Below are 144179 nucleotides of genomic sequence, written 5' to 3' on the forward strand. Positions count from 1 at the left end.
CTGTATAAAAAACAGGTAAACATAAGTAAATGTTTGCCTGAGCTCTGTGAGGATCCTAAGAAATTATTCAATTCAAGGAAGGGGTCATGGAATCCCCGGGTTTTAGCCAGTGGGTCCGAAGTCTGATCATCTAGACTTGAAATTGGTGTCTGAACTAGGGGCAGTGTTATGAGGCTGAGGCCTTAACCCACAGGATCTGATGCTGTGTTCAGGTAGATTGTGTCAGAATTGAGTTAAAATTGTGGAATATCCAGTTGGTGTTCACTGAAAATTGGAGAATTGCTTGGTTGTGTGGGAAGCAAACCACCCACCAGTGATTACTTTTTATCCCTCAAGTGTTTTTCCTTTTCTCCATATCTCTGATAGGAAACAAAATGCCCTTTTAACTCGAAGGCTTTCTAAAAGCTTGGTGAGCACCTGAAGTGGATGATGGCTGCTGGTAACTCACAAGAGAAAGAAAAATGAGCTAATTTTATAAGCCTGAAATGTGATTCTCAGATGCAGAATATTAAAAAGCCAACACTTTCTGCAAGAGCCATTCAGCACTCCAGGGGAAACTTGATCTGTAGGAATAATAATAAGCTATAATGATAATAACCAAGTGCACCTCACAGGGGTACTAAGCTTTAATGACTCAATATTTGTGGAACTCTTTGAGCACCTCTGAAGTTATATAAGCATAAATGAATAAGTAGGGATATCATATACCATAATTATTTCTACATTAAATCTCTCCTGATTTCTTATCTTATAATATCTTATAAGGTAGGCACTGTATGAGTCTAATATATGAACAAAGTTATGGAAGAAATAAAGTATAAAATAATACATAGTAGTGATTTCCAATGAAATAATTATATTCATATTAGTGAAAGAGAATGGAGTCATTAATTGTGCCTCTAAAAATTCATTCCTAGGTTATAAAGTAGGAAAATAAAAATCTGGAATAGACAGTGTATAAATGACTATAAAGAATTTGAAAAAAAGAAACACTACTAGTTTTTAATGGAGAAGACAGCTAAGATTTTGAATTTTTTTTACACTGAAGAGATTGAAATGATGTTTTGTCTGTTTAATTGATTACTTAATAGAAACTGTATACATTATGTTTATACATCTTCTATTCTGCCTTTCCACGCTCCCCTCCATCACTATTTATACAATACAATAGTATTTTTGATGTTACTAAGTTTGAAAAAAATCCTCACAACCCTATATATCTTTATCATATTTTCCAAAATACCACTGATTGTGGTATTTCCCTCATTTCAACTTAGGTAGCTAAAGATAGAAAACATCGGCCCAAACAATCTCTTCAACAAGTTTTGCTGTACTATCGCGATCTTCACCAATGAAAGATTCCTGCCAGTGAGTATCATCTTTTAAAATGAAAAATCCTCTGAGACTTTTCTGTTGAGGAGACTGCTCTTCTCATCCTTGGTTTCTGCCATTCTCTTAAGGTGACATCACTTTCCTTAAGGTAAAGGGAATTTCTAGAAGAAAAGAGAAAATAATAGGGTCATATCCTAATGTGGAGGTAATTCTGGGTGGGATAAGTCTGTACCAAGTTTTGAGCAGGTTCCTTATTCCTTCTTTAATTTTTTAACATTTTTATTCACTTTGAGAGACAGAGAGAGACAAAGCACTAGCGGGGGAAGGACAAAGAAAGGCAGACACAGAATCTGAATCAGGCTCTAGGCGCTGAGCTGTCCGCACACCTGAGCCGAAGTTGGATGCTTAACTGACTGAACCACCCAGGAGCCCCAAGCAGGTTCCTTATCTAGAGAGGGCAGAGAGGACATAGGTGGGAGGACAGCAATACAAAACCTACATGCTTTATGTTTTGCCTGGCAGCAGATATGATTGCCAATGAGTATCAGAGTCCTATGCCTCTGGTCATATTTTCTATTCACTGGATATTCTTGACAGCATTCTATTTATTTACAGCATTGATATTTGAACACAGCTGTTGTACATGGTGAACATCGCTGTGGTCACCATTGTGATCACTACATCCCTTAGACTTGGACAACAGGGGCCTCTACCCCAGCAGGTGCTGGAGTTGTCCTTCACCATGTCACTCTCTTTAGGGCTAAGGGCATGTGACCGTCCAAAAGATCACGTTCCCCCATCTAGACCATGGGTGCCTAGGACTCTGGATGTCTGTTCCACAAACTCTGAGCTCACTTTTCAGCCCAGTGTATTCATGCCTATATCCCAGCAGTGGTCAAGAGACAGCTGTTAGCAGGGATGTCCATGGATCTTGGATGTGAGGGTGTCCTTTGGGCATAGGAGGCTGGTGAGTGATGCTGGGGATGGAAGGGTTGGGGAGGAAGAGAGGGTGGTAGAGTGGAGAGAGTTGGAGATGGGACTGGACCAATTCCTGCCATCACTACATTTAGTTGTAGAACAAAGACGACTCTGAAAAGTCTCAAATAGAGCATGGCCTTTTAGCCTCAGGCTTCTTACAGGATTTTTAAGGAAGAGCCCAGGAAGTGGGGCCTGAGATCACCAAGTGGTCAGAGGATCCTAGGCCTGGACTGGGTCAGATAAAAAGAAACTTTAAATCCGTCCAGAAAATTCCCCTTTTGCTGCCTAGGCTGCCTTGTCCCACAATGTTTTTGGCAAAAAATGAAATTAATTTTGAAATTATGCTATCCATTTTACTGTCTCTTTACCCACATAAAAAAAAAAAAATTGTAAGGCTGTATTTGTTTTTACCAAAGTAGAATATATTTTACTTAACAGTTTGTTGGCTTGCTTATTGTATGTTTTGTTTGGACACCTGGACCTGATTGTGTAACAGGGCATAGTGGCTTTACTGGGTACAACTTTTGGTATAGGACTGAGAGGAAATGACTGATTTTGATGAGTGTTTTTATGATACTTTCATGCTGCAGTGCAAGAGGGAAAAGAGAATGGAGGAGTCCTGTACATACTATGAAGTTTTCTTAAAATTGTATTGCCACACATAACAAAATGACTCTCTTTTTCGAGGAGGTCGAAAGTTAGCAAAGCACTGATTTAAATATAAAAGTTAGCAAAGCACTGATTTAAATATAAAATGGAAAAATGATTAAATTCCTAATAAGCCTTCATATATAAATGACTATTGATGTAGAAAATCATGATACAGTATATTAAAAATTATTATAGAACTTTCTCTTAGCCAATAGGAGAACTTTAGAAATAACCCTTCATTTTATATGTATGTATAAGGAAGTTGAGACCCAGAGCCTTAGCCAAGGCTCCGTAATTAAATAGGGTTGGTGCCAGATTCCTAATCTCAGGATCTTTGTGTTAAAAACCTCCCAAATGGCTTATCTACCATTAATACAAAATGCCCCCAAAGCTATTTAATACTACACATGGACTGTATTTCTGTTTACACTAATTTAACTTATACCTGGACCCTGTTTCTGTAAACATTCCCTTGTCTGACATGTAGATTCTTGGTTTGTTACATTTTTGCTTACTGGTTTAAGTGGAACTGACTGACTGTTACTAAGCAAATATTGTGCAAACCTAAGGAAAACTATATATAAAAAGTTAACTGGATAGTTATGGTTCTTAGTTCTTAATTTAAGGACTCCTCAGTAGACAATGAAGGGACCACTGAAGGAGGCATTTCTTTTTTTTTTTTTTAATTTTATTTTTGGGACAGAGAGAGACAGAGCATGAATGGGGGAGGGTCAGAGAGAGAGGGAGACACAGAATCTGAAGCAGGCTCCAGACCCTGAGCTGTCAGCACAGAGCCTGACGCGGGGCTCGAACTCACGGACCACGAGATCGTGACCTGGCTGAAGTCGGACGCTTAACCGACTGCGCCACCCAGGCGCCCCTGAAGGAGGCATTTCTTATAGGGGCAATATCCAACAGAAACTTTTGTTGAACCCTAAAAATATGTTTGCTTTAGATCTGATTAGTATCACACTCCCACTTCTCAGTATTTGAACAAAACATTAGGATAGATGGTTCTGTAAATACTTGTCAATGGGCTGCTTCAGTATTTTATAGCATGAACAATTAAAAGGAAGCTTAACATTATTATAAAAATACATTACCAGTTAAATTGTAAAGGAAAATTTGTACTATAATTTTGGAAGATAATGTCTCCATTTTTTCTGTGCAGCAGAACTAAAAAATTGATTGTGTGGGGAGGAAAGATTTCTACCTTATATTGATTTCATTTGCCTGGGAAAGGAGAATGTGTTACATAAGATAAAGCGCTCAAGTTTTAAATACACAGGTTAAGTTTTGCCATGCTGATTCAGTCCCAGAACTACTATCCTATTCAAGATATAGAATGTTCTAGACCTCCCTGAAGATTCCCTCCTGCCTGACCCACCAGTACTCCTCCCTGCTCCCCATCACCACACACAGCAGTACTCTGACTTTAATCACTACATTACTTTTTGTTACTGCATTTTGTTACTTTTTCAACCTCCTATAAACAGGGGCAAGTTCTCTTTTGCACCTGCCATCCTTCACTCAACATTAAGGCTGTCAGATGTATACGTGCCATGCGTATCAGCAGTAAATTCCTTTTCATTACTGTCCAGTAGTTGGTAGATCAGGGAGTATGGTTAGCATTTGCAGGAAAAGAAAGATAGTTTTCCAAATTGGTGAAAACAGTAAAAGTTCCAGTTGCTCCAGATCGTCAGCCATCGTCTTTTGGTTTTTTTTTTTTTTTTTTTTTTTTTTTTTTTTTCATTTAAGCTACTCTGGTGGATGTGGAGTAGTTCTAACTTGCATTTCTCTGATAACTAGTATTTTGGGATCTTTTTATACATTTATTGGTTATTTTGATACTCTCTCTTAAGATACTACTCTCATTAATAATTGAATGTTCTTTTTCTCATTTAATAGTAGGAGTCTTTAGGAGGTCTGGATGTGAGCCTGTTCATATAAATATGTTGAGAATATTTTCCTTCAGTTTTGGCTCACTTTTCATTCTCTTAATAATTTATTTTAATAAACAGAAGTTCTTAATTTTAACAAATGACAATAGTTTTATGGTTTGATGCATGCAAATATTTTACTTTGTATCTTGTAAAGGTTTGATCACTTTAGCTTTTACATTTAAATCTGTGAGCAATCTTGAAATCATTTGTATGTGGTATAAAATAAGGGTCTAGGTTCTTTTTTAAAAAAATATGCATAAACCAATCGGCCCAACACTATTAATGAAGATGGTCATCTCTCTCCCAAATTGCATTTGAGATACTTGCAAACATGCAAGAAACAAGTATAGATACAGTGTTTCATTTGGAGGAAACAGACTAATTCTGTAAAAACAAAAACAAAAACAAAGGAAGAAAGAAAGAAAGAAAGAAAGAAAGAAAGAAAGAAAGAAAGAAAGAAAGGGAAAAGAGGGAGGGGGGAGAAGAGAAAACCAAAAAGAGACCTTCAGAAAAATGTCTCTTTGGTATTGGAGCATGGTTTAGTTTTGAATTAACAGATAAACTTTGAAAACTCTATGTAAGGATTGTAAAATAAAAAGTGTATTTTATTAAAAAAATTTTTTTTAATGTTTATTTATTTTTGAGACAGAGAGAGACAGAGCATGAATGGGGGAGGGGCAGAGAGAGAGGGAGACACAGAATCCGATGCAGCTCCAGGCTCTGAGCCGTCAGCACAGAGCCTGACACGGGGCTCAGACCCACAGACCGCAAGATCGTGACCTGAGCCGAAGTCAGAAGCTCAACCGACTGAGCTACCTAGGCACCCCTAAAAAGTGTATTTTAAAATGTATGCAAACTTCCAGTTTCAACTCTGATATGTAAAGAACTTAGAAGTCATCACCCAGATTCTTGCAACAAGAAAAATGCTGAAAAACATTGCAAATCAGCGATTTATCTTGGGCTTATTGGAGAATTGAGGTTGCAAGGCAAACCACCATGCAAATCTGAAGAGATCAGCAAACACAAAGAATCACAGATGAAATCAGCTTCCCTGGAGCAGAAGCTGCTGGAGCTGCAAACTGGTAGGAACACTTTTTTTTTCTTTTTTTTTGGAAATTTATTACCAACCCATGAAAAAGGACATAATGACATAATTATTTCATTTTTATAGTTGATTATTAAATTTTTAAACTCATTAAAGACAAGTGAGCAACTAAGAACCACTTTTGAATGTTTTGAAGATGTAAGTAGAATTAAACCAAATTACTTGAGGAAAAAAATCATGTTGCCTCTGTGAATTTGAATAGTTTCATATAAATTATTAGACCTAGTGCACTTATTTGGGGTTTTTTACTTATTTATATTAAATGCATTTACAGAAAAACATGCCAGTAATTATATTCCAAAATAACTTATGTTCAATACAACCATGGTGAAGAACATTTATTCTTCATATAAAACAATCCAAAATAGGCAAAATTCAGGATAATACAAGTTAAATTGTTAGTTTGGATAGTATTTTTTTCCCTTTACTTTTTATTTTTTTATTTTTTAAAATGTTTTTTAAAATTTAAATCCAAGTTAGTTAACGTATAGTGTAATGATGAGTTCAGATATAGAATTTAGTGATTTATCACTTACATGTAACACCTAGTGCTCATCCCAACAAGTGCCCTCCTAATGCCCCTTTCCCATTTAGCCCATGACCCAACACCCTGCCAGCAACCCTCAGTTTGTTCTCTGTATTTAAGAGTCTCTTATGGTTTGTCTCCCTCTCTGTTTTTATATTATTTTTGCTTCCCTTCCCTAATGTTCATCTGTTTTGTTTCTTTAATTCCACGTATGAGTGAAGTCATGTGATATTTGTCTTTCTCTGACTGACTTATTTCGCTTAGCATAATACACTCTAGTTCCATCCACATTCTTGCAAATGGCAAGATTTCATTCTTTTGATCGCCGAGTAATATGCCGTTAAACATACCACATCTTCTTTATCCATTCATCAGTCGATGGACATTTGGGCTCTTTTCATATTTTGACTATTGTCAGTAGTGCTGCTGTAAACATTAGGGTGCATGTGTCCCTTTGAATCAGTACTCCGGTATCCTTTCGGTAAATACCTAGTAGTGCAATTGCTGGGTCACAGACTAGTTCTATTTTGAATTTTTTGAGGAATCTCCATACTATTTTCCAGAGTGGCTGCACAAGTTGGCATTCCCACCAGCAGTGCAAAAGCGTTCCTCTTTCTCTGCATTCTTGCCAACATCTGTTGTTCCCTGAGTTGTAAATTTTAGTCATTCTGACTTCTGTGAGGTGGTATCTCATTGCTATTTTGATTTGTACTTCCCTGATGATAAGTGATGTTGAGCATTTTCTCATGTATCTGTTGGCCATCTGGATGTCTTCTTTGGAGAAGTGTCTATTCATGTCTTCTTCCCATTTCTTCACTGGATTATTTGTTTGTTGGGTGTTGAGTTGGATAGTTCTTGATAGAGTTTGGATACTAACCCTTTATCTGATATGTCATTTGTAAATATCTTCTCCCATTCCGTTGGTTACCTTTAAGCTTGTTGATTGTTTTCTTCACTGTGCAGAAGCTTTTTATCTTGATGAGCTCCCAATAGTTCATTCTTCCTTTTGTTTCCCTTGCCTGCGGAGACACCTCAAGTAAGAATTTGCTGCGGCTGCGATTAAAGAGGTTGTTGCCTGTTTTCTCCTCGAGGATTTTGATGGCTTCCTGTCTTACATTTAGGTTTTTCATCCATTTTATTTTTTGTGTATGGTGTAAGAAAGTGGTCCAGGTTCATTTTTCTGCATGTTGCTGTCCAATTTTCCCAACACCATTTGCTGAAGAGACTGTCTTGTTTCCATTGGATATTCTTTCCTGCTTTGTCAAAGATTAGTTGGCCATATGTTTGTGGGTCCATTTCTGGGTTCTCTATTCTGTTCCATTGATCTGAGTGTCTGTTTCTGTGCCAGTACCATACTGTCTTGATGATTACAGCTTTGTATCACATCTTCAAGCCTGGAATTGTGATGCCTCCAGCTTTGGTTTTCTTTTTCAGGATTGCTTTGGTTATTTGGGGTCTTTTCTGGTTCCATACAAATTTTAGGACTGTTTCTTCTAACTCTGTGAAGAATTCTGGTATTATTTTGATACGGATTGCAAATTGGTAGGAACACTTAAATGTCACTTTGAAGAATTGTGGGATGCAGGCACGAACTAGTGTGAAAATCAGAAACCTTGGGGTGCCACAGTCTTGGAGAAGGTGCCCATACTTTTCTTGGATTTTATGTCAAGTTTTATCCCCATGTTTGCTAATTTTGTCTTCTCTGCTTAGTATACTGCTAAGACCATTGAATGTTATTAATTTCAAATACTATATTTTGCTGTTCTGTTGTCCTAAAATGTCCATTAAATTGTTTATAGATTCTAAAGTTCTATAGAAATCATTTTCCATTCATTTCCTCATTTTCCTCTGTTATCTTTAGTATATTAATCACAGTAATTTTAAGTATTTTTCTTCAAATTGATTTCCTTAGTTATCTCTAGGTCTGAATCTATTGACTATTACATTTTAAATATCATTGGCTACCTGCTGTTGTTGTTTTGCTTGTTTGGTAATTTTTAATTTTATGTCAAACATTGTGAATTCTTTTATGTGGTAGTTCTTAATTATAATCTTCTAGCTTCTGTCATGTTTTCCTCTAGCAAGCAATAAATTAACAGCGCCCACTTCAAAAGGGCTAATATATGGAATTGTAGACCTGGTCTATGTTTCTATATTCTTCTTCCTTGTTTTTTGTCCTTGTAAGGCACAGTTGTGTACAGCTTCCAACATCTCTGCTCAGCCCTTCAGTATCCCAACAGCTAGTCCCTGCTAGACCTCCCAGTGGTTCTTACTAAACCTACAAAGCTTAGGAGTTGGCCAAAGACCAGGGAAATTTTTATGCAGATTTTGGGGGTTTATGTTATTGGCCTTCTTCTCTTCAGTGCTTTCATACTCAAATCCCAACTGACTATGTAACTCTGAGCTCTGATCTTTATTTTCTTTTCAACCAGTGAGAATACACTCTCTGATTAGGCTCTGTTTTCCTGGATTGTTGTTTGGACAATGCCTCAGTGAGAAACCAGTGAATGTGGGCTCACCTTATCTTCTTCCCTTTGCTCAAGGATCATAGGTAACCATGGGTGATAGCTTTTCATTGCCTACAAATTATTGTTTTTAAAATTTAGAAGTTTTTTGGGAACCTTCTTGCACTGTTGGTGGGAATGCAAACTGGTACAGCCACTCTGGAAAACAGTGTGGAGGTTCCTCAAAAAATTAAAAATAGAACTATCCTATGACCCAACAATAGCACTACTAGGAATTTACCCAAGGGATACAGGGTGCTGATGCATAGGGGCACACGTACTCCAATGTTTATAGCAGCACTTTCAACAATAGCCAAATTATGGAAAGAGCCTAAATGTCCATCAACTGACGAGTGGATAAAGAAGATATGGTTTATGTATATATAGTGGAATACTATTTGGCAATGAAAAAGAATGGAATATGGCCATTTGTAGTAACATGGATGGAACTGGAAGGTATTAAGCTAAGTGAAATAAGTGAGGTAAGAAAGACAAATACCCTATGTTTTCACTCAGTTGTGGATCTTGAGAAATTTAACAGAAGACCATGGGGGAGGGGAAGGGGAAAAAAGAAACAAGTTACAGAGAGGGAGGGAGGCAAACCATAAGAGACTCTTGAATATTGAGAACAAACTGAGGGTTGATGGGGGGTGGGGGAGAGGGGAAAGTGGGTGATGGGCATTGAGAAGGGCACTTGTTGGGATGAACACTGGGCATTGTATGGAAACCAATTTGTCAGTAAATTATATTTAAAAAATAATAAATAAATGAAATAAAATTTAGAAGTTTTTTCCAGTTTTTATTATATTCACAAGGGAGTTTAAGCTTTTTCCTAGCTACTCTATGGTAGCCAGAACCAGTCATTAAATTTTGAAAACTAATTTATAACAAGAAAAACAATTATTTTGATATGTGTTTACAATAGGAGATTTTAGCTATTTTTGAAATTTTGTGTTTTATTTCTGAAACTTTTTGCCCTCTTTAAATAAAGATATAACAGAATAGAGAACAAGGACCCAGATTTTTAATGATAGTGTGGAGTGTTTTCTCTGAAATATAAAACAATTATGGTAAAATGCCATTTAAAATTAGGTCTCCTTATGAAAGATTAATTGTATGTGCTGAATACTTGGTCCCAAACCACTGAAGTTTTTCAGAAGATAAATGACTGAGCTAGTCAGGGGCCTAGCAGGGGAAAAAAAAGTTATACATTCAAATTGGATAATTTGAGGAATGTTTAATAAAATGATTGTTGTTCTTTTTTTTAAGTGTGTGGACAAAGTATAGGGAAACAACAAGAAATAGTGCTGTACTGTGGGACGAGTGAATCATGGCACTAATATCACCCTTAGGAGAGAAGAGGAAGGGATAAAAAGGATGGTTTTGACAGGAATTCTTGACAGGTGCTGAGATCTAGTTGAGGGACTCCATCAACCCATGTCACTCTACAGGAAGGAAGCCAGGGGAAAAAACATACTCAGACTTCATTTTCCTCCCTTCGTCTACCCAATTGAATAGGATGTCATATGACAAGGGTGCTTGGTGATGTAATCCATACAAGTCCAGTCCTCCAGAATACAGAGTAGGGGGAAAACAAATAGTGTTCTAGTTGAGCAAATAAAAACTATCCAGCACACCAATGACAGGATTTGTTTTTCCCTTAATAATAACTTCAGCTTAAAGTTATTTTTTTCGCAAATGAGATTAATAAATTCACAACACACACAGAAAACATACACGTGGCAAGCATTATCCAAGTGACAATGAATAAAGTTTCCAAAAAATGGACATAGTTTGTTTTTGTTATCTGTTGAATTCTCAAGTCTTTGAACAAAATGTGATACATAGTAGATAATCAATAAATATTTGTTGTGTGACTGAACCTTTAATTGGAATTTATGACAGAACAGCAAGCTGGAGTGTCTTTGGAGACATACCCTCAAATTCTATCAGATAGGCCAACCCTTGTTTTGTCTGCTCAAGAGGCTGAGCCTACTGTTACAGATTGTGTTACTTAACTCTCAAATTCTGCCTCATTGTATAACAAAATTTTGTTGAAATATAGCAATTTTGAAATCTGACCTAAGTTCTGACTGCTAAGAACTTTTTGAATACTTTCTAAAGTTTAAGAAGTAACGTCTTAACTATTTGTTTTTTCAAAGTAACAAAAATGAATTACTTTATCCTAAAAAACTATGTCTTAATTATTTTAATGGACTTGATTTTGATTAATTTACAGCTAAATCACTACATATTTTCATTACATCTAAGCTTTTATTACTAAACCACAAAAATTAGCAGGCTGTTGACTACAAAATTCAATTTTATTTCTTATAGTCATAAAATGATATGAAAATTCACCACATGAGAGATGCTTATTTTATTTTTAATTAGGCATAAAACATGTTTAAACTAGGAAGACAAATGCCTTTATAGGTCATTAAAGGGTAATAATTTTCAGGGCTTCATTCAAATTTAATAAGTTAGGTAAGGGATTTTTTTTAAGGAAAAAAATGGCAAAATAGAGCCTACATTGTAAAAATCTATTTTACTAAGGATGCTATCAATTGAAGGGTGGTCAAAGCAAATCTGTTTTTCCCTTTATTCTCTGTATGATACAGTTAACATTTCACCGGTGGCTTGTCAAGTTGATTTTTTTCTAGTAAATGATAGTAAATATGAGATATTTCTCACGACACTCATAAGAAATTAACTTTTGACTGTGTTAGGCTGCTGAGATTTTACTATGGCTTATTCCAATGGCATTACCAAGTCTATCTTGACTAACATAGTATATGTAATATAACCTACTATAACAGTTGTAGTAAAAGGCTTGGACTAAAAAAATCCCATTCGCATTAGCAGTCACTTCCCATTTTCTCCTTCCTGTGACCCGTAGCAAACACTAATCTATTTTCTGATTCTATGGATTTGCTGATGCCAGACACTTTAGATAAACAGAATCATGCAATATGTGTCCTCTTGTGAATGGCTTATTTTATTTACAATGATGTTTTTAAGGTTCATCCATATTGTACCTCATTCCTTCTATGGCTGAAATATTCCTTTGCATGAATATATCACATTGTGTTTACCCATTCATTAATTGATGGCCATTTGGGTTGTTTCTATTTTTGACTATCATGAATAATGCTGCTATGAACATTATGTACAGTTTTTGTGCAAACATATTTTCAGTTCTCTTGGGTGTATACTGAGAAGTATAATTGCTGGGTATTATGTAACTCTAGGGTTAATTTTTTGAGAATATGACAGACTATCTCCAGAGCAACTGTACCATTTTATATTCCCACCAGTAATGTATGAAGAGTCCAGTATTTCCACATTATTGCTAACACTTGTTTTTGTCCATCCTTTAGAATATAGTCATCTTAGTGGTTGTGAAGTGATATCTCATTGTGGTTTTGATTTGCGTATCCCCAATAAATTAGTGATATTGATTTGTTTTTAAGTGCTTATTGGACATTTTTATGTCATGTTCAGAGAAAAGTCTCTTCAGATTTTATTTCCAGGATGTAATTGGATCATTTGTCTTTTAATTAGTTGCAAGGGTTCTTTCATATTTTGGATAGTAGCCCCTTATTAGATGTATGTTTTACAAATATTCCTTCCCTGTAATTGGATTTTGACTACAGAAAAACCCTTCAGAAAATAGTGTAAGTGGTGAGTTGGGAGAAATGAAGAAGAAAAAAGGAAGAACAATTACTAACTTATTGGGTAACTCAAGAAAAGGAATGGTGAGACAGCAGTCATAGAAATAGAGAGGAAATAGGAACAATTTAAAGAGTTATTTCCTATATTTAATAACAGAATAGATGAAGGAGCTGGGCTATGCTGTGAGACTGTGGTAGTCATAATCGTTGTTCCTCTTTTTGCTAGCTGGATAACAAAGTATTGGTATTTTTAGAACATAAATTGTATGCACAATTTTTATTTAAAAATAGTCCATAAATATTTTTTTATACTGATTTTCTCAAATACTGAGGTTTGGGGGATATTTTAGAAGAAATATTTTCTGAGGACACCTGGGTGGCTCAGTCATTTAAGTGCCTGGCTTCAGCTTAGGTCATGATCTCACGGTTCGTGGGTTCAAGCCCTGCATTGGGCTCTGTGCAGACAGCTCAGAACCTGCAGCCTGCTTCAGATTCTTTGTCTCCCTCTCTCTCTCTGCCCCTGCCCTGCTCATGCTCTGTCTCTCTCTGTCTCTCAAAAATAAATAAATGTTAAAAAAGAAAAAAGAAATATTTTCTGGAGAACTTATGAGCAAATTCTAATGAGAATTATGTTTCTGGAAATTTTGAAAGAAAAATCCTGTGTTGTACCTATGTTCACATCTGACTGGCTATATAATCTTGGACAAGTTTATTAAGCACTTTGAAAATCAGCTCTCTCATCTGTGAAATTGGGATAATAATTCTCCCATATCTACAGATTGGGGTGGGGGGAAGTAGTGGGTAATAGCATGCTTTTTTAACTCAAGCTACCTGCATTCGATCATGCTAGTTATGATCTGTGTAACACTGAGAAATTATATAACTAACTCTGCTTTAGTATGATCTGGGAAAATGAAGATAATATTTAACTTCAAAGTAATGTTATGAAGATTGAGCGAATACAAATTAAACTCAGCATGATATCTGAAAAATGTAATTTCCTAATAAATATTAGCTTTTATTGTAAATGTTACATAAAATTATTTATGTGAAGTACTCATTTTAGAGCTTGGACACATAGGGTAATTAATTCATGCTTGGTGCTATCATTACAATAACCATTATTACTTGATGTCAGAGAAAGAAAGAAAAAATGAAAAGTTGAGGATGAACAACACAGTTTATAGCTTGGTAAGGATGATGCTACCATTTATTATACAAGAAAAATAGCAAACCAGGTGGAAAATCAAGACAATATTTGAGCATATTAAGTCAGAGATACGAGATAACTTGGTAGAAATGTCCAGTAGATAACTGATTGTATTCATTTGGACATTGGTTAAAGGTAGAACTTGAAAACTGCTTAAGATGTTTCCAAAGTGAGAGAGTTATTCTAGGCTTTGGTTGGAGAGGAGGCTGATGTAATGGAAAAACATAGTATAGATCTTTGGTTCACTAGGAGGAAGCTGAGAATAGGAGGAGAGAAGCACAAGAAAGGAGCTGAAGGTAAACTGATCATAAAACTGATTTGAGAAAATAGGAAGAAAGGTGTTCTGTCTGTAAAGGAAGAACTTAAGGCATCCAGATTGGGTTTACAAGCTCAGGAGTGTGTGTCTAAGGAAATGAAGTATTGCAGGTACAAGTCATGAATTCTAAAGAAATTATTGCCTGTTATAACTTTTCTGGCTTTTTATTGTAGTGAAGAAAAATATAGAGTAATTATATCAGTCACAAGTAAGAAACACATGTGCACTCAGGTTTGGTCATGAAGAAGGTTTCCAGTAAAAGGACTTTACAATGGTGAAAGCATAGTTTAGAAAAAGCATTGAGGAGATGCATTGAGCCTATGTAACTAACAACACGGGACCTTTACCAACCTTAGGCCGAAAGAGGCCAGGGGAGGTAGCATTGATCAGATCCCAGAGATGAAAGCTCTGTAGAGAAGGTGGCCTGTCAGCAGACCACAGACAGCCAGGTTCAGAATATGAAAGAATGCATATCTTGACATTACTTTCCTCACTCTTTCCAATCTCCCGACTTTGTCCCATTGGCTGAAGCCAAAGCCTGTGAGCAAGGGAATCACTGATGCCTGCTGAATTCAGCATCCCGAGGCACAAAACAGGGTGGGAAAAGATGGAGAAGGTATCGGGGATGCTGGCAGGTAGTCAGCACAGCAGTGGAAACAAAACAAAAAATGAGAAGCTCAAAAAAATTACTCCCTCACAAGAAGCAAATTGGTTAAACGTGTTAAAATATCAGATAGTGATTTAAACAAGGTTTCAACTTGGGCTCCATTTACTGTATCATACATCTCTGATGTGTCCCACAACTTTTTAAATAAATCCATGTAAAGGTTTAATCAGAAATATGAAAATTACTTTAGAAAAAAAAATTAATGTTCTTAATAACTACATGATAAGCTTTAAAATGTTGCTGCACAATAGTTGGTTTGCTGTGACTGTGCCAGCCCCGTGGGGTCAATATGAGTGCTATGAAGTGGAATAAGAAGATGGAGGCAAAACAGAGTTTTTCCATTGATTTTAATAATCTTTGAAATTAGAAATAGATGTTCTCTGTCAAACGGCTTAACCTCCTCAGTTCTCAGTTGAAGTCTTATTACACTGTAGCGTTTCAAACAAGCTCTGGTATTAAATTAGATTTTGTATATACCACATCATCTCTTTTTATTGTACATTATCCATAACTCATTTTCTAATTAAAAAAAATTATTCTATAAGGATAAGGGATACTGAAAAATAATGATAACAATTAAGTTTTTTTCAATTTCAATTGAATTTAGAGATTTTTTTTTCTCAGTATCTTGACATTCTTTATATCAATCTGGCATCAAAATGTTGTTTTCTCCTCACCAGTGTGATAACTGGTTGTGTACGGATAATTGTCTGTTCATGGTTATCGCTGGGGATGACAAAGCAGCAAGAGACATTCAAGAGAACCATTTCAACTTCAGACTTACTCTTTCCTGCCTTGATTACTAGCCACAACTTTATCCCTTCATTATAATCAGTTCCCATGACCCCTCCCACTATAGTAACTATTTGCTCACTTGTCTTTTGGTATCAGGAATCCAAAATATCCAGGTGGCACCCACAGCTATAGGTTTAGTAGGAAAACCTTGCCTTGTCCCCTGATAGAAGCATTCCATTCTATACTCCTCCCTAAACCACTATCTCTAATGCCACAGGGCCTACTAAAGTTGTGGCAGAGTTAAGCACACATTCCTTAAATGGGCCAGTAGGAGTAATGATAAGAGAGCCTACCTGTGCTCCCATGCCTGAGACTCAGCCTCTTGTATTCTGAATTTTTTTTTTTACATTTTTTTTAATGTTTATTTACGTTTGAAAGAGAGAGAGAGAGAGAGAGAGAGAGAGAGAGAGAGAGGGAGAGAGACAGAAGGAGACACAGAATCTGAAGCAGGCTCCAGGCTTGGAGCTGTTAGCACAGAGTGTGACATGGGGCTCGAACTCATGGACCATGAGATCATGACCTGAGCCAAAGTCGGATGCCCAACTGACTAAGCCACCCAGGTGCCCCTCATGTGTTCTGATTTTTGAGAAACTATCACCAAATAATGGCTTTTGGTTTAAAATATATATTGCATCTTGGGTGCCTGGGTGGCTCAGTCAGTTAAGTGACTGACTCTTGATTTCAGCTTAGGCCATGATCTCACCTTAGTGAGATTCAGCCCCGCCTTGGACTCCATCCTGGGTGTGGAGCCTGCTTACGATTTCCCAGCCCCCCCACCCCTGCCTCTCTGCCCCTCCCCTCCTCTCTCTCTCAAATAAACTTAAAATACGCACGCACGTGCACACACACACTGCATCTTAAAGAACAGTATCCCAACCCCCCAACCACTCAAGGTGTCATCCTCAGAATGAAGCCTCAGCTGGGCATTTAAGAGGCCATTCCAAAATTTTATCAGCCTGGCATCTTTTGGGTGGTAAGTTATATAGTAGAATCAGTGGGGTCCATGGTCATATGCTGTCTATCGTACCTCCTATGCCATAAAATGAGCCATCAGTATCAGTCACAACTCAACTCTGTATCCAACAGTCTTGAAGACTTTCAGTATTCTTCTTCCTTGCATATATGGATATGGATATGGACACATATCACGGATCCCTCTGGGGACAGATTAGGAATACCTACTAAGCCTGCTGTGGTGTTATAGGGTCCTTCCTTAACAGCACCCAACCTCCCTTTGAACTGGGAATGAGAAATGGCTTACATCTAGAAACGGGGTAACAGATCAATGATTTTTCCATTGTAGTAGCCTCCTCCTCATCTGCTCTTGATATTTTGGGGTTATATAAAGTGAGAAGTGATTTTGTTGGTTGCTCCTCAGTCTTGCTCCTAGAATAACCAGGATATGTAACACTTACTTCTAATAGTCAACATGTGTATTTCTTAGCCAGAGGAATTTTTCTAGCTGCTCCACTTTGCCCATGCCAACTGCAATAGCGCATAATTTATATCTGCCTTCTAGTCTCCCTTAACATCTTTCAAACAATGGCTGGCGTTAGGATGTCCCTGGAAGGGGACGGCCCTCTCGCCAGCGCTCCGGAAGAAACTGAAGGGCAACCAATCACCGAGCGCCAGCACAACCCAGCGGAAAGCCCCGAGGGGCTCTCCAGAACGAACTGAAGGTCAACCAATTACTGAGCAACAGCACAACGTGGCACGAGAGAAAGACCCACCCGAGCCTAAACCCAGAACTACTACAGCTTAAAAACCCAACCCCACCATACCCGGGCGCGACTTCCCGGACTCCCTCCTTGAGTCACGGAACCTCGCCCAGAACCTTAGTTCCCAATAAAGCCTTAAACTGCAAAAATTCTTTTTGACTCTAACTCCTATCTTTGCCCCGCACAACGCCTGACACTAACAGCTGGTATCTACAAATTTATAGGTAAATACTACTGCCCCCTCAGAGTTTCGTTGAACGAGTGTGAAACGTGAGGCTATCACTCTGTGTGAAACCAGGTTCAGCTGACCACAATAATCTTAGTCAACTTTCCTTCTTAGTCTCATTTTTCCACGACCCTACAAATGCTACCTAGAATCCACCTTCCAATAAACTACTTGAACTCAAATCCTTGTTTTAGACTATACTTGGGGGTGGGGAGAAGTGAAATTAATACAGTACCAAAAGTAAATCCTTGGGACACAATAGTGGGATTGGATCACTCACCATGTAAATGCCAACAGGGTTCCATTGCTGGTGGCAAATAGGATGTGACTGTCCCTGGGATGTTGTAGTATCAGTGAGATCTTCACCTATATGAACTGGGGTGACATAAGGTGGAAAGTGATGTGTGGGCTTATATAATATCACTGGCACTTGAGAGATATGGGATATGATACAAGGATTGTGTCATTGGTTGGCTGGTGATAATTGCCATTAAGGTATGGAAAGAAGAAAATCATGGCCTTACAACATCCAATTCTTAAATCAGTCCATACTGAAGAAGCCCAAAAGTATTTAAAGAAGCCTTCAACCCCTATAAATCCAGAATGTTGCCATCTCTTTCCCTCTTGGCACTGGAAAAGCTTTAAAAACTGCCAATGGAAAACCACAATAAAACGTAAAAGTTATGGTGGTTACATGCACAAACCAGAGTAATTTGAAGGAAAAAAATCATGTGTCAATAAATACGGCTGGAATAACACTCTTAATTCTTTATCCTCTATTATGAAGATAGAAAATAATCAGTTTCTCTTCAAATACAGACTAAACTTTGCACACACAAAAATCTTTGTAGTTTCTCATTGCACTTGTCCACTCCTGGGTCACTCAGAGCCTAAAAACAACATTCAGTTTCCTTTAATTGAAAAGTAACACTTTGTAGCTAAAAAATTGTTCAAATTTAAGCTACGTTTCTTCTAAGAAATATTTTCTTTTTTTTTTCTTAAAAAAAATTTTTTTTTTTTTAATGTTTATTTATTTTTGAGACGGAGACAGAGTGTGAACAGGGGAGGGGCAGAGAGAGAGGGAGACACAGAATCTGAAACAGGCTCCAGGCTCTGAGCTGTCAGCACAGAGCCCGATGCGGGGCTTGAACCCACAATCCATGAAATCATGACCTGAGCCGAAGTCGGACGCTTAACCGACTGAGCCACCCAAGTGCCCCTCTAACAAATATTTTCAATCACAGTGAGAATACAGTTCTTGTAAAATGACTTGTAATTTGACTTTAGAGCCTCTTCAGAACAACAATTCTACACTGTTATTAAATTTCAGTATGGTGAAAACTGATGGCCTGACCATTTGCACTGGGTAACTGAGGATTAGGCCTCTTTTTAAATTGTATAACAGCATTTCAATCAAATAAAAGCTAATATTGGAATCACTTATAAAAATCACAGCTCATTTTTATAAGTTTTAAAATGTTTTCTAATAAAGAACATGATCTCCTTAAGAGAGTATCAATTTATCATAGTAACCAAGTGTTTATTAACCACATGCTAATTGAATTTTTAAAATCTTGTGTCAATGTATGTTTAACTAGAACTAACATGCTCTGTTGACTCCTTCATGAATCCACCAGGCATTTCTGATCATCTCCTATACGCAAGGAATGATGATTGGTGTTCAGAGTTTATAATAAAGTATGAAAGCAGAGACAGCTAAAATGTGCACAAGGTTCTAGGAATGGAGATACACAAGCCAGGAAATAACTATAAAGGGAATAAAACGCGAGCTGGGACTAAAAGGGTTAACAAAAATTGGTCTGTGATTTTAAAGCAGTTCAACTGCCAAGTAGTTCCGCCTCTTGTCATGGGGGAAGGAGGAAAGAGCCTGGAGGGTAAAGAGGGCACTGACTACTAGGACAAGATCCTGGAGGATGGCACACTGTGGCAGGGTGGTTGTGCAATGGGAGAGTCTTCATTATTCTCTTGTACTTGCTGATGTACCTTGGACAGTCCTTCCTGCCAGTGCAAGAGTCCAGACATTAGCCTCCCATCAACTTCTAGGGAATACCTGAAGACGTTTTCCTTTCCTCCATATTTGGATATTAAGACATGGGAGGTATGGCTTCTGTAAAGTCCTGACTTTGATCCCAGTGATCCTATAACTGGTCTGAGAAATTCTTTTCTACCATCCTATTTTGTAGGCTACTTGTGGACAAGACCTGGTTTCTTTTCTACCATAGTTTGCCAATATTTTTGTTTTCCTCAAATGAAACAATGGATTTGTGAGTAACTCTGGGTCATGTAATTACAAATGTATGCACATTAGGGAGAACATTGGATCCCAACAGTTGCCAATTGAATCCTTAGTAGGAAGGAACTGCCACCATCAAGGAAAAGAGCTTGTTGAGCTATTTAGGGTAGAAAGGGATACTCAGCAGGGGCCAAGTCAACACAAAGAGAAGGCTCACTACTCTGCGTAAGAGAAAGAGAGGACATTTTTTTCCCTATGCTTGCAAGTAAAACAAAAACAAAAACAAAAACAGAAGGAAAGGCCAAAGACTAGAACAAAAGGTGGCAATGAGAGGGTGGAAGACTGAATTCTGTGTAGTGTATACATTGATGAATAAGCAAACCTTAGTGGTATGGGTGGCTCTAGAAATGTCCAAGAACAAGTATGTCCAATTAAAGGTTCTTATTTACTATATGCACTGTCATTGTTGAGCAAAATTTCTGTTCCTTGCAAATCTTGCATTATTGGTTTAGTTGGAGAGGGAGAGAGAAATAGTGCAATTATTGGGTAAATGCCATGTGTACAGGAAGGAATGACCTGTACAAGAGCAACAACAATTCCACTCTTCCTCTAGGATTTTGCCCAGATTATATGACATTGGTTTGAATTGATATGTGCATCTCAAGGAACTGAGACACACTAACTGACCTAGAGCTTATACAGAGTTATGATGACATTTGCTTTGAAACTGAATTTTCTGTGTTCCCTAAGTTAAAGAATATTTCATGCTAATTCTTACAGACAACTAACATTTAATATCTTTTTTAATATAATGTATTAAATTCATGTTTAATAAATGTTTAAAAATAAAAGGTAAATAAGTGTTAATTTTGTATTGTGCCCCTTAGATTGTTGTGAGTAATAAATTTTGGTTGTTACCTTAATTTAGTGCACATTTAGGTGTTTGAACAATGATTAGTTCTAGTGTTAGATTTAACAAAATTTATTATTCAGCTTTGGGCACTAATTAACTTTTTTTCTTACATAATTTCATGTAACTCTGAAGATCTTTCTATGGTTTGTAGAGAAAAATCATATTGTAATAAAAATAATACTATAATTAAAGAGTAGTAAATATTTCATAATCTTTGCTGTGCCAGTATTTATTTCACCCCATAAATTTGATATGTAAAATACCTCATTCTTTGTTTGGGATACCTCATTCTTTATCTGTGACTAGAAGTGCTCCTGGGTCTACTATTAAATATCCAAATTGAGACAAGTTTTAAATAATTTTGAATCTGGGTGCATTCATAGAAAATGAGATCCTGTCATATTAGATATGTATCATGTATAAAAAATTATTCTGAATTTGTTATCTTTATTCGCCTTTTTCCTATTTATCTTTTACATTTATTTTATATGTAGTGTACATATATATGATAACATTAAATATTTACTATGCACTACATAAGGTACATATAATATTGACTATATTTACCTTTATTAATCTGTGTTTAGTTCAATCAAGAAATCCCTTATTTCTGTTCCTCAGTATAACTGTAATTCCAATGATCAAAGTAGTATATCTCTTTATTTAATTTCTTATTGAGATATAATTGACATATTAGTTTCAGAGGTACAACATAATGACTCCATATTTATATATGTTGCAAAATAATCACCACAATAAAGCAGTTTATTGATACATCAATTTAAGACTTGTGTTTATTTAAATTCTAAAAGCCCATTTTGAGATAACATGAAAGGATCTTGGAAAAGTTTTTTCTAAATTTAGTTCATTAATGTTTCTTAATCTGTGAACTTAGCTTTATACCAAATTTTTGAGATTTTTGGTATAAGCCTAAGAGTATTTTTTGACAAATTGCTTTGGCTGTTTGAGAAGTTCTTACATATTGCCTTTCAAGGAACAAGGAACATCCAGAAATTAGGAGACTAAATGATATTGGAAAAGTTGCTTTTTTCTTACGATCAACATAAAAATAGGTCAAAAATATATCATGCGTGGGAGATAGAATGTTCCTTTTAGTTTTATTTTATTTTGAGGTCCTTATTAAATATATACTTTAACTACACTGATTTTGATTTAGCTTGGAATTATTTAGTGAAATTTTGATGAAAATTGCCTTTTTAAAAAATGTTAATTTATTTATTTTTGAGAGAGAGAGAGCACACACGAGCAAGCAAGGGAGGGGCAGAGAGAAAGGGAGACAGAGAATACCAAGCAGGCTATGCACTGTCAGCACAGAGCCCGAACATCAGGTTTGAACTCAGAACAGTGAAATCATGACCTGAGCCTAAATCAAGAGACAGCCGCTTGCCAACTGAGCCACCCAGGTGCTCCTGATTAAAATTGCTTTTAATAATGATGCTGAAAGATTAGGTTTTATTTTTTCCTCCTGACTTACACGCATAATTATACATGTATATTCATCATTTACTCAGCTCACTGTGATATTTAATTCATATTTATATATGGTTTTTTGCATTTATTAATTGAATATAATCAGAAAGAAACTACTAAAACTTCCAACCATAGTAATAATCAATGGAAACAAAAAGTAAAAATAAAACTATTAACACATTTAAATTTTTTTCTTTTAATTGAGAGAGAGAGAGAGTAAGTGTGAGCAGGGGAGATGGGCAGAGAGAGAGAGAATTTAAAAAAAAATTTTTTTAATGTTTTTATTTATCTTTGAGACAGAGAGAAAGAGCATGAGCAGGGGAGGGGCAGAGAGAAGGGGAGACACAATCTGAAGCAGGCTCCAGGCTCCGAGCTGTCAGCACATAGCCCAACGTGGGGCTCTAACTCACAGAGTGTGAGATCATGACCTGAAGCCGGACGCTTAACTGACTGACCCACCCAGGCGCCTCGGAGAGAGAATCTTAAGTAGGCTCCGTACTCAGCACAGAGCCCAATGTGGGGCTTGATCCTGATCCCATGACCCTAGGATCATGACCTGAACTGAAACCAAGAGTTGGACACTCAACCCTGAACCACCCAGGCGCCCTCCTATTAACACATCTTAAAGCTGAATATTCAGGTTACAGTTTTTAACATAAAGATGCTGTTTTGAAATGTAAAACTATACTGATTGATAAAATGTGATAAAACTTTCAAAGCTCAATACAACAACAAAAAAACCGACAAAATTTCTTTTTAAATTAGAAAACAAAATGTAGAGTCAAAGAAAAAAAAGTTTCTGAAACTTATTAGGACTTTGAAACCTAACTCATCAGATAGGGCTTATAAATACAGAATTTTGATTGTGAAGTAGAAATTTTTCCTGTAAATGGAAGGAACATCTGGGCAGACTCAGATGAAAACAGAATGCCACAATCAGCTTATAATACAAGCCAATTCAAATGGAAAGAGATGATTCTCAAAAAAGAAAAACCATTTTGAGAATAAAGGAAACATATTCAAAACCTACAATTTATTCTTAATGATGCTTCATTTTTCATTTGCTTTATGGCAGCCTTCTAACCAAAGGGCAAAGATTGGCAGACTATTCCTTAGTCCCTTAATTTTAGCTGTCCCCTTAACTATGACTTTGGGGCTGGAATGCACAAAGAGGACAATAAATCAGAAGGAACAAAGAACCTTTAAAACTATATGGCAGAGGGGAGAAGAAACGTATGCTGAATAATTCCTTTTATATGTATCCTTAATAATTGATAAACAGTACTGAGTTTGCAGAGTTCAGTTATATATTTTTCAAGACAGGTACATTTTTTCATATTTTTCCCCATCTAACTTGAAGCAACACAGAGTGCTGTTTCACATTTCTTCCTTGATGTCATTCTCTAGTCAATTTGTTTAAAATTAGAATAAATTCTAGGTTTGGCTTTAGAAATATCCATACTTGCCCTGTCCTCAGCTCTTTCAAAACACCCATTGTATGCCTTCCTTGATTTGAAGCAAATCTCCATTTAAGTGTCATATTATCAAAGGTAGTACACTGTTGCATTAGTCAATAATACTCTGCATTTAAGGTTTCTGTTTAGATAAATCTAGCGTTTCTGAAACAAGCTTAATTTGCCAACTCTAAAACAAGAATACTAGTACTTTCTAAACTTCTTTGTCATGGAGCAGATCTCAATAGATTTTTTTCTTTCCTGATTTAAATGTTTTATAATTTAATAATTGAACTGTTATTATATGTTGAACATCGTACATGTGCTGAAATATTACAGGTAATTTTCTTTATGTAAGTAATAAGACATCTTTGACCTAACAACTAAAAACATGCGTATCAAGGTCAACAGCTGTCACACTAGATTTCATTACTATGTTACTTCTGTCATTGTATGGTGGTTAAAAGCACAGGTAGGTCAAAAGGAAAGTTCAAGGATGGAGGGCTGGTTAGAGGGGCTTTGGACAAACTGAATTGGTTATTTCTGGTCTCAAGGACTTTGGCGACATTATTACAGGTAAGGATTTGTAAGATGATCATTGGGCAGGACAGGGGAGTTGGTTAAGCTTTCCAGCTACTAACTCAAACGAGGAGTGTGGAGAGAGTAAAGAAGTTCTGGAGATGATGTACACATGCTTCAGTTTTACTGAGTTTGGTAGGGAAACTAAAAATGAGCCTGGACTATGGCCATGCCTGTTCTCACACTTATTAAATTTAGATGGTCAGGGAAAGTTTGTAAAATAGATATGGGGGGATGAAGTTTTGTGCTGATGCAGCAGTTTCCTTTACAGTATATAGTTTCTTCAATTTTTAAAATTCTGTTGTTTCATGGGGCACCTGGGTGGCTCAGTCGGTTGGGCATCCGACTTCGGCTCAGGTCATGATCTCATGGTCTGTGAGTTCAAGCCCCGCGTCGGGCTCTGTGCTGACAGCTCAGAGCCTGGAGCCTGTTTCAGAATCTGTGTCTCCCTCTCTCTCTGCCCCTCCCCTGTTCATGCTCTGTCTCTCTCTGTCTCAAAAATAAATAAATGTTAAAATAAATAAATAAATAAAATAAAATTCTGTTGTTTCTTAAATCTAAAAGTTAACTTACAGTCTTTCTACCTTACATGTGTCCTTAATATTGCAGTAACTGCCTGCAAATAAGTCATAGAACTATATAGAAAAGTAGCAAAGTATTTTTATCATTAGCATCTGCTTTTTATGTCAGCAAGGAAAAAAAAAACATTTCAGCTTAGAAATTCACTTTTCAGCAGTCTTTATTTGTTCCTTTCCTAAACCTTTTGGATGCATTATGCCAAATCTCTAAGCATTTAAAAATTTTTTTTTTTTTTAATCATATTCCCTGTCTTCATTCAACAATGCCTATTCTGTTACCAGATGTGCTACATCTAAAGAGAATTGCTCTGCTTCTCTAATTTGGAGTGGAAAAGGATCTGCTTATTTATCTTTAACATTGTTGAAGTAATCTCACATAAAACACCCAGTGATGACGGGCATGGCAATATTCAGGTGAAGCAAAAATGTTTTGTTTTTCCTGGTTTATTTGGGAGTCGGTCATGATTCTGAAGAATTCAATTCACTCTTGTTTGAGGAAAAACAGCCTTTGCGTTTTTGTGTCTTTCGTATATCAAAGAATAAATCCCAGCTTCAGAAAGAAGTAAAATATAAACCCCATTAAAATGTGAGTGTTATGATAACACGGGGGGCGGGGGGGGGGGGCAGGTTGCGGAGACTGAGTACCCTGAGGTCTCTTTCCTCCTAATGTTAGACGTACTGCTTCCAACTTCCACTGTCCTGGCCCCATCAGAAGCTACAGGGCAGGGAGCCAAGGTGAGGCAATCTAAAGATCAATAACAGGGCACACAGTCAGGCAGATAATGACTAAGCACCAGAACAGATGGGTTAAAAGTCAGATTAGATAAAATTTAAAAGATAAGTAGTGATTTAGTGATAGGTTGGTAGAATTATCTGCTAGCACAGAGAGATAAGGATTTGGAAAATAAGAAATATTAGGTAATTGACATGAGGAATGTAATAGACAAATGTCTTATATTTCTAATGGGTATTCTAGAGGAAAGAATACAAATAATGGGGGGAGACAATATTAAAGGAGATGATAATAAAAGTAGTCATTTTCCAGTACTAATAGAAAACACACATATAGCATTTTCTCTGTGCTGGGCATTTGGCATTCATTTGTTAACTAATTTAATCATTGTAACAATCTTCTGAGTAGGTACAGCATGAATCCATAGACAGGGGAAACAATATTATCAATCAGTATAAATAAAAAATAAGCTGACATTCTGACACCTTGTAGTCAGACTACTGAATACCAACTAAAAAGAGAAAAAAAGGGAAAAGAGCCACAATAAAATAAAGTAACAACAATTAGATCAATAACAAATTTTAAGAACACTGGAATCCTAGTTCAATGTATAGAAAGAAAATAACTATGAACGTAGAATAAAGTATCCAGAAAAATTATTTTCAAGTATGAGGGAATCACAATAGTACTTTGAGATAAAAACAATGTTTACCATCAAGACTGTCACTAAAAGAGCTTCAAAATGAATGTACTTCAGGAGGAAGAAAATTGATTGCAAAAAGAAGGTCACGAGGCAAGACAGAATAGCGAGTAAATTGATAAACATTTAACTAAATTTAAGCAAATAACTGTCTTTATAAAGTAACAGTAATAACTTCTAATTTAGGATATAAAAGAGGATAACATTAAAATACAACAATAACATGTAACTTGGAATAAGAAAAGGTCTCTTATGTTTTTTGAAATGAGAGTGAAGAGTGATTTTTATTTTGTTCATCAATTGAGAATTTCAAAGGCAATAATCAAAAGGATCAAAATATAACATATATTACTCCCAAGCCAGTTGAAGGGAAAAGATGAACCAAGAATCAAATAAATATAATATCTCAGTCAATTTAAAATAAAAAAAGAAAGGGGGGGAATAGTAAAAATGGGACAACTAGCAAAAAACAAAATGATAGAAATGTCAGAGTACTTCTTTCCAGTTGAAAGACTAACTGTATTTTAAAAAAGAAATCCAGCTACACATTGAATTCAATTAGGCATAAAACCTAAGGAGAAAGAAAGGTTGAAAATATAGTAGAAAAAGATTAATCAGGAGGATTCCCCCCCCCCCCCCAGGAACATCCTTCTTTTAAAAAAAGATAGAGTAGCTATCAAAATAACATATAAGTAACCTTTAATAACCATTAAGCAAAAAGCATTATTAGGAATAAAGAAGTCAGAACATTTACTGTGTGTCAACTTCTGTTATGGGCTTGTAAGTATTCACTTATTTAAACCTCATTTCAATCCTGCCATGTAGGCATTATTTCTATTTCCATTTTTCAAGTGAGGAAATTAAGAGATACAGGTTAAGTCATTTGTTCAAGGTCACTCAGCTAATAAGAAGTAAGGTTAGCATTCAAATCCAGAGGGCAGTATGTCTCCAGAGTCCATGCACTTACCACCATAACATGCTGCCTGATCAAAGGCTTACTATACTAGAAACTTAAGCATCTAATTTAATGGCTTCGAGAATATAAAGTCGAATTGATAAAGTTACAGGGAGAAAGAGACAACTACAAAAATGATAAAAAGAAATTTCAGTACTTTTCTAAATTAGAAAATTAAGCAGCTAAAAAACTTGTAAGGTGAAGACCTGAACAACACAAATTAAGAGTTTGCTTGAGCAGAAATTAATATACTTTGTGCTCTTTATTAAAACTTTATACAAGGCAAGAATAATATACGGGTTCTTTACTGCTGACTAACAAATCACTCTAAAGCATAGTATCTCAAAATAGCACACATTTATTATATTTTATTTCCTGTGGGTCACGAATTTGAGTTTGGTTTACCTGAGTGCCTGTGTCTCCGGGTCTCTCTGAGGTTGCAATCAGGGTGATGCCTGGGGCTGTGGTCTCATCTCAAGGCTTGACTTGGGGATGATCCACTTCAAAATCACAGGTGATTGTCTGGGTTGTTGGACTGAAGGACTCCGTGCTGCCTGGCCTTTCTCATTCTTTACTACCTTTTCACAGGTAAACTGACCGCATGGCAATTGGCTTTCCTCAGAGCAAGCCACAGAACAAGGGGGGTGGGGTGGGTGAGAGGAGAGGGGGAAAGGGGAGAGAAAAGGAGGTAGGGAGAGAAGAGAAGCTATAGTTATTCTATAACCTAAGAAGTGACAGCCATTACTTCTCTCATATTGTGTTTGTAAAAAAGTGAATCATTAAGTGTAGCCCACCCTCAAAAGAAGGGGATTACATGAGGGTATGAATACGAGAAAGTGGTGGCTACTGGCAGGCATCTTACAGGCTGCCTGGTACAGATAACAAATGAAATTCAGGGCAGTAGTTTGGGGCGGGGAGGAAGCAGGGTCACAAGAGGAGCATAGAAGTAGTTGCAATCATATTGACGTTGCATATTTCTGGACTGGATGATTGAGTTGTAGGTGTCCATTTTGGAACGTTTTATAACTTTAGACATATAATACTGTTTTCTTTTGCATGCATGAAATATAACATTTTTTTCAAAAAGAAAGGTACTGGTCATCTTTTGAAACAAAACAAATCTCTGCCTAGCTTATAGACTGACCTCTGACAACTTTAGTTTCTACTGAAAAGTAACTATTGTGTTTCATTTGATTTATCAGTCTTTGGGAAGGTTGCTCCATCTCTGCCTGCCTCATACTATATATATAAAATAAAAGAGCATTTTAATTCTACCTGTAAAGCAAAATGTTCATGAATTCATTTTAAAGTATCATTAAGTCATTCCTTTGAAGGTTCTAAAATTTTTACATGATAGGCACTCTACAACTTATAGGTATAAAACATTATTTTGTGGTGTATTTGCTCCCGTAAACTTAGGCAAATGGGAGCTCTTTGGTTGCATTATTCAGGTAATAAGCTCAACTCTTAGCTGTAAATGTGACCTCTAAATATTAGAACTAATGCAAACAAAAGAACTTGGTTTCATCATTTTGATATGTAGCATATTTCTCTCCTGCCTACCCCTTGCCTGATAGTATTAGAAATACAGTTTGATACATGAATCAAGCTAATAACATTAGCCTGTGACTGATTACCTGTCCAGTTTGGCCTCATATGAAAATTCTGAGCAATTAATTTTAATCTTATGATAAGACTCCTGGGACTGTAAACCATTCTCCCTAATTTAAATACAATGGTTTCCAAGTTAAATACATACGCAATAATGAATTACCAAAATCTTTTCTCTGAAAAGAGTATAAGTACTATGGCTAAAATTTTATACAAAAAAACATTACATTTTTAATTAATTTTCATTTACCCTTTTCAGTTGAAGAAAACTATATATTGGTTCTTTGATTTTCAATTCCTATTTCAAGAAAGCTGCATTGTTTGGGGCTAACTGGAGATTCTACAAAAATATAAATTACAAAAATAAGATCACTTATTTAATACGATCACAAATAAGATAAAAATTTGGAGCAGTATAAATATATATGAAATAGTAAGTAAAATCTCACCCTCAAGCTTCTAATCCTATCTAAGAGGCAGCCAATTTTAAACATTTAATATTTGTCTTTTTAGAAGTTTTCTGTTATTAAAAATATACATGTGTGTTTACACAGATGCAAACATATATGCATCTTAAATAAGAATGTACTATAATCACTGCCTGGAAATTTGCCTCCTCACCTTTTTCACTTGATATAACATAGCCACAAAATACAAGACACAGTTCTTCATGAATCAGTTTCATTGGGTGTATAGAAATTGTATAGATGAGTGTGTAATAATTTAACTTTTCATATTGATAGTCACTTAAAATAATATTTATTAATTTTTATTTTTTCATATTGGGAACTGTCCCACAATAAACATTTGGCAGTAGAATTATATTAATAATTAAAATAAATTATCAGAAGAGTAAAGTATGAGAGGGTATTATTTTAAACCTCCATGCAGTTTCTTAAATGGCCGTATTTCTCAAAATTTTCACTGACTGTTCCCCATTTCATAGGACTACTCTTAAAATAGATGTGATAATCCTTAAATTTGATCCTCAACGAAAAGTTCACATCTTGATTTTAATTGTCATTTGTTAATTGTTATGATACATTAGCTAAGGTATCCATGATAGCATGCCAATTTCAACTACATGCACAGCTTAACAATAATAAAGCTAGTCTTAAATATTTTATCTGCTTTCGCATAAGAACTATAATATGGTAGTATAAGACTGTTTGCTCTTTTCTGACAGTTTTATGCCTATAATAAAGAACTTACTTTGCTTTTTAAAAAAATAATGAGTAGCAATCATCTTAATTAATTGCAATGCGGCTTTTACAAAAAGCTTGGAGCCTCATTAGTTAAAATCTCTCATGTATTATTTCCGGCATGAGTATTCTATCAGAAGTTACAAGCTGATTATTCATTTTGGTTTCAACCACTCTTGTCTTCTTAATATTCCCCAAGGGGTGGGGAGCCTACCAATTTGCTCTTTCTAGCAAGTTGTATCACTGGCGCTTAGTAATGGGGACTGACCAAGCCTGTAATCTGCCTGCCTGCATGTGTTGGTAAAGGATTTGTCAGTTTTAGTGGAAACTCAATATTTATTCACTTGGAAGAATATAATGGTGTTCAAAACAATTAGAAATAGGAATTTTCTCCTAATTGCTTGGCTTAACAGTGATAGGAAGGTTAGGTCATCTAAACAAAGCTCACAGGTAATGTTCTGTTTGGGATCTTTGTTTTCTCAATTCAGGTGGAAAAAAACACCAACGTATTCCTTGGCAGGCTCCCCCTTTTTAATGTGAATCTGACGTTGGAAGCTTTTTAGAATACATTATGCATCAGGACTTTATCATTAACTGTAAACTGCCTTCTGTCCGCTCTAGCCCGCTGCCCTTCTTGATTCAACCATATGGCTCTAGAAAAATCCCACTCTTGCTCGGCAGAGCCAGGCACACAGCCATATGCCAACACTCAAAATGAGCAATTCAGGCTTTATGTTCTGGTAATGCAAATTTCCATTTCCTATAGCTATTTCTTCTTTTATGGGGAGACAGATGAAACTAAAATATTCTTTCAAAATACTTGTCTGTGACTCATGTGACACATGATGGAGTTTCTCTATAAAGGTGCCCACATTTTCCACCAAGCTCTGCTGCTGTCTTGTGACTTTTTTTTTCCCTGGATTGAACCATTCTATTCTTCTATGTAGGCCACTGTGTAGGAAATGAAGTGGTCAGACTAAATATATCATCATTAATGCTTTATTCATTTCACTTGTAACGCTGCAGCAGGATACGTTTGTGACATGGCTTCACTCTGATATGGAGAGATAAGTCAACTCCAAAGAAAGAGTTGACAATTACCACAAGAAGGGATTTGAAATAAAATCCTGTCCCCTTTTACAGTGCTCAGAGATTGTCAATCAACAGTAAGAATGTATCAGCACTGAACACTGACATGACAAAAAGCAGTCAGCGTAGAGGGATGAGGCATCCTTCAGCTGCCAACTCTATTAACCAACATCAAGGCAGCCTCAAGGCCTTCTCTAGAAATGAGTGACAGGTCTTGATAGCTAAAAATACAACTTGGGGCCATAGAATATGCAAACCCTACGAATCTCCTTTGGTTTGTAATCAGAGCCCTCAACCAAAAAAGGAACATCTCATTTTAGGTAGCACTGAGCCAAAGCAGTCAAGGAACACAGATGACGATCGCGGGAACCTAGAATGAGAATTGAAATTAGATAATAACAGTATTTCTTGGCCACATTAACAAGGATTACCACCAATTCCATGCTGAGGAAGATTGAAGTCTGATATCCGAAGCCACTCTATATATTTTGAGTATATATCTGAAGGAACTGAAAAATAAATTGGGATTATTCTCACTACAATATTTGCATCCAGTAAGGCTTATTACTTTTCTCAGATTCATAGTATGTCAGCTCAAAGATTCTTCAGGTGTTGTCATGTACAAGACACATAGCTGTGGGGACCCTACTGAATTCAGGCAAAATGATGATGCCAAGTAGGAGCCTTTTCAGCAAAGCACGCTTTAGAAAGATTATTTTTTTTCTCTCAGGGTGTGCTATATATTGACTTATGATTCTTTGTTAATGACAAGGGGAAAAGGGGATAATTTTTAAATACTTGAAATCTGAATTGCTAGAATTTTCCAACTTCAATGTATATATGAAAATAAAAGGTTCTCTTCTTACACTAATACTACTCACAACCATTTTAATTCTAGTATAGATTGGGTAAACCACCAAGTCTTTGGATGAATTGTTAACTGCACTCAGGCAAGGGGCTATTATTATTGATTACCCACCAGGTGTAATGAAGACTTCAAGGCTCACATGAAAGGCTGATGTTGTGTTACTAAAAAATTTCCATTTTGGAGAATGCCATGTTTACATTAAATATTTAATATGCTCTCTTACTGAAGTGGTCCTTCTGCATGTCTGGTGTGTTTCCTGGGAACTGAGGATCTGGCACCACCTGCAGGCAAAAATCTACGAAAATTTTACAAAAGCCTTCTAACTGAGGCTCAAAGTGTTTCTCCAATGAAGAAGGTGGTCCTTACAGTAAAAATGTAAAGTGAAAATTCCATCTAGTTTGTCTTCCTTTTCTTTTATTCGCCCAGAGCATCCGCAGTGGTTATTTTAGAAGTACTCTGGTCTCAGACTTGGTATGCCACAGGCGACCACACTGTGGCAGGCAGGGCCACATTTCTGATCAGGCACAAGAGGCACAGTGATAGCGTTCACAGTACTTTTAAAGGCTCAAGAAAATGTTTTAATTTCTTTTAAAATCAGAAGAAAAAATAAACTTCTAGGTCAAAGAAAATGTTTTAAAAAATAACATTAATATATTGGCCTTTTTAGCAACCCACCTGTAGAATATCATTTTAAATATATTTAAGTGGAGGAAGGGGCCGGGAAGACACAAGGGCTTAGGGCCCACAGAGGTTTCCCTGGAAGACTGTTGCTCAGGGCTGGAGAACTGTTGAGTGAGGAGTAACTGCTCACAGACGAGCCAGCAGGAGCAATCAACTGAACCCTTGTCCACCACTTAGAACAGAGCCTGGCTCACACATGGCTCACAAATTTTAGTCATTATGTGCCTGATTTTAAAAACTTGTTAGTCTGGTTCTTACTAATTGTATGCCAGACTTGATTTAAAAATTCACAGGCTCTTATTGTATCTTGTGTGCAACACACATACTGTTCCATCAATGCTTTTTTTTTTAAAAGTAAATTCTTTAATGAGGGAACAAGAAACACTAATATACAGTAATCCCTAGAAAACCGAAAACCTAAATAACGGAGTCTACCTATCGTCCTTTTCTCAGCTGGTTCCGCTGATTTATTTTTAGCAACAAAAATAATAAATAAGAAATATGAATAGAAGAAATATAAATAAAAATAATAAAACCCATATATTTGCCATTTAGTAGATGAGAGTCATTGTGAAAAATCATTTCTAAAAATTTTACTTTTGATTTAAAATCCCATGAAATAAATATTATTTACCTCTTATAAATGAAAGAATTAAATATAGAAGGAGGTGAGGCTCTCTGTGCAAGTCCATATCACTGGGGAGAGGTGGAGTGAGGATTTGGGGCTGAATTTAAAGTCAGTCTCCCCCGATTCGAAAGTCTCAGCTCAATGTCCTGTGGCTTCTCTGCCTTTAGTCTTATCTCTGCAAAGAGCTCTTTCTTTTCAGACACCTTTCTAGATAAGGATGCATATTCCACAGCTAAAATAAAACAGGCTGCTAATTTAGAAAGTCTTCTTGAAATATGTTCCTTTCAAAAATATTTTTGCTAGATGGGGCACCTGGGTGGCTCAGTTGGTTGAGTGTACAACTTTGGCTCAGGTCATGATCTCACAGTTTGTGGGTTTGAGCCCCACATCAGGCTCCCTACTGTCAGTACAAAGCCACAGAGCCCATTTCAGATCCTCTGTCCCCTTCTCTCTCTGCCCCTCCCCCTCTCGTGCACTCTCTCTCTCAAAAATAAATAACCATTAAAAAAATATATACCTATTTTTGGTGGATAAGTGAATAAATTAAAACGTCTTATTTTAACATGCACAGTTTTCTGTTATCAGACCATACTGCGAATTGAAAAGATACAGGGAAAGAGACACCCAAATAGACTCCTTTATTGAAATTATCAGGTGGTCTTGGGCCATTAGAAGCCATTGAAAAATCTCGTTGTTGTTGTTGTTGTTGTTGTTTTTTAAATAAGTGGTACTATGAAGTTAAATAATAGGCCTCGGTTTCGGATAGATATGCATTCAAATAAAATCACTGCAATATGTGAGCAGCAAGATCATGGACTATTCTGGTCTTTAGGATCTTCATCTGTAAAATGGGAAGAATCTTCCTATCTCAAAAGCTTTGTGAGTTCTAAATAATTAATATGGGTTAAAATCCCGTTAAAAACACGTTAAAATTGATGTGTTCAATACATTTTAGGTTTTTTTCTCTCCATTTGCCTGATAATTTGATAATCACATAATTGATCTACTTCAAATCAAGAAAACACTTCTAATTCTCATAGTGTGCTACTGAATAATTTACGAAAATAAAGTGGATGTTGACTGGAGATAATATCATACATAGCACTGTCCTTTAGCAGATATATTTGTTCACACGGGCTTTAGTTTACCTGCCTTAAATACATGAATTAAAAAAAAACAGAAACAAATATAAGAAATCTTCCTTGACAACAATTTTTGCCTAGAATTACCATAACTTCTCAAGAATAGGGGCCTAGTCTGTCCTATTTACCTCAATTAATTTCAGCATCACAAAGATCAAATTCTGAAAACTCTGGCATACTGGGATCTTCCTGTACTCAGAAGTTATATGTCCACCTCAGAACATGAACTTCCTCATAGCCTAAACACAGGCAGCTCCACCCACAATATGACTTTTCTGGCTGTAATCATGCCTGTTTGCCCAGGGATGGACACTGGCTCAAGCCCACCCAGTCCTCTGACTGTTCATTACTTTCTGAGGTCTTTCTCACTCAAGATTTTTGAACTAAACAACGTGGTTTCTAACCAATGGGTGGCTGCTATGGGAACTGAAAGATTGTCATGTAGATTTGGTGGCCATGTTGGATCCTGAGGTGGATCAATAAAGGACAGACAGCAATGGGTAGAGAGAAGTAGAGGTTGACAAAAAAGCCAAGAGGAGATAATCTATACAGCTTCAGTAAAAGAGTGGATCTCTTTTCTTAATTGCTTTCTGGTTCCCATTAAATCCAACTTCATGTCTTGCCTCACAGAAAGCTCTGTGAGATTTCTCTATATCCTTTTACTAAGTCACCATTTTCATTGAGTTCAATCAAACTTAAACCTCAACTTGATGATTCATACCTTAGAGAGGAGAGGCAGTTTTCACCAAAAGTGAGACAAGATAGAAAATGAAGGAAACTGAAAGCCGTTGTCCAATTTTCAACACCAGGGGTGGGTGGCAGTCCAGCATACTTGTCCACAGCAAACTCCAGAGCATTCCAGGCCATTGTGAACAGATGATTAGAAGACGCAGTGTCAATGATGCAGTCCATTGTTTTCAACATCAAGAAAGAGTTATATGAGGAGGTCCTCGGGAGGCAAATTGAAAGCTAGGAGAAAAAACTGACAAAGTAATCAACAGGGTCAGTTCTTGCAGCCCATTTTCAGGATTAAAGGGCTGAGTTTTATGAAAAATGGAAGGTATTTAGGAAAAGGCTTTATGTTTCTTTTCTTTTTACATTTTTTGGTAATGTTTATTTATTTTTGAGAGAGAGAGAGTGAGAGCGGGGCAGGACAGGGAGAGAGGAAGATACAGAATCTGAATCAAGCTCCAGGCTCTGAGCTGTCAGGACAGCGCCAATGAGGGGCTTGAACCCATGAACCATGAGATCATGACCTGAGCTGAAGTCAGATGCTTAACCGATTGAGCCACCCAGGCGTCCCATGTTTCTTATTCAATATTAAATATTAGTGGCTTTGGCACAACTCTATTTTGCTGCTGTTTACAAATATACCATTTCATCCACTTCATCAGATGAATAAAAGTGTTGAGGATTTATGCAATGTTAAGACTGCCAGGCTTTTCTTTTTCTAAAAACAAGAATTGACTTGATGTTTTCTGTATCATTGGCAAACAGCGACTGAGAAAATATCAGCTACGGGGCTATTCAAAGTCAATTACAGAAGAATTAATTAACACATTCCACGGAGATCATCTACTAAGCTTTATATGAACAAATGGCTATTCCTCTTTTTTTAAAAAATACAATCTTATAACTGCCTAGTGTTTACTTCTTATAGTTTATAACATTGTAGATACAATACAGTGTTTCTTTTTTAAGTTTTTTGTATTTATTTTTTTTTTCCCTATTTAACATGTTTATTAATTTAGGTCACTCGATCTCATTTTAGAAATAACTGGCATACATACCCTAAGGAATGAATTATTAAAGTTGCACAAAGAAAAGCAAAATATTACATTCATTTAACTAATATAAATATACCTGGTTTAAACTCTAACACATAAATATTTTAAAAACAATTACATAGTTTCAATGATATTTGTAAAATGTGTGTAATATATATATGTTCCATTATAGGCTCCAAATATTTCCAAATAGTTTGTCCTTGAAATCTAAAATTTTATTATGTATGCTGCAATTTGGATAAATTTTATAATTTGTGAATGTGAAAAATAAGATCTATTTAAAATTCTACCAAAAAGATTATGATACTTTAATATTTTAGAATAAAGGGCTGGTAGACATATTTTAAAATTTAGACAGAGAAGTTCATATTTTAAATACTGGACCAAAGAAAGGATAAGAATACTGGACAACTCAAAAATTTCATTTAAATGTTAACATGAATAAACACAAAAAAGCCGAGCATATTAAATAAGGTCTACAATCTGAATTCTTTTTGGAGAATGATTTATAAGGCAAAAATTGAAAGGTACACATTTTAAAGTACTTTTGCTTAAATTGTCTAACAGTCATTATCTTCAAAGTATTATCCAAATGGATTTTGAATGAAACACTTTAAAGTTAATAAATGTGAAAATATCAACAAAAAGTAAGGAAAAATTAAATGTCTTCTCCATAAATTTATCAAATTACTTGCTTTTCTAAACTCAGATTATATTTCTAAAACATTACTTTCATTTGCATGAGTCATTAGCTTTCATAAGAAGTGCTCTTATATAAAATCTGTAAACCATAACATTTCTTCATTATTAGCATGTACAGGCCCATTAAATCTATTATAAATGGATAGTCTACTGATTAATATTGTAATTGTAGCATGGGGTTCTTGGTGTGAATCTAGAAAATATTTATGAAAGATTTAAAAGTGTTAGTTTAGACATTTCAGAATAGATCCTTGAGTGATTATAACTTCTAGCCTTAAAAAGTATACACTGAAATTTAATTTAATAAGGCTATTGATAAAGTTGCTATGCCGTTACAGAGCAAAGGTGACAAAGAGACAAATATTAAAATTATATCTATTTTTATTACATCTATTTTTGTAGGAATTTCAATTCTAATTATTAAATTTTAAAAAGTATTTTTATCTAGAGTGCATTTTTCTTTATATATATATATGTATATATATATGTATATATGTTTCTTTTGAGAGAGAGAGAGAGAGAGACAGACAGACAGACAGCATGGGCAGGGGAGGGGCAGAGAAACAGAATCTGAAGCAGGCTCTAGGCTCTGAGCTGTCAGCACAAAGCCCGATGCCGGGCTCGAACTCACAAACTCTGAGATCATGACCTGAGTGGAAGTTAGATGCTTAACCGACTGACTGAGCCACCCAGGACCCCTTCTAGTACTTACATTTTCATAAGAGTGTAAACATATAAGTACACACTAAGTGTCAAAGGTTTATTTTGCATTTATAATCATCTGTATTTTTAGTAATGAAATAAAATATAATGAAACATTGTTTTCTTCAATAATTCTTTAAACTACCTTTCAGCAAATATGAAATAAATTAAAATCTCTTTAATTCTGACATTGGATGGTATTACTTAAAAGGTTCTTCTCAACATTAGCATAATTTTATTCTAATAATGTCTTATTTGGTCTTATAGTTTAAACATGACTTAGGAACACTCAGTATTTCCACTTAAAATAACAAAATAAGTTCTGTAAACTTGTATGATTTAAAATAAATATGTTCAAAGTAAAATAAAAGTATTTTTGAAAAAGATAGTATGAGGTCAAATCTGAGATAGGAAAGATTTATAACTGTAGATAACCTATAATTATTTTTATCTCAAAGACAAATGTTTCAATTATATGTATATACCTTGTTGACTTTACCCACTTCCCCAACAGTTAATGCCATTAAATTTTGCTTTCATCAAGGATTCACTTCTTTTTTTTAAATTTTTTTTAACATTTATTTATTATTGAGAGACACAGAGAGAGACAGAGCATGAGCATGGGAGGGGCATAGAGAGGGGGAGACAGAATCTGAACCAGGCTCCAGGCTCTGAGCTGTCAGCACAGAGCCTGGCGTAGGGCTTGAACCCATGAACCGTGAGATCATGATCTGAGCTGAAGTTGGAGGCTTAATTGACTGAGCCACCTAGGGACCCCTCTTTCATTATTTATAGAAAGACTTGATTTTGTGATCTTTTGTCTCTTGCTTCTACACCCAAATAGATCATGGTACCAAAAGAATGGAAAGTGAAACAGACATCTTCATGTCCTTTTTACATCTAAACACAATGAGCAAGTAAATCTTCTAAAACCAGGATTTCATTATTCCTTTCAACTTGTCCAGAAATGGTACAGGTCAGAGAAGTAGAAAGACTGGAGGGGGAAAATAGGCAAAACTAAATACGGTGTTTTTATCACAGAAAAATGATGGCTTGATCTCTGGAATATGGTCCAAAGCCACAAGATGCAGGGTATATCTTTTGTTAGCTCACTGTGGTCTCCCTGGTACTACTGTCAGTTACTTCTAAGGCTAGGACTACATTTTCCAGAACCCCCCTCTCTGTGTGTTTCTGGGTTAGGGTTTGCCAGTGAGAAAAGCTTTCCAGAGAGAGAGAAGATGGAAGTGGGAAGTCATTTTTTTCAGAGGTGTTTGCAGCTAGATATTTGGATAGATAAAAGATTCACAATGGCTTCCCAGCAAATTTTCTGTAATGACAGCTTGAGACAGTCAGTGGAGTTTCTGAAGACTGTCAAGTATTGCAGCAGCTCCAAGAAAGCTGAAATCTGCTTGGTGCTTTAGGCTAACATCTTCAAGAACAACCTCTCTGACCTTCAGCAGTTGCTTTCCCGACCTCTACCTCCTCCTGTCCCCACCCTTACCCCCAACCCTTCCAACAATCCTGAGATTTCCTAATTCTGCTTTAAATACTTTATATCTGGGTACATCGCATGGTTTCTGTTATGCTGACTGATCCCTAATGATAAAGACACCAACCATCACGGTAAGAATTGGGAGATATTCAGTTTATTAGATAATGTGAATGTCTTGAATATCAGATGCATCATCTCAATATGTAAATATCAAATCACATTTCAAAGTCAATTCAAAAGACCTGGATTTCTTCTTTGCTTTTCTCTAACAATGACCAGATAACAGCATTCTACATTTGATTAGTTTCTTCAGTCTTCAAAATAATTTTAAAAATGATGTTCAAATAAACTTCAAGTAGTTATCTTCAACTTTTTCTGAATAAAATTTCCATTCTTAAGACAGGCTTGTGATATACTTGATATTAATGGCGTTTTGTCTGTAGTAAGAAGTGGGAAACCAAGTTTGAATGAATACAGGAAAACCACTTGACCCTTATTCATTGTTTGCTACCTCTTCCTCTCTGACGTGATACATAAAGCTTTTGGTTCTACATTTGCTACTAGAGACTAAATACTGCTTTCATAAAACTGAAGTCTAATCCAGATCTTACTTATTTATTTAATTCTTTTAATGTTTATTTATTTTTGAGAAAGAGAAAGAACGCAAGCAGGGGAGGGGCAGAGAGGGAGACACACAATCCACAGCAGGCTCCAAGCTCTGAGCTGACAGCACAGAGCCTGACACAGAGCTCAAACCCACGAACCGTGAGATTATGACCTGAGCCGAAGTTGGACACTTAACCGACTGAGCCACCCAGGTGTGCCCAGATTATATTTAAGTATCAAAATAGTTGTGACTAAATGGAGCTTGGATATTACATGACTCCACCTTGAAGAAAAATTACATTCAAGAAACATCCCTGCTCAATAAAACCAAGCACGTTTTTTCCTGATATCCTTCAGGAAAAGACTGTTTTCAATGCGTTGCAACATTTCTCTCCAGTCTTTTTCCTCATCCTTTTCCTTCTCCATGACTCTCTATTCCTCTATTCAATGTAATAACCAGTAACAAACTGACATAGTGTTTTCTACACACCAGGCACATATGTTAACATAGTTAGTCCTTTAACAACCCTATGATTAGGTGTTATTAGCACCATATGACAGATGAAGAAGCTGAGACTTAGAGGGGTTCAATATCTTGCTGAAGGTCACAGAGTGAACAAGTGGCAGGTCCAATGCTAAATGTAATTAGCAGCTGGGCAGCAAGTTCTGAGGCCTCTCAAAGCCACCTACCCCTCTTTAGCCCTCTTTTGCCCATTTCTCCTTTCTTTGTATTCTTTGTTTCTGGCTAGTAATTCTCTGCTGTTGTTTTCATTGAAATTCTAGCAACCCAACCTAATCACTATCTTCCATTTCTTTTTTCCCCTCACTACCTCAGGATGCTTGAAGAAGGGCCAGGAAGGTAAGCCTGAAGGGAGCTGGGAGGAGCCGGGGAGGGTTCTGAATACCCAAAACGGTAGTTGTTTTATTATTTTTTTCCTGCCTAAAAATTTGTTTTTTACCCTATGTTTTGGAGCCCAAGGAAAAATAAATAAGTAAGTAAGTAAGTAAGTAAATAAATAAATAAAAGCAATGACACCAATGAACAACAGAATAAAGCTCAAGTGAGAATTGAAGTCAAGAATTTGGACGAACAGGTTATAGTATTCAGGACATGTGGTCCCTGAGCTAGTCTCATTTTGTTTTCCTATTCCTTCTCCATGACTCTCTGTTCTTTCCTTCCTTAAAATGGCTCCAGGTGCACTCTGAGAAGCGTGCCCATTAGAGGAAATGATTATCTGAGGAAGGATTCAGGTAGTAAAGAAATAGATAAAAATATATTACAGAGAAATCACCTAATTTAGTATGTCAAAGTGGAGTTGAAAGCTTTTGAGCTCATGGAACTTTCTGTGCCATAAAAATCTCAAATAAAATGAAATAATACATGTGTAAAAGCTGCCTTTGAACCAGGGAATTCACATATTTATTGTTTTTATTGTTCTCAACAACAGCTGATCAAACAGGCACTCAATAGCTTTCAAATCACAGTACTGTTATGAACTTGTTTTTGTTTTTGTTTGTGTTTTCAAAATGGAGGCCATATCCAACCAGGATGGATACCAGTGCAAAGAGAAACACATGTGCACGTCCACTTTGCCTCTAAGCTAGACTGATCCAGTATCACACTTCAAAAAGAAAATTCCTTATCATTTTTCAAATTACAGTACTCTAGGATACGTTGATACTCACAACCCTTGGGCTTTCTGAAGTGCTAAATAGCATATAATTGCTTTTAAAATTAAAACCAATACAGATTAGGGGTGCCTGGGTGGCTCAGTTGGTTAAGCATCTGGCTCTGGATTTTGGCCCCATGTCGGGACTGTGCTGACAGCGTGGAGTCTGCTTAGGATTCTCTCTTTCCCTCTCTCTCTCTGCCTCTCTTTTTCTCAAAATAAATAAGTAAACATTAAACAAAACCCTAATACAGATTAACATTAAGAGATTTTTGAGAGCTCTGCTGCATTTGTGTGTATGTGTGTGTGTGTGTGTGTGTATGTGTGAGAGAGAGAGAGAGAGAGAGAGAGAGAGAGAGAGAGAGAGATATTAGCACTACCCTTGTACATGTAGGAATTAGGACTGAAAAATTCCTTGGCTGTTGATATTTAGAAATTTAAGATTGGAGACAAAATAAAATACAGTTTAATCTTAGCATAGATTTGATCACAGAAACTTTTTAAAAAGATGTTTATGTAGCACTAGCCTTCTAAGGAAGTGTGGGGCAATTTCAGGAACTCTAAGAAAGTGTCTATTTTTCCTTTGCTTTCTTGATTTCTTAAGTAAAAATAAATCCTATTCCTAATGATATGAAGAGTTTTTTATTGCTTTCCCTGAAACAGATTTTAACAGGGAGCAAATAAAGAGCAAGAACTACTATCTAGGAAAAGAGTGAGGACAGATAAGGCTTTTGTGGCACACAACACATCCTCAAATCAGTGAAGCAGTGGATTTAAAAGTGGTTGATTTAAATAAACTAGAGGGAGGGGTGAGGGTAGTCTTTTTATCTAGTATGTGACCAAATTTGTGGTGTCAAATAGTGTGGTGTCAAATATTTGTGGTGTCTTCTTTCCTAAAGAAGACATCCAGATGGCCACAGGCACATGAAAAGATGCTCAACGTCACTCCTCATCAGGGAAATACAAATCAAAACCACACTCAGATACCACCTCATGCCAGTCAGAGTGGCCAAAATGAACAAATCAGGAGACTATAGATGCTGGAGAGGATGTGGAGAAACGGGAACCTCTTGCACTGTTGGTGGGAATGCAAACTGGTGCAGCCGCTCTGGAAAGCAGTGTGGAAGTTCCTCAGAAAATTAAAAATAGACCTACCCTATGACCCAGCAATAGCACTGCTAGGAATTTACCCAAGGGATACAAGAGTACTGATGCATAGGGGCACTTGTATCCCAATGTTTATAGCAGCACTTTCAACAATAGCCAAGTTATGGAAAGAGCCTAAATGTCCATCAACTGACGAATGGATAAAGAAGATATGGTTTATATATACAATGGAATACTACTTGGCAATGAGAAAGAATGAAATATGGCCCTTTGTAGCAACGTGGATGGAGCCGGAGAGTGTTATGCTAAGTGAAATAAGTCACACAGAGAAAGACAGATACCATATGGTTTCACTCATATGTAGATCCTGAGAAACTTAACAGAAGATCAGGGGGGAAGGGAAGGGGGAAAAAAAAACAAGTTACAGAGAGGGAAGGAGGCAAACCATAAGAGACTCTTAAATACTGAGAACAAACTGAGGGTTGATGGGGGTGGGGGGGAGGGGAAAGTTGGTGATGGGCATTGAGGAGGGCACCTGTTCAGATGAGCACTGGGTGTTGTATGGAACCAATTTGACAATAAATTATATATAAAAAAATATTTGTGGTGTCTTAAGTCCATTTTGAGGAATATTATTCTCTTTCAGTTCCAGTGCCATAAAATAGAATAGTATTACACTTGAAAGTCATATCTACACATTGAAATCCTTTAAGTGAACATCAGAATTTTGAATAATAAGGTAACTCTACAATGACACAAAAATGATACTGTTTTTAGTTTCAGAGGCAAATAGTAAATCTGTGCATGTTTTTTATTTGGAAATCAATGAAAATCAAACAATAACACATAGATGTCAATTGCTAAGCAAAATATCTGAGTAGATAGCAGATAGCAATATCTAATATTTATTTTCCATTTAAAATTTAAAATACCTGTACTTTCTTTTCACATTTGGGTCCAGAATATCCATTGCGACAAGAACACACATTAGGAAATACACATCTGCCTCCATAAAGACACTTTTGTTTGCAAATTGCTGGAATATAAAAAAAATTACAATGACCATTCTTTGACACAAATGCTTGTGACATATTCTCTTCTGGTGGTCTGAAGCATGGTCATTAAGATTTTATGAATGACCAAGGGTACTCCCATTCTTGTGCAGCCAAAACACACAGACACACGTACTCATACACAACAAAAAACAAAACACCCAAAACTCAACAGTTTCACAATTCTATAAAGATATTATTAAAGCAAACAAAATTTTCATTGGCTACCTTTTAAACAGTGGCTATATGTTTTTGTTTTCTTTAGAGAGGAGATTCAAATCAGTAATATAAGCATTCATAATTTGCTTAATAATTTAGCAAAGATTTAAAAGACACAATGCAGTACTGGCCAGTATATAGAAAACTGACAATTTAATATGCTATCATTGGAAGTTTAATGTGAAACAACTGTATTAGAAACTTCCTAAAGATTTTTACACCAGCAATTTCTTCCTCAGAATCTCTCATGAAATTTAAAAATACTTATCTCTATCTCAATATAATTCAGTATCAATCTAGTTATCTATCATCTACCTAATGTATCCACCTATGTCATCATCTATCTTATAGAAAGAAAATGCTTATTATAGTAATAACTTGTAAATGACTACAATGTTCAACATAAGGGAAAAAGTCAAGTGAATTATCTATCTATATATTATATATATAGAATAGATATACATACAGTGGCATAGATTACATAATATTTCGTTCAAAGTTATGTGCTGAAGGACACAGAAAATGCTTTTAAGACATATTAAGTGAAAATACGTATAATATAAAATTACATACAATACAGTTATTTTTCATGAGAGAGGTATCTGCTTCCAGAGTTCATATGGAAAGCTTGCAAAATTCAAGAACAATATTCTCTTTGGTGGAAGTGCAGCATTAAAAGATTACGTTTTTATCAGTGATGCCATGTGTAGCTGGGCAGGCTGTGCAATACACAAAGCCCCACAGCTGAGGGAGTACTTTTCACACCACAGACATCATAGATTTGCATACTTGTTACAATAGCTCTCCAGCAGACGGCAGTCAGACATCTTGGTCAAATAATGTCAATATATAGAGTTTCTGGAAGTTGGAAATTAAGTATTTTGAGGAAAAGGACTTTGAAAAATTCACACAGAAGTGCTGCAAGGTGCAAAAATAAAGTGCACATCTTCAGGCTGTACTCAGAGTACCTCAATCCACACTTACTGGAGCACGTTTCCACATTAACGTGCTTCTAATATCTCATCATTCTCTTTCATGGTCCACAAAGACCTCTCTCCAGAATAAGCAGCCCAAATTAAGGGTGATGGCTCTTTTTTCTACCATTTTATCGCATATAACTCCCAATGAGAATTAGTGATTTTTGAGCACATATGTCTTAAGTAAGTACTAGAAGTGAATTCTTTGATAATATTTTCCTAAGATGAAAAATGTATAAATTGTAATAGCACTTACTAATAAAATACACTCTAAAAGTCATGAAAATTATATGCGAAATCTGTGATATATGGAAACAAGTGTGGTTCATAAGACATCAAAAAGCAGGGCAGGTATTTTTTGTAAAAACACATGGTCATTTTGCAACTATATAATTTCAGTTTACAATACACTTGGATCACCAGTTTTAAGATGATATAATTATTGATCAATTGAAAATATTTGGAGGGGGAGACTTCCAGTTTTTCTCATGAAGCTAATCTTTGTTAATATTTTAACATGTTATTTCAAGTTTTCATAAATTTCAATATTAGATCATTGATCTTCCTCAATACCCTGAGGCCCCATGAATGTAAAATTTTTAACTAAAACAAAAGGGAAATATATCAAAATACTAAAATCACAACAGGAATTTCTTTTGGATGGTAGAATGTGGGACAATTTAGTTTTTGGAACTTTTTCATATTTTCCATGATTTTCATGAGTGGTATGTATTTTTCTCATAATCTGAAAAAATATTTAAAGTTTATGCTAAAAACCTTCTTCACACCTGAGAGAACTTCCAAGGCAGCCCAGAGACCATAATTTGGAGTTATCTGTGTCACACAAAATATTAACATATTTTACCAAATTGTCTTCTTTTAAATGGATATAACAATGAATGAAGATTTCCTTTTATTTCCAAAACCCTTTTTTTTTAATGTATAAGCATTATGGGATTTTTTTTTTCTCTATGATTTCTCCTCACATTACACTTTGTTTAATAACTGTAACAGATTCAGGTTCAGAACATAGAGTAAAAAACAAATTTTGTAGGCTTACGTATTTGACACTGCACTCCTTCCCATGCGGTAGGACAGTGGCATATACTGGGAGCTATACATTCACCACCATTTTTACATTTCTGAAAGCAGATAGCTGCAAATAGAAATACAAACAAGTTAACAATTTAATTTGCCAGTCAAGTACTCACATAAAACACAAAACATTTCACTGAAGAAAAAAAAGAGAAAGTTAAAAGTTAATGACTTAAAGGAGTTTTTCCCTTAACATTTTATCAAGAACATTTTCCAATGTCACTGCTGATTCTTGAATAAGGTGATTTTAATGGTTGTATAATGTTCCACTGATCGAATGCATCATGATTTAACTTTTCCTCAATTTGTGGGACATTGGTGTTAGGTCTTATTTTTCACCTTGATCAGCACATTATAATAGCTGCTAATTTTATAGAATAATTTATAAAAAGGGGAAAAAACGAAACATTTGAATGAGGAGAGCTGTTACCAACTCTAAAACTAGCCAGAGTTGAAAGTAGTGTGACCCACCTTGGAAGGTTCTGAACTGGTTGGTCTGAGATGCAGTCATGGAATCTGTAATTTTTTTTTTAACGATTTATTTTTATTTTTGAGAGAGAGCACGTGAGTGGGGGAGGGGCAGAGAGAGAGAGGGGAACAGAAGATCTGAAGTTGGCCCTGTGCTGACAGTGGAGAGCCCGAGGTAGGGCTCGAACTCACAAACCGTGAGATCATGACCTCAGTCAAAGCTGGACGCTCAACCCAGCCACCCAGGTGCCCCGGAATCAGGAATTTTTTACACCTTCCCCTGACCCTTCCTTAGAGAGGGAGACAGGACTTAAAGAACTTGTCATTTATCGTGGCAATCACAGTGGACAGACTGGAAAATACAGCATATCCTTTTTCTCTGCTAGCCTGAAGAAATGAATTCAGAGCAGTTGGCATTTCACTCCAGTTCACAAAAAAATCCCCTAAAGTAGGAACAAAGAATCAAAAATAAAAACAAAACAAAACAAAACAAAAAAAAACAAAGAAAATGCCCTGTGTAGTAAATTCTGCTTGATGTTCTCATGTGGCTGTAGCATTTAAGAGTATTCCTCTTGGGGCTCCTGGGTGGCTCAGATGGTTAAGTGTCCGACTTCGGCTCAGGTCATGATCTCACGGGTTCGTGAAGTTTGGGTTCCGTTTTGGGCTCTGTGCTGACAGCTCAGAGCCTGGAGCCTACTTCAGATTCTATGTGTCCCTCTCTCTCTGCACCTCCCCCCACTTATACTCTGTCTCTCTCTTTAATGTTCAAAGCAAATAAACATAAAAAAAATTTTTTTTAAGAGTATTCTTCTTACGTGTGTTGCATTGTTTCCCTCTCCAACCAGAAGGACAAGAGCAAATGTTTGGTCCTACACATTTTCCTCCATTCATGCACATGGGATCACAGATACCTTAAGGTAAAAGCATGAAATATCAGCCCTCAAATGGCAATAGTTTAGCTATTTAATGTGTTTGCTTTACCTGTAGTTAAAAAAACACATTTAGTGGTATCTTACTTTTTTGGCATCTCCTACCAGTGTATCCTTCACGACAGGCGCACACATTATTTCTCATGCAGCGGCCACCATTCTTACAGGGAGGGTGACAGATAGCTAAAAGAACACATGGCAGCAATCTGAGAATACTCCATATTCAATTATTATATATTACATATTGCATCATGTGCTTGTTATCTATGGGGCCATAAGGCAGAGAAATGTGCTATTAAAATAAAAGATCACATCTGCAAGTCATTAACACTATCCTTTCTAAATCATAAAATCCAATGCTTATAGCTTTAAGCAGCTAGTGGATTAGCACAATTTGAAAGGTATTGATGAAGTATTCATAACAAATGGCATCTTTGATATTATAGTGCTTAAATCACAAACCTTATCTTATGATTCACCTTTCTTAGAAGTAAAGAGTAAAATGATCCAGGCAGAACCAAGAAAGTGAGTCATAACCTAGCTCAAAATAAGAAATGTACCTATTCCTGCGGAAAATAGAAAAATCCCAACAATATATCATATGATTTTTAGAAAATAATTTTTAGTTGACTTTTGAATACCTAACTGAGGTCATAAAGGCAGAGCTTAGTATGTGACTTACTCCTATAAAAAGTTAGTGAAAAATCCTTTTAACAATAAATCCCTGGCTTTGTTAGGAATATTTATCAGATAACCTTGATTACATTGTACTAGTATCTTCTATGTATATGCTTCTGCATCATGGAATTCAGAAGTTAATATTTATCATCTTTTATGAGAAGATTTACATTGCTTCATGTTTCCTGCAGATATGACAATAAATGCCTTTATTTAAAAAAATAATACATAGGCAAACCTGCCTAAATAGAAATTTATTTTTTTCTCTAAATGATAATTAAATGGATTTTAGTTTGTATTTTAAAAACAAATGTCAAATTAACTGATTTTGGTAACAAGGCTATCGTAGACTAATTCCCAGTTTTGAATTAGATCCATCTTTAACAGCTACTTTATTTCCAGTCTAAGAAAAGAAATCAACTAATTTCAAATGGATTCAAAACTGAAAATAATTTAGTACTTTATGTATAAAAACAAAATAACTGAATGATGTTAGCAAATGGATAATTTCCACTCTTTTAGTTTGAACCTTTTCTGATTAATGCTTCAGTCTACTTTCTCTGGTGTTTATTTGGTACTTTTTATAAAAAGTACATTTTCTGCTTCCTACAACTTACGATCATTTCTAGTATTAGAAAAAAAAATGTATTTGTTCTATTCCAAAAACACAGTAGGAAATACTTATGGTTAGAAATTTAAAACTAAAACAAAGAGAAAAAGCCAATATATAATGGGTAACCTTGCTATAATCAATACTCATCCATACCACAAAACTTGAGTGTAGAGATAAATACTACATTTACACAACAAACCATATGTAAATAAAGTAATATAAAGAGATTATATATTAATATAAAGGTTTGATCTTCTCCACATCTAGTCCCATTTTAGGAAAAGGAAGTTTAGGAGAAAATCCACCTACATATATACCTATATATTCTCTAGGCCTCACACAGATATTCCATGAGACTCCAAAGGGAGCTAAGTAATCCAGCCTCACCTACCATGTGGAATGGACTCATGACATTCAAGGATTTGAAGGATATAAAATGTATTTAAACAACTCTCCAGTGACACATTATAAGCCTTGATTATGAATGGAGTAGTTTAACTCTTTCGTTATGTCTCTAGTTCAATTTTTATCTTCCTCATTTGAAATCCTATAGAACACACAATATCTTGTGTGGATAAATATTTTATCCATTTTCTGCCTATTTTTATTCAGTGACTTTGAATGTGTATACCATTTTCCCTTCCCACCATTTGGGCTCACAGAGGCTCATGAGAGGATGTGATCTGATAAGAATAAAGCTAATGTTTTTTTATTTCTTCTGCATCTCCTGTAGCATTTCTTAAAAACAATTGTACTATTATTCATGGTAGCCAGCCATGCACTTACAGTATGTACGTCTCGCTCCTTATGGCAACTGTGTGGTTCAAATCTAAAAAGTCAGGAAGGCTGATGCTGGAGACTTTGATTTCAAAATCCATGCCAGCTAGGAGGTTTTAGAGGCTAGCTAATTCCAAAACCTTTTAACATATGTTCAACAGATACTTTTTAGTTCAATACTTAATAATTTAGAGATTTCCTCCTTTCTCAGTAATACTGCTGGCACATAAGTTTTAGAGACATTTTCTCACTATATCTTACATCTACTGCAAGGAGCATGAGAGATATCAGCTTTTATATCCCTTTTAAATTCTGAGTCAAAACTATACCTATAACTCAGAATATGGGGTTAGAATAGTCACTTGGTTTTCAAGGTTTGCTTTAACGTGGTTTTTACATCTTCCCATTTCACAAAGTGGTTCCTTGAAGGAAATCTTAACTAGAGGAACTCATTTGCTACGCCTGTACTTCAGTGGTAGTTTGTTCTCTACCTCGTCTGCAACCTAAGAATCCCAGTCAACCTCCAAATAAAAGAAATTAAATCACTTCAAAGTATAACATGCCCAAAAAAGAATACGTTTTAGGAATTAAATTAGGACAGCCTCTGACACGTTTTACTAAAAAATCTATTCTGCATTTTGCAAAAGTTCAAAGATACAAAGATGTGGAAAATACATTTTAAATTTCATTTATTGACATTAACTCATACCTACACTGTCAGCCTCAGGACATGCTCATTATTCTGAAAAAATCCATCACATTTCTATATCAGCGAAAGTATTGAAATAGCAGGCCATGAAGGGGGGACACGATGCATCTGTATGACCTGATATCACCTTGCCCAATGCTGTGCATAGCTAACTTCTCACAAGTGTTTAATAAAACTAATGTTGAGAGATCGTGAGGTAATAGTGGGCATTAGTGGACCATAAATCAAACATTTTTGCTGTGAGGGCAGAAAAAATGACACCATTGCATGCAATAGACTCCAAGAGAATTTTGCTTATTTGGTTCACACCTTGATCCTACAAAACTGCATGGACAAGTGCCAAAATTGGGAGCCTAATGTATAGTGAATAAATGTAAGTATTTTATTTAAATTTTTTTTAATGATTATTTATTTTTGAAAGAGACAGAGACAGAATGCGAGTGGGTTGGGGCAGAGGGAGAGGGAGGCACAGATTCTGAAGCAGGCTCCAGGCTCTGAGCTGTCAGCACAGAGCCTGAGGCGGGGCTCGAACTCACAAGCTGCGAGGTCATGACCTGAGCTGAAGTCGGATGCTCAACCGACTGAGACACCCAGGCACCCCAAATATAAATATTTTATATAATAACTCAAACATTTTCAGGATCTGGTCATTAAGCAGCCACAACTGTAACATCACAAGAAAGAGAGAAAAAAATAGCACTGTCCCCTTTGAGACTTGTCTTGTGTTTACTCAGAGTTCTGTTTATGCCTTTCTCTTTGTATTCATAAAGAAAGAATAATTACCATTCTGACACTGCGCACCAAAGAATCCATTTGGACAGAAGCAAGTGTTTGGCTTATCACAGGAACCACCATTGAGGCAAACAGGGTCACACAAAGCTAATGAACAGCAGGGGGAAGAGAGACCATAAAAGTTTTATTATTTAAAAAGTGAAAGCTGCACTGAAGTACAAAATGGTGCCTAATGAAATATTTTATTTTTACTGCAAGGAAAAGCCATAACCTATAATTAATTTGACTTTGCCAAACATAAGAGGAATAAAATAAGTGGATAATAGCTTTGAAAGTGTGTTCATTAAGTTTACAAACATTACCAAGCTAAGAATATGGAGGTTATGATTAGAATTCAGAATGCCCTCTGCAAGCTGAAAACAATGATGGGAAATTAGAAGACATTTCAGCAGCACTAACTGGACAGTCTGTAATCCACTCAAATACACTTCTTTAGGCCTCCATCTCAATTCAAATAGGAACACTGTGCTCAAGTCCTAGCACACTCAAAAGCATTCTGCTTAGCTTCTTTACCTTTGTTCCCCTTTGAGAGGCACCCTTAATTCCATTTTCCAACTCAGACTTTACCCATTCTCCAAAGTCTACCTCAATACTATCTTCTTCCAAACTGCACTTGCCAGAATGAATTTCTGTCTTCTCTGCTTCCAAGGAACTGTGCATTAATTACATTACTTATTATAATCCAACTTGTACCACAGTCATTTAAAATTATTGTATCCTGTGTCTTCTTCACTAATGACATGCTACTTAAAGTCAAAGCAAAAATCAAATTGATCTTTGTTTCCCCTTGGATCATGCTTCACACATAGTTCGCAAGCTATAAACATTAAGTTAAACTTATGTTGAGAAAAGTCATTAGATCACAATGGATTAAATTAAACACAGATAACTGCAAACATTGCTGGCAAAAAATTAAGCCTGATACTCTGATAAAGAAATGGAATAGAGTGATGGTGTCATTTAACTCAACTGCTTGAATGTTTCTTGAAACAGAATGTCTGTGTTGTGATAAAAAAAAAAACTTGAAAGAGATTGAAGATTGAGATGTAACACATATTTGTTTCTCTCCATTATAAGGCAAGTGGATGATGAGAATATAAAGGCATAAAAAACAAAAAAAGAAGTACTGGTTGGGCTAGATAACACTAAAGCTGAAATATACTCTATGGCCTGATACAGGAAGAAAAAGAATAAAAATAAAAGATACTTTTATTAAAACTTCATACTAATCTTGTCAGATTAGTTTAATGCTTTTGGGTGCTGGTTTAGGACATTGGTGCATTTAACATTTTTTTTTAACTGACTTATTCATTGAAAAAAATTCTGATTTTACCTGTACCACAAGTAGGTCCCGACCAGCCAGGCTTGCACTGGCAAATATCTGGTGTAAGACATTCACCTCCATTTTCACAGTGCCTGTTACAAATCACTAAGATCATAGAATAAAAATAAAAGCAAGCTAAATTAGGCTTGGAATTGGTCATGTTATTGGGTATTATCTAGGTAGCTCATAACTGCCAATCATATCCTCTAATAAATAAATTCAGAGAGAAAAATAAAAGTAACCTATTCTTTGGCTTTAAACGTCTCCAATTGTCACATTCAGTTACTTTTTGGTAATAGAGTTGGGGAAAGAAGAAAATCATTGAGCTGAATGGTAAATAAGAGTTGGCTATTTAAGAAAATTATTAGTTACTAATGAAAATAGTTTTAGGTATAAATAAACAAGATAAACTTATAGGCAAATCAACAAACTGGAATTCTTATTATCTCAAAGAAATGGTCATGGATAGGGTAAGGAGAGAGTTGTTTACAAGAACAAACTTTATCTTAGTACTGGAATCCACTGTTCCCAGTGGCATACAGAATAACAACTGTCATAATAAATCATGAATGTATGTTTGTTTGTTTTTTTAATGTTTATTTATTTTTGAGAGAGAGACAGAACGTGAGTGGTGGAGGGGCAGAGAAAGAGGGAGACACAGAATCCAAAGCAGGCTCCAGGCTCGGAGCTGTGAGCACGGAGCCTGACACGAGGCTTGAACTCATGAACTACAAGATCATGACCTGAGCTGAAGTCGAATGCTTAATCGACTGAGCCACCCAGGTGCCCCAGGAATGTATATTTTTTAGTGTTTGGGTTTATCTTAGTATTAAAGGCATCAACTATTAAAGGGAGCAGTTTCAGTACATTAGGCTGCAAGAGAGTTTTGCTTACTTGTTTCACACCTTGCTCCTACAAAACCATAAGGACAAGTGCAGAGATTTCCAGCCAAGCAGGTGCCACCATGTCGACAAGGTGGACTACAATGTTCTACAGACAAAAATTATGTTATTAAGTCAGATCCTAATTAAGAATATGTCTGTTTATATTTATGAATCATAGCCACAATAAACTGTGTTGTAAAAGCAATTTATGATAAACTCGGCTTGCTTTTACTATGAAATTTCGTTCTGTGGGATTGACTATACAAGTTGATACTCTCAAAACACCAACAAATCATCATCATGTTTTGGTTTATAAAACTGTTGGTTAGCTGAATGGAAATATACCATCTTAGGTTTCTTCTGCAAAGTGAGACACACACTCCTCCCCTAAAAACAGAATACTTCTATATTTCCATAATTATTTTCCTATGTCATCGATATTACGTGTTTCTATTAGTTCACTCTGGATTTACTTTAATTTGTTATTTTGTACCTTGCCTTGCCATGGAAGTATTTAGTGTGGATCTTAGATTATTAATAATTATTTGTACTGTCTATCAAAGTATATTCTTTAAAATATTAAAAATAACAAATGTGTTTCTTTAAAATATTTTAAAAATGTCATTTAATAAACTCCCCTCTTAAGATTTCAACCAAAGTAATAACATTATTTGCCTATAGATATGTTTTTAAAAACCACTTTTTAGGATTCTTTTTACTATCTAATATCTTCTAATTATTTGGTATTTAGCACTTTCTTGGAGTCTTGTTTGACAAGTCATTCAATAATCAGGTGTCCTTTACTTGAAGCTAAAATATATGTAGGGATATGGCACCTTAAAACCAAATATCCAAGATATTTCCGAAGACAATTTTACCAAGGACAAATAAGCTATTACTCTTTGGATTTCTAATGAAATTGAAGTTTTTAAAATCTTCAAATAAATTATTTTTAGAAAACATTAAAAATCTTAGACATCCTCCCCAACATTAATGAATATATATCAGTAAAGACACAGTAAAACAGAATTATCTTTTTAAAAAAGCTTTAATAAAGTGTTTTATCTTGGCTCTATTATTTGATTTTTAATTTGAATTATCACCTTCATCACAGGTTGCTCCAGCACGCCCTGGGGGACATTCACAAATGTTAGGCTTAATACATTTTCCGTGGTTTTTGCAATCAGGATGACATAGAGCTGTATAAAATAAAGCTCAGGTTTTAGAAATATCAATTATCAATTAAATTCATTATGCAAACTAACGAGTTCTATACCTACCAGTTTGGCAGTTAGAGCCAGCATAACCAGGTTTACATTTGCATATGTTTGGGGCAACACATTCCCTGCTTTTCCCACATGGGTGTCTACAAATGGCTGCAAAAATCAAAGGAAAAAGGATGAATTGTTGATACATGTTGCCCATAGACTTACTTGTAAGAAAAGTAAAAATCTCTGAAATTTGAAAATTTTGATGCTGCTTATTAAAGCAATAACCATTGCATTTATCCATAAAGTTATTTTCCCCCTTATATTTGTTTTACTATTAGAGTGACTGAAGAACATGATTAATATAGTCAGAAATAAGTGTCATAGGTGGTAATTACTCCCTTTGCGAGGCCTGATGTTGAAGATGGCTGCTAACCAGAAATGGGATTCCAGTCCTTTCACAGAGGTCAATAAAGTTCCAGATACTGATCAGATAAATGCTGGTAAATGTCAGAAATAATCAGAATTTCAAAGAGCAAGATACTAGGACCACATCTTAAGTTTACAGGTTTGTATTCCTTAAGCTTCTTTAAGTGCTTGATATATTCTAACTATTAGGCATTTAATGTTTTTCTGAGGTGACCAAAAAGTATGTGGTTGTTAATATGGAGTTTTATATTATGAACATATAAGTCCTGAAAGTCATTATTATCACTATTCCTACAAACAAACAAACAAACAAACAAACAAACGTACCTCTCAGTAATACCGACAACAAGGGAATATCCCAACAGCTCTATTGCTTAAGTTGGTCTCAAACAAATCAAAACACAAGCAACACAAAACAATAATAACAAAATAACAACACAAAATAGCTTCAACAGTGTTAAAGCTAAAAATTTGAGTTGCATCTAGGAAAACAATACTGATAATTATGAAAAGAAGTAAACGCTCCTTTCAAAATTAAAGTGATGCCCAACTTGTTTTTTCCTCAAGAGCTGGAAGAAATACAGAGAAACATAGTTTATGCAAATAAGCAAATATGCCAGAATTAGTAATTTAAAGTACTAAATGCCCACGGTGAGATGAAAAGAACCCAGACAACAATGTTATTCACATCCTTATTTTATCTCTTTAGCTGCTTAATGCTAGGAAAGTCAGTTAGCCCTCTAAGGCTCTGTGTTCTCATCTGGATGATAGGAAAAATAACACTCCGTACATGGAGTCTTTATGGATTATATGACATAATTGATACAGAATGTTTCTATAGACCTTGGAACACAGTAGATACCCAAAAACATATTTATACTATATTATATAGTTTATAGTACTATATAATAGAAACTTTCTTTCTAAAAATAATGCAGGAACACCCATGTTAATTTTTTTGAAATGTGAAGAGGGGATACACAAACAATAAATAAATAAATAGAAATTGGTGAAATAAATGGAGTAAATAGAAATTAATACATAAAAAAGAATCTCTTCTTAATTACTTAAATGTGAACTAATTAGTCTTCTTTCTATCTTCTAAAGAATTTTCATACTACCTCTGCAATTGATACCATCTCCGTAATATCCAAAGGGGCATCGTCCACATCGGAAACGACCATCTGCGGTTGGCACACAGGAAACACCAAGAAAACAAGGTGATTCAGCACAAGTTGATATTTTGGTCCATCCAGGCTTTTCCGGCAAAACAGTGATGGCTCTAGTAACTGATGATGTAAACTCATCCTTAAATTGCATGTAACCTTGAGCAGACCTGTTGATTTGAGAATTATGCCCCCCGCCTCTGTTTGGATGGTACTCTGTATAACATCCTTTGCTTTACCATGGGAACTGTTTGGGTTAATGCTTAAGGAACTTGGGTGTTTCACAGAAACTACCAGTTCCTCCAGACTGAGATTTGTAGTGATAGTATGATCCGCATGTTCAAAACCTGATATCTGATGGGAAATAACTTTCTCTGAATTATTCATCTGAGAGGTAACTGATTTTAATGAGAAGCGTGAGATGTCACTGGTTGTGTCCAAGAACTTTTTGACAGTAGGAGGACCGTGGGTAAAGTTCACACCAATCAGTGAATGATCTGTTGATGGTGGCGGAAATTTTATACCTAACAACCAAAAAAGAAAAGGAAATGTAAGTAACATTTATTAATGTTCTGCCCTTCCCACTATATTTAACGTTAAGTAATTCATTCCTTCACATAATGTCTGGTGCATGTATACCATTACACTAGGAGCAATGTGGTAATAAGAAGTCATCATACAGACCCTGCCTTCAAGGGATTTGTAATCTTTTTGGATACACAAGGAACATAGAATATTAAACATTATAAAAGTTAAAGAACAATAAATAATAATTTTATTTAAGAGTTAGAAATAGCCAACAAACATTATTGACCACTTCATACACTGAGGCTCACAGCAAAGAAAGCATAGCGTTGTCAATAACGGACATGTGAGCAACTCATAATGATAATCTGAAGAAAATTTTTATTATATTTTACTTATTTATTTTATGTTAGTAGGCTTCATGCCCAGCATGGAGTCCAATGCGGGGCTTGAACTCATGACCCTGAGATTAAGACCTGAGCTGAGATCAAGAGTTAGATGCTTAACTAACTGAGCCACTCAGGTGCCCCAGAAAAATTTAACTTACACAAACATACTATGTATAATTTTAAACTAAGAAGTCTGAGATCTTGATGAGATAAACAATTTTTTTTTTTTTTTGCAAAATACAAATGATTAAACTGGTGGAAGAAAAAATAGAGGAGTTGATAGAACAATTACCATGAAAGGAAAAAAAAATAATCCAAAGTCGCCCCCAAAAATGATGCCAGGAAGGATGATCTAATGGAAAAAAATTACCAAATAATCAAGGAAAGACTGTTTTACAAAACTCTTGCAATGCAGAGAAAGAGATGAAAGTTTTAAAAACATTTGATGAAGTGGCATAATTGTCGAGTCAATATTATTTATTAAAATACATAAGCATTTAATGAAATACTAGCAAATCAAATGCAGCAGTGTGGTTACAGATTACTACATCAGGATAAATAAACTTGTATCTCTACTAATTGAATTATATTACATAATTATATGATTACATTACATAATAAAGAATGCAGTGTAAAATAATGTTAAAAAATGATCTGATCCCATTTTCTGTTGAAAACATTCTAAAAAAGTTAGCCTAAGGAAACATTAACAGAAACTGCAGCAAGTAATAAATGCTGAAAAACTGATAAAATTTAAAAACGACTTCTAATTTAAAACTAAAGAGAATTCTGAGAAATCAACAAATAAAAGGAAAATTCTTCAACTGGATGAAGGATTTCTAGCAGAAATCTACTGTGGTATCATACTTAATGGTGAAACATGAAAAGAATTTCCATTAAAACCTTTAAGAAATGATTCCCTGCCTAAACACTCTGCACTGGAGGTCCCAGCCATTACAATGAGGACCCAAGTTTGAGAACTGAGACTCTATAGTCAGACTGCTCAGGTTCAAATCTCTCTTCTTTTACAATGTCTATCAGCCTGAACAGATAACCCATCTATGGCTCTGTACAGATTAGTAACTTCCGCAAAATGGAAATAAGAACAGTTACTGTCTATAGCTATTGAAAGGACTGAATAATATATAAATAATATTTGTCTAGAGCTGATATGTTGTAAATACAGGCTAACTTGTAAATACTATTATAATGAGAAAGTAAGAGGAAGAGACAAATTGGCAAGAAGTATTGTCTATTTATAAAACCAATAAAGAGACCCAACTATAAAAATAGCATAATATGAGTGTTTAGTAAGGCAATTGGATGTATGAATAAATTAAAATCAAGACAGCTATCCTATGTTGCAGTAATCTACAATGATATTCTGCAAAATAAACAAGGGCAATGGTATCTCACAAGATGAATAGCTAATGTTACATAAGGCAAAGGCATAAAGAAAGCTAATGTAAAATCTGTAAGGCCTTTATAAAGACAATCAGAATATTAATCAAATAAAACAAGACTTATAAAGACAGCAGAATGGAAAAGGAAAGGCTGTATGAAATAATGAGCTTCTTAATATTTTTAGAGTTTGAGCAGATGTTGGACGACCAGGGAGTTATAAAATGTAACTTTAAAATGGTCACTTCCAACCATAAGCTTCTCTGAGATCACCTTAAATATCATTTGTTCATTATACAACATGAATCATTTTTCTAGAATATAAACCAAAGAAGTCAATGAATTAGCAAGAAAAAGAATAATTTGTAAACCACATTATATAATCTTAGGTGACCTTTATAAAAAAAAATTCCTGAAATAATGTTAGTGTTCTGGAAAATGAATGGGAGGTATTACTTGTCATTAGCTTTTAACTAAGACCATTACTTACTAGAGGCATTTCTGCTTGTTGACTTAACACGCCTCTCTCTCTGCATGGCATTTTTATCATTCTCCTTAGTTTCACTTTCATCAGAACTTGTAAGAACCACAATATGTGTTGTAGATTTGTGTAAAAGCTGTGTTTCAACTGTAAATGTATGCGTGAAAAACAGATCAAACTATTGTAAAACCGAAACACTGTGAATGAGAACATACGATAAAAATGTCACTTGGGGGGAGCACCTGGGTAGTTCAGTTGGTTGAACATCCAACTCTTGATTTCCGCTCAGGTCATTATCCGAAGTCCCGCATAAGGCTCTGTGTTGAGTGTGGGGCCTGCTTAAGATTCTCTCTCTCTCTCTCTCTGTCTGCCCCCTCCCCTCTTTGAGCTCTCCCTCTTTCTCTGTCTCTCTCTCAAAAAAAAAAAAAAAAAAAAAGTCACCTGGATTGAACTCTTAGCAAATTAGATTACAGAACTAGCTTAAATTTCACCTCTTCAGCAAATCCTTGGGTTATGGATTGAATTGGGTACCCCCAAATTTATTTATGTTAAAGCCCTAACTCTAAATGTGACTATATTACCTTAAAGAAGGTAATTAAGCTTAAATGAAGTCATGAATGGGGCCCTAATCCACTAGGACTGGTGTCCTTTTAAGAAGAGTAGGAGCCACAAGGGGCATTGCACCTGTGAGGACACAGTGAGAAGGTGGCCATATCTCAGCCAAGGAGAAAAGTCAGAAACCAACCTGATCTTGAATTTCCAGCCTCCAGAACACCGAGGAAACAAATTTCTGTTGTTGATGTCACCCTGCCTGTGCTATTCTGTTATGGCAGCCCGATCTGACTAACAGATGTTCCTATAGTACCACACTCACCCAACCACCCAACTTCATCTATCTGTGTTCTCCCACAGAGCTTTGTCCTTCACGCTATTGATTTTTATGTGTCTCCTTCCTCTTCTCGTTAGCAACCTCAAGAATAAGAACTGTGCTGCATTTACTTTAATGGTCAGTGACTCTGTTGCCTACTTTAAAACTAAGTAAAAAATACCAACAATAAAAGAAATATTTTGCATTAACAAGCATCTTCCTAAAATACACAAATGCTTCTGACAGAGTTAAGAAACTTACTAGTCACTCATGTGTAATGGGATTTGGTTCAACTTGCTTTCCTCTTAAATTCCACTTGATACAGGTTTTATTCAGGGAATGAGTCTTTGTTTGCAAAAGGCAGATGTTAGATCACTTTAGTGTATGGAGTGAACGGTGTGATATGGTTGAGTATTTGGAACTGGATATTGAGGGGGAAATGTGAGTGGCTGAGCTACTAATGAATTCCCCTTACCATCCAGCACTATGCTCCTCAAGTCTGTTAGCTCCAGGGCTAGATAGTCCCACCTCCATCTGTAGCACAAAGTAACATTACATCACTAATATATGTTTTTCATCAAAATGGGGTCTTATTCACTGGTGCAGCCACTCTAGAAAACAGAGTGGAGGTTAGTAAAAAAGTTAAAAGTAGAACTACCCTATGATCCAGCAATTGCATTACTAGGTATTTACCCAAAGGATACAAACATACAGATTCAAAGGGGGTACATGCACCCCAAGGTTCACAGAAGCATTGTCAACAATAGCCAAACTATGGAAAGAGCCCAAATGTCCATCAACTGATGAATGGATAAAGAAGATGTGGTGTATAAACACACACACACACACCACACACACACACTGGAATATTATGCAGCCATCAAAACGAATAAAATATTGCCATTTGCAACAACATGGATGGAGCTATAGTATGTTATGCTAAGCGAAATAACTCAGAGAAAGATAAATACCATATGATTTCACTCATAAATGGAATTTAAGAAAAAAAACAGATGAAAATATGCGAGTGGGTAAGAAAAGAATAAAGAGAGAGGGAAACAAACCATAAGAGACTCTTAAAGATAGAGAACAAACTGAGGGTGGATGGAGGGATGTGGGTGGAGTATGGGCTAGATGGGTGATGGGTATAAGGAAGGCATTTGTTATGATGAGTACTGGGTGTTGTATGTTAAGTGATGAATCACTGAATTCTACTCCTGAAATGAATATTGCACTGTATGTTAACTAATTAGAATTTAAATAAAATTTTGAAAACAAAAAGAAAATAAAGAAAATAAAGAAAAAATTATGTGGAAAAAAATGGCGTCTTCTTCACTTAATGATACCAAAATATAGTTCTTTCATGCTGTCTTCTATAATTTGCTTTTCTCTTTTAAGCTTTTAAAATGTTGATATCCACCAATTTTTTGTCCTTCTTTCTCTTAGTGTTATCTTTGGGCAATTTTATCCATGACTGATGACCCTAAGACCTGTATCTTTAACTTAATCCTCCCTCCTAAACTCCACTTGGATATTCCATAGTCTTCTCAATCTCTATGTAGCCATACTGAACTCATTATCTTTCCCCTTGCAAATCACTTCTTCTTCATGTGTGTGTCTTAACTCAGCTGAGGCTGCCATTACAAAATACCATAGACTGGATGTCCTGAACAACAGGAATTTATCTTCTTACTATTCTGCAGGTAGCAAGTTCAAGATCAAGGTGAAGGGCCATTCAGTTCTTGGTGAGAGCTCTCTTCCTGGCTCCCAGACAGTCACTTTTTCCCTGTGTCCTCATAGGGCAGAGAGAGAGAGAGAGAGAGAGAGAGAGAGAGAGAGAGAGAGAGAGAATAAGCTCTCTGGTGTCTCCTCTTATGAGGATACTAATGCTATCGGATCCTAATCCTCCCTTATGACCTCATTATGACCTCAATTAATTCCTTACTTCAAATACAGCCACAGTGGGGGTTTGGAACACAACCTATGAATTCTGAGGCCACACAATTCAGCGCATAGCAAAGTGAATGCCAATTCTACATACTCATTCATGTAAACTGAGCTTTTGGAATTTAGTAACTCTTTACCTCACCATGCTAATCCCAATCATTGACCGTGGACAATCAGCTTGCTTCTTTGGTGTTTCTTTCAACCATGACCTCCTCACCCAAAGTCATAGTATCTTCCCATCTTTCCTATTTTTTTTTCTTTTTTCTTTTGGTGGGGGGGAAGAGGAGCAGAGAGAGAGAGAAAGAGAAAGAGAAAGAGAGAGAGAGAGAGAGAGAGAGAGAGAGAGAGAGACGGATAGATAGACAGAGATTAAGAATCCCAAGCAGTCTCCACACTCAGCGCAGAGCCCAATGTGGAGCATGATCCCAGGACTCTGGGATTGTGATCCAAGGCAAACTCAAGAGTCAGATGCTCAACTGACTGAGCCACCCAGGTGCCCTACATCTTTCCTATTTATTCGTAATATTCTCTTAGCTTTTCTTCCCACCTTCAGGCTTGCATAGTTTCTTACCCATAAGTGGTCCATCCACCATTATGCTCGAGTAGACTTCTCCGATATAAATCTTATTAAATTTCTCATAGTTTCTCAGTGATCTGGCCACTGGCTAGTTCTCTAGCTTCATTTCTTATAGCAGTTCCTCTTACCCTCTATATTTTAAGCACATTGAATTATTTATAGTGGCCAAGTGTGCTGTGATGTTACATATCTCTCCACCTTTGTTCATGATGTTTCTTCTGCCTAGAAAGCCTTTCTTTCTCTTGATTGGATACATCAGATTTAGCTGTAATGACACTCGCTTTTTAAAACTTTTCATTATCCCTCTAGGTAGACACGATTCTCTGTGTAGTATTCCTATTATTCTCTACAGACACTTCTCACGAAAGACACAGAACACAATATGAAACTATGTGATTACATGTCATACTGGTATTACACTCAAACCTATTAGGTCAGAGGACATGTTTTACCTATCTTTGCATCCTCTGCATCCAGCTTAATGCATGACACTTAGTGAATACATACTGAATGAACACATGAGTAAAAGAGGTAATAGAACTGAGTGATTTTGATTAAGTAAATGTAGCAACAAATATTTCATGGCAGAAAATAGGGACTTTTACCATGACATATCTTTCCATCACCATAAAATCCTTTTGGACATGAACCGCAATGATAGGAGCCAAAGGTATTGAAGCACTCTGCTCCTGGAAAGCAAGGTCTGGATTGACACTCATCAACATCTTCCTGGCAATTTTTACCTAAACAAAATACAGATTGAGAGTTCAATTTATTTTGAAAAACACTGTATATCCCATCAAGTGTTCCTTATTTTATTTCTTTTACTTAAAGTACTTTACTTCTACTTTACTTAAAGTATATTTACTTCTTTTACATAAACTCCAGAAAAACTGTCATACATTAAGAGGAATGCATGTATAAAGTCACCAATTAGAGGGGCACCTGGGTGGCTCAGTCAGTTGAGCATCCAACTTTGGCTCAGGTCATGATCTTGCCGTTTGTGAGTTCAAGCCCTACATCGGGTTCTGTGCTGACAGCTCAGAGCACAGAGCCTGCTCTGGATTCTTTGTCTCCCTCTCTCTCTGTTCCTCCCCCCTCTCACACTCTGTCTGTCTCTCTCAAACATAAAATAAAACGTTAAAAAAATTTTTTTAAGTCACTAATTAGATTCTATTTAACATTAAATAAGACCCTTCAAGTGCATAAGATTTTCCTTATAAAAAAGACGACAGAAGGCCCTTGGTACTCTGAGGCAAAAAATTACCATATCATAGCAGCAATTCTCACTTTGTTAAAAAAAACTCAATGATTTTTTTTTAAAAAAGTTAGTAGAATGATTGCTTAATTAGCTTAAGGACAGCTTATTCAGTGCGGTGACTGCATTAGCTGTGAAAACCCATGAAAATTTTACAGCATGTGAGGAAAGTCAGTATGTCCTCAATAAAGTTTTTTGAGATGAAGTGTTGCTCCCATTACAGTAAGATCCATGAAGCACTCAACACGAATTGTTTCAAATGAAGTCTGTAGCACAACAGTCCCAACTGATAAAATTTTTATTTTAAAATGCTGAAGAAAATAATAAATGTCTTGCTTAGTTCAATTATAATGTTAAAGTAGATGCCTTCAAGTAAAATATAAGCTCAGTAACTGCATATTTACTTAACATTTATATCTGTTTAAATTAGAGGAAATATTGGTATGACTCTTAAAAAGCCTTGGAAAATTATAAGTCATTCATATACTTATTTGAGGTTTCTAGAATAAAATTTTTCAGGATAATTAACAAGTTAGCAAACATGCTAATATTTCCTTTCATTTCGCTTTAACATTGTATCATGATCTTTTTAAGTTAATGAATTATCAAGTTTTCTTAAATGATAATGTTTATATTTCTCATGGCAAATTTCTTGATTTTTCCATATTATATTTCCATAGTAATACACTTAAATATATTTCTACCTAGCAAATATAGACAGAAATGTTTAAGAACGTGCAAAGTACAATACAGACATAGAATACTGCCATGAAAATTATAAAAAATTGGCAAAATTGTAAGAGTAAATGTAAGCAATGTACAATAATAGAAGGATATGAGTAGCAAATGTATTTGTGATGACTTTTACTAGATTTTAAAACATATATTAAAATCTTTAGGACGATACACATGCTTGAATAACCTGTATATTACTTGGAAAGCCAAGGAACTTTCCTTTCTAATTTGTTCACACACTAATTTCGTTCATGAAGAACCAAAACTTACCTTTGAGTTCAGGCGGACACACGCAAGAATAACTGTGAAAACCACTAATACATCTGCCAAGGCCACAGGGGTTTGATTGGCACTCGGTGACGTCCACTTCACAAAGACTGCCCTGAAAGCCAGGCAAGCAGACACACAGGTGCACTCCACTTCCTGGAGGAAATTTAATATCTGACACACATGATCCACCATTCAAGCAATCACAAGACTTCACAGTCACCTCCAAAAGAAACAAAAAGTAAATGCTTTATTCTTCAGTAAAATAATCTTCAGTTTATGCCTTAGAAATTGTGTTAGGCATGTACATTTAGGTGGAAGTAGGACCAGATCACAAGTTTTGAAAAGAAAAAAAAAAAAAAATATATATATATATATTTAATGTAAAAGAGTATTTTAAAATATAGTTTAATAAGGTAACCTTGCCAACTTTCAAGAGCATAGTCAAAATATAAATGCTATGGATAATTTTTTAAAATGTTACAAGATACAGGTGCCTGGGTGGCTCGGTCCGTTAAGTGTCCAACTTCAGCTCAGGTCATGATCTCGTGGTTCATGGGTTTGGGCCCTGTGTCGGGCTCTGTGCTGACAGCTCAGAGCCTGGAGCCTGCTTCGTGGATTCTGTCTCCTTCTCTCTCTGCCCCACCCCTGCTCATACTCTGTCTCCCTCTCTCTCAAAAATAAATAAAACATTAAAAAAAACGTAAAATGTTACAAGATAATCAATTTCTATGATGCAAGTGGAACAACTGGAAAAAAATCCTTAAGGTGCAAAGCAGTTAGTCACATGACTTATCCCAGACTGTAGAGAGTAAACAGTCATTTGAATTATCTGGTTAGCATGACATAATACACAATTTCCCTTCATACCATTACTTCTCTGGGAGTGTGTCCCAAATTTCAAGTGAATACAGGGCACAAAAACAGTATTAATAGCTCGTGACTGATAATATCAAAAGAATAGCCAATAAAAAAATGACTTCACTTGAAGGAAAGGGTATAATTCTCAATCTTAGGTTTATCATAGATATTTCAGACAGGTGGACATGAATGCATTCTTTACTTAAGTAAACTTAAGTACAGGAGCAAATGGTCTAGGAATTCGTCACATAGATCCGTGCTCTGGACTTGAGACTCTACCGAAGATTTTAAATTCTGACAAAAATAGCATTTTGGCAGTTTAATTTTCCACAAAATGTTGAATAATTTAGTTCCTCTTCATGAAGAATTCTATTTTAAGTTTCAAATAGTTACTGATACTGTTAATTAATTCAGTGGCATTTACGTAATTATAAATATTACCATAATCGTGAGCCTCGTTTCAGCATTGCAGTCATCGGTAAAAAGTAGAGTGAATTGCTGTGGAGTTTGGGACTCTGCTTTCCACATAAGAAGTCCCGTAGAAGAAACATTTGCTCCCTCGGGACCTGAGTCCAAGGCAAAATGGATGTCAGAGCCTTCAGGATCGACAGCCGTGAACTGGAACACAAAGTTCTCCCCGAAAAATGTCTCTAATTTGTCTTGTGGCATTTGAATCAGTGGGGGTTGGTTGTCTGTCAAAGAGAAAGAGGTTATTTTGTACTTGTGTATAAAGAAAAAGGAAAAGGGAAAGTAAAGTATGATGCAAAGACCTCAGACTGAAACATTTTGATGAATTTCAAACTCCCCTAAAACTTCCATTACCTATGCTGGCTCTTTTTCTTTCTTTTCTTTTCTTTTCTCTTTTCTTTTCTTTTCTTTTCTTTTCATATTCTGAATAAATTCAATTGCATTCTTAGAAAATGTAAAAGTAACTGACAGGTGCAAGACTTCAAACTTGCTACAAGGGTGTAACAGCACTTTGAACACAGCATAAAATACATAAACATATCTGCATTTCCCAGACTGGATGCATCTCCTTTTCTGTCTGAAATTATTTCTTGGTGTTGACCAACTCATTGCTTGCTCTTTCACTCTCTCTTCTTCATCCTCTGCCCTTTTCAGCTTTTCTTTCCCCTCAACACCTCCTTTTATTTCCCCTTCACTCTCCATGACTGGATTGTTCATTTAACGCCCCCGCCCCACCCGACCTTATTTTCCTCACTGTACCTGCGTCTCCAGTAGGAACTGGAAGCCATATAAGTCACAGCCATCCTCTGCTCCTCAGAGGCATTTCCCACTGCCAAGCTCACATAATGGAACGGTGGTTATTTCAGAGGACAGAGAAAGCTCCCTTTGCGCTCAAGTAATGCTTTAAAACACTTTTTTTATATTGTCATATTAAAAAATGTCCCCCTTCCTTGGCTTAACACATGGAAGGTATAGGATTTTTCATCACACTGGGCACAAACACTTTCTGCTTGCATCGACAAAGCACTGATGCCAAGAGAATGTGGTTCTGACTCCCATTCTGCCATCACATATCTTTATACAATTTACTGGTTTTAATTTCCTCACCCCTCAATATGAGAAATTGGGATAGATGATTTTTCCAGCCTCCTTAAATCCTTGAACATCGTAAATCTATTATGAGTCAGTCATACTCAAGCCATTAAAAACATACACACCAATTCAGAAGTTATATTGTGTTTCCCTTATCTTTTGCACTTAATTCTTCACCAAATTTGTACTGTCTTCCCATAACACCCCATGAGTCTTGCACCTGAACCATAAATTATCTGAAAAATGGTCTAATACAGTAATGAAATTTGTATACACAATAATATATATAGTGATGTTACAAAGCACTGTATAAATACAAGGTTCTAGGATTCCTTAGCTAAAATTACATGGGGATAGGAGGAGGGAGTAATTATATCTTGTATTTTATAATGCCTGCTTGGTCTTTGGGATGAGGAAAGAGAATGAAGAAACAATTATATGGAATTATGTATAGCTGTAGTAAAGAAAGTGAAGACATTACAGGCCAGAAAGGAATGGCAGGAGATCTTCAATGTGATGAACAGAAAAAAAAATATGCAGCCGAGAATCCTTTATCCAGCAAGTCTGTCATTTAGAATAGAAGGAGAGATAAAGGTCTTCCCAAAGAAACAAAAACTGAAGGAATTCGTCACCACTAAACCAGCCCTACAAGAGATCCTAGCGGGGATCCTGTGAGAAAAAGTACCAGAGATATCGCTACAAGCATGAAACCTACGGACATCACAATGCCTCTAAACCCGTATCTTTCTATAATAACACTGAATGTAAATGGACTAAATGCACCAACCAAAAGACATAGGCTATCAGAATGGATAAAAAAACAAGACCCATCTATTTTCTGTCTACAAGAGACTCATTTGAGACCTGAGGACACCTTCAGATTGAGAGTGAGGGGATGGAGAACTATTTATCATGCCACTGGAAGTCAAAAGAAAGCTGGAGTAGCCATACTTATATCAGACAAACTAGACTTTAAATTAAAGGCTGTAACAAGAGATGAAGAAGGGCATTATAAATAATTACAGGGTCTATCCATCAGGAAGAGCTAACAATTATAAATGTCTACATGCCGAATACAGGAGCCCCCAAATATATAAAACAATTACAAACATAAGCAACCTTATTGATAAGAATGTGGTAATTGCAGGGGACTTTAACACTCCACTTACAGAAATAAATAGATCATCTAGACACATGGTCAATAAAGAAACAAGGGCCCTGAATGATACATTGGATCAGATGGACTTGACAAACCTATTTAGAACTCTGCATCCCAGAGCCACAGAATATACTTTCTTCTCGAGTGCACATGGAACATTCTCCAAGATGGATCACATACTGGGTCACAAAACAGCCCTTCATAAGTATAAAAGAATTGAGATCATACCATGCATACTTTCAGACCACAATGCTATGAAGCTTGAAATCAACCACAGGAAAACGTCTGGAAGACCTCCAAAAGCATGGAGGTTGAAGAACACCCTACTAAAGAATGAATGGGCCAACCAGGCAATTAGAGGAGAAATTAAAAAATATATGGAAACAAACGAAAATGAAAATACAACAATCCAAACACTTTGGGACGCAGCGAAGGCAGTCCTGAGAGGAAAATACATTGCAATCCAGGCCTATCTCAAAAAATAAGAAAAATCCCAAATACAAAATCTAACAGCACACCTAAAGGAAATAGAAGCAGAACAGCAAAGACAGCCTAAACCCAGCAGAAGAAGAGAAATAATAAAGATCAGAGCAGACATAAACAATATAGAATCTAAAAAAACTGTAGAGCAGATCAAAGAAACCAAGAGTTGGTTTTTTGAAAAAATAAACGAAATTGATAAACCTCTAGCCAGGCTTCTCAAAAAGAAAAGGGAGATGACCCAAATAGATAAAATCATGAATGAAAATGGAATTATTATAACCAATCCCTCAGAGATACAAGCAATTATCAGGGAATACCATGAAAAATTATATGCCAACAAACTGGACAATCTGGAAGAAATGGACAAATTCCTAAACACCCACACGCTTCCAAAACTCAATCAGGAGGAAATAGAAAGCTTGAACAGACCCATAACCAGCGAAGAAATTGAATCAGTCATCAAAAATCTCCCAACAAATAAGAGTCCAGGACCAGATGGCTTCCCAGAGGAGTTATACCAGATGTTTAAAGCAGAGATAATACCTACTTCTCAAGCTGTCCCAAAAAATAGAAAGGGAAGGAAAACTTCCAGACTCATTCTTTGAAGCCAGTATTACTTTGATTCCTAAACCAGAGACCCAGTAAAAAAAGGAACTACAGGCCAATATCCCTGATGAATATGGATGCAAAAATTCTCACTAAGATACTAGCAAATAGAATTCAACAGCATATAAAAAGAATTATTCACCATGATCAAGTGGGATTCATTCCTGGGATGCAGGGCTGGTTCAACATTCGCAAATCAATCAATGTGATACAGCACATTAATAAAAGAAAAGATAAGAACCATATGATCCTGTCAATCGATGCAGAAAAGGCCTTTGACAAAATTCAGCAACCTTTCTTAATAAAAACCCTAGAGAAAGTCGGGATAGAAGGAACATACTTAAACATCATAAAAGCCATTTATGAAAAGCCCACAGTTCACATCATCCTCAATGGGGAAAAACTGAGAGCTTTTTCCCTGAGATCAGGAACACGACAGGGATGTCCACTCTCAATGCTGTTGTTTAACATAGTGTTGGAAGTTCTAGCATCACCAATCAGACAAGAAAAGGAAATCAAAGGCATCAAAATTGGCAAGATGAAGTTAAGCTTTCACTTTTTGCAGATGACATGATATTATACATGGAAAATCTGATAGACTCCACCAGAAGTCTGCTAGAACTGATACATGAATTTAGCAAAGTTGCAGGATACAAAATCAATGTGCAGAAATCAGTTGCATTCTTATACACTAGCAATGAAGCAACAGAAAGACAAATAAAGAAACTGATCCCATTCACAATTGCACCAAGAAGCATAAAATACCTAGGAATAAATCTAACCAAAGATGTACAAGATCTGTATGTTGAAAACTATAGAAAGCTTATGAAGGAAATTGAAGAAGATATAAAGAAATGGAAAAACATTCCGGGCTCATGGATTGGAAGAATGAATATTGTCAAAATGTCAATACTACCCAAAGCTATCTACACATTCAATGCAATCCCAATCAAAATCGCACCAGCATTCTTCTCGAAACTAGAACAAGCAATCCTAAAATTCATATGGAACCACAAGAGTCCCCGAACAGCCAAAGTAATTTTGAAGAAGACCAAAGCAGGAGGCATCACAATCCCAGACTTTAGCCTCTACTACAAAGCTGTAATCACTAAGACAGCATGTATTGGCACAAAAACAGACACATAGACCAATGGAATAGAATAGAAACCCCACAACTAGACCCACAAAAGTATGGCCAACTCATCTTTGACAAAGCAGGAAAGAATATCCAATGGAAAAAAGACAGTCTCTTTAACAAATGGTGCTGGGAGAACTGGACAGCAACATGCAGAAGATTGAAACTAGACCACTTTCTCACACCATTCATAAAAATAAACTCAAAATGGATAAAGGACCTGAATGTGAGACAGGAAACCATCAAAACCCTAGAGGAGAAAGCAGGAAAAGACCTCCCTGACCTCAGCTGTAGCAATTTCTTACTTGACACATCCCCAAAGGCAAGGGAATTAAAAGCAAAAATGAACTACTGGGACCTTATGAAGATAAAAAGCTTCTGTACAGCAAAGGAAACAACCAACAAAACTAAAAGGCAACCAACGGAATGGGAAAAGATATTTGCAAATGACATATCGGACAAAGGGCTAGTATCCAAAATCTATAGAGAGCTCACCAAACTCCACACCCGAAAAACAAATAACCCAGTGAAGAAATGGGCAGAAAACATGAATAGACACTTCTCTAAAGAAGACATCCGGATGGCCAACAGGCACATGAATTGCTCCTCATCAGGGGAATACAAATCAAAACCACACTCAGATATCACCTCACGCCAGTCAGAGTGGCCAAAATGAACAAATCAGGAGACTATAGACGCTGGAGAGGATGTGGAGAAATGGGAACCTCTTGCACTGTTGGTGGGAATGCAAACTGGTGCAGCCACTCTGGAAAACAGTGTGGAGGTTCCTCAAAAAATTAAAAATAGACCTACCCTATGACCCAGCAATAGCACTGCTAGGAATTTACCCAAGGGATACAGGAGTGCTGATGCATAGGGGCACTTGTACCCCAATGTTTATAGCAGCACTCTCAACAATAGCCAAATTATGGAAAGAGCCTAAATGTCCATCAACTGATGAATGGATAAAGAAATTGTGGTTTATATACACAATGGAGTACTATGTGGCAATGAGAAAGAATGAAATATGACCCTTTGTAGCAACATGGATGGAACTGGAGAGTGTCATGCTAAGTGAAATAAGCCATACAGAGAAAGACAGATACCATATGTTTTCACTCTTATGTGGATCCTGAGAAACTTAACAGGAACCCATGGGGGAGGGGAAGGAAAAAAAAAAAGAGGTTAAAGTGGGAGAGAGCCAAAGCATAAGAGACTCTTAAAAACTGAGAACAAACTGAGGGTTGATGGGGGGTGGGAGGTAGGGGAGGGTGGGTGATGTGTATTGAGGAGGGCACCTTTTGGGATGAGCACTGGGTGTTTTATGGAAACCAATTTGACAATAAACTTCATATATTGAAAAAAAAAAAAAGAAAGTGAAGACGTTATACGACACATAACTATGATTTGGGGTGTTTTTGGGGGTGGAACAAAGTATCCAGACATTATCTGTACCCACTATTATACTCATGAGGTCCCAGAATGGTAGGGCTGGAAGGCACTTAATAGGTTATTGAATCCAGATAATCTCATTTAACAGGTGATGAATGCATAGCCTTTGGAATTTAAATAGCGAAATGCCTTGTCACAAAACAGAAAAGAAGGCTAAGAGCAGGATATAGAGCTTTGCTTTTGGCCTCAAAGTAATGTCTTCTTTCCACTAAACCCACCAACCTTCAGTGATGGACGTTTTATGTGTTTACATAGTGGCCATTCTGCTGGTAGCTGTATGACTTGTACAAACTGTGTGTAGCTGAATTAATCATCTGATTTCTTCCATTAATAATTCACATTTGCTTTCAGGATCAAATACCGAAAGGAAAATCCCATACCCTATTATAGTATAATCACGGAAATTACATAAAATAACATGTCATCTTGTATTACGTTCAAGCAAAGCAAATCATGCAGTTAGGAAAGATGCTAAATAAAGCACAGTGTTCATCTTAAACACATTTATGTAACTCGTGTCTTAAAAATCACTTAAAAATTATCTTGTAGAGGAAATATTTGTATTAATAAAGAATAACTTACTTTCTAAAAATGACCAAGTAAATTTTGAAATTTTTGGTCTACAAATCAAACAAGGGCTGGTAGGATTTTTATCTCCTTCAATGTAGCAGAGCCCATCGATAATGCAAACATTTTCCTAATGGAAGTTTTAAAAAGAGGAAAGCAATTAGGATACCGTTAGAGTTAGTGTTTAGGAAAAAATGTACATAGAAAGATAGCATCATATATGTTGATCAATCCAGGGTAAGCATGTTATAAGTCTCTTTTGCTTAGGAAACATTTTTTCATGTGTCCTAATCATAAATGTATGTTAGAAAACAAATCATTTCCTTTTTGTTTAATTGCCCGTGGAACTGATCAATAGGGAAGGAATAAGAAAATACATATAGCTGTATCTCTGTGTAGAATTTTAGCTTATAAATAACATGGAAGACAATCTGTCTTTTCTTCTGGTCTTTCTTACTGCTAAGTCAGGCTGAAGTGCTCTATTTATAAAGAAATGAAACAATTTTTCCCCTTGCTCATCTTACAGAAACACATATGTTTATAGCTATTTTCCCTTCCTCTAGGATCCCACTATGTCCTCTGAACAGAGCAAAACTGAACCAGAACCTTGGCATAATGATCCACACTTGACAATGGATATCCTTATAGAAAATAGTGGAAAGAGAGGCTGATCTGCAAAAAAATAATTTTAAATGTAGCAATAATTTTCAACCTGGGAAGAAGACCAAATTTTGTTCAGCATATATAAGCTTTGCCCATTTAATGTAATCTCCTTTGATGTCACTTGGAACACTGCACAAAAATAAGAACAGAACATTCGCAACAATGTAAAACAATTTTGAATTACAAAATTTTAAAAGTACTTACTGTAAAACATGTGGAAACAGAATATTTAGGGGAAAATAAAAATCAAACAACTTTGTAAAAACAGAAACTTCTGGGGCACTTGGGTGGCTCAGTCTGTTGAGCATCTGAATTCAGCTCAGGTCATCTTGTGGTTTGAGTTCGAATCCCGCATTGGGCTTTGTGCTAGCAGCTCAGATCCTGGAGCCTGCTTCAGATTCTGTGTCTCCATCTCTTTCTGTCCCTCCCCTGCTTGTGCTCTGTCTGTCTGTCTCTCTCTCTCTCTCTCTCTCTCTCAAAAACTAAATAAAACATTAAAATCATTAAAAAAGTAATTTAAAAACCCCAGAAACTTTTTACTGACATGATCTAATTGCTAATCTCAAGGGAAAAAAAAAGATTTAAAATTCAAAATAATGATACTTTTCATTTTTATCTACATAAATATTATTTGATATGCTTCTCAATTTTGAATAGCCAAGTAATATTACTTCCATGGTATGTATTAAATCAGCAACTGGCATATGAGAAAGATATGGTGATAAACCCAACAGACTGCACATAGATTAAGAGGGTGTGGCTGTGAGGATTCAGCTCAGGCTGGGGTGTTCTGTAATCTCGTAAGTAGATAATTGCATGGCTCAATGAATTTATTTGCCACACACACACACACACACACACACACACACACTCCCTATAAAAGTGGTAGCCTTACACATTTTACAAGCTCCATCAAAATGCATGTCATTTGCCACAAAGATTAGGCACGAGCAGAGAGACATCTAACTGGAAAATCTTTATTACTTTTTAAAAGGAATGTAGTAGGAGTTAAAATTCAATCTGAACCTCCCCTTTTAATTTTTTTTTAAGAAATAAATAACCAGCCACTTGAAAACATTAGAGGTAGAAATCTCCTTGCCATTTCACCAAGAGTTACTGGCAGAGTAACAATTTCAGTTAACCTCATATAAACTTGAGGAAGGCTTTTCTCTATTAGTATTTCTGATATGAAGGTGAAAACAACTAATATGCCTTTAATATGCCAATAGCATGGGAAATGAAAATACTTACCATGTAAATGTGAAAATAAGTGAAAAACTGCTTACCTTTATAGTACATGAGTCTTTTTCATAGAGACCACAAAGTTGACAAGCCCCATCATAGATGATCATTATTTTGGGATTACTGAACCTGTAACCATCATTAGATACCTGTAAGATGCAGTTTTATAATAAGATAATTTGTTCTAAATGTGGCTTCATAAATTCATTATGAAATTTTAATACATAAATATTTACTTTATTAATAAATATGAGACTGTCTTTTCTTTTTTACCTTTAACTGCCACTTCGCAATTGGCTTCTCACCCATCAGATCTAAGGTATCAGACTGCTGAACATCAGGGGGCAGCTGACAATCAATAGTTCTGCTATTTTGAAAAACAATATGCGTGTAGACAGCTTTTCCAAGGACCCAATTACTGCTATTATACTAAAGGCATAATAAGAAAGCAATTAACTTCTGTTTAATTATGGAAATTCCTTGCTAATAAACTACATATAATCAAAATATAAATCTTAAAAAATGCATGGCTGGTATAATGGAATATATAATGAATGAAGTAATAAAACTGACATCAATAGTGAATTTTATCCAGAATAATATAAACCATATATACCTTAATTAGACGTAAACTGGTTCTAATGCCTCATGCATTTCTTATAGGTGTAAATCAAAGAAGTTATCAATATTGGTCATGTATAATGAATCGCCAAGTAATGAGTTTTGTAGCAAGAGGAAACACATTTGACTATGTAGCTGACACACAGTGGTTTGATTTTCTGCCCAGAAACTCATTTCTTCTGCAAAAGCTCTTAAACTTCTACTTTTACTTGAAATTGCTCTGTCGGTCCTCCATCCATATGGTTCCCAGGACCTTCTCATGTTTTTACATGACCCATCTTCCTGGCTATGCTTGATTGCTCTGGGGGTGTATCTAAGCTGAGTCAATGCTTTAATTATTTAGAATGTTTCAACTTTATACCAGAGGGGATACTGGGCCAGTATGCTTCTGGTAGCTTCACGTGCAAGATAAAAAGTAATGGAGATGTGGGTGGCTGTATTTTTCACTATGTGTAGGAGGCTAGTATATAGTAAAAGGGAAAAATAAAGCCCACAGAGAAAAGCAGAACTGAGACAGACAGATACATACACACACACACACACACACACACACACACACACACACACACACACAAATTCAGATATACTGAGTCTTCGTGGTGTTCAAGTCCCAAATTCAAGTTGTTCCTGAGAATTCAGCAATTACATTCTTACCCTGATTTTGTGAAAAACACACTACCTTAATAATAAATCCTATTTTTGATTAAGGTAATTCAAATGAATCTATATAACTTGAAACTAAATTCTAACTGGTTTACTCTATTTAATAACTCAGTGGCATATCATATTTAATCTACACTTAAAGTATAATTTTTTAGTATTAAAATGTATTGGTATTAAATGTATTAAATTACTAAATGTACTAAATACATTTAGTATTAAAATGTATTTAGTATTAAAATGATCTAAAGAGGAAAAGCCAGAAGAATTTTCTAGGTACTGGTAACTACATAGAAAGCTAAAAGGATATATTTTATTGCCAATATTTTGACTTAGATTTTTCTTTTAAGTTTATAACTGTATAATGTTTTCAATTGCTCAGAAATGGTCAAGGACCATGTTGATGCTTCAGTATTGTGAGTCTGCAGGAGAAGGAAAGGAAGGTAAGAACATGCTCATCTGTGGCTAGTGGGAAGTATCTTAAGATCTGAGGATTGAAGGAGTAGGCCACAGTACAAATCTCCATGTTTGAGGGGGGTATGTACAGTCTGGCCAAACAGATCAGTGGTTTCTCTCTAGCAGAGGGGGACTGACAACAGTGTTTCAGAGTAGTCATGATAAGGACACTTAGATGGAGACAGCGTTTTGTGTATTGAAACAAGGTTCCAGCCAAGTCCAGAAATCATTTCCCCTCCTGTTTGGAGAAGCCAACCCCAAATAAGGAATAAATGGAGTTATATTTATTTTCCATTCATCAATATTTTGAGAGTACCTACATGTGCTGAGAATTTCCTGATGAAGAAAGATCACAGAGGAAAGGACAGACAAAACAATTTTAATACTGCTATAACCAAGATTCAAGTTAAGTTCAGTGAGAGAGAAAGCATCCATTGTGTCTATCACGGTCAAGGGAGGCTTTTCTCCCTGAAAGTAGAAGAGGAGACTGCCGTTTGGACACCTGGAGCAGAATTGGAGAGACTACACTTCAGTGAGGCTGGAGGGAGGAGCAAGTGAAAAGGGAGGGATGCATGAGACAGCATGAGATTTTAGTATAGTGTATGCAGGCGGTTCAAGGTTACAAAAATAGACAGGAGCTGGATCACAAAGGACCATTCATTTCTACGAAAGCTACTTGAATTTAATCTTACAAGTATTTAAAAACTGGATTCTGTAAAGTTCTGGCTGCTTTTCGTAGAGGCAGAAAGTGAAAGAAAGGATTGGGTGCTTGGATCTCCAGATAAAAACGTGTAAAATTACTATTGCAAAAGTAGAAAAGAGCAGCCATAATATGCTACCTTTCATGTAATAAAAGGAGGGATTCATCTGTTCCTTTGTGCAAAAGAAATGCAGTAAGGACAAACCAGAAAATAATGAGAGTGGATACCTCCAGGGATAGATGGGAATGGAATGGAAAGAAAGGGTAATGGACAGAGCAGTATAGATGAAAAGACAGTGATATTTTTCTGTGTGAATCTTCCGTACGGCACCAACTCCCAGAACCATGATTTTTTTGCTTACTTTCCAAATAAATAAATAACTAAAATCAAGTAAACTGTGGAGGAAATTTAAAGCAGATACAAATACTCAAAAATAAACTGAATGGTATTACAAATGAAATAAACATCCTGAACAGGGTGCAAAAATATAAGTAAGTTTGGCGCTGGCTAGTGAACATATATATTTTCTTTCTCTAGTTCTGTATAGTGTGTTAGAGAATTTCATAGTGTGCTCTTTATTTGTCAGATATTTAGAAAAAAGTCGTATGAGAATAATATCACAGCAAATAATACATCTGAAAGTAAGTACAAAATGTACTTTCCAAGAGAATACAGACCTATAAAACTTTTTGGCAAATAACTTAATTGTACTGTGATGTCATTTGATTTATTCTGCCACAAACAGTATAATGTCTAGTCTCTTGAGGAATACTGAAGTGAATAAAATTATGCATACATTCCATTTTCCATTGTGTGTCTTATTTTTTCATTGGGATTAAAATATTTCATGGCTCATTTAGAAAAGCTCTACTCAAAAAATCCTGAAATAAGAATATTTTTCTTGTATAATTCTTTGAAAAAGACAGACACAAAAGTTATTTCCTCCTTAAATTCTCAATCCCAGGATCACATTTAGCTTTAGCAACTTAGAGAAAAAGTATAAAGAATGCTAAAATGTGATTTTCTGTTTTAAGTTTTCAGCTTACCCCAGTATTTTCAAAGGGCTTTCCTTAAAATAAAAATCCACTTGAATAAAGAAAAGGAAGACCAATGATTGATGATAAATAATCATCAAAATAAGATATAGCTTGATATACCAATGTTCAAACTGAGTCATTACGTCTGTCGTTTGTAGCCCCAAGAAAGAAAAACACTATTTTTATTTTGAAATCCATAGTAAGGGAAATATAAAGGATGAGTGCAATTAATCTTCACTTTTTGTTTGGTAAAAGGGAATTGTTCATATCTCTACATCCCCTAAGTCATACAGATTTGTCTTGGGCAAAAATGATCTCTATTTGTTGTGGTTTTACATTTTAATAAATGCAGAAGCTTACATATCAAGCTTAATATTACTTTAATTTCTTATTATGACTGGAATAGTGAGCCAATACTGTAATAAAAATTATAGAAAATATTTTAATATGGTTAATGAATAGGAAAGAAACTTTAAGGTTAAGCAATGTAACCATATTCTTATTGAGCTCTCTGTGGATTTGACATCCTTTGGGATTATGTTGTTAACTGATAGACCAAATTAATCCAAGAAAAAATTAATCTGAATAACTCATAAACTTAATTGTTTTTCAACACTATAATTAACATACCTGCAGTTTAGTAACTTCACATTTAGTTGAAGGTAATTCTTTGAAGCCTTGACCAAACACTCTCACTGTCATACAATTATATTTTCGAATATTACAGAATCCAGCATTCCCAAGTCCTATAATTTCAGGAGCCTTGTCTTTGGACAAAAGTGATAAAACAAAATGGACAAAAATCCATAAAAATAAACTAATTATTTACAAGGTCCAAATTAAAAGCATATGGAAAATAATATTTTGAAGTCTAACCAAATATAAGTACCTTAATTAAACTATTAAATATTAAGAGTAACCTGGTATTTAAAAAAGTGTCACTTACCATCAAGCCAATAACAACAGCATTAAAGATACTACCAGTGCCCAAATACACAGATTTAATTGATGTTTTAATAATGTTTAATACCAATTATTTACAAGTATTAGCAAATTACTACTACAATGGCCTGTGTTTTGTTTTTGCCATTTTGGTTTGTGCCATAGAGGTGGGTTATAGAAAAATACTTCTGCAATAAAATAGTGTAATTAGCAATGTAATATATTAATATTTAAAAAAAGTCTTAATTTAAAAAGAAGAATTATCAAAATTTTATGAAAATGTTATTAATGTTTTTATGTATTATTGCTATCTTACATGCCACCATAATCTTAAGTGTACTTTCAATCACAGGAGAAAAAAATTCTCCTAGTAGTCAGAGTTAACTGATTTTCACATAGTTATATCTTTGGTTCTGGTCTTGGTAAGATCACACATCATGTGTACCAGCAAGATCTGGTTGTCAAAATAGATAAATGCAGCATATGAAAGTAACTGAGTCCTCTAAGTACTGGCAAAATGTAAGTGAATATAACTTTACTAGCAGGAGAATATAAAATCATAAATTGTATACTCAGAACACTAAAAATGCTTATGGAAATTAAAAAAACATTTGTTTATTCTTTCATATTCAACAAATGTTTACTGAAGAATTTCTACTTTTCCAGATGTTATTCTAGGTACTGAATACTAGGTTTCTCTATGTAAAGAGAACAAGTTCCTGCCTTCATATAATTTACATTCTAATATGGGAGGACAAAAAAAATGAAAAATAAATATAAAGTGTATCACACAAATGTTTTCAAGACTATGGAGAAAACATATATACTAACTATATTAAGTGAGATAAGACTATGTGATTGTGTGAAGAAAACTACTTTATTTTGAAAGACTTTGGAAGAAGTCTGAAATAATATGATATTTGAACAGAGAAGAGAAGGAAGTTGATCAGGAATCTATGAATTGGAAGAATGCTCCCGTGAAAGGGAAAGTAATTCAAAGGTCCTGAGGTGGGAGCAGGCTTGGCCTCTTTGACAAACAGCAAAGCAACCACTTAAGAACACTGGGGAGCAGTGGACTATGGAGAGAATGGTAGATGAGTTCAGTGAGAGAGGAGGTTCAGACTGCATAGGGTCTTCTAGACCATGGTAGGGAATGTGGATTTTACTTGGAAGGAGAGAGAGAGAGCCATTAGAGGCATTTAAGCAAGAGTTCTGTGATCTCACTATCATTTCAAAGGGATCTCTTTAGCTGTTATATGCAAAATAAACTTTGAGAGAATCTATAATAATCCAGGTGAGATATAATAGTAGCTTGGACTAAGTTATTGCAGGGAAAGAGATGATATTCTTCAAATCTAGAGCTGGATTTGCTACTAAAACATGAGGCATGAAAAAAAAAATGAGAAGCCAAAATGACTACAAGTTTTTAACATGAACAATCAGAGGAGTGAAGTTTACATTTACTGAGATGGAAAAGGGCAGGATGGTGGGGGTAGAAGAAAATCAGGAGTTACTGTTTAATAGCTAATGAAATCCAATTGACTTTTAGAAATTTCTTTCTCTTATATACTGAGATACAAAATAGTTTGTGCCACGTAGATGGGTTAGTGAAAATATTAAGCAAATTGGTATAATTAGTAAAATATTATAAACACAGTACTCAAAATACACTGAATGTGAGTTCTAGAGAAATAATGATTCTCTACCAGTAGAGGGATGAACTGTGTGCAAAGGCCCTGAGGTCAAGAGAACCTAGTGTTACAGAAACCAAAGTGGGTGGAGTAAAATAAGTGAGGGTTTTAGTTGTAGGGGATGAGTTTGAAGATATATGGTGTGCCTGAACATATTGTGCTTTATAGGCTATTATCAGTACCCCAGCTTTCACTATAAGTAAGATGAGACACTTTGGAAGAATTATTACTAATAGTATTGCTTAATATAATTTACATTCTTTTCCCAACATAATCTGAAGGAACCCTGTCAAAATACAGAAGGTAAGAGAGAACAAATAAGTTTTCATAATCAAATGACATACACAATATCAAAGTTGGAGGGTACTTACTCACCATGGGAATCACTGCAATCATAGGAACTAAAGCCTGGGGAACATACACATCCCCATTCCATACACTGCCCATTGCCACTGCATAAATTGGGGCATTTTAGTACTGAGAGAACGACTTCAATTGACTTGCCATATTCTTCTGTGTTGTATTTCCCCTCTTCCAAAATTCTCCTTTCACATTCATTTTCTAAAAGAGCCACAGCTGCTTCTGTCCAGCTAAGGTCATCTTTTAGGAGAACATCCTTAATGCACATATCTATAGCAATGTCTAGGCTCTTGCCCAGAAAGGCAAGACAGTGTCTTCCTATGCTGGAGTTACCAAGAGTCTGCTGGCACAGTGCCAAGGTGCTGTATTCAGTGAGACCAGAGGGTGTGGGCCACGTAGGGACAAACTCTTGGTGGACATCCTCAGAATGGTCCTCAGGGAAGAAATAAGTGAATTCTTCTAGGTCACTTTGGCTGAGACTTCGTAAAGCAAACATAGGAAGAAACTCATAATTTATGTTTTGCCGTTTCCATCTGTTTTGTGGATCCCACCTCATCTCTTGGCTGCGGCTACCCTGGTCCTGGGTCCGTTTCCCATTGTCCGAAGTGTTTGGTGTGTGTTGTTTTTCATTTCCAGGATGTGTTTGTAAATCTAAGTCCAGTTTGGTTAGGTTCATGTGCTTTTTTTCTTGAGGAAAGAAATTCAAATTATTTTCTTCAAATGCATACTCATTTATCCCTCTGGTAAGAGCTTCTGAATTAATATATTCAGAGGTGACATCTAGTTCTGGTATCAGGAAAGAGAATTTGACATGTTTGAGATCTCTGCAACCTGAAACGATCTCTGGTTGAGAAACACTGTCCAGGTGATCAGAAGGATATAATGACTTAGTCAGAGAGCAGCTACAATAGGATTGTTTTCCAGATGATGGCGGAGAAATTGGCATTGTGTCAAACATGCTTTTCCCTGGCAAAATCCTTCCAAGTGCAAAAGAGAAAAGAATAGTAATTTGGACAAGAACATTTTTTTCTCAGTAATGTGTTGAAAAACAAACAAACAAACAAAACAAAAACAAAAACAAAAACCCACAGAATACTGTGTCACCATTCATTTATTTATTTTTTAATTTTTTTTTAATGTTTATTTCTTATTAAGAGACAGAGAGAAGCAGAGCATGAGCATGGGAGGGGCACAGAGAGGGGGAGACACAGAATCCAAAGCAGGCCAGGCTCCGACCTGTCAGCACAGAGCCCAATGAGGGGCTAGAACTCACAAAACGCGAGATCATGACCTGAGATGAAATCAGATGCTTTAGTGACTGAGCCACCCAGGCGCCCCCATGTCACCCTCACTTAAACTCTAACATGAATACAATAACAAATGAAAATAATTTACTTTCTTACCTCCATTCATTAATAAAAGCAACACAATCATTAAAAGTTGAACTAATTTTGGTTCCATTTTTATTATGGAAATCATTTTCTGGGTTTTCATCAAAGGTGCCACAAAGTCCCAAAGTGTTTCTATAGTCTAAGCTAGGGGCTCGGATTGTTAAACTCATGCCCCATTCACTAAGATCAGCACGGATAAATGCTCCAGAAGAAAACCAGATCTGCAATACAGAAATAAATCAACTGCATTAAGAGTTGGTATAAAATAACACATTAAAAACATTAAATACAAAACAGTGTGTTGAATTTATTTATATATGTTCAATATATCTTGATGCAAGAATGAAAACTCTATATTTCTAACTATTCCTGAATATTTATTCTTAACTATATATTTAATCCCTAATATATGATTTATTAGGCACTGTGAAAAATATTTTTTAGGAATAACTTACCAAGTTAGCATATTGAAATCTTAAAATAAGGCTGCTTAGATTTGACAAAGACTTAACTATGTTGTGTCTAAATGTGTACGGAAAACTGAAAAAAGGTATTATTCCTTCTTAGATCCTTCCCCTAAAGCTTTATTTAGGGGGAAAAAAACCCTAATGCAAAAAAAAAAAAAAAAAAGATAACTCTTAATTTAATAGAGATGAAAACAAGTTCAGAAATCAATCCAAAATCTGTAGGAAAAAAAAAGAAAAATACTTTCAACCGTGAAGAATCATACATACTGTGACTTTTCTTCCTAAGTAAGATTCACTTATCTTGATATTGCTGGTTGCATCTTGGCTCTTTACAGATAAATATGGCTGTGATTCATGTAGCTGGCCACTGCACATATCAAAAGTAACTATATCACCTTCTTCTTTGGCAACAAACCCACAGTTACAGGACACAGGATAGTGAAGGCTTCCACAGTCCCACTGGCGTACATGGACTTCAAAATCACGTGACATACTCTTATAAAGCACAAATGTTCCAGTCTTGAAATTATCATATACCCTGGTATTAATAAAAATCAACTGCATTAAGAATTGGTATAAAATACCACAATAATACATTAAGCACAAACAATGTGTGTTAAACTTATTTATAAGTTTACTTACTTATTATAAGTTTACTCAGATACACTATGTATTTTACTTATTAATCATGCATATCTCTCTTTTGCTTTATAGAAGTAAGCTGCATGAGAGAGGGCACGTTTGTTCTATGCCCCGCCACACCCCCAGCATTTAGAACAGGGATTGTCACTCCTTGCACAATTAATCTTGTTGAATTATAGCTGATTAAATCAATCCCACTATTCTCGGAGGTTTTTCCACTAAAAGTTTTAAGTTTTCATCATAACCATAAAGGATTCTTGAAGGTGGGATCAATTTCTACTTTTTAATACTTGTTCAAACTTTCAGAGTATCACTTGCTATGGAGGATTTCTATCTCTATTTGTTCATATTGAATAATTTTACGGACAATGATGACATTAAAAGTATCTTAAAAAGAAGGGTGCCTCGGTGGCTCAGTCATTTAAGCGTCTGACTGCAGCTTAGGTCTGAATGCACCGTTTATGAGTTCGAGGCCCACGTTGGGCTCTGTGCTGACAGGTCAGAGCCTGGAAACCGCTTCAGATTCTGTGTCTTCCACTCTCTCTGCCCCTCCACATTCGCACTGTGTGTCTCTCTCTCTCAAAAATAAATAACCTCCCCAAAAAAAATTAAAAAAAAAAAAGATCTTAAAAAGAATAAATTACCTTATGTCATGAAGAAAATTTTTTTTTTTTTAAATTTTTTTTTCAACATTTTTTATTTATTTTTGGGACAGAGAGAGACAGCGCATGAACGGGGGAGGGGCAGAGAGAGAGGGAGACACAGAATCAGAAACAGGCTCCAGGCTCCGAGCCATCAGCCCAGAGCCTGACGCGGGGCTCGAACTCACGGACCGCAGGATCGTGACCTGGTTGAAGTCGGACGCTTAACCGACTGCGCCACCCAGGCGCCCCATGAAGAAAATTTTGACTCACCAAAGAGGTGTTCTTAAAATTTTCTTAGGGACATCTTAAAATCACATATTCCCCAGAAGAGTATAAACTGAGTTTAAATCCTTATAGGCAGATATTAATAGCAAGATAGCTTAGATTACTTTTTGGCCATTTAGCCCATTTCATTTGCATTCTAGAAGCAGATATTTAGGTATTTATGATAGCCACAATAGTTTCCCCCCTGAGTATCATTGTCATGAATTAGAAGTGTTTAGTTTTTTAGAAGTGTTTAGCTTTTTAAATAATTTTGTGTTAGTTTAATCATCTTGCCTAAACCAAAAAGATTATTTCAGTATCTTGCAGAAATGCAATATAGTAAATATCTCTAGAGCAAATATTTTAATCATTATTAAAAATAACTGAATGATCAAATTAAAATGACTATTCATATTTGTAAGAATCTTCATTTTTACAAATACAGACTCACTACAAATCTGTATATTTACCAAAAGCTAAAGTTTAAGGCAAAAACATTTCACACAAATAAATCAATATTTTGAAACAAGCCAGTGTTATCTATACATGCCTTCCTTTCTAATCTTTGTGAATAGGACTAGAAACAAAACAACAGCAAATTCCAAAAGAAGCAAAAACTATTAAAAGAAAAAAACTTTCAGGAAATTACCTGCCATCAAATGTAATTATATGTGGGTCAGTAAATGAATAGCAGTAAGCAGTTGGGACATCCTTTACTTTGATCTTAAAAGCAAAGATATTTTTGGTAAATATTATCATTAATTGTATTTAGTGACATACAATAAATAGCTTAGCAATCTCAATGAATTTTCAAATAATTGCTTTTATCACAGTTATAGAAAACTGAATCATTTAAAATGGAAAAAACTTATTAAGTAATTTTGAAATGAAACGTTTATGAGATGTATTGCTCAAATAAATATATCTTTTTTAAAGCTTCAATTGTGAAGATATTTTTGTAATTTGTCAACCTGGATGCTGTCTGGAATGTAGCTGTTCCACAGGAAATCCTCATTAACTATAGGTTCCACTACAATGTTTGTGATTCTATCTCCGTCTCGAGAAAAATCTGTTACAGCAGTGTAGGACACAAAAGCATGGTTACAGGATCCATTAGCACAGGATGATGTCTGGTGAAGGTCCACGTGACAGGAAGACAGTGCCAAGTTTAAACCTAGCTGTTCTGTACCTATTTTGTGAAAAAATACATTGAGAATTTTTGTAAGGAAATATACCAACAAAAGCATGTAATAACTTGATTAACATGGAAAATTGAATCGAAATATTATTCTCATTTTCTCTTATTTAAAAAATATGGTTGTAATTTTGTCTGAATGTGTAAATTTTGTCTAAAGGTATTGAACTCTATTTGATTTTTATAAGTAATTAATCAACTTCAATATATATATATACATAGTACTATTTTCAATAAGGTTATAAATCCATATGCACCTTCATAAAATTCAAAGCAATATATAAAATTTATTGTTTGTGCAAAAAAATCATAATTTCACCACCAAAAAGCAAAGTTTGATGTCTTTCTGCATCAATTGTGCCTTGGGTCCAGATATATCTGTAATATTTCATAGGGTTTGTACTCATGTTCTATCCATCGTTGAGTGATAGCAATGGTTATTAGTACAGATGATTATTGGATCATCAACTTAAAAATAGAAAAATTAAAATAAATTAAGTAATTCCACACAAGTAATAAACTCTCTATTGCTTTTTATCTCCCAAATGTCTCAATATATTCAGAACCTTGAGAAGCTTCCTTTCCTATGGAAAAAAGGACAGAAAACAATAATTTAGAAAAAAAAATAGTAACAGAAGAGAGAAAGGAACTTCAGGAATTTGTGTAAGTAAACAAAAAGGATAGATTATTTCAAAAACCGGTAACAAGGGAAGTCTGCTATCATATCTTATTAGTAATTACAAAATCCTTCTGAGATCTAGAAAAAAGTGGCTGTTGTTGAAAACTTTTCTATCGTCTTTTCTTCCACACATGATTTTCAGGTGTAAAATTATATTGGTCTGATGTAGGACACTGCACTAGATTCAAAATTACTGAAAAAAAAAGTTCCTCTTTATGCATTTTTTTCCATGGAAGTGCATACTGTTATTATGCACATAAAAAATAACAGAAACATCCAAATTTTTAGCTGGCTCCCTAAAGTCACTGTGGAATATATCTGGCTTGGATATAACCCCTGACATCATTTCCCCTGGTCCACGGTATGAGGGCCAAGTATTGCTCTCTATAAGCCTGTGAAAAAGCAGCATAGTAGTTGTGGAAATACACTAAGAGATACCCACTTGAGCTCTGTGGAAGTAGATATGCAATGAAAATACACTTAAAAAAGATAAGATGAAGCAAATCCAGAATGAAATCCAGAAATTCTCCTCCAGAAAAAAAGGGAAATTATTTTTAACTGACAAATAGCAGGGACATGCAAACTCCTAAAATGTAGATATATATTGCTTTTGTATTATTATAATAATGCCTTTCTTGCTGCAAGAATTGAGAGCACACAAATATAGTTTAAAGTATACTTGCAGCTGAAGAAAATCTCTGCCTGACACAAGTTTGAAAAGGGTCATATTAACATCATCCTCTTCCTATTCTCCCCCATAAGCTGTAGTAAAATTTACCAAATATACTTTTCACACGTAGTTTGAAGTAAAATTATGTCAAACAGTCTGAGAGAGAGGGTTTAATTGCATATTTCTGTGCTGAATTTCAAAACACAGTGTTGCTCACAATGCTCCTGAAATCTGAATGAGTGGCTGGGCATTTATTACCTAAGCCTGTTTACTGTCACCTGTCTTGAGACAGCATCTCCCAATGCTTCTCTCTATTTGTACGTCCATCTCTTTTCTGGGTGTATCATTCCCATGGGACTCTCTCTTCAAACATTTTTATCCTTTGCTTCTCTGATTTAATTAGGTATAATAGAGACCTGAAGACCTAGACACATAGTATTTGGTATATTTATTACATAAAATTTTATGTCCTATGGTGAAAAGGTATGTAAACAGAATCTCTCTTAAAAGTCATATTCTAATTTATATATCTCTTATGTGCTTTGGTTTCTACCTCAAAGTCTTAGAGGGAGAAACAGAATTCAACTAAACCCAATCACTGCCATCCATGCTTTGTCCTCTCATAATCTATCGTGTCCTTTGGGAGAATTTCATCTCTCCCTATATGGCTGTGACAGTGACATATGTGCAGCCATGCATCACACAATCTATGTAATTTGTAATTTAAATACAATTTTATAACAAAAGGTCTCAAACACAAGCTTACATTAAGGAGAGAAGTATAAAGACTGTATTAGGAGACCCATGTTGCATAAGCTTGAATTTATGTTAATATAACATATCATACCTCCCTAGTTAGGGGTATTTGGAAAATCTTAAAGAGCAGTTTGTCTCTCCATCTCTGAAAACAAAGCAAAGAAAAAAGTAAGTGGGAGGATGAGAATGAAAAGGAGGAAGAAAAAGATGATGATGAGGAGTTGTTCATCACTGTTTTTTTTTTTTTTTAATACATGCTATGAGCCCAGGAAGGATAAATGTGAATTGCAACATAGACTGTTTTGACAGTCAATAATATGGACCCATATCATTAATATGGCTGAGCTATAATTTGATGTAAACACACAACATAATTCATTATATGCATACTCTCCAGTGACTTTTTCTAGAAGAAAAAAAAAAGCATTAATTATTATTTGAAATCCAGTAATAAAATTAAGTGAATTTAGTGTATTACCTTGATCAACAGTTTTCAGTTTTAATGAGATTTTGCATTCCTGGTCAAGCTCGCTGAATTCAGAACAAATGACAGGTACTGTGCTCTCTATCTTCAGGCGATATTCTTTCCCATCTTCTGATATAGTGCTTAATTCAGGGTGTAACTGGTATAAGAAAATATGTAGTCATATCAAAATAGAATTTATTCCTAAGATAAAATTTTACAAGAGCATTTTTCTTAACAGCTCCTATTTTGCTAAATAAGCTGGGAGTAATAACTTAAGCCCTGAAATTTTCAATTTAATAAGATTAAAACCAAATCTTTAAAAACATTAGCACATAGCAGAGTACACGGAGTCACTGTACTGCCCTGAACTGAGGGATAACTTGGTTCCCCAACATGGTAGGCAGTCTGGTAGGAGTCTGCCTTGATGATTCTGGTTCTGGGATGGGCACTGGGGAATGGGCACAGACAGAGAGAAGCCTATATTCTTTCATTTGTTTGTTAACATTTACTGACTCACAAATGAGTGTGTTTATTCTGAGAGATTAATATCACCCTTAACATAAGTTAGAAATCTAAGTATTTTTGCATATATAAATCAAAATATCATTGTCACCTCAAATATCTCAAGCTTATGTTGCAGCCTCTGTCTTCCTTAGTTGGATTACTAACTACTGAAGTCTAGGACTGGTCCCACCCCAGTTCATGGGCCAATCCTTTTTTGAGGCAGGAAGTTTTTACTCCGTCTGAATTCTTGGCTAGCTCCCTACTAGCCTAATTAGAAACATCTCCTGGGGGCTGACCAATGACCCGGATGTTTTTTGCTGAGTGTTCACCAATGGAGATCCAAAGGTTCTGCCTCCCTGAGGTATGAGCTCTTCTCTCCTCCTACTGTGATTATACTCTTCTGACAACATGGTTACTCTTCTCACTCCTTCCTTGGTCCCTACTGTGTATAAATGGACTTTCTCCAGACCAGTTTTTGTCTAGGCTCTCACAATCTATTATGAGTCCTATTCACACAATCTATTGATTGTCTCATCTTGTCCTTGAACTAGAGATGAGTCCAGGTCAAACTCCAGTCCTGTGGCTGAGACCACAGGGGGTGTACAGTGCCTGTGTGCCTAGACCTCATAATATTGCCCCATTCATTCCACCACTTCTGGATTCCCTGGATGACTGCTCATCTGCTGTAATAGCAGCAGATCCTGTTCTTGGACCTCCCATGATACCAGCAGTGACCACAGACATTGCCTTGTGTAGTTACCTCCATCTTCACAGTTCATAGAGCCCAGATTTCTGGGTCAATTTTACTCTAGTCAGAGGCTTCAGTACCTGACCTGGTACTCGTCTTCCGACCTGCATGCTAACTAAATATCAATAATCTAACTTTTAGACATGTGATAGAATGAATTATGGGAACAAAGCTTTCATTTTTAATTTTTTTAAGTTAATTATTTTGACAGAGAGAGAGAAAGAGAGAGAGAGCACAAATTCGGGAGGGACAGAGAGAAAGAGAGGGAGAGAGAATTCTAAGCAGGCTCCACAATGTCAGTGGAGAGCCCGATGCGGGGTTCCAGTTCATGAAGTGTAAGATCATGATCTGAGCCAAAGTCAGACATTTAACTGACGAGCTACCCAAGTGCCCCACTTTTATTCTAATTTGAGCTATTTCTCAAAAAATATGCAAGTATATTCCAATTTTAGTTCATTAACAGGGGCCCTCGAACAGTGCTGTGCATTAGAATTATTTGGGTAATTTTTCAAAAATATAGACTCTCGGATCTCAGTGTTCAGTCTGTGATGAGGTCTTGGAACCAGCATCCACAGATCACAGTATAGAAAACACAGTGATAGAGAAGTAATCTGTCTGATCCATCCCCGTGGCTACATACCTTAATGCCTGCAAAAAATTCTTGGCTTTCGATGGCTAAGCTTTGTACATGTGGATTCTCCAACAAAAAGATGGAAGCACTACAGAATATCTATGAACACAGTTATGAATAATCATTTAGCAATACAATTATGGGGAAAATATGTGTAAACTATTGTAATTAAGTACTTAACTTATAGTAGATTGTGCATAAAAGATAATAAGAAACTAAACAATTTGAAAACTTGCTTGAAAATCGAGAAAAATTCCACAATTTAAAAATATTACCTATTCAAACCTCAACATAAATCAAAGTGTTGTAGACTTTGTATTTAAGATATATTTAAAAGTGGATAAGTGACATCATCATTAAAAAAATGAAAATATTTTTCAAGAATAAAAACATATCATTTTAAAACCAGAAAGAGGCATCAAGTTATAAGGGTTCATTGATAATTCAGCAAATGGTAACAGCAGATATTCATATGTAGTCATTAAGATACTGACTCATCCAATATCATTTGAGTTGGCACAATTTCCAAGGAAAAAAGAAAAAGAAAAACATTAGTGCTTGGTATTCTGGGGATGAAGGTATTTTTAGGATATGTTAAAAAACTCATTTTTTAAAATCAATACATTCACGAAAAGAAAAAAAAATGTGAACATACCCTATCTCCGAGTCTGAGATTTATTCCATCCAGCTCTAAAAGAGAGAATGCCTGAACTGTGGTCTCTTGCTTCAGCTCCTCTTTGATTTCTTGAGAAGAAAGCCTAGACCAAGTTATGAGAAATCCCACCGAAGTGCTTGTAGGGGAAACATCAAAAGCACACCTACAGAAAAGCCTGGATTCAATCAGCTCCACCACAACTTCTGGCCTTCCTGGGGGCGGTGGTGGCACTGAGACAAACCGCTGACCTGAGGGGAAAAAATGCATAATCTGTCATCAATCAGGCATCTTAAAGAATGGATAATGACAAGCAGAAAGCTCATGGAGACTGCGGCTCAGGGATTTATATTAAGAAAAGTAAAATACATTCAGAAAGATAACTATTATCTAGCAATCAGCAAAGCAGCACATTTTTATTTTTGACCCAATAATCACAGAAATATTGATAGCAGAGAAACTTATCAGCTCATCAAGCTTATATTAATGTACTTTGGATGTGTCTACCCTTGAAAGAAGTCTAGCTCTTGAGCATAAAAGTAATTCACCTCCTTCGAAGTGATTTATGAAAGATTTCCCTTTCTAAAAGATTGAACAAAGAAATAAAATTAAGGTTTTTTTTACGTTATAATTTCTTGCTTAAAAAGTAGTCATTTATAGGGGTGTCTGGGTGGCTCAGTCGGTTGAATGTCCAGCTTCGTTCTGCTCAGGTCATGATCTTGCGGTTTGTGAGTTCCAGCCCCGCATCGGGTTCTGTGCTGACAGCTCGGAGCCTGGAGCCTGCTTCGGATTCTGTCTTCCTCTCTCTCTGCCCCTCCCCTGCTTCCTCTCTCTCTCTCTCTCTCTCAAAAATAAACATTTAAAAAAAAAAAAAAGTCATTATAATGTAAACTCAAAAGGCTTACTATTTTCCTCTTATAACTCAACCCATCATTACTCTGGGTTGAAAGAGCAGCTCATTACGGGACTGATTAAACTGTTGAGTGAAATACATCAGGTGTTAAACAACAGTCTTACTCTTTTCATTTTTCTGATGTTAAAAATGTTTGAAATTTTCTCTAGGAACTTGGGAAGATTTTGTAATTTTCATCTCTGGTCATTTGTAAGATTAAATTTAGGGATCTAAAATGTTTCCAAATGAGTTTTTTAAATTTCCTTTGTTTTAGAAAAGAGAAAAATATCCAAGTGATAAATTTTACAACATTTAAAACATGTTAAAATGTACAAATTTTTTTTAGGATATACATGGTCATTTTACAATAGTTGCAAAAGTAATTTTTTTAGTCCTCTCATAAATTTTTGAAAACTCTGAGGGATTCTAACCTAAATATAAGGGAAAAAATAACCTTGTGTATTTTAAGATATTTTAACTTGCTATTTTGTTAGATATTCAATTACAAAATCCGAGTAGCAAATGAATTTTTTTCAAACTAATCTGAGTAATAAATATTGTTGTTTTTTTATTTTGAGAGAGAGAGAGAGAAAGAGAAAGAGAGAGAGAGAGAGAACACACAAGCAGGGAAGGGGCAGAGAGAGTACCAAGCAGGGTCCGTGTTGTTAGCACAGAGCCTAACTCGGGGCTCAATTTCACAAACTATGAGGCCATGACCTGAGCCAAAATCAAGAGTTGGATGATTAACTGAGCCACCCAGGCACTCCTAATCTAAGTAACAAATACCTTGCCAAACATCTTAAACATGAGGTCAAATCATTATGTTCACATTTGAAAGAAATAATAGACTACTCTTTAGTACATTGGTTTTTAAAAAAATTATATATGAGGGAAAATTTCCTCTTACATAAATTAGGAAAAAGAAGTTCAACTTATTTCCAAACAGGGAAGAACTATCTATGTAAATGATTATTTAGAGTAAGAGATGACCGATAACTGAAAAGAAAATAATTCATGAAAATTAAAATTTTGAATCACTATTTTAAATGGTATCAACTATCTGGGTGAAAAAACAGATCATTGCTCACAACAATGTAGAGGAAAGAAACTTTGTCAACATATATTTAAAACAAAAGTTTGCAAAAACAAGAGATAAATTATTTCTGCTTGTACCTTTTTGTCAATTCTGATATTAACAGTTGCTGGATATGTTAACATATTCTCTACTTTATCCTGAAGCTGTTGACTTTTGATTCAATATTTCCATTCAAGGGTTATCTCCCCAGATTGTGTATGATTTTGTATAGCATTTTTTTCCAATAATTGCATAAGCCTTCTGTACAACATACATACATAGCTTAAATTTATTGCTTATTCAGAAAAGAAAAGCGATTTCACTATAATATATGTATATGAGAAAGATAATCCAAACCTATTACGCAGGTTATATATAAAATATAACAAATATACTTTATGTTTAATATTACTATTATTAGGGATATTGTTTTGTTCTCTTAAGAACTTAAATCACAGTGTTTAATTAAACTGAGACTTTCAGATAAAATAATAACTTGTTTAAAGAACAGTAGAAAAAGGAGCTGGAAAATCCATTTACAATTGGAATAGAACATAGAAAAACAATTCAGAGGGATTTACTTTGAGTGCTATTATTTTGTTTTTTGAGAGAGAGTGCAAGTGAGGAAGGGGCAGAGAGCAAGGGGGAAGAAGACTATTAAGCAGCTTCCACGCCCAGCATAGAGCCCATGTTGGGGTTTGACCTCCCAACTGTGAGATCATGATCTGAGCCAAAATCAAGAGTCAAATCCGTAACTGACAGAGCCACCCAGGCACCCCTTATTTTGAGCATTATTATAAGGGTAGTTTTCAAAGGCAAAACACATTAATTTTTAGAACTGGTATCTAAATATTATATAATCTATCCTGATTTGTTTTTTGTCATTATGGTTTATTTTATCAAACACCTTAGTTAATTATATGTCAACAATCCCATATTCATTTATTATATTCTCATATCATCATCAATATACTTGACCAATATATCCCGCAAAAACGCTAAGGTTTCAATAATAATTTTAATCTCTTCTCATCCTTTAAGTAGATATCATAAATTTATTAGACGATCTATTTAGAGTTATTTTAAGAAATACTGACATAGGATTTTTTTAGTTTGTAAACAACTTCTAAAAATTTAATTTAGAAAATAAAAAAAAAATACAGATTTGAAGGAGGAGAAAAATTACGAGTACCATTAACATTTTTGGTGTTTATCTTTCAAGAGTTATTTGGTATAAATGCAATCGCTTTCAGAAAATAAAAATGAGATTGTGCTACATATTTTGATTTCTTAACTACAGTATGCTATTAATATTTACTAATATCAAAGAATGTATTCCTGAATTTTAATATTGTTTATAGAATATTTTATCATGGGTACACCGAAAATATTGAATCATCAGCAGTTACTGTATATTTGCAATTTAGTTTTTCATATTATTAGAAAAATGCTGTTTTAAAGAGAATACTTACATGCTTCTTTAAATATTTCTATGAGCTAGACTTTTGAAAATGGAATTGTTGAGGACAAATATATGTGCATTTTTAATATTGTTGCGATATACTGCCAAATATTTCCCCATAAAAGAATTCTACCAATATCTGTAGGGTATGACATGCCCAACTCCATATATTTGCTAATTCCAGGACTATTCCTTACAGGCAGGATAAAGTGATTTTTATTTTTGATAGTCATGAGACTGAGGTGAAGTCAAATAGCATAACTAACATCTAAGTAAGTTACAGAACATAAAAACCCATTGAAATGGGGGCACCTGGGTGGCTCAGTCAGTTAAGTGTCCAACTCTTGATTTCAGCTCAGGTCATGATCTCACAGTTTGTGAGACTGAGCCCTGAATCAGGTTCTCGGCTGACAGCACGGAGCTTGCTTGGGATTCTCTCTCTCCCTCTTTCTCTCTGCCCCTCCCCCTGCTCATGCTCTCTCTCTCTCTCTCTCTCAAGAGAAATGAATAAACAAAACAACTTTGAAATTGTAAGTTTATAAATTGTTAAAAAAAATAAAATTTGATACTTACGAACACAGTCACCACTAATTTCAATTTCATCAGGGTCACATGGGTGTAATTTTGCATCAGAAATAGCTGCAAAAGGTTAAGGTTTGTATATTTATTCAATTGAGCTTAAAGATATAAATACATACATAAATATCTGAAATGACAATTCCTCGGAGAAGTATGTTTCAATAGACTAAGACTTACTTATTCTCATTTTTATTTATAATAAAATTTTCCCTTTTCAGGATGAGATCAAATAGAGATAATTTAGAATCATATTTTAAAACAACTACAGCTTTCATGTCTTGTTTCCTAAATTTTAGTCTACACTATTAAGTAATGAAACTAAAATTTACATAAATTTATACAACAATTGGTTTGAACCACTTCTGTGGAACTTGTTTCCCCTATAATCATGTGCAGGGTTACAGAAATGAGTTGACAGCTGTCATGGTAATAACTATAACCCAATGCCAAACTAGGTTCATTGGAACAAAGGTAACTACTCGAACAAAGACAGGCTCATCAGACTGCTTCTTGGAAGAATTTAGAATTTAAACTGAGAGACAAGGACTTGAGAGCAGAGTCAAGTCAATGATGAAGTTCTACAGGAATGTGTATAGACTCTTGTTGCTAACCTCATGGGAGGTGCTCTAATGCTCATATCTTCTGAGGCCTTCTTATTTAACTCTTTCTCAGATTCAATGACACATCCTAAAATCCTTAGAGTTCATGATTTTTAAACATTATTTCAACTTGTTTTCTGTTATTTGTAACTCAAACTAATGATTCATTGTGAGTTATACCTTTTTAAAATTTTTTTTTAACGTTTATTTATTATTGAGAGACAGAGACAGAGCATGAGCATGGGAGGGACAGGGAGAGAGGAGGAGACACAGAATCAGAAGCAGGCTCCAGGTTCTGAGCTGTTAGCAAAGAGCCCGACACAGGGCTTGAACTCAAAAACCGTGAGATCCTGACCTGAGCTGAAGTCCGACACTTAACTGACTGAGCCACACAGGCACCCCTTTTGTGAGTTATATTTTTATACGCATTTTGATCACAGTTCATTTTTTAAAATTTGTGTATAAACGATTTGTTGAAACTACTGTCCTTTTTTTTTTTTAATTTTTTTTTTTTCAACGTTTTTTTTTTTTATTTATTTTTGGGACAGAGAGAGGCAGAGCATGAACGGGGGAGGGGCAGAGAGAGAGGGAGACACAGAATCGGAAACAGGCTCCAGGCTCCGAGCCATCAGCCCAGAGCCTGACGCGGGGCTCGAACTCACGGACCGCGAGATCGTGACCTGGCTGAAGTCGGACGCTCAACCGACTGCGCCACCCAGGTGCCCCTGTCCTTTTTCTAAAGAATTGACTATATTTAGTGTTGAAAATCAGTTGATTATACGTGTGTTGATTTATTTCTGGGCTCTGTTCTTATCCACTGATCTATCTTGATGCAAACATAACACTTTACAGATTAACTTTAGGATAAATCTGAAAGTCACTATAAATTGCCCAACTCTTTTCCTGATCAAGGTAGTTTGGGGTATTGAAGATATTTTGAATTTCCATATAAATTTTAGGAAAATTTGTCAATCTCCAAAAAAAAAACCAAACTTGCTGAGATATTGATTAGGACTGTTTTAGAGCTATAAAGTACCTTGAGAATTGGTTTCTTAACATTGATCTTTGTTCCATAAACATGGTTTATCTCTCCATTATTTTAAGTTTTCCAACTTTTCTCAGCAAAGTTTTACTGTTTTCACTTTATAGGTCTTGTGCATCTTTTTCCATATTTATTCCTAAGTATTTCATATAGTTGGTACTATAATTAGTATTTTTAGATAAAATTCCTGCTAGTACGTATATAAAGAAATACAAATGATTTTTACATGTTGATCTTTTTTCTTTCAGTATAACTTCTTACTAGCTCCAATAGCTATTTTGTAGATTCCACTGGATTTTCTAAATATATGATCATACCATCTGCATTTATATGTATGAGGGATATAGTTTTCTTGAGTGTCTGTGTCTTGCTTTTACTTTGAGAGTATTGTTGGCTCTACAGAAGTTTTTTGGTCCCTACTATTCATTTTTCTGGAAAAGTTATGTAAAATTGGTATTATTTCCTCCTTTATTATTTGGAAGAATTCCCAAACCATCTGGGCCAGGGTTCTTCTTTGTTTTATTTTATCTGTGGAATGGATTTTAACTAAAAATACAATTTGTTTAACAATTATAGGGCCATTGAAATTATTTTTTCTTTTGAATGAGCTCTAGTATCCGTGTATTTCAAGAAATTTGTCTACTTCATTTAAGTTGTCAAATGTATTGGCAGTTATTCATAATAATTCCTTATTCTTATAATTCTTTTAATATCTGGAGAGTATGTATTTTATCACCTCTCTTATTCCTGATATTGGAAACCTCTGCCTTTACTTTTTTCATTTTGTGTATTATTCCATTGATTTTCACTCTGATCGTTATTTCCTTTCTGCTTACTTTGGGTCTCATTTGTGCTGCTTCTAGTTTCTTAACATATAAACTGAGTTGTTTTTTTTTTTTTTTTTTTACAGATCCCACAGATCTGTAAACTCTCTTGTTTTCACAGTATATTTAGGGGTTGTTTTTTGTTTTTTTTTTACTAACATCAAACTTTTTCTTATATTCTAATTTCCTTACTCTAGGGCCTAGCATGTAATCTATCTTGGTAAATGTTTCTGGTGCACTTGTAAAGAATGTGGGTTGTTCTGTCATCTGTGGAATCTTCTCTAAATGTCATTTAGATCAAGTTGATTGATAGAATCTTTCCACTCTCCTCCATTTTTTTTGTTTTTGTTTCTATGTGCTCAATTATTGACTGATGAGTGTTAATCTCCAACATGAACCATAAATTTGTCTATTTCTTCTTAAAGATCTGTAAGTTTTGCTTCCTGTATTTTGAATTCTGTTTTTAGGTACATAAGTATTTAGAACCATTTTATCCTGTTGTTCAATTGATCCTTTTATCTTTAGGAAATGACCCTTGTTCTTCTAGGTGATATTCTTTGCTCAATAATTTACTTTGTCTGATATGTACAATGCCACTCTAGATTTCTTGTCATTTGTGGTACCTAAGTCAATCCTTTTCTTTCCTCATATTTATAACCTCATTTTTCTTTATGTTTAACATGGGCTTCTCTGGGCAGCCTATAGTTATAGTTGGGTGTTGCTTTTATTATCCAATCTGAAAATTTCTGACTTTCAATTGGGGTGTTTAGATCACATATATTTAATATAATTATTGATATTCTAGGGTTTAAATCTATCATGTTGCTATTTTCTATTTGTCCTTTTGGCACTTTTCACTTGTTTCTGTATCTCTAAAAGGTGTATTTTGTGTATCTTATCTATTTTATTGGCTATTAGATACACACACATATTTTAGTGGGTGCTGTAGGGTATATAGTATATGTCCTCAATTTCTCATGGCCTACTTCCAATTGATATAATGCCTCTTTGTATAGCATAAGGACCTAATAACCACCTTGCTAAGTACAAACGTGGAAAATATGAAAAAACATTTTCCAATGAACTTTTCTCAGTAAATAACATATATAAATCTTTTGGCTTGAATGGCATTGATTATAAGTGTAATCTTGAATTAGTGTTTCTTGTCTTCTTTGCCTTATAGAAATTGTAGATAAATTGTATGAAAATTATATGTAAGTTATAAAAAACAAAAGTCATAAGAATATATTATTAAAATGGTGACAATTTTCTTTAATTTGTGCTGTTTTGATAATGTTCAAAATTTTTTTTTAATATTTGTTTATTTTTGACAGAGAGAGAGAGACACACACAGAGCATTAGCAGGGGGAGGGGCAGTGAGAAAGACACACACACAGAATCTGATGTAGGATCCAGGCTCCGAGCTGTCAGCACAGAGCCCAACACAGGGCTGTAAGAACTCATGAACTGTGAGATCATGACCTGAGCCAAAGGTGGACGTTTAACCAACTGAGCCACCCAGGCACCCCTGTTTTGATGATTTTTAAGTTAAATATACCTGATGGATTGTTGCCTATCCAATAGCCTATTAGCTGGTGACAGAAATATGTCCAAGTAAAAAAGGAGATTTCACAGATTGCCTCTGAAGACAGAGATAAGCCAAAGAATTCTTCTGAAGTAGTTGTGATAAGACTTCTTCCAAATAAGCTCCTTAAGGGGAGGTAAATTCCAGTTAGCACAAGCTCTCTTTTTATCCTTTGGGCTTCCCCTTTTATCCTGTCTAAAATGCACATAAAGAGCAAAAACTGGACCGTCATCTTGTCACTGTGAAGAAAAAGCCTAGAGACTCACAGAGACCTCAGCCTGACATTGTAAATGGCCAAGTCATCATCAGCCCGGAACATCTGCTTCAGATTCTTGGTAAGCAAGAGAAAGAGACACTTAAGAGGATTATATGATTCATTTCTGTTTGCTATCCAGGAATTCTAATTCAAGTTTAAATAGTATTTCAAGGTAAGCTTTTATTGGCACATCAGAGAAGATAATTCATGTGTATATCGATTAATAACTTATATACAAAAAGTAAAAAATAACAATCTTCTCCCAGAAATTCTCTTTACTTAAAACCAGTAGGAAGACATGAATATGAAGAATAAAAGAAATACTTTTGAATATTCAAACTTGAGAAAATGAATGGGTGGGAATGACATTAACAGGACATATTTTTTTAAGTATTAACAGCATGTCAAAAAATGCAAATTATATGTATTGAGTTTTTAAATTCAATGTAAACAATATTTTTGTCTAAGTGACTGCTTTTATGATATTCCCTGATATAAAAGTTCTGTTTTCATTTTTAATAGTAATCAATATTTCTTAAAAAATAATGTAGATATGTTGTTGGGTTTTTTCCCATTGAAATACCTATGCAATTTTCCACAAATACTTGGTAATATTATTAGAAATTTTGTAAAAATTAACTATTTTGATGACAAGAATATTGAAAAATACTAAAAAGACATTTTTCAAATCTCTCCCTTGGCCACTCAAGATGCATCTCTCTGGATTCTCTCCTTCCTAATGGATAACATTAGCTCTATTAACTGAGCAGTTGCTGTCCTTCCTGAACATACTGCTTTCAACCAGGTTTAGCTGGCTAGCAGCTGTGTAAGAAATGTGAAGACTTACTGGCTAAAGCTCTCAGGATAATTCTCTTAAGACTTCTCAAAGCACAGAATAAAATGAAGAGTTCCCTAACTAGCAGACCCTGCTGCCTTTCCAACCCATGTCTTGTAATACTCTGCTCACTCTTTGCGATCCAACATCTCTGTGCTACTTTCACTCTTGGGAGCAACACCACACTTATTGCCTTAAGGCCTTTTACGTGCTGTTGTTGTTGTTGTCTGGGATGTTGTTCCCCACACTTTTTATCTGACCCAGGACTGTTTACCCTCAAACTCTCCATGTCAATGCCCTTTTCTCAGAAGAGGCTTTCTTCTGTGGTTCCTCATTATAAATTTCACCCTCCTTCACCTTTGGTATTCTCATCTACAGCAACTTTTTTTTTCTAATTTTCATTTTAGAGAGAGAAAACATGAGTGGGGGAGAGGAGCAGAAGGGGAGAGAGGGAGGGAGGGAGGGAGAGAACGTGCGAGAGAGAATCCCAAGCAGGATCCACACCCAGCACAGAGCCCAATGTGGGGCTTGATCCCATGATCGTGGGACCATGATCTGGGTGAAGACCAAGAATTGGACACTCAACCCACTGAGCCTCCCAGGCACACCTACAGCAACTTTTAATCTTCTCATTCACACCACTCATTGCAATTTGTGGTTCCATGTATATTCCTAGCCATTGTTTTGCCATATCTATTATTTGTAGGTTTTTTTGTTTTTTGTTTTTGGATAATCTAACAACCTCAAGATGAAAATATTCATAGGCATTACTAAAACGATTGTCATTGTTTGCTAAATCAAGTGTTTGGCCTAGTTTAAGAGCACTAATCCAGAACAGTATCTCCTAGCATTTTCAGTCTCCTACATATGGAGGAATCCAGATAACATAGTAGAGGGATATTGGTTTCCTCCCATAATTTGGTCACATATCAGCAAACTTTCTCCATCCCCAACCAAGAATAAATCCCTCAATTATCAGCTTCATTCCTGTCTAAGCAGTCCAAGTAAAAAATCACCATTATGTAGCTTCTTTCCATTTTGAGCTCCTTGTATCTGAGGAGGTGGGTCACTAGTTCTATTAAACACTTCTATTAATGTGCATTTGTTGTGTCCTTACTTGGTACTGGGCATGAGGTCATGAGACCTTGATATAAAGGGTACATTGCCTTCAAAAAGTTCACAGTCATAATTGAGCACAGAGAAAAAAAACCCAAAAAACTCATTAAGTTCAATTATCTATTGTGAGCTCCATGATGGTGTATTATGGGAACTACCCTCTTCTCCAACATCCTTAGTCAACAACATGGTCAGTGGCAGCCTCACGAATCCGCTGTGCATTTTATGTCTGTATATCTCATGTCCTCTCTTAGATAACAAGCCAAAACAGAACTGTCCATTCCTTTCTCTCCCCAACTAATGTGTTGCTTTCCTATCTCAGCTGCTCAAGCAACAAACCTAGGCCTTGTCCTTGGTTCCTTTCTTTCCACCTTCTCTCATATCTAATGCATGAGCTCTGCCTCCAAAAGACATTCCAACTCAATAACCTCTTCTCTTTGCCACTAGTTTAAACCATTTCCTCCTTCCCCAACCTTTGAGCCACCACTGTCTTTCCACAGCCTCTTCAATGGAGTCTTTTAAATACAATCCATAGATCATATTCACCTATTTTAAATCCCATTAAGGCTTTATACTGCAGTTATGACTAACTCTAAGTTCTTACCACAGTCAACATACCCTACAGATTCTGTCCCCTTCCTACTTCTCTGATCTCATCTCTGAAGTCTCATCCATTCAGTCTTCCTGCCATGTTGTTCCTCCTTCAGTTCACTGAACAGCCATCTTCATACCTGTCTAAGGACACTGGCATTTGTTGTTCTTTCTACCTAGAATGCTCTTTCCCCATATGTCTTCATGGATGGTTCATTCTCCTCATTCAGAGCTCAGCTCAAGTTCATCAACTGTCAGAGAGACCTTCTTCAGGTACTCTGGGTGAGACAGCATCCTTGTGCCAGTCAATCACTATTGCACTGACCAGTTTTCTCTAATTTATAACACATTTTGCTTCCAAAAACAATTTTATTTTTTATTTTCAGTTTGTGATAAAATTTTATTTAAAAGTAATTTAAATGGACATAAAAGTTGCAAAAATAATATGGAGCTTTCCTGGTAATAATACCCTTTCACTAATGTTAACATATTACAAAACCATGATACATTTGTTAAAACTAAGAAATTGATCTTAGGACTCTATTCTTTTTTTTTTTTTTAAGTTTATTTATTTTGGCGGAGCAAGGGGAGGGAGGGAGGGAGAGAGAGAGAGAGAGAGAGATAGAGACAGAGAGAAAGATAACCCTAAGTAGGCCCTGTGCTGTCAGCACAGAGCCCAATGTGGGGCTCAAACTCACAACCACGTGATCATGACCTGAGCTGAGATCAAGAGTCGGATGCTTAACCGACTGAGCCACCTAGGTGTCCCAGTTAGGACTCTATTCTTAAATAAACTGAAAAGTCTATTTGGATTTTACCAGTTTCTGCTAACATTCTTTTCTGTTCCAGTATTCAATCCAGGATATCATCATATTGCATTATTCATCATGTTTCCCTAATCTTTTCCAGTCTGTGACAGTTTTTTCACTCTCTCATGACTCTCCATGATTCTGACACTTTTGAAGAGTATTTTTCACAGGTGTTTTGTATAATATTTCTCACTTTGGATTTGTATGAATTTTCTCATGATTATACTGGGGTTATGGCTTTTAGGGAAGAATACCACAAAGGAGAAGTACATCTTATTGCATGTTATCAGCAGGTAACTGATATCAACATACATTATCACTCATGATATTAACCTTGATCACTTGGTTAATACAGTGTCTACTACGTTTCTCCCTTATAAAATCACTTTATTTTCCTTTCTATACACTATTATTTGGGAACAAGTCACTAAATACTGCTCACAATCAAAATGAAAGGAATTAGGCCCCATATTCTATGTGGGATAGTAACTGCAAATATTTGCAATTCTTCTTTAAGGAAGGTTTGTCTCCTTTCTTCCATCAATTTATTTCTCTAATCATGTCTTGATGTAGTAGGGACTCGTGGATATTTATTTTATTCTTTGAGTCATATCCAGTTTATTTTTCTATGTCTGAGGCACTCCACCAGAATGTGAGTTCCATGAGGGAAGATATCTCATTTGTCTTGTTCATTACCATAACCCTAAGGCCTAAAATAATTTCTGGCAAAGGATAAACATTCAATCAATATTAATGAATGAAAGATGAAATAACTTAAAACACATTTGCATGATATCTTTTTGTGTGGAATAAGCTTAGGAATTCCCTGAGCTTGCACCCATGGGTTAACAAGGCATAAAGAAATAGGAAGCCACAGAATGAAAGCATCAAAGATTAGGTAAACAGGGAAAAGGCCCCCAGTATAGGACAAAGGTATAGGAATAGGAAATTTCAGGATGAAAACATCCAAGATGAGGTAAACAAGATTAGGTATTCAGGGTGGAAGCAGCCCCCAACATAGTACAATAGCAGAAAGCTGCTTTCACAGGAAGGAAGGACCAAAATAGGTAAACAGGTAAAGAGGGCTATGGATGGCAGCAGGGCAAAGTTGCCCAGAGTGGAGCTAATTAGCAAAAGAAAGGTGCCTTGTTGACCCTGACGGTAGCATGCTCTTTCTGTCTTATTCCCTAGGCTAGCTAAGATAAACAGACTCATGCCTGCCGTAAACAACCATCTGCTTGGCACCAGGACTTTGTTTTGTATTGACCCAAACCCCTAATGCCAAATATATTCAAAAGCCCCTTTCCCTCACACCCATGAGTTAATGTTCACGGTTTCACAGTCTCTTTGTGCATGTCCATCATGCTTGTAAGCCTTCTGATCCTAATAAAAACGAGCAAGGACCCTTACTCGTGTCTCGTCTCTTCCTTGACATTAGCCTCTCTTGCATTTCAATCCTGCGTCCGCTCTCTTGCTGGACAAGAGAGAACTCCAGACCCAGAGTCTATGACATCTTTCACTCACCATCCTCATCCTTTAATTAAAAAGGGTGAAAGGGCATGAGGAAACCAAAGAAGTTTTAACAAGCTCAATCGTTATGTTCAATGGGAGGAATGGCAAGAAATCTGCTTTGATACTTTCACATCAGCAAATATTTCTGAGGATCTTAAGATCTTGGTAAAGAATCCTAAACAGATTTGGCCAATTTAAACCAGAAATTTAGCTTCACTCTAGCAATAGTGGCAGACCAAGACTCAGTGAGATTTGTATTATCTCAACACAACCTATCCAGAGAATGGCCCAAACAGAGCAACACACACAGTTCTGTGACTAGTAGTTCATGGATATTACTCATGTTTTCTTACCTTCTGCACAATATCCCATACATCCTTGAGTGGGCTGTAGTAAGTACACAAAAAATTTTCCACAGTTTCTTACAGACACTGGGATTTGAAAAAGACAGCAGTCTTTTGTAGCGTTAAACAAAAAATGCCATGTGGCACAAGCTGTCAGTTGCTTGATCTCTCCAGGTGAAGGCAGTGTCTCTGAATCTCTCAGGGATAGCCAGATAGGGGCCTGTGTTCCACAGTGATTCATCTTTTGCAATAGAGAAAACAAAAGTTGAAAATCCAAGTTATTTTCACATGTGATAGATAAATCAACTTTGCATTTTTTTCTGAACCACCTTTAAAATATTAAGTTATCATTTAAAAAAATCTAATAACTTGTACCTGTACTATAAAAGTAACTTTATGGAATATTAAATTTAAGGTAGATTGCTCATAATTAATATAACCTTACTCAATTTAAATTTATTCTGTGTTACTTTCGTATTATGAACAAGAGAAATTCAGTATCAGATAACTTACTATCATAGCAATATATTTTAAGGTAAGATAGGTGAATCTGAAGTTATCTTAATACAGAGCAAAAAGATAAACTCACCTTGGAGATTTCTTCTGAAATTACTAAATATAGTATATGTAAGAAGTTAATGCATAGTTTAAGAGGTATCAAAAATCAGGGGAGAAGGAAAGGACTGTTCAGAATTTGGTGATGAAACAACTGGTTGGCGATTTGGGGAAAGAAAGGAAGTTAAAGCCTCACTTGAAGCCAATTAGCAAAATCACTTCCAGATGGAAAATGGAATTAAACAGAAAACTAATCCAGGAAAAATAAGAAGAAACTATATATGACTTGGGAAGGACCCAGGCACTTGTTAAATGCATGACCTTGGGACAGAACTCAACATCCATCTTTTCCTTTTGTTCTAGGTGGATTGCAGAATGTACCACACTGTACTATGGTGAGCTATAAACATAATTATGTACACAATATAATTTCTACATAGCAATGACTCAGTAATTATTAGCCAGATTATAGCGCTCAGTATTATTATTATCCCCATGCTTAATAGCAAAGGAAATCATAAAGGAAAAGACTAATAGTTGTGTTTAAATAATAATTTTAAAAATATAAGACAAATAAGAATTTAATAGGAAATATTATTTAATAGGATTATATTGTCACATTATTATACTTATTTTATTTTAATGATATATTATTATCCACTTAAAAACTAAGATCACAAGGGCACCGGGGTGGCTCAGTAGGTCAAGCATTTGACTCTTGGTTTTGGCTCAGTTCATGATCTTGCAGTTCATGAAACTGAGCCCCGTGTCGGGCTTTGCACTGACAACACTGAGCCTGCTTGGGATTCTCTCCCTCTCTCTCTCCCCCTCCTCTGCGGTCTCCTTCTCTCTCCTCTCTCTCAAAACAAATAAATATTATTAGACAAGGTACTTTTATCTACTGCTACTGAAATGAAATATTAGCATTATATTTTCTAAAAACAATTATATGTATCAAAAAGATACTAACCTTCACTAATTTTACTTATAAAAATAATCTTACTAAAATACACTAGTGATAGAATATTATGTTCAAAATTAATTTTAAAGAATATTCAACAGCATAGGAAAATGTTAATGCTTTAATGGTACCTGAAAAAAGCATGTTATGCAATTTAACATGTAGCATGAACCTTAAAGAACAATATGAAAAGAGGGAATGACAGAAAAATGTGAATGGAGGTATGACTGTGTGGGTGGATGATGAATGAATGAATGTTATTCTATTAAATGTCTCTTATTTTCTAAGTTTTCTGTAGTGCACATAAATTACTTTAAACATTATAATAGACATTTATTTACACAGACATGTATTATCCTGTAGAGTTAAAAAAAAATCACTTCTCCAGTTCGATGCTGCAAAGCCTTGGTTCAAGTAGGAGATGAAAGAGTGGGGGCAGAGAACACTTCCTCATGGGGGCACAGACCCAGCGGAATCATCTCACCTTTACATTTGTGTCAGGTTCTAGATTCAATTATAGTTAGTTCAGCCAAAGAAAAAGAACGCAAATATTTAAGGATGTAGTAAATTTCCTGTAATTTCTTCAAATTTTACTTTTAAATTCTGATTTTTTTTATCACAAACAAAATGCCACAAAAGTGACCAGCAAATAAACAAAAAGGAAAAAATAAGATAGCCACAATGTCACCACTTAAAATTAAATATCGTTAAAATTTGGATATTTTTACTGAGTTTTTTTACATTGCGTGTTTAAAAGGGAAAATAATTCCTGCTTCCGCATAATTCACAAAAGGTGAGTAACAATAAGGGGAATGAACCTTCTATTTAAGACTGACCAGAAATGAAGTACTTGGAATACACATGATTTTACTGTTAGCAGGTTACTTGTGTGTGGTTCAGGACATGAGCTCCAGAGACTGGTGGTCTGTGATCAAAACTTGGGTGTTTGGGTAGCTGGGTAACTCTAGTAGGAGTGTTCCGCCTAAGAATCTATGTTTCCTGTGCTATATGATGGAAATAATGATGACAGGTTACATTGTAGAGCCATTGTAAAAACTACATAAGATATTGTAGGTAAAAACCCTTGGTGGACTGCATGAGCATAACATTAACCATTGTTATTACTATTACCATGAGAACAGGGAACATGGAGATACCTCTTTGGATTAACTCAATCTCGATACACAAGCAAAAAAATATTTTAGAGTGAGAAATAAACTGGTTGTAACAAGATTCAACCCTCTGAAAACATACATAAGGAAAAGCACATGATGTAGTTCTTAGTGAGTTGAAATACCTCAACACATTTGGTTGGCATCTCAGCAGGTCTGTCAAAGATGAGAAACCGATACCATCCGGAAGACAGGGAACGGTCACACACCAGGTTTTGAAAGGGAGAATGCTGTAGTTGCAAAGAGTCAAAATGCACACTTCGGTACGGGCTCTGAAGAATCTGGTGTCCCCCAGGAGAGCACTCTTGAGCTAGGAGGGAAAGACAGTATCTTAAGTACGTGTTTCCTTCATTAACATGGGTTAGTCCTCAATTAAAATTGATTCTTTCCCCAAATTAAACAAATAATCCACAACTGCACATAAGGACCATCAGAAATGTCAGGGTCTCTTAGTAAGTCAAAGATGTATTCCACTTTTCATAAAGGCAATAATCCAATCAGCAAACTGTAGGATGTGCTTTTGAGGTACTTGAGCTTCAAGAATTTTATTTTCATTTAATTTGGACAGTCAATGTTGTTATCACTGTTGACATAGGTTTTTGTTGTTGTTGTTGTTTTTCATTCTTTCCGTCTGAAGTTACAGCCCCTATAAGCCTCCTCTTGAGGATGGCCTTCCAGGTTTGAATGCCATTACTGACCCTCCATGACCTGTTTTCCTTCCCAGTAACTATATGTCTCCCAATATCCATCTCTACCAAGTCCTGAAAGGCAACAAAGTAAATTAAGCTTTTAATGCTAATCTAATTTTTGCAAAATGCCCTCCTACTGAAGCTTCCTGCATTCTTCAGTACAGGAAAGAATATAAAGTTGTCAAGCTTTTTTCTTTCTTTTCTTTCTTTTTTTTTTTTTTTTAAGATAAAGTATTGGAATCCCTTTTTACTACCAAACACAGGAAAAGGAATGGGGTTCAGGGGTACAGTTTTGAAGGAGAAAAAGAAGAGTTCCGTAGTTTTTTGGGGAAGTTGTCTTAGCAGCACTTGGCCTGGGAGATACTTCTGTGAAACCCACAGAGGCAGAACATCAGGCTCCTCTTCCCATCAAGAAGACAGAAGCAGGGGCGCCCGGGTGTGCTCAGTCGGCTAAGCGGCCGACTTTGGCTCAGGTCATGATCTCGCGGTCTGTGAGTTCAAGCACAGAGCGTTGGGTTCTGTGCTGACTGCTCAGAGCCTGGAGCCTGTTTCAGATTCTGTGTCTCCCTCTCTCTCTGAACCTCCCCCGTTCATGCTCTGTCTCTCTCTGTCTCAAAAATAAATAAACGTTAAAAAAAATTTTTTTTAAAAAATAAAAAAAAGAGAGAAGCAGATGTCAGAAGAAGAGACGTCCTAGAAATATGACTCTTGTTTGAGCTTCCTGTACTCTCGAATGATAGGGAGCAGAGAACTGCCCTTATTTGGGTACCAGAGTTTCTTGTTGACACAGTAGGTAGAAAATCTCCAAATATTAGCTATTACATACACTGAAGGAAAGCACTATTATAAAGATAATATCCATGAAATTGAAACGGGAAAGAAAAATCCAATCATTACTAAGGTACCTCACTGTGGGACAAATTTATCTAACTGAACAAAACTCTCAAACATATATACATAATTTTAGGTTACAGAGGTGTTTTTCAATCAAAATCAATTTCTGAACTTAAGGGCATAAACTAGAAATACTAATTTGCAAGTAGATATCATAAATGTAGCTTATACAATTTTTATTATGATTTTTTGCTGTTCATTTTGTCATTTGTAGATATTACAATTAAATTGCACAAAATGTAGTGTTCTTAAAGAATTTTTAGAGTAAAAAAATTTAGGAATAAGCACAAAAGTTTCCTCTTCCTTTTATCTCTTGCTATACCAGTTTTAAATTTCCCAAGAAAAATGTAATCCAAAAAGCTCTATTGACTTTAATGATCTCAATCTGTCAACACTGGATAAATATTTCATAAAATGTGTATGGATGGAACTCAGGGGATGTGCTATCATTTCATCTAATTTTGAAATAACTCTAAGGTCCTATCAATACCAGAACACTGTACCTGGTTAGAAACTAAGGAAATATTTAAAAAGAGATTCCTAGTGAGGTTTGCATGAATTATTGAGATGTTTTCTCTGTTCTCTTTCCTGCAGTAGAATTTTGTGTTCGGAAAAAAGTCACTAAGTCCATCTTTATTCTGTGTGGTATTTCTTCTTCCTAAGTGCTTCTGTAGCTCTCACATTTTCTCTAATTTTACACTCTCAATAACTGTTTTCTAGTCCAAAGCTGAAGATGTAATAAATATAGTAGCAATCACAGTGTAACATCAGCAATACCAAAGAACTATATAATATCTACACAGAAATTGTTAGACCTGTATTTATTTTTATTTAATATTTATTTTAGAGGAAAATTCTTAAATCATATAAATAATAACAGCCCATATTTTTTATATTGATCATTTCAGTTTTTTCTAAAAAATCTACTTGTCTTTTTAAAAATGTTCAAGGTCTCTGTAGAAAATTTTTAAATCTTATTAGTAATGAACAAGCCACACTCTTAAAAATCTCATGACAGCCTTAACTTTAGAATGCAGTACACAATTAACAAAGTGAGAATTATAAGGATAGTTTTGGTTTCCATTTGGAAATGTGGGGACTCAGCTCCCCAAATACTAATAGTTCTACAAGCCCATCTCACTTATTCATGACGTGAATGATGTGCTAAGCTTTCTAGCAAACTTCCAGCATAACTTTTCCCTCATAAAAAAGTACATATAAAATATTCGCTTAAATTTACATATCCATTTATTTGAATCACAATGGGATTCAAATAAGTGAGACAGCATATAATAGGATTTAATAGGATATAATACCTGGATTTCAAATACTGTAGGAGAATGTGTCAAGTTATAAAGGATACATAATGATACAGTATAAAAAAACTTTTCTAGTTTTATTTGTACATAAAAGGTAACCTGTACTAGATTGTTTTCTAGTTTAACACAATGGCCAGGATTCTTTAAGATTCATAATTGGTAGACAAAAAATTTGTTAAGAAACTAGATAAATCACTGTATTTTTAAGAGATGAATAGGCTTAATGCCTGAAAACAGGGACTTCATAATATTTGAGTTTATAATTAAAAAACCTTTGGTATATTGCCCTATGGGAATTTCAAATATTTGTAAATTTTTGAAAATCTGCTAGCTTCCCTAAAGCTTCTGATATTCACAATAAAACTGAGCTCTGCAACAACACAAAAGGCTGAAAAACAAGGTCAGAGAGTGTCCAGTTTGCTAAATCTCTTACCTTGCCCTGCTTTGTACGTCAACAGGCAAACTGAATGCTTCTTGTAAAGAATACAAATAGATTGAAAGTAAAAGTATGGGCAATATCATGCAAACAGCAACCACAAGAAAACTAGACTGTCTGTATTAATATCAGACAAAAAAACCTTTAAAAATATTACCAGAAATAAGGAGGGGCATTTTGTAATGATGAAAGGTTCAATCCATGTGGAAGATATTCAATTACAAATACACACACACACACACACACACACACACACCCCTAATAAGAGAGCATGAAAATATATCAAGTTAAACCTGATAGAAATGGGAAAAAATACATACTTCAACAGTAGTAGTTGGGGACTTCAATATTCCACTTTCAATATGAATACAAAACTGGGCAGAAGATAACAAAGAAATAGAGCTAGAGCAGTACTATAAACCAACTTGACCTAAAAGACATCTATAGGACATACCTGTCAAAACCAGCAAATATAAGTTCTTCTGAAGTGCATATGGAACATTGTCCTGGATGGACAATAAACTATACCACAAGATAAACCTCAATAAATTAAAAATAAACCACACAAGTCATGCAAAATATGTTCTCTGACCATAATGGAATGAAATTGTGAAACAGCAAAAATAAATTTAATTAGCTTACAAATATGTGTAAATTAAACAACCCAGATAATTGATGACTCAAAAAAGAAATTAAGAAGGAAATGACAAAATACACTGAAAAGATTAAAACAGATACAGTATATTTATGAGATGCTGTCAAAGTAGTACTTAGAGGGAAATTTATAGACATATATCCTTACATTAGATAAGAATAAGATCTCAATGTAATAAACTAGCCATGTACCTTAAGACACTGGAAAAAGAAGAGCATACTACATCTAAAGAAAGCAGAATTAAGGAAATGTTAAAGATTAGAGAGGAAATTAATGAAATTGAGAATAGAAAAACAATGGAGAAAGTCAATGAAATCAAAAGCTGGTTCTCTGAAAAAAAAAATCAACACAACTGGCATATCTCTAACTAGACTGAGAACAAAAAGACTCAGTTACCAGAATCTGAAATGAAATAAGAGACAGCACTACAGATCTTATTAAGGAATATTATTATAGACAGGTATATGTCAATAAATTAGGTAACTTAGATGAGATTGGAAAGTTCCTAAAAAGACACAAACACCAAAACTTACTCAAGAGAAATAAGCAATCCAAATAGATTTGTATCATGTAAAATACTGAGAAAAAAAAAAAAAAAACACAACACACACAATAAAGACCAGATTCAGATGGCATCAATGCTGCATTCTACCAAACATTTAAGGAATAAACCATTTCTTCAGAAACACTTCTAAATAATATATAAGGATGGAATACTAGGGGCACCTGGGTGGCTCAGTCAGTTGAGCATCCAAGTCTTGAATTCGGCTCAAGTCATGATCACAGGGTCGTGGGACTGAGCCCTGAATCCTGTTCCATGCTGAGTGTGGAGCCTGCTTAGGATTCTCTCCCTCCCTCTCTCTCTCTCTCTCTCTCTCTTTCTCTCTCTCTCTCTTTCCCTCTCACCCTCTGCCTCTCTCCCCTGCTTGCACTCTCTCTATATATAATAAATAAAGTTTAAAAAAATTTAAAAAAATTAAAAGGATGGAACACTTCCAGACTCATTCTAGAGCCCAGTATTACTGACACCAAAACCAGAAAAAAGGTATCACAAGAAAAGAAGACTACAGACCTATGTATCTTTTGAATATAGATGCAAATGTCCCCAGCAAAATATTGGCAACATGAATCTAGAAATTAGACAAAGAATTATAAACCATGACCAAGTGGAATTTCAACCAGGTGTGCAAGGTTGATTTAACATCCAAAAACTAATCAACATAATATTCCATATTGATATAATAAAAAAATAAAAATCCATGTGATTTTCAATATCCAGAAAAACTCATTTGAGAAAAATCTAACACTCTTTATGTGTGTGTGTGTGTGTGTGTGTGTGTGTGTGTGTGTGTGTGTGTGTACACACATACATAAAAAGACTAGGAGTAGAATGCAACTTCTCCACCTGATAAAGAGAATCTACAAAAAACCCTACAGGTTACATCATACTTGAAGAAATACTGGATGCTTTCTCATAAGATCAGGAATGCCTGCTCTCACTGCTTCTATTCAACATGGTATTTCAGGTTCTAACTCTGACAACTAGGAAAGGTAAATAAATAAAAGGTATCCAGATTGAAAAAGAAGAAGTAAAACTATCTCTATTCACATACGACATGATTTTTTATGTAAAAAGTCCTAACAAACCCACACATACAAAAATTATAATGAACACATTTAGGAAGATTTCAGGATACAAAATCAAGATACAAAATTTAATTATACTTCTACACATGTGCAAAGAATAGACTGAAAATGCAATTTAAAAAATGATTTGAGGGTGCCTGGGTGGCTCAGTCAGTTAAGCATCTGACTCCTGATTTTGGCTCAGGTCATGATCTCACAGTTTGCGAGATTGAGCCCTACACTGAGCCCCACTTTGGGCTCTGTGCTGACAGTGTGGAGCCTTCTTGGGATTCTCTCTCTCCCTCTCTATCTGTCCCTTCCCCTCTCACGTGCATGCATGTTCTCATTCTCTCAAAATAAATAAACTTTAAAATAATGATTCCACTTACATAGCTTCAAAAGAACAAATTACTTAGGGATAAATTTAATAAAAAAGTGTAAATTTAAATATCACAAAACATTGTTGAAATAAATTAGAAATCTATGTAAATGGAAATACATCCACATTCCTAGATCATAAGATTTAATGTTGTTAAGATTGCAATCTGCCCCAAATTAACAAGAAGGTTCATCCTATCAGAATCCCTATCAGAATACCATGTGACTCCTTTGTAGAAATTGGCAAACTAATTCAAAATTCATTTGGAATTCCAAGGGACCCAGAATAGCTAAACCAATCTTAAAAAAGAAAGACAAAATAGGAGGAATTATATTTTTCCTATTTTATAATTTACTACAAAACATCAGCAATCAAAATAGCATCATGGTGAATAAGGATAAGTATAGATCAGGCGCCTGGGTGGCCCAGTCCATTGAGCATCTGACCTCAGCTCAGGTCATGACCTCATGTTCTGTGGGTTCAAGCCCCGTGTCAGGCTCTGTGCTGACAGCTCAGAACCTGGAGCCTGCACCGGATTCTGTGTCTCCCTCTCTCTCTGCTCCTCCCCTGCTCATGCTCTGACTCTCTCTCTCTCAAAAATAAATAAACATTAAAAAAAAAAAAAAAGGATAAGCACAGATCAGTGAATAATATGGAGAGTCCAGAAATAAACCCATGTATGTGTCTATGGCTTTCAACTGATTTTCAGCCTAGGTGCTAAGGTCATTTCATGGGAAAGAACAGTCTTTTTCAACAAATGGTGCTGGGAAAATTGGATATTCACATGTAAAATAATAAACTTGGACCCTTATGTTGTGCCATATATAAAAATCAACTCAAAATGTATAATCGAAGACCAAAATACAAGATATATACCTATAAAACTCTTAGAAAAAACATTGGGGTAAATCTCCATGACTTTAGATTTGGCAATAGATTCCAAGAAATAACAACAAAAAACAAGCAACAGAAGAAACGATAGATAAATTGGATTTCATTAAAATTAAAAACTCCCATGCTTCAAAAGACATTATCAAGAAAGTGAAAAGACAAGTCAGAGAATGGGGAAAAAATTGCAAATCACATATCTAGTAAGATAATTGTATTTATAATACATAAATAACTCATACAACTCACCAGCAAAGCATCTGAGTAGTATTTCTTCAAAGAAGATATACTGGTACCAATAAACACATGAAAAAATGCTTGCCATCATTAGCCACCAGGAAAACACAAATCAAACCACAAATAAATGTCACTTCATACGAAATAAGATGGCTAAAATCAAAATCTCAATGTCGACCGGGATGTGGATGCATTAGAACCCTCACACACTTCTATGAGACTATAAAACATGCAGCCACTTTGGAACTAGCTGTTCCTCAAAAGGTTAAACAGAATTACTCCATGATCCAGTAATTCCAGTAATAAATATGCTTCTAGGTATATCCATGCCTAAGAGAAATGAAAACAGGTGTTCACCCAAAAGCTTGTACCAGGATGTTCACAGTAGCATTACATATAATGGCCCAAAGGTGGGGGTGCCCAGGTGGCTCAGTCAGTTAAGCCACCGACTCTTGATTTTGGCTCAGGTCACGATCTCACAGTTCGAGAGTTTGAGTCCCCCTAGTCAGGCTCTATGCTGATGATGCAGAGCCTGCTTGGGATTCTCTCTCTCCCTCTCTCTCTCTCTCTGCTCCCCCCCACAAAATAAATAAATAAAAACTTAAAAACGTGGCCCAAAGGTGTAAACACCCCAAATGTTCATCAACTGATGAATGTACAATGTAAATACTTAGAGTGGAAAATTACTCCACCATAAAAAGAGATTAAGTACTAAATACAGTACAATATGAATGAACCTTGAAAACATAATGCTAGGTGAAAAAAGTCAATCACAAAAGGCAGGCTGCTATATGATTCCACTTATTAAAATGTCCAGAATAGGCAAATCCATAGAACAGAAAGTAGATTGGAGATTGCCTATGGTTGCAAAGGTGAGACGGTAATGGAGGGAAGAGGGGACAGAAAGCTGGAGTACAGTATTTCTTTTTCAGATGATAAAAATGTTCTATACCTGACAGTAGTGGTTGTACTTATCTGTGAATATACTAAAAAACAGACCACTGCATACTTCAGTAACTACTGCACACTGTAAATGAGTGACTTATATGGTACAATAAACTGTATTTCAATAAAGCTGTTTGAAAAAAATAATATTTTCTATTCCTCTCTCCTTCCATCTTTATTAGATATAAAAAACTTATCAACTTTACCAACATATGAACTTAAAACTTGGTAAGGGTTAATATTTGCCCTCAGTAGGGAAATTATAAAGCTATTATATAAAGGCAACAAGGGGTTTTGTGCTGTATGGCAAACATTGAAGCAGATAATCTCTATATATATTAGTCATTTTTCTGGAAATATTTTATCTAACTATAATAAATGCATATTTAATGCTTTTTATGTTTAACAGTTCTTCATGAAAATCTAGTGAATCTGTAAGCAAACGAAAGAAGGTACAGACTAATGATACCTTGTTAAAGTATCATTTCAGGAAATAATATATTGGGTTTTAATATTCTTTTTAAAATTTTACATGGGAAAATGCTTTCTCTCCCCCCTCCTCTTTTTACAAAGCAAATTCACCTTAGTACCATACATTGAGATCAACAAGATGATAAGACTAAATTATACCCTAAGCAATTATAAATGTATTTTTTTCAAGGGGCAGATATACACAGATCAGATTTATTTCTGAAAAAATATAAGGAAATTTACAATATAATAAGTCACTTTCATTTAATATTCCCATCTATCCGCCCACAAAAAGCAATCAGGAAGAGCTAACTAATGTTTTAACTTCCCTGTATTCTAAACTGTCCTCTTTTTAATGGATTAAAGATGCAGGAGTGGTGCTATTTTCTTCGTAGAGATCTCTTCTACAGCAGCAAGAGGGATTCTAACAGATATACTAAAATATCATACACAGAACTTAACGTATTGATTTATTGTAGAGATAAAATGTTCATCAATTACTTATTTCCTGCGGTGGGGTGGGAGTGCAGTAGATGTCCAGCAGTTTGGAAGTTAACTCTTTGCGCGTAATTCGGCACCACTTGCCACTAGGATGCTGGCAAATCAAGCAAAAGTTTCTTACAGTAAATCAGAGACCTTAAAGAGCAGGATATCAGCAGGAAACAGAACCGAGGAACACTAACAGGACTGAGGGTCCTAGAGCGGGAGAAGAGGAGGCTACAAACTCCTAAGCACGAAGAAATCACACGGAGCCGAAGGGCTGCAAACTGACCAAAGAGGGCAGAAGGGCAGGCCAGAGGTTGGTGAGGGTCAGGTATCAGATGCGGCCATAGGATGCACAAGGACGCTCCAGTGTCATCCAGGAAGTCAGCCCCCTTCTCCCTAAGGTCCGAGTGGCGCCCCAGCGCTCCCTTCCGCCTGAACCCTACCTCGCCAACCTTGTCCCGGGGCCAGGAGCATAAGCGCCAGCGCCAGAGCCCAGACTCGGCCAAGCATCGCTGCCGCCGCACTTGGGATCCCAGGCGTCGCAGGGCCCGGGCCGTGGGTGTAAGCAGGCTGCGGACACCTCAGCCCTCCTATCACAGGACTTTCTCAATCCGTTCCTGCTCAGTCTTCAGGGACGCTGCATGTCCCCGCTCGGGGGAATCAGCTGTCCTTTCCTGGGACACAAGCGAGAGTCTTCCGCGCAGCCCCTCGGCGGCGACTCTCCTCCCACAGAAGCCCCGCCCGTCCATCGGAAAGCCACGCCCACCTTTTCCCGGGAGACCAGGTCCTGCAGGGTCCAGGCTGTAGCACACCCACCACCTTGGATCTCAAAGGCAGTCGTACATCCAGGGCAAGCTCACAGGATATAGCTTGGCACCTCGAGTCTCACTGTCTTAACAACGCTTTAAGAAAAACTGATAATCCTAGAAATTGTTCAGATGGATCTCCAATAAAAGCAGCTTTGTGAGGTTCTGTTGGAAGGGGCAGTGCCTGCGGTTATCCCTGCAGATGGATTCTTAACTTCGCAATTGCGGGTGCTGGTTTGCCCCCCAGAGGAGCATATGCTTTTCAGAAATTGCTCCTGTCACCTCAGGCCTCATTGATGAAGGATGGGAGGAGGGAGTGGAGATTAATGGCGCAACACTGGTAGCTCTCTTCCTCTGCTTTTAAGACAGTTTTGAGAAGTGGGAGGGAGGACATGGAGACTTTCAAACACGTGGAGTTAGCCATTGTAATTGCTGGTGATCCCCAAATTTTTTTTCAGGTGCTCAGTGGTGACCCAGTGACTCAGGATATGGTCAACATATGGTCCCATGATTCCCAAGGTTGCCTTGTGGATGGTGTCCAATGTGAAGTTATCTTCACATGCCTGGTTGGTTCTGCAGAGGGAGCAGGCCCCCACCTTTAAAAAAAGGAACAACGGATATTTTTAGGAAGGCTCCACACGCAGTACTCACAATGCTGAGCTCAAGACCCAGCTGAGATCAACTGGACACTTAAATGACTGAGACACTCAGGCACCCTGATTCTGCATCCTTCTATGTCATTAAATGAAACCTCACTTTCCTAGGTTTTCTTTGGAAGTCTCCATTCTCTCAAGAACCTTACCTATCACCTGGCACTTTGTCTTCAGAGCTGGTATTTGAGAGGAAAGAAGACACTGGACAACAGAAGGTAGTTCCAAGGTCCTGACGGGCTCCAGGATTCAGGCCACAGTTCCACCTATAGATCTGAAGGACTGAGGCTTGGATGAGGCATGGTGGTAAAGGCAGAAGATGTCCAAATGCATAAAAAAGTTATTTTAAAAATAGTTTATATATTTTTTTTATTTGAAAGAGAAATTACAATTAAAAATTTTTAACTTTGTTTCCAAAAGTGTAAGTATTAACCCATTTTGGGAGAAAAAACATCTTTGTTGTGCAACATGTAGCCCCCTTTTACATGCAATGAAGGCATCCAATGTGAAACAAAAATGAAATACAACTTTTTGGTGGGGTTGGACAGATGATTTTCATCTTTGGGCCTAATTATGGAAGAATAATTTAAGGTGAGCAGAATGAAAACCCTGAGATATTTTTAACGTATGTCTTTTTGCTTCAGCTTATAAAGCCCTAATAAAACTGAAACAGAAAAGTAAACATCAACTGTCTCAGACTATTTGTGAAATAACCAGGAATAAAGTAAAGGCTATAATCAAGATTTAATTACAATAGGCTTTTTATAATTTATTTTTGTCCAGCAATATGTGTAGAAATACAATCAACTTTTATACTTTCTTGGAGGACATTACTTACCTAATTTCCAACAAACCCTGATTATACAATTTAAAGTACAGTGGGTCCTATTTTTCCCTTCAGGTTTTGACTTATGAATACTATTTGATGAGTTTACAATAGACTTGTTAACAAAGAACTAATTTTCCTTGATGTATGTGAGTTAAAATGGGAAGAAAAGTGCTCTTAAATTGTTTTTCAAATCTCAATGGAACATTTACTTGAACTGGTGTGGTTCTGGAAAAATATATCAAATAAAAATTAGTTATAATATTGTGGAAAAAACTAAAAAGTAATAAAAATAATGTTTTCATATGTATCTGGCGAAGTACATCAAAATTGGTATAAGATTCAAATATTTTTAACTTTATTTTTGAAAAGGAGAAAAAAAACAATGGATATATGGTACCCTTACTGTAAATATCGATGGTGCTAGTAAAATGCAATAGATATCACCAAGAGACAGAAAGAATACAGAATGTCTGAGGAAAGATGAAATGAAGCCAAGGGTTAATAAGTACAATATAACCTGAATGAAGAAAAAAGCCCACCAACAGAAACTTTCAAATGATGATTTTTTTTTTTTAAAGAAAATAACTCTGCTCTTGTCAGATTCTTTTGCAAAATGATGATGGGCTTGTCTGGGTAAACCCTCCCAAATTCAGGGGGCAGAAAGACACAGCTATTAAGTGCACAAACCTTAGGGTCAGGACACCTGGATTGTAATCCTAGATCTGCTACCTATTTACTGGCTGTGTAACTTGGACATCACACTTAACCTCTTTTAACCTCATTTTTCTGTACAATGGGAATGATGATAATAATACCTACTCCACAGAGTTTAAGAAACTAAAGTGTATATATGTGTGAGGAATGGTCTGGAGGATGAGTCTGAAGAGAAAGCACTTAGGTTCTGGCACAGAGTAACTAAAATGAATGTACATTATAATTTATGGTTAATAAAACAAAGGTGCAATACCACATAATTATACTTTTTCTTATATCTTGTTATTATATAAAGGTGCATAGTTTCTCAGTGTTACCTTTTAACAGTGTACAGGATAATTTGGAGTAAACTTACTGAAAATACACATTTATAGCTCGTATGAATTCCTTGGCCAGTATGTATTTTATTTTACTAAATAAAAGAGTCTGGCTCTTTCCCAGATACATCTATCTATCTATCTATCTATATATCTATCTATCTATCTATCTATCTAGCCAGGGAGAGGGTTAACAGGAAATAGCATCAGGGGGAGATAATGGCATCCCCAAATCAATACTTGAGCTTCATAAATTAATATCTTGGCTTTGGCTCTCAGTGTATATTCAGGAAGTTATTGCTCCCAAACAGACACACCAAATGGAATAGACATTTTGCTCCCAGCAACAGCAAATCCTTTCTTAATGAGGAATGAACTAGAGACTTGAAACAGTAAAGAAAATTTATTGAGAACATCCATTAACTGTGAATTTTATAATGTTTATTATGGCATGCCTCTAGGGAATAAGGTGGAAAGGCTGGGAGAGGGGAGCTGACTACCTGGCATGAATGCTGGTTATAAGAATCAATCTTTTCACGTCTATGTTTGAAGCAGCATTACTCATAATAGCTAAAACACGGATGAAATCCAAGTATCCACTGATGGATGAATGGTAAGCAATGTATGGAATATGAATACAATGGAATATTATTCACTTTTAAAAAGGAAAGAAATTCTGATACAATATAAACATGGATGAACTTTGAAGACATTATGCTAAGAGAAATAAACCAGTTAAAAGGATAAATACTGTATGATTCCACATATGTGAAGTACCCAGAGCAGTGAAGTTCATAGAGACAGAAAATAGAATGGTGGTTCCCAAGGGCTGGGGGTGGGGGCAGGGGCAATGGGGAGTTATTATTTAATGATTACAGAGTATCAATTTGGAAAGATAAACTTCTAGAGATGGACGGTTATACCTGTTGCACAATACTGTGAATGTACTTATGCTACTGAACTGTATATTTAAAAATATTTAAAATGACAACTTTATGTTATATATATTTTGCCACAATAGGGAATATTAAATAAAATGAATGAATCTTTCACCCATCAGCCAGAAAGCAAGCCCTTTATTTAAACAGATCTCAACATTACCAGCTCCAAGGACATTTCTTGAAATGTTCCGTAGAGTAGAAATGGCTTAACCTGTGATTAAGTTTACGGAACATAAACTCACAGAGGTTAACAAATTGATTACACGTCAATCAGTCATGCAAAACCACATAAATTGAGACATGGTAGCATAAGATTTACCAGCTAAGCAGTTTTCCTATCTTGTAGATCAGAAAACAGAATTCAGAGAAATTACTTTTCAAAGATTTTTCATTTTTATAAAATGAAAGCAACTTTTATGAATAGCTATTTTAATAAAGAAATTAACTTGTTTCAACATAATATGTTCCATAATGTGATTTACAAAATGAAATTGGAATACTAAAGTTCCTTTGAAGGGAGTTGGAAAAGGTGTGTATTATCCCTTTCAATAGCCATTCATATACATAAGTAATAGTTTGGATCAGAAGTATATATTATAAAATGCCTTTATAACCGAAATGTCTGCCTAGTAAACGTCATGATTATACTTGAATGTTATTTAGATTCTTCTATAAGACTTAAATAAAACGTTGTAGCAGGTGGGCAAGCTATGTAACATTTCTATTTTTGTTTATATGATTTATGATTACCATCCCTTTCTAAATCATGAAGCATTCTGGGCCTCACAATTATAACTTGTAACATGTAATTAAATTCTGTAACTACAGAGGAAACATTTGATAATATTGGAGAAGGAATTTCATTATTTAGGAAATGGATAGTTTGATTTATGAACAAAATCTAATAAATGTCAGTAAATTTAGTTTTTGCCCAACTGTCCCACTGACCCTAATCCAATCTGAAATAAGCCAGGATTTTATAAAATACAAAATGATTTTTTTTACCATAGCTCTATTGAGATGTACTTTACATAATATTCACCTGTTTTTACTGTATAAAACATAACTGCACAACATCACCACAGTCTAATTTCTGAACATTTCCATAGCTCTAAAGATAGACCTCATCTCAACTTGTGGTTGTTCTCCATTCAAACCTCAAATTTTAAGCAACAACTAATCTCCTGTTTCTATATATTTGCCTTTTTTTGGGACATTCTATAAAAATGGAGCATATGTGTACTTTTGTAACTGGGTTCTTTCACTTTTTGAGATTATCTATGTTGTAGTTTTATCAGCACTTTATTCCTTTTTATTGACAAATGATATTCCATTGTATGGATATAGTCTATTTTGGGTAGCCATCAATTGACATTTTGGGTTGTTTCCACTTTTGGTCATTGCAAATAATGCTGCCATGAACATCTGAGTGTAAGTCTGTGTGGGTACCTATATGCTCACTATTTTAGGTGGAGTTGTAGGAATGGAATTGCTGGGTCATATGATGAATCGATGTTTTATTTTAAAGAAATTTCCATATTGTTCTCCAGACAAGCTTGTTTTAAGAGCGAAAGCAAATTTGTAATCACATGTGTGTTCTCAGCTTATATTTGTTTTTCTCCAAAATAAAAATCCCTCAGAGATGGATCAAAAAATTAAGTCTCTTGGCTTTTTACATAACTTAATTTTGAAACTTTACTGGTAAAATTGTTATAATACCTTAAGTCATGATTTAAAAAACAAAACCAATTACTTAAAAAATGTCAAAGCATTTTATTTGATATTAGATGGGGTAAAGTAAAACCTCGTAAAGATTTATTCATATAAAATTGGGATGACAAGTTTTGAAGTCAATCTCCGAAAGGTTCTCAGGTTCTTATATTGCCAATATTTCTAAAATTTTTAGCAGTTTTTTTCATGAGTGATTTGTTTATCAGCAACCCTTTGAGATTTCAATTAGACTGAAATTTAGATTTCAATTTCAATTAGAATGTTGAAAATGTTAGAAGAAAAAAATTAAGTTTCTGGATTTCCTGACATTTTAGGTATTGGGAAATTAAATTTTATGCATACATATGAATTCTCATGACATGGGAAAAAAGAACAAATGTTATTATATTAGACCAAATTTGATTCAAAATTGGGATCTGATACTTTCTTTTTTTAATTTTTCTAAAATTTATTTATTGAGAGAGAGAGAGAGAGAGAGAGAGAGAGAGAAAGCATAAGAGAGGGGCAGAAAGAGAGGGAGAGAGAAAAATCTGAAGCAGGCTCTGCACTGTGAGCGTGGAGCCTGACATGGGGCTCAAACCCACGAACAGTGAGATCATGATATGAGCTGAAACCAAAAGTCAGATACTTAACCGACTGAGCCACCCATGTGCCCCAAGATCTGATACTTTAAAAGCTGTAGGGCTTTGGACAAGTTTTTTGACAGCTCATAAAATGTATTTCTTGATTTGTGAAGTGAGGTTCATAACCCCAAGACTTCCTAGACAGAGAGGGCTCCAATAATTTCTAATTGACAGCTACATTCGCCCCACAACTTCCTAATGTTTTGCATTTGGTGACTTGGTTGCAGCTGATTGGACCAGCGATCCCTGCTTAAGGGACCTGGCATCACAAGTCTGTCCAGTGAAAATCTCCATGTCACTGCCAATTCTCTGAACCCATCATGTCCACACCTTTAGAGAACTGAAATTCTCGACATTACCAGGACTCCATTGCTCAGAGAGCTAGTGCATCGTACTGAGAAGGCAGAACAAGGTGAGGCATGGTGAAGACCTCAGATTCTGGGATGAGAATGCCTCATTTGGAAAACTGTCTTGCCAATTCCCATCTAGGCAAGTCTGGATAAGATACTTATCTTTTCCTCTGTTTCTTTATCTATAAAATGGACTTAATAATAAGAGTATTTGCCAAATGAAGTTATTCTGTGGATTAAACCAAGCAATATACGAGGAATGTTAGCACATAAGGGGTATTGAACATGCTCTACAAATGGCTGAGGCTCTTGTTATTGTTAATATTGTCATTTCTCATGTAGTCTATCAATGCAACCCCATTACCTTAGCACATCTAGTCACTGCAGCCTGAAGAAGATAAAATTACAGGAAATTGTCAGGGAACTTAGAGACTGCCTATGGCCTTCATAAATCCTCACTCTCTCCATCCTATTTTGCTCCTATGCTACATTTTTATAATTTAGTCGAGACAAAACCTCTAGTAAATTTTTCTGAGCTTGAAGGCTGGGCAAGAGTCCCTTTCCTACCATATGCTCCTGTGACTACTTTGTTACAGTGATGCCTGGATTTAAATGTGACGTTAAGCGTGTTACTTAAACTATCTGGAAAATGGAAATAATATTGTTGTGTTTATCACTGTGATGGTATAAATATTAAATAAATTGTAAGTATATATTTACATATAATATTTAGCATAATTCCTGTCAAATACTAAATAATTGACAGAGCTACTCTGTGTATATTTCTAGGTTATTTATAAGCATGATTACTGAAACATCCTATCAGTATTTTGTGATGGAGTAAATGTACCAATCGGAATATGAAATCTAAGTGGAGAGGGACAATGTCTTGGCCATCACTTAATGTTAGCAAACTTTTGTAATGACTTAGTCCCAACTGACCTGGAACCACTCTGCTCTACGGGTGCTGCCCAGATTTTGCCTAGATCTGGCACACTTTTTCTGTAAAGGGACAGATAGTAAATATTTTCAGACAATATGGTCTCTGTTGACACTACTTTCCCATCACTGTAGAGTGAAAACAGTCATAGATGATACATAAATTGTCGGGTATGGCTGTGTAACAGTAAAACTTTATCCCCCAAAACACACTGCAAAATCAGATTTGAGCTGATTGCAGATAGTTCGCAGATCGCTCACAGTTGGAAGATTATATGTATTGTTATCTACTCGCCTTGCACACAGTGAATTTCTTTCTTCCTTAATTTTTAAATATATGATCTTGCTTTTTGTTTTCTTGGAGCATTTTAAGCCTACCTTAGAATTTCTATATTTTCTTACTTTATACTAATAAAAATAGTTAAAAAGAAAGATATTCTAGTTATATCTGAATAAAAGTTACCTATTTTAGAACTGGAAAAGTCATCAAGATCAATGATTTTTAAGCTTATTTTAAGACAATTTGTCAAAAAAAAAAAGTATGTATCAAAGGCTTTGATTAAAGATGGAATGGAAGTCTTGAAGCCCTACCCAGAAGCTCTCCAAGGATAGTTTGGGAAACATGGATTGAAGTCAAGGTACACACCCAGAATTCCACAGAGGCAGAGCAGGAGAGATAAATACGTGACAGTGGTTCAGTGCAAGACAAGTGGGGGAGGCAGGAGTAGGGCATGAAGTATGCATTGATTATAGAAGCAACAGCTGCTAACACCAGCTGATTGTTGTACTAACAGAATTTGGATCTGTTTTGCTGGATAAACTCTTTTTTCTACAAAGTCAAATATTTTTTTGCTCAGGATCAAGGTTCTCATTTTATGGGTAAGAATATGGAAGATCTGAAATCATGACTCGGGTAAAGCTGGCATATATTCTTTGACTTCAGTGTCCAAATGCATTTTTCACTAACACTTTGTGATTTGGGAAGAGAACTGGGCTGATCATGTAGGAGGTAAGAGCAGACTTTGCAGCTGGGCAGATTTGTTCTAGAAAGCCCAGCTCTGGATCCTTTGATATCTCATTCTTCATTTGTAACATAAAGGGATAAGTGCATATTTCCCAGGGTCATAGTGAGGGTTAAATGGGATAGTGAGTACAAAGCACTGAGTCCCATTTCTGGCATACAGGAAGCACTTGATTAACGGTGCTAGTATTAAAATTTAGAAGGTAGTGAAATTTTTGATGAGTTAGTGTGAAAATATAGGTCTAATTCATTGGTTAAGTGTAACTATGCCCATATATGCATTTTTATCTTTCTGAGTCAATAGAATAAATGTCTCTAAAAATTATTACACAATCAGAATTGCTTAGTTATGTTAATTTTCTTTTTTTTTTTAAGGCTTCTCACATTAAAATTTTTTAATGTTATTTTTATTTTTGAGAAAGAAAGAGACAGAGCATGAGCGGGTGAGGGGCAGAGAGAGAGGGAGACACAGATTCTGAAACAGGTTCCAGTCTCTGAGCTGTCAGCACAGAGCTGGATGCAGGGCTTGACCCTACGAACCACGAGATCATGACCTGAACCGAATTTGGACACTTAACTGACTGAGCCACCCAGGCTCCCCTAGCTACATTAGTTTTTAATAAAGAAAGCAACTGCAACAAGGTGAGTGCTTTTGGAAGTTCCCAAAGGGGGATGGAAAGAGACTCCAGGCCTCCACATATGTAACATTGACAATTCACGTGCAACCAAAGTGGTTCAGGGGAACTTATCTGTCAAGTGTCAGTGAAAAATGAAGAATCTCAGTTTCATGTTTAATGTTGTAATGCTTAATCTAGATGAGAAAGGGACTACACCTCAAAATAAGCAGACACATGACTATATTTCACCACAAAAGGAGACTGAAAAAAACTGTCATGTTGAGGGAACATATGGTTTCTTGTAAATTATGTCATGTTGAACAATGGTTTTAATGAGAGACTTCCAATAAAATAAATGCCTTTGAAAAGACCTCTTTCTTCCCCTTTAAGTACCAAAGAAAATCCCCAGTCTTGCTTCAGGGAACTGAATTTCCTGTTTGTTATTTCTTAGAGCTACAAGCTGTTTTTATTGAATGGCAATTCCAACTTCAGGCAGTAATGAAAAAGGCATATACCACCAAAGCACTGTAATAAAAGGATTTTGTAGATGATAGAGGACATTATCTGAATTAAATAAAGGTTTCAAAAAACAAATCACCATGTTCATGTTTCATTTCCTAAAATCAAGTATATAGCTCACCATTAGAAGCAGGATATAAAACAAGAAGACCCCCAGGAGTCCTTGGCAGAACATTCTCTTTTTATGGTACTCTTTAAACCTAATTATTTAAACAGTGATCAGCTCGCTTAAATAAATTATCATGACCTATTCGTAATGATAATCACTCGAAACAATACAATAGAGTAAGTATCAAACCAACAGCACAGTTGTGTTTTATAATCTAGTTGTATGAAAAATTCCTAAGAAATCAAAATAGTAATATTTATTACATTTTTCATTTAAATAAATTCTTACATTGGCTGTGATTTCTTGGGTACTGTAGCAGAAATGGGTATGAATAACACCTCGGCCACTTAAAAAGAGTGATAAAGCTGTGTCCATCAAGTAGCAGGGCTGGGAACAAATGACACTGTGATGTTGTTAGGTAAGGAAGGATTTAATGGAGGAACTGGATGCTCCTGAAATCATTTCAAAGGCTGAGAAAAAGACTCCAGTCTGGGTCCCAGGAATCTGGCAGCACAAAGATCTGCCCTGATAAGGTGGCTTGTACCTCTGCCATTGTCAGAAATGTGAGTAATCACGAGGATACCTTGGAAATACCAACTTTAAGGACCCACTGCCTTCTAAACAAAGGAGCACAAACACTCCTCCAAATAGCCAAAATGTTGACAAATGGAAAATGGAACTCTGACCGCCAGGCTCACTATAATGCGCCTAAACACTCAAGAAACTGAAGATGGGGCACCAGAATTAAGCACTGGTACAGAAAAGCTGTATGGGAGGTCCTTTGAAGGTAAAACTGTTTTTGAGACATGATGTTTTCCCCAGGGTTGGCTCAGCGCCTGAGACATCACAGGCAATACAAACACGCCTAATTAAATTAGTTCTAGCAAAACTATTAATTGTATTGATGTGGAATGGAAGGTCAAGATTCTTAGTGGACAAAATTATACAGCAGGCTTATGAGGAAAATTCGGAATAAAGCTCAAACCTGGGCTCCAGTGCTCAGAGCAGCCTGTTGAGAGGTTGAGAGGTCTGGCTTCAGATGTGTGACTACCTACCTACATACACACTAAACTTGGTTTGTCTTCTCAGTTAAGTTGTCCCCTTCAAATACTTAATAGAAAATCTACATTTATGTATGTGATCTTTGCAAACTGGCATTGTCTCTAGGCCCTGTTAGGCCTAGAAAATATTCAATAATTGAATATATTTTTAAGAATCTGTTATTTTTTTTAAGTTACAGTATAGTCACTTCCAAACCACACTTTCTGAGCATGAGACCATTCAGAATACAGATTATTTTTTTTTTACTGACTACCTAGTCATGTAAAATTTCAATTATAGTTTAAGTAAGTGGCAAATCAATAAATTAAATTAAAATACAATACTTGGAATGTCTAATTCTAGAGAGTTTAATTAGAGCTAGACTGCACATGAATATACGAAAAATGATTTAAGTGTATATAAAACTATGATCTTCTTTGTGGATATGAAGCAACATTTTTTAAAGTCAGCCCTCTAAAATAACCTAAAAATGTGTTCTGGATAGTTAAATATACTAAAATTATAAGGGAAATTCTTCAAAAGAATGGAGAGTGACTCTACTCATGAACTTGTGTTATGTAATTATACAGAATTACTTATAAATATATTATGAAGTAATAATTTTAAAAACAAAGGAGAAATAATATTAAACACATAAGAGAATTTGAGAAGCAAGAAGTAGGACATTTCAAATATTTGGGGAAATAGTTTTTAAGCTTATTTAAGATGAAGAGTAATTTATTCAAGGTTAATTGCTTGTGACAATGACTATGGTTGAAGGAGGTGTGGGAGTTCTGGAGTCCTACCCACTACCTATGCAGAGAGCAGTTTGGAAAACATGACATAAGGGCAGGATAGATACTCAGATGTCGACACAGGCAGTGAATGAAATGTAAATGAGTGACTTCTGTTCAGTGCAAGGTAATGAAAAGTGGTAGGAATTAGGAAGTCAAAAGTGCATTGCCAATTTAAAGGGAGCAGCGCATACCAACTGGCTGTTGCACTGAGGGAATGTGGCCCTATTTTGCAAGATGGCTTGTTTTTTTAAGAAAAACTAAAAATATTTTCTTTTTACTCTTTTCTTTTTGTTATTTATAGTATTTTAATTTTTGACCTGCAATTAATTTTAAAAATCAGACACAACAAAGAACAGCTTTTGAGTCAGCTGCCAGTTAGCAATTTGTACTCAAGAGGGTATAGATAACAGAATGGAGAGTCAGAAATCTTCATGACTTGGGGCCCCTGGGTGGCTCAGTTGGTTGAGTGTCTGACTCTTGATCTCAGCTCAGGTCATGATCTCATGGTTCATGACATTGAGCTCTGCATCAGGCTCTGTGCTGACAGCATGGAGCCTGCTTGGGATTTTTTTTCTGTCTCCCTCTCTCTCTCTCTCCTCCCCCCTCTCTGCCTCTTCCCAATTCACTCACTCTCAGTCTCTAAATAAATAAACAAACAAACATTAAAAAAAGACAAATCTTCTTGACTTGAGTGAGTCTGGCATATAGTCCTATGACCTCAGGATCCAAATGATAGTTCAAGAACACATTATTTTTTATGAGAAGAGGTTTGAACTAATCCTGCCGTAGTTAAGAGCATGGATTTTGTAACTGGACAGAACTTTCCACAATTCCAGCTCTGGATTCTATTGTACCTCAGTTTGCCTATTTCTAACATAATGTTTATAAATGCGTACTTCACAGGGCTGTGGTGACGACGAAATGGGATAGTAAGTGGAGAGCATTATCCCCACCCCTGTATACAGTAGTCACTTGATAAACTGAGCTATTACTAAATTCTAGATAGAAATAAAAAATTGAGTGTGACTCAGTGAGAAAAGAGAAACTACAGATCTAATCAGCTCCACTGGGTAAGCATGAACAGAAACATACCTGTTTTTCCCTTGGGTCTAAAGGATAAATTTCTCCAGAACTTACTGCATAGATCAGAAATATATGATCATGTATTCTTTTGCAATAAAACAAACACCTACCCATAGGTTTATGTGGATCTTTCTAAAAAGAGATGGGATGAGACTACAGTTCACCACACAGATAACATTGAACATGCAAGTACACCAAAGTCATACGTGAGAACCCATCTAGCAGGTAACAAATGACATATTGAATGGCTCAGCTTCACTCTTCCTATTCAACACCTGCTTAATGCAGAACAAGAGGAAACTGCAGTTCAAAATGAGCAAGCAAATGAATGCAATACTCTACAAGAGTATTAAAAAATATTGAGGAAACATGGTACTTATTATAAATAATGTCATTGAACTGGGCTTTAATTATAGATTTTCAATGAAATGAAGCATTTGAATAGACCTCTTTCTTCCCCTTTAACTACCAAAGAAAATTCCCAGAACTCCATAAAGGCACTAATACATAGGCTGACTATATGTCTTATATTAACTAGTATTAGTTTTTATTTATTATATTATATTAAGTACTATTAGTTCATATTAGTTGAATGTTCCATGTTCCATTATACTACATTATTTCATATTAATTTTTGAAAATTATCATCAAATAAATAAAAAATAAAATGTGTGATCTATTCTGTATGCTGAATTTTACATGAAGACTTTCTGGAAAGGAACCTTGTGTTTTGGGGGGTTTTATTTTAGATTTTATTTTTAAGTAATTTCTACACCCAATGTGGGGCTTGAACTCACAACCCTGAGATCAAGAGTCACAAGCTCTTCCAACTGAGCCAGCCAGGCGCCCCAGGAACCTTATATTTTATCAAACTTTTTTTACAAGAGTCTAAAACAGAGTACAGCAAGAAAGTCTCAAAGCGCCCTCCTGTTCTTTATCTAACTCTTTCCTGAAAGGTATCTTGCTATGCTGATTCTTATTTGATGATGTTGTTAACTTCCTTCCTTGGCCCATTGTTCTTACTTTCTGTGTGTTGGTAATATTTTTGCATTATCCATCAATTCTCATGGTTTATCTATTTTTCTTGTGCACTGAATTACAAATGTGTTTCTCTAGTCCTGACTTTTTGCCTGAGCTTCGGTTTCATATAATCAGAATCTGCCTCCAACATGACCAAGACTTAGCTCATTTATAATGTATGCATTCGTCATGGTCTGGGCTGTGTGTAACTAACTCCTCAGCCTCAGCTCCTCATACTTCTTGCTTCTCACTTCGACACCTGGTTCAGTAAAACTGAACTCTGTTCTAATCTGAAGTACATTTGTTTTTATCTAGTGGCATTGAGACTTTACCCGTTTCGAGTTTCACCACCCACTAAGCTCTACGCTCCTTGAGGAGTAAAGCCTTATTATTCACCTTTGAAATCCCAATGCCTAACTTAGTATTTAATACTTATGATAAAAACATTGTCTAATTGAATAAGACCAATTAAAATTTATCTATTTCAAACCTACATCTGACATTCACAGCTCCATTGCCTACTGGAAGTTTACTGGGGTATCCTAAAGGAAAAGTGTAATACTCTATTCTATCCATAGGTGGTATAATACTCTACTCATAAAACTAAGGAAACAAAAGGTGTAAATGGGCTTTAGGTACAATTGAGCACAAAGATTAAATTTATAATTTTTAAACTGAAAATTAAGTCTACCCTAAGACTTAATTATATAAAGACTTTTAAATTATATTTATATCTATTACATACATATAACTATATTTAAGACTTCATATATATAATTTAAGTCTATTTTATATATAAAATAGTAACTGTATAAACTTTCATTTGCCGCAAATTGTAAGCAAGGAGAAAAGAAGACAGTCTATTAAAGTGGGAGCTCTTTGAAGTGAAGTTTTTCTGTCTTAAATAGTCAAGATACCTAGGGTTACCTACAACATTTCATTGTCTTACATTTTCCAGCCTTTTCATTTTCATATAAACTTTGTGCTAGTTTTACCCAGACCATGTGATGGGAAGAGCTTTCCCCACAACTGTTCAGGAAAAATAAAAGTTCAGTACAGGCAGCTCAAATCCCTCTTTTTTAAAAAAATCACATTCTGTGGGTAATGTTAAATAAGGATACACAGCATTAGATGTGAAAAGTTGACTTTTTTTCATGCTGATATAATTATTTTAATGTAAACACAATTTCTCCCTAGATCTAATTTATAGGAATAAACTTTATTTATTTAGCTATGACCTTAAAGTAGCAAGTGGCTTATTAAATGAAATGTTATAGTACGAAATCATTAAAAACCAAAATTGTTTATTACTAAAGTTATCAAATAATATGGCATTCACATTTTATCTGGGTTTTCCAGTTTATCAAGGCTTACTGAAAATACCTGTTTTTGTAAAAATCTTCCTACATGGTTAAAAGAAATTTTTTCTAGTCCTCAAAATTATTATTTCCCAAATAAGAAAATTTTTTGTCACAGCCTGGAGCCTGCTTCGGATTCTCTGTCTCCCTTTCTCTCTGGCCCTTTCCCCTTGTGCTGTCTTTCCCTCTGTCTCAAAAATAATAAACATTAAAAATTAAAAAAAAATCACAACCAAAAGTTCCACAAGATTTCACCTTTGCTTTCTTTCTTAGGTAAACCAATTTTACCATGTTTTATATGTCATTCTATATACTCACATACACTTAAAATCACACAGACACACACACACAGACACACACACACACACACACACACACACACATTTATAGGCACAAGGGAGGCTTGGGGGTTACTGGTTTTGTTTTTACAAACTGAGGTTATGCTGTTTCAGCTATGCAACTTGTGTTCTTCCTGAAAACATATGCTGTGCATTCCTCCATGTCCATATGTATAGATCTAACTTTAATTTTAATAGCCACATGGTGAACACATCACAGTATATTCAACATTCCTCTTTCCATGAATAATCAAGTTGATTTCAGCATTTTGATGCTCCCTACCCAAAATGCTGCCATAAAAATCTCTTCCAGATACACTTAATGTGGACTTTTTATATCTCTGGAATTTATATTTAAATGAGGAAGTGCTCACTCAAGGGTATATTTACAATTTTTGTCTCATTTTGTCAATGAATTCCTCAGAAAGCAATAATAATTTTTACTTCAAACAATGCATGAGAGTTGCCCTTCTTCACATTCATGGCAGCATCAGATAGTATACTTTTTAACTTTTGTCAACTTTTTAACTTTTACATTATCAATTAATGATAATATCCCATTGTTGCTTAAATTTGTACATTCTCAATCACTGGAGAGGATGAGCATCTTTTCATATTTATGCATCATTTAGATTTATTAATCTATTATTTCTTTAATGTTAACTCTTTTTTATAATGGGTTGTCTTTTCTTATCAATTTTAATACCTATAGGAATATTACTGATATTCAATTTTTTTGTATTGTCCTTCTATTTTCCACATATGAGGCAATTTTTTTCCTTCCTTCTCTCATTTGTTCTTTGAATACTAAAACTTTAAATATCAGGGGACACAAAGACTGACACAATTCAGGCTATTATGGTGGAAAATATTACTACCTTTCTGAGTATACTTCATTTACACCTTGTAGGTAGTTCATTTAGTTCAGGATATGCAGTCAACTCCATTTATACTCTATGAGGGAAAAAGGAGGTTTAGGAGAGAAAATAGACAAAGTGGGTAAAACAACTCACAAAGAATACCCTAGACTACTAATTTATATTTCCATATTTTTGTTGATTTATACATATATTAAAGTGTATAAATCTTAAATGTACAGTTTGATAAACTTTTACAAATAAAACATGCCTGTGGAACTGCCACTAAGTTTCAAATGTAGAACATTATCACATCCCAGGAGCCTCCCTCATGCCTCCTCTCAATCACTACCCTGCCAAAATAAAGTACTATTCTGATTTCTCTAAATATAGATTAGTTTTGGCCTGTTTTGAATTTTATTCAAATGGAATCATTCAGTATGTACTCTCTTCAGTCTTGCTACTCTCATTTAACATCATATTGGTGAGATTTACCAATGTATTGACAGAAGTTCATTAGATTAGAAATCCATGTGTGAATAAACCACAACTTAATCAGAATTCTTCCGATGACTGGAATTTGGGTTGTTTCTCACAATCTTTGCTTAATTAAAGTATTATGTCATTTACACTGAATGAAATTTCTTATCTTTTTTTTAAATCTCCCAAATTACTATTTGTTTTATGGTTTTCCTCATCTCTTTGTTGTCCCTTTTTTCCCTCCTTTTCTTTCTTTTGGAATAATGAAGTTATTTTTCAATATGACATCTCCTTTGTTTATAGTTATATATTCTTTTACTATTACTTTACAGGTTATCCTAGAGATAAAACGTTCTCTTTTCTTTTTTTCTTTCCTTCCCTTCCTTCCTTCCTTGCTTCCTGTCTCTCTTTCTCTCTCTCTCTCTCTTTTTCTGACAAAATAAAGAATACATTGTTATTGTTTAATGTGGCTTAAATACAGATTTTCCTCTCTCCTGGGTAAAAGATTAGCTGTGTGCTAAAATAACAGAACTACCACATATGTGACTATGACAAATAAAACCAGCTACAAAAATTAGAAAGACAGACATCTGCTTTCCTTAAAATGTCTAAAATGATATAAGATAGTTTAAATAACAAACAACTTTGAAAAAGATAAAATATTTTCAAGTCCACTGATACAGACGAAATACACTTTACTTGGAATCCACCATTTTCAATGATGGCAGACTAGGACATTATTTGTTCCACTCTATTATTACAATAGGGCATCTTTTTAAATAATAGCTTGTATTTGTAACTTATCAGCAATAATACAGTCAATATTTTTGGCTATATGCCAATGGAAGGAAGAAGAAGTAAAAAAAAAAATCCTCTAAGACAGTAACCTAGAAATCACAAATAACTCCTGTGGAATGCACTGTATTATTCTGACTTTACAATTTAGCAGAAAATGTACCTACCTAAAAAAAAAAAAAATCTGCAACTGATGAAATCATAGAAATATGTGTCCTCTAATATAACATGGCAGAAAGCTCCCTAACTTTATATGGGATGTACTATCCCTTAATCAGAACTGGAAAAGTTAAGTGTCCTTTACCTGGTCAACTTAAAGGAGAGGGGTCCTCACTTTAAACTATGCTGACACAGTGCTCTCCCCAGCAGCCATGTCTACTCTGTTCAAAAATATTATCAAGTTTGTGATTTCTGGTCTCCAGGAAAGACAAGGATGATTGTGAAAATCAATTACCATTATAGGAGACACCTGGCATAGCAATAAAAACCAGGTCACAAACTGTCTCTGCCAAAACCCACTTGCAGAAACCTGGTTAAAATCACTAAGTGGATCACCTTTATTCAAAAGCAAAACTATTATACCTTTAAAAAACATACAGTTGGATTAAGCCTGAACTTCCAGCCTGTGAAAAGAGGCTATCAAGCTAGTGTGAAATGCAGAGAATGCCACTGACCTCAACAGAGGACCCTGAGGAAAAGAAACATGTTAAACAAGTGGGAAGCCTCTCAGGCTCTCAAGGCTTCTGAAGCCCAGCACAAGAGGGTTACACGTGAAATTCTAATACAACAATGGTGCTGGTGGACATGGGGTTCTCTTAAAGAATAATATGAAACTAGATGAAAGTAGATAGCAGAATTGCATCTATTCTTATGCTTTCATGTAGCAGATAAGACAAGGAAAAGGTCACAGTCTAAGTGGAGCCTAGTTCTAGCAATTTTAACATGGTGTACAGTATTAACATACCCCTCACACTTACTTTAAAAGAATATCTGCACTGAAATAAGAAAGCAGATGTAAAAGAAGTAACAAAGCACCAGGAATTCTGGTGCTACAGAGAAGAGGATGGGAGAACAGGAAGCTTTATGACTTGAGTAAGGCACAGTTGGGTAGCATAAGTTCTGTGACTTCTTGTCCTGGAGTCACAGTTTTGGGTTCTGTTTGGGTCTCAGCTTCCTTATTCATAAGAGAAGGAAGTAAACTGTGTTTCATAGTCTTGTGATGAGAATTAGGTGAGGTGACTAATGGGATGCACTGAGCCCCATTTCTTACATACGTTAATCACAATAAATAAAGCTATTAATAAATTTTAGATCCAATGAAAATTGGATGTAAGTTAGTGAATACAGAGGAAGTACAGGCCACACTACCTCACTGGGTAAGTATGACTGTGGACATGTATTTTTTTTTTTTTTTTACCAGCACTTAAAAGGCAATATTACTTAATTATATAAACCATATTAACTAATATTAATTATATTTGCTATATTAACTACTATTAGTCAATACTGAATGCACATCCTATTAAAATACATTATTATATATTAATTTTGCATTCTGAAGTTATCTTCAAATAAATAAAAGTATAATCCACGATTTATTTTTTATGCAGCTTTTTGCATAAAGATTTTCTGGAAAGAAACCTTACATTTTTTTTCTATCTTCTTAAAAGGATTCTGTAACACAAGATCCTCTGGAAATGCCCTTGGTGTATTCTATTTTTTCCTTACCAAAACTATTTCCCAAAAGATTTCTTGCTTCTCTCCTGACTATTAATCAGTGGTGTGGTTAACTTCCTCCCTTGGCCCATTTTTCTTCTCACTTCGCCTGTTTGCCATTCTTTTTTTAAATGTTTATTTATTTTTGAGAGAGAGTGGGGCAGGGGAGGGGCAGAGAGAGAGGGAGAGGATCCCAAGTAGGCTCCACGCTGTCAGCATGTTGGTCTCTATCCCATCAACCATGAGATCATGACCTGAGCTAAAATCAAGAGTCGGATGCTCAACCAACTGATCCCCCCAAGGTGCCCTGACTGTTTACTGTTCTTACATGACCCATATACAGTCCTAGCTTATCTACTGTTCTCATCCACTGACTCACAAATGTGTTTCTCTAATCCTGACATTTTGCCTGAGCTTCAGATTGATATAATTGACATCTCCTCCCAAAATGACCAAGACAAAACTCAGCTATAACACACATTTCTTAGCGTCCATCACTCACACTTCCTGCTTCACACACATTATGAAAACTGATCTCTGCTCTTGTCACAAGCACATTTGCTTTTGTCTCATGGAGTTGAAATTTTCTCTCTCGAGATTTATCTTACACACTAGGCTACAAGCTCCTGGTGATCAGAGCCTTTTTAAATTAATCTTTGAAAGTCCAGTACTTAACTCAGTATTTAATATCAATAACAGAATCATTGTTGACCTGAATTACAATATCCTGGTAAAAACTGTAATTCTTTATTCTTATCAATCTAAGGAAGCAAGCTGCTAAAATGAGGGAGGAATGGTTTAAATGTGCCTTAGATATAACTTACCGCACAGGTTAAAATAATTTTTTGTATAAAACTTAGTCTTTATGTGAACAGAAGCTGAATAAGCTTTTATTTACCACAAGTATTAAGCAAAAAGAAGAGCTCAAACTAGGAGCTCTCTAAAGTGTGTTTCTCTTATTACTCAGGATCCCAAAATCACCTACAAAACCTCATTATCTCGCTCTTTCCAAGGCTGCCTTTTAGTATAAACTCAGAGCCAGTATCAGTGCCCATACCAAGTGATCAGAAGAGGTTTCCCAAACTTTTAGTTCATTGGAGAGTTAAAATCCCTGCTTTCACCACACTATCTAGATAATCTGTAATAAGAATACACAGCATTTGGATAGGTAAAAAGCTGACTTTTTTCCCTGACATTGAGCAAATATAATTAATATAACTATTAATTATATTTATAATTATATTATATTTAATATAAATATTAATTATAATTCTACTATACTTAAATATAAATATAATATAAATATATAATCAAATATAATACTCATTATATTTAATATAAATACTGCATTTACATTAAATTTATTTGAATAGTTAATTTATTATTAATAAATAGTTAATTAATTTAATAATTTATATTAAATATAATTAATATAAATGTAATATTTTTGGCCTAAGAATCCATTTTAACACAATGAATCAGTGTCTACATAGATATGATCATAAAGTAGTAAAGTGATTCATGAAATAAAATATCATATCACCAACTTCTTAAAGACCACAGTTGTTCTTCACTAAAGTTATCAAAGACAATATTGCATCCACATTACATCTGGGTTTCCTAATTTACCGACTTCCTGAAAACACCATTTGTTTTGTGAAACAAAACAAAACCAATTCTTACATCATTTAAAATGATCTGGTCTTTAAAATGATTGCTTACCAAATAAGAAATTTCTGTTACCCTGCAAACAGTTAAGCTCAGGGGATTAGTGTGTCATGGGCAGTGGATATTTCCTTATAAAAAAAAATCTATGTGTAGGCTTTCTTCTTTGATGGTACCTGAGCAAAATTGTGAATCTGGTTAAATTTATTTTGGTAACTGATCTCTATCCCCTGACAGACGAAACAAAACGGAAAACCTTCTCTTTGGCCAGCCCTGAAGGCTTTATCTTCATTGCAAATAGCTTTTTCTTGAGTATTCATCAATTAATTTCTAACAAAATATACAAATACAGATGATGTACTCTGAAATATTTGTATCATAAGATGTCTCTATAAAAACAAAAACACCACAAGATTTTATCTTTCTTTTATTTCTTAGGTAATCCATTAGTACCATGTCTTCTACATATTCATACACTCTCATAGAAACCCCCCCCCCACACACACACACACAGGCACATGAGAAAAACTTTTGGGAGTTTCTATTTTTGTTTCTCCAAAATTGACATTACACTATAGTTATCTATGCAAACTGTTTTCTCCACTAAAACATATAATATCCATTCCTCCATGTGCTTACACAATATTCCACATTGTGGACCTATCACAGCCTATTCAATATTCCTTTCTCAATGGATAATGAAATTGATTTCAGTTTTTAGATGCTCCCTCACGCAAAATGCTGCCATATAGATCTCTCACAAATACCATTTTATGGTCATTTTAGTCTGTGCTACCATATATACACACACATGCAGAAAGATTAGAAAGAGATTCATACGAAGGATTGGCTCACTCAATTATGAGTCTGGGAAGTTGCACAATCTGTAGTCTACAAGATGAAGGCCTAGAAAAGCTGGTGGTATAGTTTCAGTCCATAGTCAAGGGTGGGAGAACCAGGAGGACCCATGTCCCAGGGCAGAAGATACAGTGGTATCATTAGGTATATATTACTCATTTTACAGATGCAGATACTGAAACTCTGGGAGGGTATGACATACCCAAGGAATAACATTTTGTAAGTGCCAGACCTAACAACAGAACACAGAACTTCTGGCTCCTAACTCAGCACTTTCCACAATACCACATTGTGCTACCATTTAAAATAAAACCAAACCAACTTTCTTGTTGGCCTACACTAATAATTTATATTTTTATCAACCTTTCTATTAAGTATACATAAAGAATACAAATTTTAAATGTACAGCTGGATGATTTTTTTCAAGGTAAACATACCTGTATTACCACCACCTGGTTCAAATTTATAACATGATCACCTCCCAGAATCCTCCCTTATGATCTTGCCAAAGCTAAATCGCTCTTCTGATTTCTTTCCCTGTTTGTTATTTATTTTGTGATTTTGAACACTATACACATGAAATAGTTCATTATGTACGTACTTATGCATTGTTTCTCTCAACATTATATTGGTAAACTTTATCCATTATAATGCATTACAGCATAGAATTTCATCATGTGAACTGACCATAATTTAAGTGTATATTATTTTATTGACAGGTAAGTAGGCGGCTGTCTGACAATCTTTTTCTCATAATTGTAATATTTATACCACTTACATATAATGAAACTACTGACACTTTTTTATTTAAATCTATCAAATTGGTATTTGTTTGCTAATTTTTCATCTTGTATTTTTTCCTAATTTTTCTTTCCACCATCAGAACCAGGAAGCTATCCTTCAAGACATTTTCCCCTGAGTTACTATTCTAAAGTAAGTTCTCACTTCTCATTGATTTATTAACACCTCAGTTATATGTAATATGAGCCTAATTGTTATTGTCAAATCTAATTTATATTCAAAGTAATGTTTGGAAGTAGATTCTTGTATTAACCAAGTCACAAATAACCATATTCTTACTTTTGATTTATTTTCATTACAACTGTAGGCCATAAAGAATCTTGATGCTTATTCTTTTCGTTAAACCCACAAACCAACGTTTAAAGAAAACTCACTATAAGAAATCCACACAACCTAGAGAGTAAGACAGCTAAGTAGAAAAACAACACTTACTAAAGTGTTAGTAAGATAAGTAAGTTAGTAAGATAAGATAAGTTAGTAAAGATAACACCATTATCAAGGATAATGGTGGAGTTTTAGAATAACAGTAATAAGATGGTGATAAGCATTCTTTTTGTCTAAAGGTAGACTGGCTAACCTAATTTAGCCTGCAAAAACTCCATATATATCATTTGTTTTGCTCAAATTGGATTGGGCACATCCTGGATAGTTACAAGATTTGGTAAATTAACCATTTTAATCATTTAATCAGTCAACAACCATTTACTGAAACTACTGGGTTCCTGTGATTCTAGCCCCTCCCCATCATCAACACACTATATGAATTTGAGATGTTTCTTATATCTAAAATTGTCCCAGTTTCTTTCCAGTTCCTATTCCATTTAAATCTCTAAATAGGCTCTGTCATGATATAATGCTAGCAGCAGCAACAACAGCAACACAAATTAAAACTCCAAAACCATCAATATCAAAAGTTTCAATAGTCACATGTATCATTTTGCTTTCTTCACTTAGATATACACTGGCCTGAAAACAGAGTACTTGGAGAATTTGCATTGCTTTGCTTTTTCCCAATTCATGTAAAATTTCCTCCGGAACTAACATACAACAGGTGCTTATACACAGGTTGAATTAATAAATGCATTTTGTTGATTCAGTTATTCATGAAGACATGAATGCAAACTCTGAATGTACAAAACAGAATACCATGAAGAATCATAAAGAAAAAAGTGTATCAAACATAGCGCTACCTACAAAAACAAGTAAGTTCAAAACCAAAACCACTGTCACTTTGTTCTGATAAGACCAGTTAAGATTCTTCAGTTAAGTTTGAGAAAAACTTACATATCAAAAACTTCATGATATATAATGTAAATTTAAAAAGTTCAAAGTCTGCTTTAAGTTTTAGGAAACTTTATTTAAAATGATATAAATAAATGAATGCCAAAGTAAAATTCCTTTGCAGCATTAAATATACTCCACTTTTCATCATATAATACAGTACAAAGTACAACTCTTTTTGATAACTGTAGTTATCAAAAAAAATCCCAATATGGAATACAACAAAAATAGCTCTTTAAATGTATATTCTATTACCAATGGCACCCAAGTGTAAACATAAGAGATTGGAAATGAAAGAAAACGCTTTTGTTGTTGATAGTACAAAATCATCTAGAATATTTTTTTTTAAGATGAACAAAAAGACTCATTTGCCACATAATATTTTGTGCTAATTCCACTCATTTTCTGATGTAAAGCATCAGATCTTGGATATTTTCACTTCACCTTTGCTGTGGTGGGTGTGTATAAGAGAGGAGAAAAACAGATGAAGATTACTTTCAAATCTCTGTTAGTTCTGCCTATGTTTGAATAAATTCCAAAGTAGTATTGGTTCGTAAACTAAGAGACTGTGATGATTGCAAAGACTTAATAATGTCATATATTCTTGTTGGGCTATCTGTTCAAAAACCCCATAAGAAACACACAATAAGGAAAGGACACTATTACCCCCTTACATGTGGACAAACAAAATCTTAAGTGAAAATACATAAGAGAATGTTCCCCAGTGCTTCCTGTAGGTCTAAAGAATATGTCTCACAATTGGAAATATGTTAACTATTTTAACAAACTCCTCATCTTTTGACTTATAGTTAATTCCTCTCTACAGCTTCTCCTGCAGAACAGATGTAACATAGCTTAGTCCCCATACAAATGTTTCCGTATGGCCTGAGTTTGGATTTCAATGAAAACGGACTCTATTTTCTTATTTTATTTTGATAGTAAAATGCAATATCAGCTGTAATTCTATGATAATATTCTAGTAAAGAAACTATGACAATATGAAAAGGCATTGACTCCATTATTGCTTGCATATACCATGCAACTAAGGTGTTCTCTAATGTCACGTCTCAAAGATAAATCTTCTATATTTCTGATGCTAGTGACTTGGGTTTTTTTAAGTTTATTTTTTACTTTTGAAAGAGAGAGAGAGAGAGCTCTCATGTATGTCGGGGAAGGGCAGAGACAGAGGGCGAGAGAGAGGATCCCAAGCAGGCTCCACATTATCAGTGTGCAGCCCAACGCAGAGCTTGAACTCACGATCTGTGAGATCATGACTTGAGCTGAAATCAAGAGATGGAAGCTTAATTGACTGAACCACCCAGGCACCCCTGGTGCTAGCGACTTGTAAATGACTCAACCATGCTTCAACTGAAACTATATTCCAGTTTAATAAAGATTAATTATTTTAATGCCCTTATAGTGCTTACTAAATATGAAAGATATTCCATAAACATTCCTTTCCTCTCACTTCCCCTTATGTCTCTACTCGATTAAACAAAAGGGTATTATCCACTTCACTTTTATAGGAGCTTAGAACCTGGTAAGTGATAACATTTGTCCTAGAGAGATGTCGTTACTATTTATGTGAAGGCTGATAACGAGATGTAGTTAGAGTAAAAATTGAAATACCTTTCCTTATTAAATTTTGGTCAAGTTTTTAAAAAAAATATTTCATCTAAACAAAATTAATGCACAATTTACTATATTATATGCATGTATTTTTAAAAGATGTGCATGAACACATGGTAAATCCCTGGTACATTTGCAAAAAGGAGGCGCCAACCAATGATACCTGGAACACTGAACCCTGTGACAATGCTTGCCTGAAGTAGAGAGACGACAAGGCTACTGAAGGCTCAAAAAAGGATATGTGGTCTACAGTAAAAATATTATAAATTTTGAAGTCTCTTGCCTTTTTAAAGGTCGGTCAAGCATTTCCTTACAAAATATTTTGTGTATTTACAGTAAATACATATTTTACGTATGACATAAATCCACTTGTAAACATTCTTTTTGAAGACATGGTATTTCTGCTGGAGAAAAATGGAAAGCACTTACACTCAGGTGTGTTATTTTTGGACATACCTAATAAATTGAGTCTAATGTTCATTTTTAAATCGTGTGGTGGGTGAGATAATAGCTTCCCATTTCTACAAACCAAACCAGCCAAAATAAAACGGACTAAAATCAGTACGACATAAAAAGACAAAATCCTAAACGGCTATTAAGTCTTCCACGTGACCTTTTTAAAGTTGTAGAGAGTTGTACGTCCCATATATGACAGATGTGGTTTTTGTGAAACATAAGGGTATTTGGAAGATAAGAAAAAAAGTACGTTTCCTTTAATATTCCTGTTTGTATAAGTATTGAACAGTACCCGGGATGGCTAATGAATACTGTTGCTGTTTTAACAGCACTGTGTATTAAGCTACGCTTTCTTTGCCTAAATTAAAGCAGTTGGGGGCCTAGAGTCTTCCCTCAATGGAGATCTAATTTACAGCAGTAGCAAAAGGGATCCTAACAGACTCAGCGTCTGATTCTCCTGTTTGCTAAGCACAATTTCCTGCCGCTAGGATGCCTTCAGAACCGAGTTGAAGTTTCTCAAAGCTGCTTAAAGAGATTTTAAGGAGCGAGGGTATCAGCGGGTAGAATGCAGGCCCGCGAACAGGACACAACTGCGGCCAGTACGCACAGGGAAACTAAAACCACCGGGAGCAAAGTGATCACTGCAAAGGCAGGGGAGGGGCCGGGCGACGGCCGGTCACGACAAACCACAACACCCCGCCGTACATTAAGATGCCCCGTGACACTCGTCCTGTCACCTGACAGGCCCCCACGTCCACACCACCCGACGGCGTGCGCCCCACTCAGCCCCCTACCTCTCCGACCTTCATGACCTGGCCCAGGTTCAGCCACTCGCTACTGCGGCGGCAGGCGGACTTCCCAGCTGTTCCTGCTACGTTTTGGGTGGGATGCGGGTCCCGGCTCGCGCCTCTGCCACCCCTGGGCGCGGACAGCTACGTCCGCCTGCGCGGGGTCCTGCGTGGTTCCTGCCCAGGAGGTCACGCAGGTGGGGGAGCTGCGCAGCCCGCAGCGCGCGCGCCAATCCCTCCTGCTGTTTCCCGCCCTCGCATCCCTCTGGGCGCGCGCAACCCGAGGGAAGGCTCGCCCGTGGGGCGGCACGCGCACCTCGCCAAGCGCAGTTGTTTGAGGAGGGCGTAGTAGTTCCAGAAACTGCAGAGAGGAACTTCCAATTGATGTGGCCCTGGATGGTTCCGTTGGAAGGGGCAGTGCCCCTGACTGTCCCAGCAGACAGATCCTCCAATCAATCCTCTGTGCCGGATTGCTTACGAAAACCAAGCTTCTCAGAAGAAGCTTCTGTCACCTTCCTTCTCAGTGAGGCAGTGAAGGCTCAGGTTGCAATAGCAGCATTCCCTCCTTTCCCTGCAGCTTTCACAGGATTTAAGAAATGAAAGGAACAGCCTAACTCATGCTTCAAACACGCGGCACTAGTAACCACGGTACGACGCTGAGTCCAGAGTTCTTTCAGCACATCCTCTCTGCTGGCTCCGTACCAGGAAAACCAAACGCCGATTGAACAGCTGCCCCACGGTCCCCAGATCCAGTAGGCCCATCCCTCCCTTGATTCACAGACCTGCTTCAAAATTCTCTTTTCCATGATTTCCTGTTTTAGGAATGATTCCCTCGCTTCCTCTCAACTGGAAGCCTGGTCCTATTCATTTTGTTCTACAGCCCGCAATCCCCGAAACCTATCTATGTGCTCCTTTAACAAAACTCATTTCCATCCATCTTCTTCCTTTATTCCTGACACTTCTTGTGCAGACAGCCATCACCTCTCTCCTGTGTTATGGACAGTATGTCTTCTTGCTTTCTCGTTTGCCTGTATTTCTACTTAAATCTGTCAATTAACCCAATGTCCTTTGCATAAGTTCCCATTGTTCAAAAGATAAGCTGCAAGAGTCTTCACGATGGACTCCCCTCCATCCTTATTTGTTCTTTTTCTCTTATCAGCATGTACCCCCCCCCACACACACCTCATTCAACAGCTTACAATTTCCTGATACGACCAGCCTCATTTCTTTCATATAATAGGTCCCTGACCTGAAGGTTTTTCTATTCCTTCTTCTTCTTCTTCTTCTTCTTCTTCTTCTTCTTCTTCTTCTTCTTCTTCGTTGTTGTTGGTTTTTTTGTTTTGTTTTGTTGTTTGTTTTTTTTTTTTTTTTTTGTAACCTGGCTATCACCTACTCAGCCTTAACTTTCACCTGAGGCATCGCTTTTTCCAGTGTTTCCTAAACCACCAAGAAAGACTCCCATAGTTCCATGTACTAAATATTCTATGTTCTTCTCTGCTTGAAAATTTCCCATTTCCTCATCTGCCTATCCTACCAAATTGGAAGATCCTTGAA

The 144179-nt window shown here is 35.6% G+C and overlaps 1 protein-coding gene across 1 annotated transcript; it reads right to left on the reverse strand.

Annotated features, from left to right (window-relative positions):
* Positions 1–39344: 39344 nt before the first annotated feature.
* Positions 39345–116211, reverse strand: VWDE (von Willebrand factor D and EGF domains). Its single transcript, XM_019443466.2, is given in 32 exon segments — positions 39345–39643; positions 43522–43625; positions 45898–45993; positions 47216–47311; positions 47417–47512; positions 50890–50985; positions 52232–52327; positions 53117–53212; positions 54210–54305; positions 54387–54482; positions 55865–56107; positions 56110–56433; positions 58715–58852; positions 62703–62840; positions 64361–64580; positions 65660–65910; positions 72196–72310; positions 74130–74234; positions 74359–74514; positions 78191–78327; positions 80569–81530; positions 81957–82165; positions 82679–82949; positions 84611–84684; positions 84933–85150; positions 87740–87884; positions 89620–89709; positions 90266–90513; positions 94265–94330; positions 103793–104024; positions 106597–106781; positions 115940–116211. Coding segments are annotated over 32 exon segments (5481 nt in total). The 5' UTR covers positions 116007–116211; the 3' UTR covers positions 39345–39628.
* Between the last annotated feature and the right edge of the window lie 27968 nt (positions 116212–144179).

This window comes from Panthera pardus, unplaced genomic scaffold (genome assembly GCF_024362965.1).
Source record: "Panthera pardus isolate Hobbes unplaced genomic scaffold, ASM2436296v1 HiC_scaffold_8, whole genome shotgun sequence".
NCBI classification, from domain to species: Eukaryota; Metazoa; Chordata; class Mammalia; order Carnivora; family Felidae; genus Panthera; species Panthera pardus.